The sequence below is a fragment of the Pelodiscus sinensis genome, chromosome 3 (genome assembly GCF_049634645.1).
Source record: "Pelodiscus sinensis isolate JC-2024 chromosome 3, ASM4963464v1, whole genome shotgun sequence".
In the NCBI taxonomy this organism is placed as follows: Eukaryota; Metazoa; Chordata; order Testudines; family Trionychidae; genus Pelodiscus; species Pelodiscus sinensis.
Genome location: NC_134713.1, coordinates 69,411,238 through 69,555,416, shown reverse-complemented (window position 1 = coordinate 69,555,416; position 144,179 = coordinate 69,411,238). Strand labels below are relative to the sequence as shown.

Below are 144,179 nucleotides of genomic sequence, written 5' to 3'. Positions count from 1 at the left end.
AAGTGAGTGACTCCAACATTCAGTAGAATCAGCCAGACTTATCTTTTACATCTGACTACTAAGCATGAACATATTTGTCTTTAAGTTTCTAAATTGAGGAACAGCTTCCCTCTTACTCCATTCTGCTTTGTCACTATGCAATGGTCACATGTCCTTTCCATCCTTCATTCCTCCAACCTCACTGAAGCTAAAGCACTGTTCTCTTTTCTCCTGCAATGACAAGTGATGGCAGGGTGCTCAGTGATCCCATTTTGGACTCTGCAATGGTTTCGTCTGAACCCTGGTCTCCACTGGAGTACTGCCCATATATGTTGTTTCCCCATTGGTTGGAGGAGGGGAGCATTGATCTGGGACCTAGCAGGGAAAGTAGGTGGTGGGGAGTAGTTCTGGTCAGGAGACCTGCTCTAGCTTTTCCTTTTTCCACCACATTTTTTACTCGCCTCAGCAAGCTCCTGGAAAATAGTCAGTTATGAAGGTTAAAATCACCTCAGGACTGGCCAGATTCCCTCCATACCAGATGTGTCCCTAGGGGTCCAGAGCTTGTTTATATTCCTTGTCTGCATTCAACAGCCGTGATGCAACCCAGAAGGCTGGAAGCATTTCCTCCCACTGTGATAGACAGGAACAAAGCCTTCTGGAGCAAGTTGTGGATGGAAAGTAAATAGGTTCGTGAGCTCTGGGAACACTAGCAGTGCTGCAGGCAGGGAAACAGACAACATAAAATAAATACAGTTAAGAGTAAGGAAGATATATTTTCTTTTACTCCTTTAAGTTTTGTGCCATCCAAGGAGGTGGTAAGGGCAATCTTAAGTCCAGAAGGGCAGAAAACATCCTCTCTGCAGGCAACACACTTCACTGACAGGGACAGGAGAACTGATATGAGATTCTGAGTGATCTGCATACCAGTGAAGACTTACATTAGAGTTCAAGCCATAAACCACTAAGAACTGGCAGGAAAAATCACTGCCGCGACAATGAGTATCCAAACGAACATTTTATACATTATTTACTTTTGTTTCAAATAATATATGTAATCTCTGTTATCAGTTCCTTCAGAATGACACACGTGCATTACAAATATATCAGTGCAGTCTGGACCAAAGCGAGGAATGTTCTACAGATTTGGGTGAACTTGAGATGATCATTGTTACAGATGTTGAGTGCTAATTGTCACAAGTTGCATCACACTTTTACTTGGGATATAAAATTCACAGCCCTCAAACACAATGCAATGCTGCAACACAGTATATAGTATTTTTAGCTAAGCATGAAGATTTTTTTAAAATGAATATTGCCTGGAAGGCACAACAAGAGAACCAGCACTGCACTAAATCAATATTCTGTCTTGTAAAACATATAACAACACTGGAAATAACACAATCTAAGCAAGACCTTGGTATGATGCATTTCTATCTCTATGGAATGCTCCCCATGTAAAATATTTACTTCCCTCTCCTTTCAACTTATACCATACTTGTTTCTGAGATTATGGTCCAAAAATAATTAATTTGGAAGCATTCATATATTCAAGTGTTTTTATATGGTTGTATAATATTTTAAATGAAAACACTCATAGAAATTAAAGATAGAAAGTAACTTATTTTGTTCAATCACTATCAGTAGGGTCTTGTTCCCTACATTAAATTTCCTAAACACTTATGACTCCCCCAAGAACGCTCCATGGCTCCTTTAGGGAACCAAGTCTCACAGTTTGGGATGCATTGTTATATGGATTTGTATATTGCCCTGAGCAGCATTCTGCTGCCAGGGCAGTGTAAAGAGGACTTAATATACAAGAGAGTCAATATGGGCATACACAGACAAACTCCTACCTTTCTGGAATTGTGGTGACCATAACTATATATATCTTGAAGAAACAATCCAAAATTACAGGGGCTTTTCCTACATCATATCACATTATCTGCTCATGTCCCATTTGCAGTCTATTGTCACCCCTAAGTCTCTTTTGGGTTTTCCTGTCTGACAAGTAAACACTTGTGTTTCAGATACTTTCCCCTGAGGCTTGTAGCTACTGTGGACTATATAAGGCTGACAAGTGAGGCCACAAAGAGGATGATTTTGTGAGCCCCTGAGCACTCAGGATTCATTTAAAGAGGTGCTATATTGTTTTACTGATTTACATTATGTTAGAAAAAACCAGTCACAAGGGGGAAAAGGAAAGGGTAGCAAAGCTGAAGGTGAGTAAATGAGTCAACAGAGAGGAAAATCAGGATTTTCAGTTTTCGATTGAGGGGAGCTAGGGATTTGTTAGATTTTCCTCTGATATTTTATTTTTCTCCATTGCACTGTAGCACACATGTCCTAAAGGCATCTGCTCTCTGAGAATCTATTTTGTTTGGTTTGTGCCATTATTATAGGCCTAGTGTCTCTCATACATGACTGAGGCCTGACTCATAAGTAAGAACCACTATAAATTTAAACCACAGCCTTGTTTAAACCCCCTTTACCCATATAGCCAGGAAATTGATGGGAATGTATTACCTTGTATATTCTGCTTGATTTATTCTAAAAGGAACCTGCTTGCATTTTCTTCTATTTGACATTAGCTTATATTTAATAATATATTTCTTCATCACATTATAACATACCATGTGTTAAGAGTATCCATGTTCTCAATTTTAGTTCTTTTTATCTAAGCCATTATTATATCTATACAATAATATCCATTATGCTATAAAGATCTGACTCAAACAATGACTTAGGTCAGCACCTTGTTTTCTTCTGCTACCTGTATGGCAAGGAGTTAATTGTGTGGCAATCTGTTTGACATTTGTAACAGGATGGTAGGCTCTATGAACTGTATAGAGATGCAGCGGTTCTCTATTTACTCATGCTGTCAGCAAGAGTAAGCAGCTGCATGAAACCACTGAGGAAGTTTTTTTGACTCAGAGTAGTTGATGTGATTTGCTCATTGCATCAGGATATAAGACGTCTGTGTGCTCTTCTGGTCAGGTGAAATATAGGGCAGAGACAAGGATGTTCTCTAAAAAGTCATAGGAACAGAAAGGCTTAAAAGAAAGTTTATGCTGAAGCTTAAGAACTGTCATTAATATTTATTTGCAGTTTGTTGTGGTTGCATTGGTCCCAGGAGATGAGAGAGACAAGGTGGGTCATATGAAAGAAAGCTCTGTGTGGGTTGAAAGCTTGTACCTTCCACCAACAGTAGTTTGCCCAATAAAATATATTACCTGAACTACTTTGTATTTGTGTTACCAATATAATAATACTCCAAACAATGGGTAAAGTTTGCCTTGATACAACACAAGATTACTTAGTACAGAACAGAAACACTATCTTGCTTTCAAAGTCACTAGTATTGATGGTCAATGTTTTTTGAACTAAGCATTTTTTTAAAACACTGTAACGCTTTTTTTGAAAGAAAAAGAAACTTTCATTGAAAACTGAAACATTTTAATTTTTTTGTTGATCTTGCTTATTTACCACACTTTCAGAGGAAAAATAGGAAAAAGGGAGGTGAGAGATGGGGGAAAGGAGCATGGTAGTAGGAGAGAAAAAACCCTGAAAAACAAAATATTAAATTTTTTCACACACACACACACACACACACACACACACTGAAAACCATGAAACAAAAAAAAATCCAAACTTTTGTCCTCTCTCTTGATTAGTCTTCAGTCAGAAGTCTTCCCTCCATTACATTTCTACAAATAAAAAATAGTGAAGTTTTTTTGTCTTGCTGTATTATGGGTTTCATCATTAGGAGCCAACTCTATGGTGCTATGGTGGGTGCTTAGAACCTACCAGCATCCCCCAAACATCTCCTTCCCATACTTCCTAGAATCTGCCACAATCAAGTGTTCTATGGTATGCTCAAGGTGCTGGGTGGGAGGGGCTCAAGACATCACACAACTGGCTCGAAGACCATGTCTAAATTTGTCAAATATAATTGAGACATGCTCATCTTATGGAATGAGGAATCTAGAACATTGTATGTTTCTGTCATTCCAGAACCTTAAAAGGAAGGAATATGTGAAGATAAAGCGTTTGTTCTTGACATAAATGAGACTGCATTGAACACAAAAAAGTGTTCTCTGGACCATAGGGTTGTCAACCTTCCCTGTTTTGCTGGGAGTCTCCCAGAATCAGGGCCAATCTCCCGAAGGCTACTGTATCCAAACCAGATCAGCCTCTAAAAGTCCAATAATGCAGTAGAGCCTTGCTCCTGTACAACTCCAGGAAGTGATCAACATGTTCCTGTAGCTCTAGGGGAAAGGTTGGTCTACACATACCTCTTCCCATCCCAAGCACTAACTCTGGCCCAACCCCCTGCCACAGCTTGAGCTCCCCTCAGCACTTGGAAGCCTCCTGTACTCCAAATCCCTCATCTCCAGTCCAACCCCGGAGCCTGCACCCCTGCTACAGCTCTTGTACCCCAACCCTCTGTCCCAACTCTGAGCCCCTTTCCAAACACAGAACCCTTTGGCCCCACTCCCACCACGTGAATTTTGTTGTGTGCACCAATATGAAGATGATGTGTTGCAAATCACCTCTGTGTTGCATGTGACCGCCACATTGGGGCTCATAAGAAAATGCATTCTGCTCAGGTGTGGTAAAAATAACAGGGAACATAGTAGTCTGTGGGACCTGGAATAAGTACTCCATGGAGCATGGCTAGGGCTTAGTCTTAGTCTGAATGTCTGTAATTGATACACTCAGAGGTGTGTAATGAATAAAGTGGATGATAGATTGGGTGTGGGGTTTTCAACCACTAATCAATGCTTCAAAAGGCAGCTCTCTTTCCCAGAGTAGCAAGTAGTTTTCTGGGCTGTGCAGTCACTTTTAGGGCCTGACAACCTTGACAATAGCTGCCTCAAGACACCTTTTGGTTAACTCGTAAGAGAGAATAAAATCTGCAAGCTTTAGGCCTCTGTCCGAGAGTTCAAAGACACATTTGTCAAAAAGTTTAATTTATCATCCAAGACAAGTGAAGGAAAATTTGCTTATTTGCTGCTATTGCATGCCAAAATGTGATCAATATTAGGAGGAAGAGGACTTCCGTCGAAATGCTTTGCTGCCACAATTCCAAACATAATCGGGAGTGAGTGCCAGAAGGATATAATCTGTAGTGGTGTGGTACACTGCAGTGCTGCACCACCAACATTCCAGGAAAGAATTTAATGGCTCTCAGAACCACAGAATTATTGTGCCTTTTCCATACAGCACAACATCTTACAAATATATTCGCTCACCAACAATTTCACTTCCTTTCAATTCTGTATTCTTTGAATTTTTGCCTTCTGCTACATTCAAACAGCTTGTGTTACCAGCATCAAGCCTCTCTATTGCCCTCACAATCATAATCCCCCTATTTTAAAAAAAATGAAGCGGGTCTTATTCTCCATCATGTACTATGACTGATACCTATCTACTTTATTTCCCATACTAATTTTGTTCATACTTATACACATCAATACATTAAGAGTACTCTTTTTCACTCTTTTTATCCACACTGTGATACAGAACATGTCTCTCATTTCTAAGCATACAGTTTGGAAGTACATGCTTTGAATTAAGTGAAAAGTGCATCTCTCTCTTCCTAATATCTTGCAGTCTGTATAGGGGAGGGAAAATGTAGTCTTCCTGCTTCCTATAGGCCCCTTTAATTTTCAGATCCTAGCCATGTCACTTTAAAGTAAAAAGTCAGGAAAATTAACATAATCTAGGACTCTTTTAATCTTTTTTATTCCATAATGACAGCAAACTCAAAGACACAATGTGGACCTGCAGAAGACAGTACACAGAGAATTACTGAAGCATTGGTTCAAATCACGCTATTCCACTCTTTCTTTTTCTGTAGCCTGTGTTATTAAAAAGATAGAATTTCAATGGCTCCCCTCATATACTCACTCACAGCAAAAATTTCCATTCTACTGCATATTATATTCTAGCTGTAAAAATTAAGAAGGTTCAGAGAAAGATCTGGGACAGAACACATCTCAGTATTACACATGTACGTAGAGTCCATTGTTTTCAGGAAAGAACAATACATGTGCTTTCCACAAGACAAACTCAGTGGTAGAATTTAAAATCTTATCTCTATACCCTTTTACAACCAAGGTCCAGAGTCAACAACGTGCATCTGACAAAATGGTTTTTACCCATGAAATCTTTTGTGCCCAAATAAATCTAAGTCTTTAAGGTGCCACCGGCCCCATCATTGCTTTTGCAGATAAAGACAAACATGGCTACCTGTCTGAGACTTGCTACTAATTTAAAATTGCCTCTTGTTCCAAATAAAGGTTGCATCTTTTCCAATCAAAGGGAGAACCAAGAGATATCACAGCTATGCAAGCTGGCCATGGTTGAAAGACAAATATATGACCATCACAAATGCAATGGCGCTAATGAAAACAGAGTAGATAGTATTGACAAAGTCTTTGGCTGCACAATGATTATTTACCATTTGTCCTTTTTCAGAGGCCCAAATAAAGAAGTGTTTTCTCTTTCTCTCTCTCTCTCTGTTAACTGAATGGATAAAAAAGTTTAAAATTATTCATGACTGTTTTACACTTTATTTTGTTTTAGCTATGGAGATTATCCTTTTATCTCTCCAATCCTTTGCAATCATTTCCATTAATGCAGTGATAGCTCCCGGAGAGTGCAGAGATCATCAATCACACACTCCCCTGCTGCTTCACTCAACTAATACACTACTCATGTCCTAGTCACTGTTGTGCTTTTAACCATTAGAAAATCTGTAGACTTGATCATCTCTCCTTCCCAAGCATTAGAATCAATGTGATCAAGAACCTGATTAGTTTGGTGGGCGAACTTAAGATCTTCAAAACCACCTCTTGCATATTTCAATATTGTGTCAATAACAGAAGCCTTTTTGTTCCAAAATGGGAATAATATAAATGAAAAGGCAAACTATTTAAGTGAAAATAAAATGAATTTTTTTTTTGCTTTGGTTCATGGCTTTTAAAAGAATGATCAACCTTCAGCTAATAATCATTCTTGTCACCACACGTTACCTCTGGGTACAGGCCTTCCACAGCGTAAAATACAAAACCTATATTGTCAATACAAACAGATGAGACCTTCCAGGATTATGTTTTTCATATGAAAGGGACTGTTTCAAATCCTACTAGGCCCAAGACTGAGATTTTGTGAAAGGAATTTTTACCAAACCTATGTCCAACAGAAAGGGTTTTATTTCTCCTCCAAATTCCAATAGAAATATAAAATTGTTAGGTTTTCTGTTAGCTAATTCAGGCACTTTAAGACTAAAATGCCCAAATTAATAAATGTCATCATTATTTCTTGCATTACCAGGCTTACCAATAAAGAAATACTTACAAACTGGTATAGAAATTTTACCTTATTATCCATAGTCAATAGTAAAATAAAAGGAAAATCAAAGACATAGCTATTATAGGTCTGACCAGGTACAGTCAATAAGGGTATGTCTACACTACCACCCTAGTTCGAACTAGGGTGGTAATGTAGGCAACCGGAGTTGCAAATGAAGCCCGGGATTTGAATTTCCCGGGCTTCATTTGCATAAAGCCGGGCGCCGCCATTTTTAAATGTCCGCTAGTGTGGACATAAAGCCTAGGCTTCCTAGTCCGTGCCGCGTGTAGCCGCGCGGCACGGAGTCCGCATTAGCGGACATTTAAAAATGGCGGCGCCCGGCTTTATGCAAATGAAGCCCAGGAAATTCAAATCCTGGGCTTCATTTGCAACTCCGGTTGCCTACATTACCACCCTAGTTCGAACTAGGGTGGTAGTGTAGACATACCCTAAAGGACTAGATTCTGCCATCTGTACAGATGCTGAATAGAATCTTACACTTTGATCTTGCAATCATTTATGAACATGCTTAACTTTAAGTTTGTGAGCTGTGTCACTGCAGTCAGAATGACTATTCAGGATTTTAAAGTGGAATATCTATAAGGGTTTGTGGTACCAGGATTTTATTGCTCAAACCATCCCATAGGTTTGCAAGAAATAAAAAGCTACATACATGAAAACATGTATGGTACACATTATATCAATGATATTATTTGGGAGTAGGACTCCTTAGTAAAATATTTGGATTGTATTTATCTTTGTGTAGTTGAATGACCAAGAAATCTTTTTTATCTGCCTGTTCTAAAATATACCTTCTCATTAAAAACAGATTTTTAAAGAATGGAATTCAGTTAATAATCAGTTAGTATTTTTCTTAGCAGCTATTTATGAACTGGCTAATAGTTTAGTATTAAATTCATACTTTTTGTTAAATTATAGTGAATCAGGTTTAAAATATTTTGAAATATATTTATTAAAATTCAAACTGCAATATTATAAATATCATTGACTTTTTTTATAAGCTATGTTCTTTCCAATTCCATTTTAATGAAAACACTTTTGGGAGACTTTGTATATTATTTTTATTGCAAATCCTTTATCATAATAAGCCAAAGTATTATCAATGTACACATGTATATTATAATCTGGTATTAAATGGTTATGACAATGTAGTATTTTAATAACTTTTCTGTTAAACATTCCCATCATTTTTAGTACTTAACTATTACTAATAAAAAAACTCGAAACAATTCAAAGCTGACAGCTGTACGAATTCATTTGTAATGACTGACATGCAGTTATCAGGTTAAATCAGAGTCTTGAAAACTTTTTAAGACAACTTCAATCCTCTTTAAACAAAACCAAGAATACTTCCTTTGAAGACTCAGAGGACTTTATCTTTGCAAACAGAGCTTCACTTCACACTTAGGGTATGTCTACACTATCACCCTAGTTGTAACTAGGGTGGTTAATGTAGTCAATCGAAGTTGCAAATGAAGCCCGGGATTTAAATATCCCGGGCTTCATTTGCATCTTGCTGGGCGCCGCCATTTTTAAATCCCTGGTAGTTCGGACTCCGTCCCCGCGGCTACACGCGGCACGGAGTAGGTAGTTCGAATTAGGCTTTCTAATTCGAACTACCGTTACTCCTTGTGGAACAGTATCTAAGGTACTTTGTTGGGACATAAATAACCCAGATGATTTCCTTAATCACAATCTTATTGGCTATTTTACAGGGGTTTCTCTCCCTCCCTCCCTCTCTCTCTTTCTCTGAGAAAATTGAAATTTTTCAAAATGTTTCTATTTTTGAAATCTTAAATTTTCATAGGACAAGAAAACCATTTCTCACCCAGTTCCAATGGTGTGTGTGTGAGTAAAATTTAATATTCTGCATTAATTCAGAGATCTAGCTAGGTGATCATAATGATCCCTGGTGTATGCAATGTTGTAGCCATGTTGGACACAGGATTTTAGAGAGAGATGAGGATGAAGTAATATATTGGAATGACTTCTATTGGTGAGAAAGACAAGATTTTAGGTTTATACAGAGCTCCTTTTTTGTGTTTATTATAATCCAATCTCACTTTGAAAAAAATCTATTAGTGAGATGCACATTTAACCTTGGCTATATTCTTAGGTTAGTGATGGGCAACCAAAAAATAGTGAGTGGGCTGCATGAGTAGCCCTCCATCTTAGTTGGTCGCATGACTAGTGGTGGACAAATGACACACTAGGGTTCCACAGTGGCCAACACACACACACACCCTCCCGCCCCTGACCTGCTTCCCCTGATGAACCTTTCACACATTGGGGCACTGGAGCCCTGCACTTCCTACTTGTCCATCTACCTCCCAGCACTTTAGGAACACCATGAATCACTTGATTTGCTCTCCACTCCTGTTCCTACTCTTCCCTCCCAAAGCTTGAACAGCCATGAACAGATGATTGGCAAGGTTCTAGCTCTGGGAGGAAAGGGAGGAGAAGGGACGGAGCACAAATCAGGAAATTCTTGGTGCTCCAAAAGTACTGGGAGGGAGGGGGATAAGTAGGAAGTGTGGTGCTTCAGTGCCCCCATGCAAAAGAGGTGCATAGGTATGGTGACCATATTTTCTGAATTAAAAATGGGAACATATTACTCATGCCCCCTGACACCACTAGACACGCCCCAGCCCTTTAGGCCCTGCCCACTCGCCTGCCAGGAGTGCTAGAAGTCCAACTTCAGTTCGAGATGAGATCCAAGATCTGAGACCTATTACTTTGCAGTGTAGATGCAGTCCCATTTGGCTCAGAGCTTGGGAGTCATCCAGAACTATCCCACAATTTCATGGGGCAACTTCCTTAGTCATCTTTACGGAGGATGCTTACCAGTTCCAATTAACTGCTAATCAGAGGGGGCTGGAGCAGCTCTACACCTGTTGTGGGCAAGGGACCCCACATAGGTCCCACTGCAGATAGGGGTTGCTCTCATGTGGAGCAGCCTCTGTCTGTGGGGGACCTGGAGATTCTGGAGGCAGGGACTGTGCCAGTGTTTGGAGCAGCCTCTCTGTGTGGGGAGTCCAGGCTACTGTGGACAAGGGCTGCTCCAGAGTAGGCTGGGAGCTGGCAGCAGTCCCAAGGTGACCTAAGATTAAGAGGTTAACTGATTAATGGGAATTTACATCCCTAATGAGATGTTCTGTAACTGCATTTTTTACGTTACTGGAAAACTATCAAGTGTCCTCCATTTCCACAAGTCAGAATGATGATACTGAACTAACCATGACAATTACAGGGCGGAGAAGACCATGTCACTAACTCCCATCACCACTGCTTGAAAGGTACATTTTCCATGGAGGTCAATGGTGCTGGGCTATTTTATTTGTAAAGCTAATGAGAAATCTACATTTCAATACCATGATGGCAATGCCTATCTTATGTAAATAATATCTAATAATTGCCAGATGAGACCACTTCCATGCTTATGAAGGGCCTGATCCAATTTAAACTTTAAGTTAGCATTGGGCCCAACACAGTCTGTTGACATTCCCCAAGATTCAGTTAACATTTAGTCACCCTTCAGAAATATAAGGAACCAATCAGTAAAAGCTCCACTGCCTGGGAGAGGCAATCTTTGAAGAAAATTGTAGAGACTTTGAATTGACTTCTTCTGATAGCAGTTCTATCAGACATGGGGTCGTTTACACCGGTTTCACTTTGTGTGTCAGAATAACTCAGAAATGCCTTGTCACAGCTAACTGTATTCAGGTCTAGACAATGTACAGTCCAAAGATAAAAGAATAAACACCTTGAAACTGGAAGTCAAAACATCTCACCTCTTCATGGCTCACAAAAGGCTTGTTTAACCAGACACACAAGCCATGACAACCCTCTCTGTAGACAGACGATACATCCTGTGCCTCTGTGGATGAAGCAAGTGTTTTCACGTGGCATCTTAACTCACTGTTTAAATTATCAACTGCTTGGATGAGAAACACTCAGAAAGAGTCTGTCCATCACCCACACCAGAGGGACATGATGATTTCACCACAGTGGTAAAAGACCCAATCTCTCTGTGGGCTCTTGTAGAGCATCAGGGAGCCAGGGGTGTTCTCTTGGGGGGAAAGGCCTGGGTGCCTCTATTTCAGTGGTTCTCAAACTTTTTGGCCTGTAGATCACCTGGCTTAATGTAAACCTTTCCATGGCCACCAGTTGCTAATGGAAACTCACCGTTAATTACATAATTACACCTAAGCCATTTTGCTAGTGCTGCAGCTAAGGAGAATGGTTTCATTTAAATTATTAAACAGATTAAGTATTTTAAATTTTCTCATGTTCGTTTATCAAACTTCATTTTAAATCAAGTAAAACACTAAAGGTTTCAATGTTTTCTTTATTTATGGCAGGAGTGGGCAACCTGTACTGGGTTGGGGACCAACCCCCAACCCTCATTGAGGTGGCCCCCAATACCTCACTCCTCTGGTGCTTCATCCCCACAGGGTGAGGGGAAGGGACAGGGAGGACTGATGTTCAGGGCTTCCCATAGGCCAGATTTATTTTTCTGATGGATTTTATGGATCCCCCCTTATGTTCTGGGGTGGGGACAAAAATGAAGGGTTCAGCAAGTGGAACAGGGATAGAGATAGGGTGCAGGATCTGGGAAGGACATGGGGTGCAGAAGGGGGAGAGGTTTTGAGATCTGGGTGGGAAGTAGGCTGGGAGCAGGGTGTCTGGCAAGGGGGAGGGAGCAAGAGCAAGGAAGGGTGCAGTGTGTGGCCAGGAGGAAGGGTGCAGGAGCAATGGTGGATCAGGACCAGGATAGGAGTAGGGTGTCTGGCCAAGGAGGAGGGAGCAGGAGTGGACTGGGGGTAGGTTCTCTGACCAGATGGGAGGATGCAGGAGGGGAGTTGGGGTAAAACACCTGGGTAGGCACCCTCAGGACTTGAATGTTTCTGAATGAGGGATTTTTCTGGACCAGGGGAGGTAATTTCAGGCCCTCTGCTGACCATCCCCTTCCCCCCCCCCCCCCCCCCCGGCTTCTCCTCTTCCCCTGCAGCCTCCTCCCCAGCCCAGCTGAGCTGCATGTTGGTTCCCTGAATCCTCCCCCCTTGCAAATGACTTGTTTTTGTGTGCACCCAACAGGGGCTGGCTTCCACTGCTCCTATTGGCTGGATTCCCAAGCAGCAGGGAAAGCCTCCAGAAAGCGTCCCTGCTCCTGCTACTCCCCCAGACAAGGGGTGTGTGTGTGTGTGGCAGCAGTGCTCAGCTGCTTCTAGCTGTGTTTGGAGACACAGGGCTTTCCAGGATATTTCAGTACTTCATGTGGACGCCAGGACAGGAGATTAAAAATTGAGGCTGTCCCAGAAAATCCAGAATGGGTGCTCAGTGTATGCATAGGTGAGGGTGGGGGGCAGACAGATGATGTGCAGCCACAGGTTACCCACCACTGTCTTAAGATCCTTTGTTAAATTGGGATGGGCCTAAGCATATCTTAAATAGTATGCTGAAGTGAAGCTCTACAGCTGGAGGAGTAGGGGTGTAAAAAGTTATTTTAAGTGCACTTCTGGATTGCTATAACTTCTGTTGACTTGGTATGGCCCTAAGGGTACACAGACAACAGTCAGAATAATCGGGGTACCAAGAGTCCAGCTCCTGAAAGTATGATCGATGCTATAACCTCTACATAAAATGAAAAATAGATCTGCAGGGCTGTGGCAGCCATTACTCACAAGCTGTCTGGAGTACCACAGGAAAACTAAGTTCTTTCAGAGTCCACTGTCTGAGCTAATGGGCCATCAGCCTTGTCTAGCTTTTTCACTGTTGTACCTGAAGAGCTATTTGTGGGTAACACCAAAGTAGCACATTTGAAATACAGATACATGGTCAAAATTCCTAACGTCATTTACAGAAATGATACTGGCCTACAAATTGGATAACCACATTCTGTAAATCATAATCTTTCCAATGATGATTTACATGAACCATATTGCATAAAGTACATCTTGATTATATCACATCCATATCATAAGCATATTTTCATAAAGAATGTGGAGTGTAATGTCACATCACTGATAATTAATTCCCATGGCAAAGACTGGAATCAGAAGAAAAAATGGCATAGCATTTATTTTTGCTCAAGAAAATATTAAGATATTAACACAAATAGGCAGTAATAATGCAATATTTAATCATAGACTGGAAAAAAAGTACAAGGGAGAAAATAGTTCAAAATGAACCTTTGAAAAATCTTACAATAACAATTCTATATCTTAAATCTTGGGTGCAGTGGTGCTTGTAATTGTATTGATTTCTGAGGAATAAAAATCCTCCTCTAAGCTTTGTTTTAAGAGCTTTGTATTCACAACTCATAGTCAACTTGTGGAACTCCTTGCCAGAGGATGTTGTGAAAGCTAGGTTTCAAAAAGGAACTAGATAAATTCAAGGAGGCTAGGTCCATCAGTGGCTATTAGCCAGAATGGATGGGAATGGTGTCCCTAGCCCCTGTTTGTCAGAGGATGGGAATGGGTGACAGACATGGGATCGTTTGATGATTACCAGTTCCGTTCATTACCTCTGGTGGTATCTAGCATCAGCAGACAGAACACTGGGCTACATGGACCTTTGGTCTGACCCAGTATGACAGTTCTTATGTTCTTACAATATCACATTAGCTACTTAATTGTCCTTTACAGTTGAGCTTACAGTTTTATAAAGGGTTAGGTGGGGCTTTAGAAGTTAGGAGTTTAAAAAGCCCTGCTGGCATAATTTTACAAAGTTGATCATGTTTCTCTCAACACAAAATATTTAAAATGTAAGATTAGTCAAGCTGTGTAACATAATTTTAAAAGAGATAATATTTGATTGATGACAAAGTAAACATGCAAACGATACCAAGCTGAGAGGGATTGTAAGTGCTTTGGAGGAGAGGGTCAAATTAAAAATGTTTGGCAAACTAGAGAAATGGTCTGAGGTAAAGAGGATGAAGTTTAATAAGGACAAATTCAAAGTACTCCATTTAGGAAGGAACAATCCGTTTCACACATACAGAATGGGAAGTGATTGTCTAGGAAAGAGTGCTGCCGAAAGGAATTTTGGGGTTATAATGGATGACAAGTTAAACCTGAGTCAACAGTGTGACACTTGCAAAAAAAGCAAACATGATTTTGCGATGCATAGGAGTGTTGTGAGCAAAACGCGAGAAGTCATTCTTCTACTCTACTTTGTGCTGATTAGACTTCATTTGGAGTACTGTGTCCAGTTCTGGGCACCACATTTCAAGAAAGATGTGGAGAAATTGGAGAAGGACCAGAGAAGAACACCAAAAATGATTAAAGGTCTAGAAAACATGAGCTATGAGGGAAGACTGAAAGAATCGGGCTTATTTCATTTAGAAAAGAGAAGGGACATGATAGTGGTTTTCAAGTATCTAAAAGGGTGTTATAAGAAGAGGGAGAAAAATTGCTCTCCTTGGCCTTCGAGGATAGAACAAGAAGCAATGAGCTTAAACTCCAGCAAATGAGGTTTAGGTTGGACATTAGGAAAAACTTCCTGCCTGTCAGGGTAGTTAAACACTGGAATAAATTGCATAGGGGGGTTGTAGAATCTCCATCACTGGAGATATTGAAGAGCAGGTTAGACAGATACCTGCCAGGGATGATCTAGACAGTGCTTGGTCCTGCCATGAGGGAAGGGGACTGGACTCATGACCTCTTGATGTCCCTTCCAGTTCTAGTGTTCTATGATTCTATGAGTCTTCATTTATATTAATGAGGCTGAATAGAATATGGAGAAAAAAATTAGGTAAATATAATCTCTTAAGGTGAGGTATAAGAAATAATGAAGAAATTTTATGAAAATATAGCAAAATGAAATGTGCTGTGATGGAACAGAAATCTCAAAATAATAATCATGTCCTAATAGTCAAAGAAGGGAGAATTCTGTGCTGATTTACAATATGATAAATATGACACGAAAGAAGAGCATCCACTAGCCAACTCTTTGCATAGTTAAATCAGTCACTCTCTTTCAGAGTATTTCATAGAGCTGAACCCAGGTTACCATGGAATGTTTCCAAATATTTTTTCTTTTGCGTATCAGGAATGTATTATCTGGGAAACAATGACCCAACCCCTATATCCCTTAAGAAGTTAGCTTCCTTGTTTAGCCATACAAGGTTTGTATCTAGTTTCAAAATGCCAAGATTCTACACCAGTTATCTATTTATTATAACATGTGCCCCTGGGCAAAAAGAACAGATTAGTCACTATGTGGTGTTGCTTAGGTTTTTCCACCATACTACTACATTAACACAGAAGAATATGTTAATGTTACCTATATAGTTCCCTTTTCAAAGCCTTTCTGGCCCTGCCATTTTTATTCTATAGTGTTTTGGTCTCCATGAAAAGATATAGGTATCAGCATTGGTCATTGGGGTAGTTGTGTTGCAACTGATTCAATTCAACAATTGTATGCTTTCACTAGAAGCAAAATGCATCTATTTTCCTTAGGAATTAAGAAAGCAAAGCAAACAAGTGTCACACATTTACCTTAGATCTCCTCTATGGATTTTATTTGAAGTATAAATATGGCTAAAATATTACTACTGAGTGTTGGCCAAGCCATTTGTGAGCCTATAAACTTTGATTGATGGATACTAGGAAAAAAGAACTGAAAGATCTCGTACCTGAAGATGATGTACTGAGTGACTCATGATGCTTTATGAGGATGTTAAAGCCTTAACAGCACTGCTTGTTTCTATGTAAGAGCTGATTTTATTACTTGGACCAAAGGCCACTGACATTTTGATTCCATAAAACATACATCTATCTATCTATCTATCTGAGCAGGTTTATTTTTCAGAATATGAAAAGTCACAATTAGGCTTATGTGCAAACATAGTTGAATTGAAATAAAAATATTTTTATCAGAAAAAAAATGATGTGAGAATGGCAGAAAGGAGAAGTGCAAAAGATGTCAGAAGCCTGTATAGCATCTATAACCTGGCAAAAAGCACATACCATATTCCTGCCATTTTAAAAAACATGGTGGATAGATTAATTCTACTGCCCCATTTGACATGGAATTCATCGATTCTATCTAAAGGAGACACGTTCAAATATCCTTTTACAATTGCATTGTATGATTGTCAGCCATGTCTCTTGGATGGACAAAAATACCCCAGTACATCATGCCCTCACGCTCTCCACAACAACATAAGCGTGCATATGCTCTGACCTTACCTGGTGCCACCTCCTCAGATATCCATGCATTTGCAGGACTGAGCCAGATCTAAGATCTTCATTGTATGAAGCCTTGTGTTTCACCATCAATCACTGTGACTCTGGCTGTAGGAACAGTCTTATAGGACCATGAGGGTTCAATTTGAGGTATCAGTCAAGCTTCCAGTGCTCAAATGTGGGTGGTCTGCATGACAAAGATACACAACGAAGCACATAAAAGTTATTTACACAAGAAACTGAAACCCCTGTGTGATCCATTTCTGCACTCTGAAAAACTTTATTCTATCAGCCTCAGATTCATGATATTTGTGACAGATTTTAATAAAAAAAGAATGGTTACTTACCTCGTAACTGTGATTCTTCAAGATGTGTTGCTCATGTCCATTCCAATATAGGTGTGCGCATGCAGCGTGCACATGTCGTTGGAAGATTTTCCCTCAGCAGTACCCTTAGAGCCAGCAGGAAGCCCCCTCCATTGGCGCAGGTATATCAGTGCATATATACCCTGCTGGCTCCCTCCCCACTCCAGTTCCTTCTTACCAGTACGGAACCAGCAAAGAAGGGGGGTGGGTGGGGATTTGGAATGGACATGAGCAACACGTCTCGAAGAATCACAGTTACGAGGTAAGTAACTGTTCTTTCTTCTTCGAGTGATTGCTCATGTGCATTCCAATATAGGTGATTCCAAAGCAGAATCTAACTAAGCAGGGGGCCAGCAGAAGGATTCGCCCCTGAGCTAAGGACCGCTTTACCTAGGGCGGCGTCCTCTCTGGACTGCTGCAGAAGGGCATGGTGGTTAGCGAACGTGTGGACCGAAGACCACGTGGCAGCCCTGCAGATGTCCGAGATGGGAACCTGTGCGTTGAAGGTGGTGGACACCTCCATCGCCCTTGTGGAGTGCGCCCTGAGGGGCGGGGCTGGCTTGCCCGCTAATAAGTAACACTCTCTAATGCGGTAATCCACGAAGCAATTCTCTGCGTGGATATGGGCTGGCCCTCATGAGTTCCGCAATGGCTATAAAAAGCTGCTGTGACTTGTGGAATGGTTTATTCCTATCTAAATAAAAGGCTAACGCCCTTCGAACGTCTAACGTGTGAAGGACCTGTTCTTTCCCAGATGCGTGCCATTTAGGGAAGGAAAACCGGGAGAAAAATATCTTGGGAAATGTGGAAAGTGGAGACCACCTTCGGCAGAAAAGCCAGATGGGGCTGGAGTCTGACTTTATCCTTAAAGAATACTATGTAAGGGGGCTCACACGTGAGTGCCCTAAGCTTAGATACCTGCTTCGCGGATGTGATTGCTACCAGCAGAGAAACCTTATACGACAGGTGAAGGAGTGAACAGGTAGCCATTGGCTCAAAAGGGGGGTCTCATAAGCTTAGAGAGGACCAGGTTTAGGTCCCACTGAGGGATGGGGGCCTGCATGTGTGGGTAGAGTCTATCCAGACCTTTCAAGAATCTGTTCACCATCGGGTTAGTGAACAGCGTTTTGCCCCTTTCCTGTGGGTGGAAAGCCGATATGGCTGCTGGGTGGACCTTAATGGATGAGGAGGATAGGTGCTGGAGTCTAAGGTATAGCAAATAGTTCAGGATCCTGGGGACTGGTACCCATTTTGGGTGCACCCCCTGTTGAGACGCCCAGGAACAGAAGCGCTTCCATTTAGCCAGGTAAGTGGATCTAGTGGACGGCTTCCTGCTGCCTAGGAGGACCTCCAGAACCCGTTGAGAGCACTGGAGCTCCTGAGCCGTTAGCCAAGGAGCTTCAATGCTGTCAGGTGGAGGGTCCGCAGGTCTGGGTGGTGCAGCCTGCTCGAGTCCTGTGATATAAGGTTGGGGACGAATGGGAGGGCCAAGGGCCTCTCGCATGAGAGGCTGAGGAACATCGAGTACAAGTGTTGACGCGGCCATGCTGGGGAAATTAGAATAAGGAGGGATCCAAATTCCCTTACCTTCAGCAACACCCGGTTGACCAGAGGGAATGGCGGGAATGCGTACAGCATGCTCTGCGACCAATGAATAAGGAAAGCATCCCCTAGGGACCCCCATCCCTGTTCCATGAGGGAGCAGTACCGGAGACACTTGACATTCTGGGGTGTGGCAAACAGATCCAGGTGGGGAAACCCCCATGTGTGGAAGATGGATTGGGCTACATCCCACCTTAGAGACCACTCGTGACCCGCAAATGACCTGCTCAGTCTGTCTGCCAGGACATTCTGGGAGCCCGGGAGGTACGAGGCCATCGCGTGGATATCTGTCCCAATGCAGAGCTCCCAGAGGTGAAGTGCCTCAGTGCATAGGTGAGGGTAGCGGGTCCCGCCCTGTTTATTTATGTAAGCTACAGCTGTCGTGTTGTCCAACAGAATGAGGATCAACTTGCCCCTCAGGTGGGGAAAGAAAACTGCACAGGTGAGCTGGACTGCTCTGAGTTCCCTGATATTGGGATGCTTCACATGGGGACCATGTACCTTGGGTGTGTAGGTCCCTGAGGTGGGTTCCCCAACCCGTGTCTGACCCGTCCATTATGAGTCAGAGTGACAGGACCGGCCTGGAGAATGGGACTCCGGAGCAAACCACTTCTCGGCGCGTCCACCACTGTAACGTACGAAGAACACTCGGGGGGACGGTCACTACTCTGTCCCAAGAGTGGGCGATAGGCCTGTGCGCCATTGCCAGCCACATATTCAGGGAGTGCATGTGTAGCCTGGCGTGTTGCACTACATAAGTGCAGGTGGCCATGAGTTCGAGCAGGTGCATGCAAGTCCAAGCGGTAGTCATCGGAAATTTCTGCAGCAACTCGACCTCCACTTTCAGGATAAGGAAGCGGGAGTTGGGTAAGGAAGCCCTCTGGGACGGGGACTCTATAGTTTGTGTGGGGATTAGGGTGGATTTGTCCACGTTCAGGAGTAGACCTAGTTCTAGGAAAAGGACAACAAAGAGAGTCTTTAAGGAGAGTTCACAGGTACTTCACTGAAGTACGGAGATAAGTAATGGAGAATTAGCAAGTGAAAGCACAACTCAAGGAGAGCTGAGGTTGATCCAACGACCGCCACGGCGGTAAGAAGGAACTGGAGTGGGGAGGGAGCCAGAAGGATATATATGCACTGATATACTGGTGCCACTGTAGGGGGCTCCCTGCTGGCTCTAAGGGTACTGTTGAGGGAAAATCTTCCGACAACGCGTACATGCTGCGTGTGCACACCTATATTGGAATGGACATGAGCAATCATTTGAAGAAGGAAGTGAGGAGACATCACATTTCTGTTGGAAGTAGGTGATATAGGGAATTAAGCAAGTGGCATGAGGGACATTTGAAAGAAATCTATGGGCAATCTTTTCACATATTGGTATTCTGTGCAGCTTTCCAAGTAGGGTGACATTTATTTCAAATATACAAAACTTGACTAGTCAGGCTTTCCATGGATGAAAAGTGCAACAGATGAGGACAGCAGGGCCATAGGGTTAAGTGCTGTGGCCACAGCACTTGTCTATAGTTTGGAATACATCTGCAACTACTCTATGCTGGCCTTTTTTTATGTTACGACCTCTGGATCCACATATGTATTGATTCTCCTGTGGCTCAAATCTCAGCACTACCCTTCATATTATCTATGGACAGCCCAGAGTACCCATCTATGAAATGTATTGATGGAAAGGGTGCCTTGCAAAACCACTTCTCCCACATCACATTCAATATTTATTTTATTTGGATTCTCCCCTGGTCGGCCTGAAGTGGGTACGTGAGGGAATGTGTACCCCGGCTGCTGGCTTCTCCCCGGTGATGGCTGGCAGGGAAGCATGCATTCTGGCTGCTGGCTTTGCCCTGGGCCCGACATAAGAGGTGGGGTGGAGACTGAGCACCTTGTCCGATGGCTTTGCCCAGAGCTGGCTTGGGGGCAGGGTGGGCTACACAGGCCTATCACTGGGCTATGCAGATCTTCTGCTGGCACTCTCCAGGGCCAGCCCAGAGTAGGGAAAAGAGTGCACTAGCATCCCGCTGGTGCACTGCAAGGCTGGCCTGAGGTTGGTGAGAGCCATGCAGTGGCTTCTTTCTAGGGCACTTGCTGCCTTCCTGTGGTATTTCCACAGTGTAACTCTTCCTCCTACCAGACCCCTATCTTTGCATTTTATGAGAAAATCACACTTCAGACACATCTCATTGTCGTGGTACAACCAAACCCTGACCTTGCTTTAGGATAAGAGGAAGCTACATACCAAATTTGGTGGTCCTAGCTCATATTGCTTAGGAGGATTTCTTGAATAAAGGAACTCATGGATGGACAGACAGAGAGACAGATGCACATTTCTAAAATATATAAATGATGCAGAGGGCCTTGAACAGGAAATCCTTCAACTAAGCGAGGTTCATCCAGAATACACATTCTACCATACCAGTGGATAGCAGCAGGCATCTCTAAAGCTCTCTATAGTAAACCAGCAATGGCAGAGTTTGTCGCCAGCCTACAAGCTGCTAGTCTTTTTTCAATCTGCTGTACCCTTAACACAACCCTAATAGGCAAATATACAGACCTCTTTCCCAAAATAACTGTACCTCTATGCATTCATTTAAAACATTATTAGACATCCATCATGACTAGCTTCTCAAGGAGTCATATGGCTAAAATCTTATATGATATTTTGAAAACATGTCCCTCCTAGTCTTTGCACTCTCCCTTTCCACCCACCAAAAAAAGGGGGAGTACGTTAATTTATAATCTCAACACTGTACCTACATGTCTGGAAATCATTAGCAGTTATATTATGTTATGTGAACAGATTATATTGAAACAAATGTCCCCATTAATGTGTGTACAGTCGTGTCTATGATTAAGTTTTCAATTCCACATTTCCATGAGCTTCACTGATCACACAGGACTGTGTTTTTGGGACAATTGGTCCATTTCTGCACCAACTCATTATTTTGTAAATGCCAACAAGCAGTTCATTCCATATTACGTGCCTGCAGTTCCTGGCATTTGGTTTTTAATGCCGGCTAAAGCTACCTTGCTTTGATATCACTTGTGCTCAGTGGGCAGTCTAATCAGGATGGTTGATGGCTCCCTTGATTCTCATAGCTCCTACTGTGCTCAAGGTTGCAGTGTATTAGCCTGAACACAAATATGAACTTAAAAGTGTACACAACGTATTTATTTAGCTAATACATGCAGATACATTTACTCATTTCCTAGAAGGATAACTTTATGAAATTAATTAGAAGTCTTTAAGTACGGTAACTGACGTACATGCTGCACAATCAGACTCACTGATGTACTCAATGTTTTCTTGTTATGAAAAATTAGAATTGATTTATTTTTATAAAAATAAAGTAAGGTACTTTTCTGTCTAAAATATATACGTATTTACAGGCAGACCGTTTTTCTTATAAGATGGAAATATTCAAAATCAAACATTTTGTTTTTTCTTGGCTACACAAAGGTTTTTAAAATATCAGTTTCAATAACCACTTCCCCAAGGTATCTCGTCCTTAAAACATCCATTTAAAATTACTTCTGATTCTGAGTTGCTGATCCTTGAAATACCCTTGTTTCAATGTCACAGATGAGGTGTCCATTTGCCTTCCTTCACCAAAATAAAAAAAAAAAATCTAGGTAATGCTGTTGCTTTTGAGATATAGCAACATGACGCAAAGTGACAAATAGGACAATATGTCACAATGAAATATGCTCTATTACAGCATAATGCAATGCTGATACCTAAAGAATCTATAATATGAATCTTATAAGAAAAACCTTAATGCTGTACTTGAGTCCAGGGATTTTTCTGATTAAAAGGCTACTTTTGCAAGTCAGCCAACTTTAACAAGTTTAATCATTTATCTATAGTTTATTCATGGTCAAGTATTTTTGTTGTATTCTTTTTACAAAGATGTCTGAGTCAGGATTTGTGTGTGTTTGTAAATAGACTTTTTTTTTCAGTTAGCTCACTCCTGCCTGATGGCATCTCTCAATGGAATCACAATTTAGAGTTTGGCTGTGTCTAGACTGGCATGATTTTCCAGAAATACTTTTAACGGAAAAGGTTTTCTGTTAAAAGTATTTCCGCAAAAGACCGTCTAGATTGGTCCTGGAGTTATCGTTAGAACGATGCATGACGGGCATGTTCGCACAAGCCCCATAGTAGGGTAGCCTCAGTCTCCCCATACAACTCCCTCCTATCCCCTACCCTTCCCCCTGCCCTCCCCTTACCTCCCCCCAATTGTAAAGCGTCGGTTCCAAGCACATCGGCCGTCATCGTGAATGTTCGTCGGGTGCATCGGACGTAGCTAGGGTTTTTCTTTTAGTTTAGGCTAGGGTTTAGGCCACTATCGCCTGTCCGAGCTGTCCCAAAGAACAGGAAGAGGATTCGTGGTTCGTGTGGAAGGCTTGAGTCAGCGTACCCAATTCCAGTCATCTTCGAGGGATCTCCTGGCTGTTCCTCTCCCAAGGCCCGGAAGGACCAAAGGATTGAAGTTGCCAGCTTCGCCGTCGTCTTCCATCGAGGGATCTCCTGGCTGTTCCTCTCCCGAGGCCCGGAAGGACCAAAGAACTGAGGTTGCCAGCGACACTACAATCGTCCCTGCGTCTATACTATGTACATATTCTTTTGTGTGTGTCTTTTAACCTTTCTTGCTTGTTTGTTATCTATGTTAATATAGTTGTGGTTTAAATTTTACTTAAAAGTGTCAGTATTTATTTATGCGCCACAAACCAATGACCACTTAAAGGGACAACTGGTGATAGATACAGAATTTGGTGTCCGCATTTTGTAATCCTCTTAAATTTAGCTTGCTAATTGGCATCTCAAATCATTTATTACAGTTACCTCGAGAAACACAATAACCAACACAGTTTCGTTTTCAACTGAAAAACGTGTATGTTTTTATTTACAAAAGGGAGAGGGGGAGGAAACCTTCAACTGGGAGGGGGAGGGGCTACTCCTGGAAGGGGTGACCCCTGCGAGTGCTCCTGTGGGGGCAGACCTGGACATGGGGAGCAGGCCGCATCGGGGCAGGCTGCCCGGGGAGGTGGCCAGGAGGGGCTATTGCAGGGGCAGGAGGGGGCATGGGCAGCTGTAGGGGAGGGATGGCTGGGGTATGGGGTAAGGCCATGCCATAATGGATGGCATGGGCTATGTGGGCAGTGAGGGTGGCGATGGAGTCAGCCATCCTGGTGCACTGGGCCTGGAAGGTGGCCCAGGCCTCCTGGCGCCACTCCAGGTCCCCCTCGATGTGTTGCCAAATCGATGCCTCAATGCGCTCGACAGCCTGCACATGCCGGCGAAGGAGCTGGTCCTGGAGGCGGAGCCTGTGCCTGTGTGGTTGGGCAGCTGGGGGTTTCGCTGCTGCCGGACTGGAGGGTCCCCAGCTTGTGCTTGGTCCCGCTGCAGGGAAGAGAAGAAAGGATGGGTCAGTCAGGCAGGCCAGCCACTGTCCCCACACCTCATGTCCTTCACCTCTGAGCCCAGGTGACCCCACAGTAGTGTGGCTTGGGCCCACTCGGTTCCCCCCCTGCTCCCCGTGTTGTATGTTTGCAAGGAGGACTGCCACTGGAGTAGGGTCCTCCTCCATGTATTGTAACCACTAGTCTGTGTCCTGGCCCCGTGGAGGGCAGGAGGGCGCTGGTGTTGCGTTAACCTGTGGAACTCCCTGCTGGTGGAGACTGTGAGGCTTTGGGCTAATCACTGGTGTTTGACAGGGAGCGAGATGCATCCCCACACGGTGCCTGGGAGCACATCTGGCAGAGGTGGCCTGGGCTCTCAGATCCATCATGTGGGATATCTCCTGGACGGAGAGAGGGTCCCATCCTTGCAGCAAAACTCAGGCGGCCCTAGGGGTGGCCCGAGCGCTTTCCTCCCTTCTCCCTCCCACTATCCCTCACACATGTAGCCCAGGGACATGTGTGGCCGCAGTGGGGACTTCCCTCGGGGAGCCAGCCAAGGCACCGGGAGCAGGTGAGGGGCTCAGTGGGGGTCACGTTCACAGGGCTGTGATGCTGCGACTTACGCAGGAGCAGCTGGCTGTGCCTCACAGCCAGGCATGGAACAGTGTGCCATTCTCCGTGCTGCACCTTTGCGGAGGTGCGGGCTCTGGCCTGAGTCCCTGGGGCCCTGGCTGGTTCCAGCTGGCATCCACCCTTCCCCCTGGTCCCGCCGAATGTTTGTGAGCAGCACGGTCTCAGGTGTGTCCTGCAGCTGCCTGCCATGGCCACATGCCGCTCAGTCACTAGGCTGCACATGATTGCACATGCTGCTTCCTGCCTAATGCTTCACAGCATGTAGCTCACGTGGCCTGAGTGACATGCTCTTCCCACCCCCTCCCGCCCCCTGCCCTTGTGAGTACAAAGTGCAAGACTCACCGGTGGATCCTTCCCCGGCCTTGGAGGATGCGTGGGAGACGTCAGGGCTGCCGGAGGGGGCCTGCTGGGTGGCAGTGCTGGCCTCATCCTCTGATGCACTGCTGTCGTCTCCTTCCCCCGCCTCGGTGGTCCTGGTGACGGGGGGTTGCACGCTGCTGTCGATGGGCACATCTGGAGCTGGCTGGCCCAGGATGGCGTGTAGGCGGTCATAGTGGGGGCAGGTGTCTGGTCCTGCCCCCCGGCCCTCGTTGGCCTGCACATAGCCCAGGCGCAGTTCTTTGACTTTAGCCCGGACCTGTTCCATGTTCTGGGCTGGATGGCCCTGCTGGGCTAGCGCCTGGGCCATGCAGCCAAAGATGTCAGCGTTGCGGCGCCGGGACCGGGTGTTGTGGAGGCCTTCCTCCTCCTGCCACAGGTCCAGGAGGGTATCCAGCACCCCCGAGGACCATGATGGGGCTCTTCTTTTCTGGCCCCTGGGGGCCTTCTGTGCTGGGGGTGCAGGTGGCTGAACGCCCGGAGGTGCCATGCTGGGCTGTGAGTTGACTGCTGGGCACGGCAGGGGCACCGTGACAGACCTCAGGCCAGAGGTCTGAGGCACACTCCTGCCACATGCACTCAGCTCGGGTTACCAGGAAGTCTGGGGCTCCTACGGGGTCTCCCAGCATCCAAACGGCTTTTTTCCGTTTAGCCTGCTTTTGCGCAAAAGTCTTAGCTAGCTGTCTACACTGGCCCTTTTGCATAACAGTTTTTCGCAAAAAGGACTTTTGCCCGAACGGGAACGTCAAAGCTTTTCCAGAAGAAGCACTGATTTTGGACAGTAGATCGTCAGTGCTTTTGCGGAAAATCAAGTGGCCAGTGTAGACAGCTGGCAAGTTTTTCCGGAAAAGCAGCTGATTTTCCAGAAAAAGTGGCCAGTCTAGACACAGCCCTTGTGTTTCCCATTTCAACACCATGGAAACAATTGTGGCTTCAGGAGCCATGAGCTGTGCCATCAGGAGCAAAAGGCTTATTTAAAAAAATGAAAACAAAACAACAACAACAACAAAACTCAGGCCCTGAGTCTTGAATCTGTTCATGTTCCACTTGGCAAACCTATACTGAGTGGAAGTGAAAGGAGGCTTAAAGACATTTTTGTGCTGCTATTATGGTTGGGCTATCAAATCTAGATTAGAGTAGATTAGATTAGATTAATCTGAGGGTTTAATATGGCCACCCAGACATGATAGAGCAGTTTCAAGGCTCCTCTAAACCGCATTCAGTTTCCACTACCCCAAAGGATCATTGTGACAACTGAGAATAACCAGAACATAGTGGTGCTCTGGTCTCGGTTCTTTTCCCCAGTTTTGTTACCATTACATTTCCCACACTGTGAGCTGATATGATGATATGTTCATTCACAAATTTAACTGATATTTTTTAATGAGCATTATCAGCATAGAAGCATGTCCAAAATACAAAGGGGCATGAATGTCTGACGTCTCTGAAAAGATGTAGGTATAGATCAGCCTCCCCACTCTATGCCTCTGGAATAAAACTGGAGTGTCCCTAAGGACTGAAAGGCAATTGATTTCAAAGCCTTCCTGCATGACCAGAGCAGCACAATGGGACATATACTATACCCATGAATCAGGTCCATATCTTCAGTACAAATGAAAGATAATCTGAAATGGGAGGAAAAGAAGTGGAGAGAGCTTTAAGAGTTTTAAAAGTAGATTGTCAAGCAATTAAAAAAAGTAAATCACACAATTAATTGAATTGCTAATAATAGAATAAGTATCAGAGGGGTAGCCGTGTTAGTCTGAATGTGCAAAAACAATGAGAACTTCTGTGGCACCTTATAGACTAACAGACTTATTGTAGCATAAGCTTTCATGGGCAAAGACCTACTTCGCCAGACATGCATCTGACGAAGTGGGTCTTTTCCCACGAAAGCTTATGCTCCAATAAATCTGTTAGTCTATAAGGTGCCACAGAACTTCTCGTAATAATAGAATACCATTTGTTTAAATACTTTTGAATGTTTTCTACATTTTCAAACATATTGATTTTGATTACAACACAGATTACAAAGTGTACAGTGCTCATTTTATGTTTATTTTTAATTACAAATATTTGCACTGTAAAAAACAAAAGAAATAGTATTTTTCAATTCACCTAACACAATTGCTGTAGTGAAATTCCTTATGAAGGTTGAACTTGCAAATATAGAATTATATACAAAAAATAACTGCATTCAAAATTAAAATATTTTAAAATAGTAGACCATGCAAGTCCACTCAGTCCTTTTATGTTTAGCCAATCACTCAGACAAACAAGTTTGTTTACATTTGCAGGAGATGATGCTGCCTACTTCTTGTTTACCATGTCACCTGAAATGTGCCCGTTCATGCTTCAAGCACCATTTTAGAGGTCTTGCTGATGATGGGTTCCACTCTGTAGTGATCCAAAGCAGTGTAGACGGATGCATGATCATTTTCATCATGTGAGTCAGATACTTTCAGTGGAAGGTTGGTTTTCTTCTTTGGTAGTTTAATTTCTGTAGTTTCTGCATTAGAGAATTACTCTTACAACTTCTGAGAGCATGCTCTATCTCTCATCCTTCTCAGATTTTGGAAAGTACTTCAGATTCTTAAACCTAGGATTGAGTGTTGTATCTATCTTTAAAAATCTCATATTGGTACCTTTGTGTTGTGTCAAATCTGCAGTGAAAGTGTTCTTAAAATGATCAGTATATGCTGGGCCATTTTCTGAAACTTCTGTAATATGAAATATATAGCCAAATGTGGGTAAAACAGAGCAGAAGATATACAATTCTCCTCCAAAAAGTTCATTAACAAATGTAACTAACATTTTTTTAATGAGCATCATCAGCATAGAATCATGTCCTCTGAAATGGTGGTGAAGCACGAAGGGGCATATGAATATTTGGAATATCTGACATGTAAATACCTTACACTCAGATCACATTATAAATATGAAGTGGGCAGCATTACCTCCCATAATGTAAACAAACTTTTTTGTCTTAGCAATTAGCTGAACAAGAAGTAGGACTGTGTGGACGAGTAGGCTCTAAAGCCATGGTGTCCAACACACTAGCCCAATGTTTCTTAAACTTTAAGATGGAGGAACACCAAACAATATTTTTATGAGCAACACCAAGGAAGAAAAATAGGGTCAGGGAGGAAGTTATGGATAAAAAAAAAAAAAACCTTCGCCTGCCCCCTTTAAGAGCGGCCATTTTGAACTTTGTTGTCTCCGCAGCACACCAGTGTGACGCGGAACACAGTTTAAGAAACAGTGCACTAGACACATGTGGCTATTTGGCCAATTGAGTGTGGCTAGATGACTTGAAAAATTGTGTCTATTTGGCTGGTTGAGCGTTGCTAGTTCACTATAGCAGTAGCCACTATAGTGGCTACTGCTTCAGAACTATTTGGACACCACAGCTCTAAAGTTTTTTTTATTTGTTTGTCATACAACTGTTTGGTTTTGAGTGCTGTCTTTGTGAGGTGCACTTTCATGTGAAAGAAATGGTATTTTTCTGTTCAGCAGTTTTACAGTGCAAATATTTTTATTAAAATAATTATATGAGGTGGACACTGTATATTTTCTATTCTTTGTTATAATTGAAATAACTATATTTGAAAATGTAGAAAAACATTTGAAATTTATTAAATATTTAATATTGGCATTCTACTATTAAACAATGCAATGAAAACGGCAATTAATCTCTAATTTTTCAAATCAATAATTTTTTGAGTTAATTGCCTGAGTTAAATGATGAACACCCCCCCCCCTAATTTTAATTAAATATTACTTTTGGTGAAAATTTGCTCAAGTGTTTCAAATGCAATATATCACAGCTATGATACAGTATATCTATCTGCGGTATATGTCTACTCTGTATATAAATGCTATATTAAGAGAATGATCACGATGAACGGCTAAGAACTCAAAAGTCTGAAAATAAAATAAAGTTAAGATTGTATTTGCCACCTTAAAACTTTGTGTACTTTACAGCAAAGACCTTAATTATGTGATGTTTTTCTTTTGTTCGCCTTTCCCCCTCTTTTTCCCATTCCTTTTCCTCCCACTCCCTGCTTTTTATCCTCCCTTTGTCAAGAAAATGCCACTGGTTAAGAGCTCCAACTTATATGATTTTAAAAATAAGAGTGTTTACAGATAGAAAAGATATAAAAAATTCACCATTGTACTAAGAATATGGAATTTGTCTGCACACCACAAGGGCTCCCAAATTACCCATGATGAAGTTTTCCATGTCTCATGGAGATAAATTCCAAAGCACTTATGATAAATTCCCAACTCACTGGCAAAGAATACATAAGAACTGAACTCTCCTCTGACATTTATCTTCTCCTGTGAGGAGGGATAACTCACAAGTACTGTAGTCACAAGTGAGTTTTTTTATTTTGCCTCACAAGCAAAGATATACATATACATATACATCATGTACATATACTGTTAATGTACATACAAGCATATTAAACATGATAAATATTTATTTTTCCTTTCTACTTTTCAGGACTGAAACTGCTTTAAATTACAGCTACTGAAAATTAAAAGGATTTGGAATCGATGTTGAAGTGGCAGGGTTCAAATAGGACACTTTAACAATATATTACATCATTTATAACTAAAAATAATCCCTGTGTTTGCTTTTCAGAATCTAGTGATTAGGCCTGTAGCCTGGGACTTGTGAGACCCAAGTTCAATTTCCATTTCCATCACAGATTTTCTTTCTGACCTTGGGCCAGTCATTTAGTCTTGCTATGCCTCGTTATCCACCTGTAAAATGGGGAAAATCTACTTTGCTACCTCAAAGTATGGTGAAAGGATAAATGTATTACAGATTGAGAGGTGCTCAGATACTATGATATATCATAGCCAGGAGTGAGGTTTAAGTCTAGATTTCTAAAAACAGAATTTATCCAATGAAGAAAATCTGCAAAGCATTTTCAAACTTCCTACTCCCAAATAGATGTAAACTCTCAGGGTATGTCTACACTAGCCCCCTAGTCCAAACTAGGGTGGCTAATGTAGGCATTCGAACTTGCAAATGAAGCCCGGGATTTAAATATCCCGGGCTTCATTTGCATGTTCCCAGGCGGGTGCCATTTTTAAATCTCCTTAGTTCGAAATGACTGCCCTTAGCTACACGCAGCAGTCAGAAGTTAATCCGAACTAAGTCCTTAGTTCGGATTAACTGTTACTCCTCCTACAATGAGGTGTAACAGTTAACTCGAACTAAGGACTTAGTTCAAGGTAACTTTTGACTGCCACGTGTAGCCGGGGGCAGTCAGTTTGGGCTAAGGGGGATTTAAAAATGGCACCCGCCCGGGAACATGCAAATAAAGCCCGGGATATTTAAATCCCGGGCTTCATTTGCAACTTCAAATGCCTACATTAGCCTCCCTAGTTTGGACTAGGGGGCTAGTGTAGACATCATCTCAGGGATTGTCTACATTAGGAAATTATTTCAAAATAACTAAATTCCAAAAAATAACTCCCAAAATAATTATTCTAAAATAAGCTTATTCCCCAAGGAAAACATGGATACAGATTTCAAAATATCTAGCCCGTTATTTTAAAATAATGGGCTTAGTAGTGTGGACACTTCACTTACTATTTCAAAATAAGGGGAGTTATTTCAACGTAACTCCCTAATGTAGACCAGAGCTCAGGGTGAAGCTGAGGTTTTAAATAAGATAAGTGGAGAATCTATGAGGCCTATTCAGTTCTCCCTTCTCGTCAAAAACTCCCACTCCCCCTGAAGTTCTGCCTACGTGGGGAATCAATAAGATACTTTGGAAATATTTTTCTAAGCCTTTGGAAGTACTTTTCTACAGTGGGAGGAAAGGGGGAGGTGATGGGCATGGGAAATAAGAGAAAATGATTTTCTTTCCCCAACATAAAATTGTTTTTGTCATAAAATTGAAAAAAAAAACCCTTCAATTGTTAATGAAAATATGCTTTCCATTTTGACAAATGTTAATTATAATTAATTGCTGCTTTGAGCTGTGTTAATTAACTATTGACCAAAAAATAAATCACAACAGGGTGGCAAAATACAAAGGTTCCTGTACACATACAAAGGCCATCTGAAAATTGTGTGCATACATGGGTTAGTTTCATCTGAGAGAGCTTGGAAAATATGCAAGTGCTCCTGTACACAGTGGCCCTTAACAAGTGCTCAGATATTAGCATGTATTTTTAAAGAGAGCAGCTATATCATTGCAGGTTTTTCAGTAGCTAGTAACACCTCCTGATTAGTACAAATATTTTTTCTCATGACTAAATGGATATCATTTATTTAAAATGCTTGAGAATCTTTCCTTAAGGAAAGGTCACTTTTTGGTAGCTTTTAGAATGTATCCCCATGTTCTTTATTAAAGTGGCAATTTAATGACTGACCATTTCCTTTATTTTAATGAGGATTTTGAGACAATTTGCAAAGAAGACTGAGCCCCTTAGAAATCAGAGCTAGATAAGTGATGCTAAAATGGTTCTGCAGATGTGTTTTAATATAGTGTAAATTGATTTAACTAGATTCATAGATTCAGAGTTTTTAAGGCCAGAAGGTACACTTAAGATCATCCAATATGACCTCTTGTGTAATACAGGCCATAGAACTTCCCCCAATAGAATTCCTAGAGCACATATTTCAGAAAAACATCCAAGCTCGATTTAAAAATTGTCAGTGATGAGGGCTAAGATTTACTACTTTATGGGAACTAGATCTGGAAACCTTTTCTTTTAAAAACCTAAAGGACACAAATTTGGTAACTTTCAAATCAGAAAATTCTCATCCAATTTACTTATTAAAAATTTAAAGAGCAAAATTTCAGCCTTTCATCTGAGTGGTGTTTTTAAAAAGCGCATGTTATAAGTAGAATACTATGAGAAGCGGGTTCTTTAAATTTAGAAATATAGTATGTATCAACTCTTCTTCATTATTTTATTACACAAAAGTGTGTGTGTGTGTGTGTGTGTATATACATACATACACACACACACACACACACACACACTTCACCTATACAGTTCCAATATCTATATACTACATTTCAGAGTCTGTAATGATGACATGCACCTTTGACTGCCTTATCTGTCTTCTAATCTATGTTTCCAAGAGTACTCTAAAAATTCTAAAACTGTCAGCAGCTCCAAACAGAAGTCACAAAATCAAACAAAAAAGGTACTTGAAATGGGTTTCCTTTTCTTCCTTCAAATGTGGATGAAAACCCACTTTCAATTTAAAAGTTATGAGGTTCGGAGCAAGAATTGTGGTGTCCTAGACTATTGACAGTTGTAATGTGTGACATTGCTTGATCCATCAAGACTAAAATTGAAAGCACTGTAAAAGGGGAGTGTGATGGGCCATCTCCCCTGCGCTCACTTTTTAAGGGTTGAAACCCAGACAGGAAGAGAGGGCTGGAGTGGTGGAGCTGTGGAGACTGCAGCTGCGGCTGCTGTGAGCCAATTAGAGCCCAGCTGAGCGCAGTAAAAATAAAGCCTCCTGGAGGGGTAGAGATGGACTCACTCTTGCTCCCATGGTGGAGCAGGAGGGATCTAGCTGCCAGGGAAGCTAGAGGCTTCCTGACTTAGAGCAGGGCTGAGGAAAGCCAAGCAGAGCTGGGGATACTCTGGCCAGGCAAGCTCCCAGGTTGCAGGGCTTGAAACATGGCCTGAGGCTACTAGAGCTGCACAGAAACTGCCAGGATAGGCAAAGGCAACAGGTCCACATCCCCTTGCCAATGATGAGTGGCCATTTCAGACTACAATTTGCCCCTGTGGCAAGGGCTAGAGGAAGATCGGCAGGAGGTCATTGAGGTTTGGGGGTTGCCAGAGGAGGAGGACCCCAAAGTGGAGGGGCACTGCAGCAGGGCAGTACCCAGATAGGAGTACACCACAGTCTGAGAGGGACATGGGTCCTAACACAGAGGTTGAGGAAAATAGGTAGTAGTGGGAGAGACACTGGCCAAAAGGGGGTGCTCCATAGCTGAAGAGCTATTTACAAGAGTGATCAGAAGGAGGTGCTGTGGGTGTGCCTGCATACCCTGTGACGGGGAGATAAACAGCTGTTCAAATGAACCCAACATTTACTTTTAGAGTTATTGTATTAATATTATAACAGTATTGTATCTCCAAAACTATCGAGGGAATTTTAGAGTTTTCTGAAATGGATTAGCTATAGTTTTCCTCTCCTTCTTAGGCATCTAAGATCAGACTTTCTGGGCACCACATTTCAAGAAAGATAAGGAGAAATTGGAAAAGGTCCAGAGTAGAACAACAAGAATGATTAAAGGTCTAGAAAACATGACCTATGAAGGAAGATTTAAAGAACTGGGCTTATTTAGTTTGGAAAAGAGAAGATTGAGAGGGGACATGCTAGCGGTTTTCAGGTATCTAAAAGGGTATCACAAGGAAGAGGGAGAAAAATTCTGCTTCCTGGCCTCTGAGGATAGAACAAGAAGCAATGGGCTTAAACTGCAGCAAGGGAGGTTTAGGTTGGACATTAGGAAAAAGTTCCTAACTGTCAGGGTGGTTAAACACTGGAATAAATTGCCTAGGGAGCTTGTGGAATCTCCATCTCTGGAGATATTTAAGAGTAGGTTAGATAAATGTCTATCAGAGATGGTCTAGACCCGTGGTCCCCAACACGGTGCCCGCGGGCGCCATGGCGCCCGCAGGGGCATTTCAATGCGCCCACCAGGTGCTCGGGGCTGGCCTGGCCCCGGGCACATGGCGCACGGGCGCTTGCGGGGGGAGCACGCTTGGCGGGGGGAGCGCCGGGCGCGCGGCACTCGGTGAGGGGGGCAGGGACGGGCGCCGGCCCGGGCACGCGGCGGGGGGGAGCGCTAGCCCCGGGCGCGCGGCGGGGGGAGCGCCGGCCCCGGGCGCGCGGCACTCGGCGGGAAGGGGGGAGTGCCGACCCCGGGCACGTGGCACTCAGTGGGGAGGCGGGGGGGAGCGCCGGGCGCGTGGCACTCGGTGGGAGGGGGGGAGCGCCGGCGGGTGGGGGGGGAGTGCGCGGCACTCGGTGGGAGGGGGGGAGCGCCGGCCCCGGGCGCGCAGCACTTGGTGGGGGGGGGGGGAGCACCGGCCCCTCGCGCGCGGCCCTTGGAGGGGGCCCTGCCCCCGGGCGTGTGGCTTTGGGGGGGGGCCGCCCCCGGGTGCGCAGCTGGGGGGGGCGAGCGGCAAGGCGGGGGCCACCCCTGGGCATGCGTCAAGGGGGCGGCCGTCCCCGGGCGCGCTAGTGTCCCCGCCCCCTGGTGCCCGGCGGGCAAACGGCCACGCCCCCTGGCGCTCGACAACCTCAAAAGGTTGGGGACCACTGGTCTAGACAGTATTGCGTCCTGCTATGGGAGGAGGGGACTGGATTTGATGACCTCTCGAGGCTTCTTCCAGTCCTAGTATTCTATGATTCTATGACTTAACAACGTGATGACTAAGATACCTAATTTTACAAGAAGAGGGATATGTAATATAGGACCACTAATTTTTTTAAATGTTCTAAAACATTGTAGCATTTTTTGCCCCCAGTGTAAAACACATAGCATTTGTAAAATGTATATAGAGTGGTATTTAAGGTTTACTGCTATTAGTCTGGGATGTACTCATTCTAGATTCAAGGTACTTAAAAGATCCTCTTTATTCATGAACACCTTCCAACTGCTTTGCATGACAAAATATGGGCTTCTTCAAAACCTTTCCCCCAGATTTCCTGCCCAGGAAGCTAAACCACTCCCCAGTCCCCAATACCACAAGAACATGTTTGCATGTTGAGATAGATCTGGAAATAGAGCTATAGTCAGACTGTTACCATTCATTAATTTACTGCTGAGATTAGTCACTTGCTGAAAAGAGGCACCATTCATGTTAGCAGCTACATAAGGCCAACAATGATCTGCAACTTCAGGTCCAATCCTGCCCCAGTGAGCTCAGCAAGGACAAGATCAATCTCTTTTTTCTTACATAGTTGCTACTCTATTTCAATATGAATTCATTTTCAAAAGAACTACAACTATGAATTTTCAGAGTCCTAAAGAAAATTAATGTAGTCAGTGGGAGGAGGGGGGGGGGGTTCAGCAAATGGCAACATGAATGGCGTAAAAAGACAAATCTTACAGATCATTTAATTGTTGTCACCTACAACATATGGGGAGTTTTACCAAATCATAAATCAGTACAATACAACCACAATGTAGCAAAAAAATTTCTGCATACGCTGAAATTTTCACTTTACCTTCTGGTTAGAGTTTATTCAGTCTTCCATTTCTATATTATTTTACATTAATTACACATTGGAAAACAGAGTGAGCTACTCCACACGGGCAGCAGTCTATACATTTGCTCTATTGTGTTTTATCATATTCATAATTCACACAAGTTAACTGCTGCTGACAATTGTATTCTAATAGCACAAAAACAGACAATTTCAGAAGCAAAACTGAAGTTCATGACTCCACAGACATGTTACACATGTTCTAAACTCAAGAATGACATATTCAATCTTCTGACCATTTTGATAGCCTGACACCATGTATATACGCTACTACAAATGTATTCTACTTGCTTTGCTGAGTCTAAAGCCAATGGTAAAAACACTCCAGACTTGTGACATAACATATTGATGAAATGCACATCATATCTGGTGTGTTCAATAGGTAGTCCATTCACCATTTCACAAGCCAATAACATATCAACTTATATATACCCATCCCAGCTCATATAGATAGATAACCACAACAATCCAAAAAACTAAATGAAGAATATTCATTGAAAGTTTTCACCTGAATTTTGATGTATTTACTTGTTGACGTAGCTATGGATCAATAAATAACTCTTCTGGGTTCAGGAGGAGAGTAAATTTTAATATACATTTTATTCATGTAACCCTTCTGCCAGGCCGAGTTAATAGCAGCAAGGGCCGGGTTCAGTATCTAAGGGTCTCCTCCCAAAAAGGTAATACAACACCGGCTTGAACCCCCACCCAGTGACCTGGGAAATCTTACATACACCTCTGGGCGCCTCAAAGAGGCAATTCTTCCCCTCTCGCAAGCACAGAGCCTCAGTATAGCAGCAAACCTTTAATAACACGAGGTAACTGACATCAGCATTAAATTGGGAAAACACCACAACTCAAATTCATAGACCAAACATGAGAAAAGACCCTCTCCCCAGCCACAAATCACCCAAAGTCCCAAAAGTCCAACACCCCAAGAGTCTCTTAAGTCCAGCAAGCCAAAAATCACCCAAAGTCCCAAAGTCCAACATCCCAAAAGTCTCTGCCCTGGGTCAGTGCCGCCCCAGGCTTCAAAAGTTCACCCGGCAGGGTTTTACCGACCCAACGTGGAGGGGGCGGGGATTGATACACCTTACGTGGTCCGCCGATGGCTCCGCCTCTCCGTAGGGTTCTGCTGCCACCATCAACGCAAGTCACTCCTCCACACTCCACTTGTCGTCCAGTGAGCCACCTCAGCTGTCCCACAAACTGTCCAGCTCCGCCAGCCATCTCAGTCCACGCTCCTGGCCGCCAGCTGGTTGCTCCTGCAGCTGCTCCACTGGCTGTCTGATGCCGCTCCTACCATGTCACTGGTCACGGCTCCTTGCCTGCCACCGCGCCGCACCACACCACTGGTTGCCATGCCACACCACTGGTTGCTGCTCCATGCTGCTGGTCGTTGCTCCTTGGCTACTGCCACTCTGCATCACCAGCCAGTGATTCCCACCAGCCACTCTACTGGTCGCCACCACTTCACTGGCTGCAATGGGTCTGGCTCTCAGCCAAACCAGTGATTTCAGCTCTCCGTGATTTCAACTCGTTAGCCACCAGCTGGACTGGCAAAGGAATCCAGCTTCCACTGGACTAGCAAAAGAAAAGACTCCTCAGAGAGTCTGCTTTAGGACTGTCCTTAAAACAAAGAGGGAAAGGGGCAGGTTGGGCCAGTCTTATAGCTCACACCTGGCAGGTGTGAAGCAGGCTGACTTAAGCTCTTTAAACCTTCCCCCCAGCTCAGTTCACTCAGCTCTGGAAGGGGGGAGGCTTGTTCCTCCAAGACCTCTAACCATGATGGTGGCGTCTCTCCTGCAAGCACTGGTGGCATGTTTTACAGTTCCCACATTTAGGAGTAGCATGCTTAGTGACCCCCACAACAGTCCCAAATTATTTACAATTCTCCACATTCCATTCCAACACTGACCCTCCATCAGCCCTGGCTGAATGGGATTTACATAGCCACACCTCGGATTCTCTCCTGAGCTGTATTTACATATCAACAGTTAACAGTTAATTACCTTGCAGAGCTAAACAATTGTAGTGGGCACACCCACCCCTCCTTTCAGCTGGCTGATAGCAAGCAGCAGGTCAGCCCCTGCTTACATCGTTATGAAATAGTATACTAAAAGGGGGGAAATAAAGTTTTGAATGACCAGCACCCTTGTGTTTTATATATATGAATGGGTGTTTAAAGAGACTACCAAAAAGTGACCTTTCCATAAGGGAAGATTCAAAAGAATATGTCAGAAGATCAAAGCTTTACACTTAAGGCAACTTTGTTTCTTGCTGCATTTTTTTCAGACCATGTAGGAGCTTCCCAGTATCTGAAGGAGCATGGAATTAATTATTTTCAGAACACGTTATATACTGGGGCTGTATCCATATACTAACAGGCTACATCTAGACTGGCCCCTTCTCCGGAAGAGGCATGCTAATTTCTAACTTTGGAATAGGGAAATCCGCGGGGGGATTTAAATATCCCCCGTGGGATTTAAATAAACATGTCCGCCGCTTTATTTCCGGCTTGGGGAAAAGCCGGAAAAAAGCGTCTAGACTGGCGCGATCCTCCGGAATAAAGCCTTCAGGTAGGAATAAGAGATCCTCCGGAAAAGGGCTTTATTCCGGAGGATCGCGCCAGTCTAGATGCTTTTTTCCGGCTTTTCCCCAAGCCGGAAAAAAAGCGGCGGACATGTTTATTTAAATCCCGCGGGGGATATTTAAATCCCCCGCGGATTTCCCTATTCCAAAGTTAGAAATTAGCATGCCTCTTCCGGAGAAGGGGCCAGTCTAGACGTAGCCACAATGTATTCAATGTGACATGTGATTAAAATGCTAGCCCCAATAACATCAATAGTCCAGGATTTTGCCCTATGGATGTACATTTAAAAGAATGTAGCAGAATTAGTACACAATCAAATCTGTAAAGTGCCATTGATAACTATAGCTCTATATAAACGAGTCAGCCAGAAAAACTTCCTCATATCCTCCAACTTCTAATCAGAGGTAGAAGCTGCTGGGCAACCAACATTATTTACTCAATTTTATGTCACATACATTGCGTCCTTAACATGCATTGAGTGGTGTAACCACAATTCTGATTACTGTGAAATGCGCCTTTAAACACAAGAAGTATTCTTGCCTGACTGCTTGAAGATTACACTTCAAGAAAGATTATCCTAATAATCCTAATCTGACCTCTTGTGTAACACAGGTCATAGAATTGCACCCAATGATTCCTAAGCGCAGTAACTTGTGGTTGAGCTACAGAATATATCTTTCAGAAAGACATCTAATCTTGGTTAAGCATTGGAGAATCCGCTATATTCTCTGGTAAAATGTTTCAGTGGTTAATTGCTCTCACAGGTAAAAATTGTGCATCTTATTTCTAGCCTGAAGTTATCTGGTTTCGTCGTGCAGTGATTGAAATACTATTATGCCTTTGCTAAATTAAAGTGCTCTCTAAGATCAGAAATCTCCTATGTATGTACTTTATACACAATGATCAAGTCACCTCTTAACCTTTGTTCTGATAAGCTAAATAGAACTTCTTAAATCTCTCACTGGAAGTCAGTTCTTAAGGACTGTAAAGAGTGAGCTACCTTCCATAGAGATTTTTTCCTTAAAATCTTTAATTGCTTTCTAGAAGATACAATAAAAGCCACCTATATTAAAGTGCATATTTTGTTTCACGTATGAAAAAATAACAACTAGGAATTTGATCACTGATCTAAGTAGATTGCTACTAAATGTTTTTTGCACTACTTTGTGAAAATATCCCTTAAAACTTTTGTTTGAAAAAGATTTCAACTAATTCTATTTGCAAGTTTTGTGCTTCTGTGCCCAGTTACAATAAGAAGCATCATCACAGCATCTCTCTCTCTCTCTCTCACCCACTTACCTCTAGGAAATTTGAAGTCCATGCATTTTAATCTTATGACTCTCTCTCTCTGATTTTCATTTGTAAATACTTTTCCTCTTGCCAGATATGAACATTTCACATATAAGGAAAGTACAATACTTAATATAGCCAGCAGAATGTATGGTAAGTCCACAAAGAAATTCAGCTCCTACAAATTTTGTACAAAACACATTTGGTCTACATATCGCTGGAAAAATTAGCAGCAATACATTTTGTTTGCAGAGAGATGTACCATTATTTCGGAAGAAGGTTCCTTCTCCCCCTCCCCCCTTACACTCTCCTTCATTGATTCCTCTTCATTTTTCCCTTTTTAGCTGCTGAGGCTGCTTCCCCTACAAAGTACCCCATTCAGCTGGGATCCTACTTGTTAACTGGGACCTAAACACAGGATCAATTAATTTATATTGATGGAGATCTCAGTGAAAGGGTGCGGAGTTACCTTCTGGCTCAGAACCCCTGCTGCAGCTAGACTGAGATACCCTTATTCACACAGTGTAGTAACTAACTCCATCACTAGCCCAATTGTCTTAAATAGGACTACTCATGGTACAAGGTATTTTTTTGTTGTAAGGTATTTCAATCTGAGTCCTTTAAAATAGCACCTACCAGGTCTGAATGCTTTATAGAATTAGCATAAAATCAGAAATTAGAGATGGAAAAGACCATCATCTATTGTCTATCAGAAAAGAATTAGCTACAAGTCATACTTCAACATGTAATATTAATATTAAGAATTAACCAAGGAATTAAAGTTCATTTATTTTGTTCACAGTAGCATAGCATATAATGCATAAAGGCAATTATAACCCTTTTTAAACATTTCAGATTCAGTCCAACATCCTACTATTTGAAATAAAACCTATGCCCCAATTCTGCAATTAAATATGAACAGACACATTTCAATGTGGCTACACACAGGAGCATGCTCGTATATGGAGAGCTGCAAACTCAGAGATTAAGTAAAGGGAAGAAAAGATGAGAGGCAAAAATATTTTCTCTCATTGATTCCACTCCCACCCCTCACTCCCCCCAGATTATTTACTTTGAGGAACCTTGAGAGGTCATCAAGACAAGTCCCCTGAAAAAAAAAAGCAAATACATCTGCAAAATTATAATATACAGCTGGCATGACCTTGGGAACCCCTAAATGCCAGTTGTCAGTTACAGTATGGCTGACCCTCTGCTTTCAGACCTGACACATTCATCAACCCAAATATACTATTATCAGCATATATGGTAAAAAAGTGTCATATGTAAACTGATGACATATTGGTCATTGTGTAATGTATGAAAAAGTTATGTACAAAGAGTTGTGTGTGCATGCTGAAAAAATATGTTCTTAAAATGTATTTGGGAGGCAGTGCCTAAACTTAGCGTACACATTGACTAGATTAGTTACTGTTAGGAAACAATGAAAGCACATTTATGTCTAAACAAAGCTAACAAGCCAATGAGAAGCATCATAGTGAGCACAGCACAGGAAACAGTCTGCACCTCAGAAATCCTTCTTGACTCTTGCAGAAAACACAATTTATTTGCAGTAATATAAGGAGAGCAAAGAGAAATCTTTGCTATTCATAATTTAGGGAACAGAGCCCCTTGGTTCTACAAACCAGCTAGAAATGCTAGTAACTTGATACATGAAAACTACATAGGTGAATATTATAATTTACTAAGTTTTAGTCACTAAAAAGGATGTTTTATTTTGTTTGTAACCACACCCATCCCCTCTTCTTTTGCTTAGTATCACTTAAATTTTTGTTCTTTGTTAATAAACATTCTTGTTTTATTACAAAGCCATCACAGCTCTATATGGGTATTTCTACACTACCCCGCTAGTTCGAACTAGCGGGGTAATGTATGCATACCGAACTTGCTAATGAAGCCCGGGATTTGAATTTCCCGGGCTTCATCAGCATAAAGCCAGCGCCGCCATTTTTAAAAGCCGGCTAGTGCGAACCCCGTGCCGCGCGACTACACGCGGCACGGGCTAGATAGTTCGAACTAGCTAGCCATTCCGAACTATCTGTACACCTCGTTCCACGTTCCACGAGGTGTACAGATAGTTCGGAATGGCTAGCTAGTTCGAACTATCTAGCCCGTGCCGCGTGTAGTCGCGCGGCACGGGGTTCGCACTAGCCGGCTTTTAAAAATGGCGGCGCCGGCATAATGCTGATGAAGCCCGGGAAATTCAAATCCCGGGCTTCAGTAGCAAGTTCGGTATGCATACATTACCCCGCTAGTTCGAACTAGCGGGGTAGTGTAGACATACCCTATGTTAGTAGAATGTTAGTCATCATGTAACCCAAAAGGCTGATGTGGACTCTGTTTCTTTAGAGGAAGCAAAACTTTCTGGGAGAGTGCAGTGAGAGGGATTAAGACACTGCAGGGAGTCATCTCTGGGGAATTTGGGAACTGAGGTTCACTGATTGTTATCTGCAAGGAAAGGTTTAGATTAGTAGAGTCATAAAGAGATTACTGACAAGTCAGACAGGTTGGTGTGTCAGAGAATGGCACACAGGCAACAGTAGCATTTATCTTTCTTTTTGTGACCATATTATGTGATGTTCGTGTCAACGTAACCATTTCTGTTTAAATATTTGTACAAAAAGTTCATCAAACTCAAGTGTTTTCTATATTGTTTGCAACACACTCTTAAATGTTACGAATCAAAATCAGCATAGGAAACACAACAAAAAATGTATCGTGAGAGCATAGTGTATCCTATTCAAATTTGCTGTGAGAAAGACTTTGTTTACCAACATACAAAGCAACCAGGACTGTTAATAAATGTTATTTTTTAAATCCAGGCATTTACAGGCAGATTCTTTCTAGCCCCTGCCCTGCATAAAAACAAGTTACTCCATCCAATCCCATGTTCTGTATTTGTGCATCATTAATTCTAAAAGAACTATACAGGTTTAAATCAAATGTAAAGGGAGAAAAAAGAAAAGAAAGTGGCACCTGCTCTATGCAGAGAATTTCTATGGCAAGTTTCAGACCAATGTGAATTAAAATGGCTAAGTTATAAATCCCTTGAAAATAAGGTTTATAATGGAAATGCTGACAGACAGAGAACGATAGCAGCAGTAGCTGGCACCACTGTAATAAAAGGACTTAAATGAAAAAAATCAGTGTGCTTCACAGAGGCTTGTGGATTTCAGGGTAGAGCTACATGCAGACTCAATGTAAAGATGGACATTAATACATCCAAGTTATTATTATGCATGGGTGTCAGTTACAAAGAATCTTGACACTCAACTTCCAGTCAAACTGTGTAAAGAAAAAGCACAATTCCAGAAGAGGCTACTCATCCAATCTGACCTCCCATTGAAACACAGGTTACAGAACTTCCCATTAAAAACTTGTTTTCTTTTTTAAAAAAATCAATATTAATTTAAAAATTGTCATCAATGAAGAATTCACCGCAGCCCTTAATAAATTGTTGCAATCGGTAATTACCTTCTCTATTAAACTTATATCTTATTTCCAGCCGGAATATATCTAGCTTCAACTTCCAGCCATTGGCTCATAGTATATCTAGCTAGACTGCTAGATATGTTCCACAGGTAGATACTTATTGCCTGTAATTATGTCACCCCTTAACCTCCTTTTTCTTAAACGAAATAGAGCTCCTTAAGTTCATCACTGTAAACCAGGTTTTTTAATCCTTTAATCATTCTCGTTGCTCTTTTCTGAATCCAGTTTATCAACACCTTCCTGAGTTGTGAGCACAAGTGTTAGACACAATATTCCAGCAGTGGCCACCTCAGCACCATATACAGAGGTAAAATAACTTTTTGATCCTCCTCCACATTCTCTTGTTTATGCACCCCAGAAGCGCAATACCTCTTTTGGCCTCAGTGTCACTCTGGGAGCTCATGTTCAGCCATCAATGTCTCATTACTCTTTCATTTGGTATAGCCTAAATGATCGCCAGAAGCTCCTTAGAAATGGGGGAACCAGTGCCCAGACCATGCCTTGCCCCTCGATCCAAGGACCTGCCATCATTCTGTCTTCCCCCTAGTGGCTCGATCCTCATTCTGCCTCTTCCAACACCTCCTCCACCTCTTCTCCTGAAGCACACCAGCTCCTTGCTAACTCCTCTCCCCCACTTCATTGATCCTGCTTAAGGTGAGGGAAAAGTGGTAAGGCATAGGCTTCTCACTTTTAAAAGCAATGGGACCAAGGATCTGGCACTCCTTAGCTGAGTTGTCCTGACATCAACATGGACAGCAGCAGGAGTCATCCTACAGCTGGGCCAGACAATGAGAAGCAGTGCATACTGATAGCAAAGAATCTCAGCTAAGGGAGAGAAGGGGGCCATGGCCTCATCACTTTTAAAAGTGGAATCAGGAGTGGGAAGAGGTGGAACCAGAATAGGAAGAGACAGAGAGAGGGTGGGACCTCAAAGGAAGAGGCCAAGCAGGCACAGCGCCTTGGGGCAGAAGATGGGTGCAGACATGATCGAAGTGACCCACACTGCTGGGGAGCTTCTAACTCCAGAGGCATTGGGCCAATATGCCTGCAAAGGGAGATTACCCTTACTGCATCTGCTATTTCTTGCCCTCTAGAAGGCTAGCCGTTTTTGGAGATGCTTAGCCTCCTCTGGACCCCTCCCCACCCCGAGCCTCTTATATGAGTCACCATGTGGTCAGCTGATTATCTAATATGACCCAGATCTTCAGAGTTAGTGCTTCCCAGGATAGAGTCCTTCATCCTGTAAGGATAGCATGCATTCTTTGTTCCTAGCTGAATACATTTACACTTAGCCATCTTATATTTGCTTGCACCGAGTTTACCAAAAGCTTCAGAGGGGTAGTCGAGTTAGTCTGTAACTGGAAAAACTAAAAAAAATCCAAATAATCTTACAGCTTCTTAAAGACTAACAAAACATGTAGATGGTATCATCAGAGCTGAAACTAAGGTTTTCTGTGACTGGGGCAAGCTACTGTGTTGTCTACAGACTTTATCAGTGATGATTTTATGTTTTCTTCCAGGGCATTGATATAAATGTTGCAGTGTAGGGACAAGGATCAATCCCAGAGGGGCCACACTGGAAACAGACCTGCTCAGTGACAATTCTCCATTTACAATTCAATTTTGAGATGATGCTGAAATTAACATTGTTCTGTCCCTCCTCCCCCACACGATCGCTTCATTTTTCAGATTCTTTCTGGTGACTCAGCATCTGAACACGGAGCAGAATCATAGACTCAACAGTCTTCACTCTGCATATGCAAGTCAAACAAAAACTAGGTAAAATATCCAAAGTACTTTATTCTGTGTATTTATCTAGACTATCATCTCAGTATCAGAGAAATATGCTGAATTCCTAATTGTTATCAGATTTTCTTCCACTAGTACACACTGGAGATTTGAGTCAACCACTGAGCCTAAAACATCAAGGCTCAGAACACTCCAAATTAAAATCAACCAATCACTTATTTACCTAGGAAGATAAACTAACAGCAGTAAATGTAGCATTCTAGTTTTGAAGTTCAGGGACTCGATATGTTCACACAAAAATTCCCCTTACAAAACTAAAGCAATAGCCTCAAACCATTCTTTCTTAGTGTTTTCAGAATTAAATGTTTTCTATTTACTCAGTAGACTAAAAAAGCTGAAGGTGCTGCCGGATAAAGAAAGTAATATACCTGACCACTCAAATATCTAGCAGGTTTTATTTAACGTCCCCTAGCAATTACATATTCCTGTCTCCAAATAACAATGAGCAAGTTTTCTCTTGAATAGCTCCACTTGGTAATCCTTTCATGTCTATTCTACTCCTGAGTTGTTGCTGCACTGCACTGTCTACAGGGAAAGTGATGCAGAGTGAAAAGGAGCAATTGTGTGTGTCGGTGTGTGTTCTTTCACCATGCCTATAAAACCCAACCCAAACTGTCAAGGTGACAATCCAAAACGATAATCAAAACCACTTTTTACATTCCATCTTGTAACTGCCTCAGGCAAGTTTTAAAGGAGATGCTAACAATTCCCAAAGAATAGCTGGTATTAAATATTTGATATAACCAGAAATGTATACCATAGACATCAAGCTTATGATATATATCTCTGTAATTTCTATATCATAGGTAAATAGACATATTTCAATAACAATGTCTTAGGTATTTGGAAATCTACATAAAAATCTGTTTACATTTTTAAATGATTCTGTTTATGCAAAGCAACTACAGCAACAAAAAGGGATTTTACTAGGGAATAAAATATATATGCCAGGAAAATATTTTCAAGAGGGCCCTTTTAGCTGTCTGCATCTTTTTATGTATTTTCTTTAGAATAATCTTGTATTTATACTATGGAGTAGCTTAAAAATGGTAAGACTTCCAATTAAGAAAATAATTTACACTGATGTCCACAGTCTACATTTTAACATTTACCCAAGCCTTAGTATCTATTAAAATGCAATTCATGTTTATATAATGTCTTTCACCCTGAACACTGAAAAAGCTTATAGCGAGGAAGAATCATAAACTAAAGAAAAAGAAGGCTTAAGGAGAAATTCATAGAGGTTACTTGGCAGCTCAGAGAGAAAGAGAGAAAGAGAGAGAGAGGAGAGAGAGAAACCGAGCAGCATAATAGGAGGAGTGACCTTGCTCCCAGCTCTTCAGAGTGGGAGAAGAGAAAAGCAAAGAGACCAGGAATCAAGGGAGTAAATGGTTATGAAGTAGGTGGACAGTTGGTGAGAGCACTAGATTGGAGTGAATCTATGGAACATTTTACAAATCAGCAGAGCAATTTGGTCTAATTTGGAGATGGGAAGGAAATTACAATTACTTGCATGACAATAGTACCTAGAGACCCTGATACAATACTCTGTACACACACTGTACAAACACATGGTAAGAGACACTCCCCATGGAACTTATGCTCTAAATCTGAAACACTCAACTGAAAGAACAGACAAAGAGTAGGCAGGGAACCAGAGGCATAGAGGGATGAATTGACTTGTCCAAACTCACATAGCAGATTAGTGGAAGAGTCAGGAACAGAGTCCAGGACTCCTGATGCACAGTCCGGTGAACTAGCCCCTACACCCAACTCCCTTAAGATGAAAATGTTAGAAGACAGGTAGTGTTCAGAGAAGAATTTCCCCGGTTATTTTAACTTATTTCTACTTATAAAATGTCAGGAAGCAGACTGCTTTTTTCAAGTTTGTTATTTAAATATATCAAAGAAACCATTTTTGTCAGTTTCCTCCTTTTCAGTAGATTGATAATACAGGATTTACCATGAGTATTAAACAATTGGAAATAAAAAGAAAATGACAAGTTATATGCATAAGTAGCTTATCTTATTGCCTTTACTGTGTAACACAGATACATGTAACTTTTGTCATTTTCATGCTTGTTATTAAATTGAAAGATCCAAACTGGTTCCTTGGCAAACCAAACCCTCTTCTAGTCATCTGTAAAGTATCATATCTGCACATTGCACTGTACACATGTGTTATAAAATGCTGAGGGTCATGGAGCGGGCAGCAACTGAGAAGTCTGGACAATTAGGTTTTCTGAAAGCAGTCAGACTAGAAGGCTCAGGCTTCATAGTAAATTCCAGAGTTGAATTTTGTCACCAACAATGCCCTGCTATTGGTCCCTCACATATGGGGCTTAAATGTTTCAGGGACATAGAGAAAGGACTTTGACATAAAAGGCCCAGAGATGGCTATGGCATCAAACCTGATAATGGGCCCTTATTCTCTCTATGGGCAGTTATAGCACATGGTAGTATGCAATGGTACCATGTGAAGCAATGTGGAGTATGGTTGTAATATGCTTTGACTAGTCCACGAGCTGCTTAGTAGGACAACTCTATTGTGTGCTAATGGGAGCTTCCAAGTGCTCTTCACAGTTAGTGTCAGGTAGTTTAGTTCACACAGGAATTATTATGGAGAAAGTTCTATGGCTTGGGCCATGCTGCTGTAGGCCAGACTAAACAAGAGCAGCTCATGGAAGGACAATGTGCATCTTGGCCTCCCCTGACCATTTTAGGTGGGCTATACAAAAGATGGACAGAAAGAGGATCCTTTTGCATTGGATTTTTAAGTATTTTAAATAGTTTTGCAAAAGGGAGAACACATCACCAGTAAAAAACAATTATTTCTTGAATTACAGCAAAAAAAATGAAAAAAAATTTCCCCTGAATTAATTCCATTGAACATCAAGGAGATTCCTATATTATAGTCTAAGGCTATGGCTACCCTAGAGATCTTGCTCTACTGGTGCAGCTGCACCATTGTAAAATCTCCTATGTAACCGTTCAATCCGGATGGGAGAGAGCTCTCCATTCAACATAATTAAACTACCCCCCATGAGCAGCTGTAACTATGTTGGCAGGAGAGCATCTCCTACTGACAAAGCACTGTTCATACCAGTACTTCTATTCATGTAACCTATGTGTGGTTTTTTTCACCAACAAAAGTGCTAGTATAGACATACCTTAAAGTTTCATGTTTTGGACATAAGAACATAAGAATGGCCATACTGGGTCAGACCAAAGGTCCATCCAGCCCAGTACTCTGTCTGACGACGGTGGTCAATGCCAGATCCCCCAGAGGGAGTGAATCAAACAGGAAATGCTCAAAGGATCTCTCTCCTGCCATCCATCTCCACCCTCTGACAAACAGAGGCTACAGACACCATTCCTTACCGATACTGGCTAATAGCCATTTATGGACTTAACCTCCATGAATTTATCTAGTTCTCTTTTAAACCCTGTTATAGTCCTAGCCTTCACAACCTCCTCAAGCAAGGAGTTCCACAGATTGACTATGAGCTGTGTGAAGAAGAACTTCCTTTTATTTGTTTTAAACTTGCTGCCCACTAGTTTCATATGGTGGCTCCTAGTTATATTATGGGAACAAGTAAATAACTTTTTCTTATTCACTTTCTCTACACCACTCATGATTTTATAGACCTCTCATATCCCCCCCCTTAGTCTCCTCTTTTCCAAACTGAAAAGTCCCAGTCTCTTTAATCTCTCCTCATATGGGACTCATTCCAAACCCTTAACCATTTTAGTTGCCCTTCTCTGAACCTTTTCTAATGCCAGTATATTTTTTTTGAGATGAGGAGACCACATCTGAATGCAGTATTCCAGATGTGAGCGTACCATGGATTTATATAAGGGCAATAAGATAATCTCCATCTTATTCTCTATCCCTTTTTTAATGATTCTTAACATCCTGTTTGCTTTTTTGACTGCCGCTGCACACTGCGTGGACGTCTTCAGAGAACTATCCACAATGACTCCAAGATCTCTTTCCTGATTAGTTGTAGCTAAATTAGCTCCCATCATATTATATGTATAGTTGGGGTTATTTTTCCCAATGTGCATTACTTTACATTTATCCACATTAAATTTCGTTTGCCATTTTGTTGCCTAGTCACTTAGTTTGGTGAAATCTTTTTGAAGTTCTTCACAGTCTGCTTTGGTCTTAACTACCTTTAGCAGTTTAGCATCATCTGCAAACTTTGCCACCTCACAGTTTACCCCTTTCCCTAGATCATTTATAAATAAGTTGAATAGGTTTGGTCCCAGGATAGATCCTTGGAGTACACCATTAGTTACCCCTCTCCATTCTGAAAATGTACCATTTATACCTACCCTTTGTTTCCTGTCTTTTAACCAGACATGGGAACTTAATTTTCAGTCTCTCTCAGGGTATGTCTACACTACCCTCCTAATTAGAATTAGGAGGGTAATGTAGGCATACCGCACTTGCAAATGAAGCCCGGGATTTGAATTTCCCGGGCTTCATTTGCATAAGCGGGGCACCGCCATTTTTAAATCCCCGCTCGTTCGAATCCCATGCAGCGCGGCTACACGGGGCACGAACTAGGTAGTTCGAACTAGGCTTCCTTGTTCGAAATACCGTTACTCCTCGTGGAATGAGGAGTAACGGTAGTTCGAACTAGGAAGCCTAGTTTGAACTACCTAGTTCGTGCCCCGTGTAGCCGCGCTGCACGGGGTTCGAACGAGCGGGGATTTAAAAATGGCGGCGCCCCACTTATGCAAATGAAGCCCGGGAAATTCAAATCCCGGGCTTCATTTGCAAGTGCGGTATGCCTACATTACCCCGCTAGTTCAAACTAGCGAGGTAGTGTAGACATACCCTCAGATAGTGAAGGGAAGCAGACCATAGAGATTAAATAGCTTAGTAGGAGCTATTTCATACGTACCATTTGTGTTTTAATTTGTTACCAGACTGGGGGGTCAGGCAGCTGTTCTTACAGTACTCACAGTTGAATTGCAGGGTGCAGGCATGCTCTCAAGTTCCAGCCTGATGCAAACCCTGTTTCCTGCCAGCTGGGGAGAAATATCTAGAAACAAATGTTTTATTTGATTTTCTTTTACAGCAGTGCAATGTCAGCCCATTCATTTGGGATCCAATGAAATGGGAAGTGATATATGTGAAAAATAAGGCTTCCTAGAGAGAAGTTTTTAAAATTTATTTTAAAATTTTGTGTCAGCACTGTAGATTATGCTCAGTTGTCAGCCACTGAAATAAATTGTGCCTGCAATCTAGGAGGGTGGAGCATGACAGGTAGTGAAGTAGCATTTTCATTAAAAAAATCCTCTGAAATGTGTCAGGATGTGTGCAGCTCAATAAGAAGCCACAAGAGGAAATTAAACCTGGTGATATGTATCTCCTCGTTATAATTCCCTTTGGCAAGTGCCTAACAAACTTTGGCTCATAAGACTGAGCTGGCAACATTTCAATTATTCCCTAGTGAACACAATTGTGATGTCATAAAGCATTATTACATCATCACATAGGTATTGGAATGAGAGGTACAGGGACTGCTGCCACACCCCCAGACTTAAAGTGGTTTCCATCATATGCAGGGTTTACTGTTTGTTATACTTGCTCTCAGCACCTGTGCTATCAAACCGTTCCAGCATCCCTGCATCACCAAAGATTCAAACAGCAGTGACAAACTGGAAAGAAGAGAGAGACATTCCTTACTGAAATATGCTGAAACACCAAATGTAGAGAGGTTAAACATAGAAAAATATTCACAAACATACATTACCGTACTGTAATATTTATAATTACAGAGGCCCGACAGACCTCACTCAGGATCAAGGTACTGCTGTGCTAACTGCTGTATAAAGAGGTTGCCTGCCTCCAAAGAGCTTATTTTTGTTTACTGAAGATGTTCTTTACCATGTTTTCCCAATATGAAAATTTTTCATTAATAAAGGGCAAAACGGCACAATTTGAATACCTTGACTCACTGGAGCTATACATTCCATTCTCAATAGTTCTTCATCCTCCTAACTTCTGTACAAGTCAAGGCCAGAAGGAAGCATCAGATCATCTACTCAGATGTCCTGTATATCACAGACAATACAATTTCATCCAGTTAGTCAATTACAAGTTAGGCAATTAAAACTGGAGTAAGGTACATATATAAGTACATCAAGGTTCACGTAGTATATTGGATGAGGTAACAAAAGGGGGAAAGGGACTTTTGGATTAGGACCTCAGTTTTCAAGTCTTATCTGTTCCATAGAGTCATTAACAATTCCATGGTACTTCTGTAAGAAAAAAAAAGTGTACACAGGTATTTTTGGACAATACTTCCACTTGTTGGCACTGCGGTGCACTTGTTGCCCTGCCTTCCAGAAGCATTTGCCTGCACCAGCCATATTTCACATCATAATCCTCAACTAATGAGGGCTAGGAAAGCTTTCAGTGGACAGATTACTCCAGTGGTCTCTAACCTTTTTAACCATGAGATCACTTTTTGAATTTAAATGCAATCCAGGATCCATTTCAAACCCAAAAATCATTGCCCTGCCTCCTTCCCACTCCTTCTCCAAGGCCCCACCCCTGATCACTCCATCTGCTCAGCTAGAGCAGGGATTTGAGATACAGGAGGGGTTCAGGACTGGGGCCAGGGTTTGGAATGAAGGTTCCAGCTGGACACTGCTTACCACAGTGGTGGTGTAAGGGATGAAGGCAGACTCACTTCTACTCTGGCCCTGCACCACTCCCAAAAGCAACCAGCAAATTCTCTCCATCCCTGCCCCCCCTGCTCTGTGGAGATGGGGTACAGGGTGGAGGGAGAGGCACCCTGACATCAGCACCCCCTTCTCTTCTTCCTGTGTCCTGCACAGCAAGCAAGAGGCTCCCGGGGTTAGGGTGGTAGCTCCAAGGCAGAGGGCAGGAGCAACATGGCAGTGCTGAAAGAGGCAGATGAAGTGCAGGCACTTGACAGCCTTCTGGCCAATCCTGTCAGGATCACCTGTCAAAGGCTCCAAGATCTACCAGTAGATCCTGATCTGCTAGTTGGTGACCATTGGGTTACTCAACTGCCCAAAAGGTTTCTTTCACCTCTTTCTGAAGCATCTGGTACAGGGCAATATCAGAGAGGGCTAAATGGAACACTAGCTTCATGCAGGCCTTTCCTATGCTACATAATTAGGTTAATGCAAGACAACTTAGGCTGACCTAACAATAGAAGTGTCTACATTTAAATTTCACTTCTGTGGATGTAACTGCCTTCATGCTCTGACTTAATAACTCTGTTGCAGCGCAGGTCCTTTTGACCATGGCCTCGCGTGCGCATTGCCCATTCTGCCACACAAAGGCCCCTCACAGAAAATGTAGGCCGCTGACAAAGAAAGAATAACTTGTAAGCGCACAATGCAGCTTTCTATGAATGGAATTTAACCTTGTAGGCATCTAAGAACAGGGAGGTGAGCATGAAAAGATAGAACACAGCTGCAAGAGATAGTTAAGACTCCCTTGACCGGTCTTTGAAGGTAGGGAGATAGGCATAGGGAGATAAGATGCAACTGCCATGCACACTGACCATGCCCACACCTGGCACTGTCCACGGGGCCATCAGGAAGGCATCATGAAAAATCCTATAGGGCAATATTGCACATTATCTTATTACCAGCCTATCAGGCCCAGCCAGGGAACAAATCCTAATAAGGTACCAGATATCAAGTTACGTTATAAAAGACCCTCAACCCCTTTGTTTAGCGAGGTTCTGTGTATTGAAGGCACGCGTCTTTTTGCTCGGCTGAAGGATTGATCACCCTGAGGCTGCCTCCCCACCCTTCGAGTCAAAGATAGGGATGTGCGAGTTCTGAGCATGCTCCAAGTTCTAGTGTGTCTTTATGTAGTTATCATTGCTGGATTTGTAAGTATTGCTTAAATATATTAATTATTAGTTTAGTTAATAGTTGAATTGTGTTAATTTCACTGTGTAATTCTGTAGAGTGGAACTGAGTTCTATTAACCACACTGTGTAAATTGTATAATCTTGTGTCATGTAGTGGTGTTGTATTTAGGCTAAGTATAAGTGTTAGAAATAGTAACCCAGGAGTTGTTAAGTTGTAGAGGTAGATTAATAACTAACTCCACCAGCTGCCCAAAATAACCATAGAGGGGCTGGCTGTGGATGGAGTTTTTATTATCATTATATTGGCTTTGTTTTTGTATTTTTTGCTTGCATGCTGTGCTGCCTTAAGCGAATTAGAAATAGTGATTTGGTATAGTTGAATTGTAATCAAAGAAGTTTGTAATTAGTTAAGTATAGCTAAGTTTAGGTTCTTCCACCCTGTATCAGTATTAGGTAATTTTTAAAATCATTTGAAAGTTATTTGGTTTTGATAAAAGAATCATTCCATTAAATACAAAATCATTTGTTTCACCATCATCCAATAGTTTTCACTGGGTAGTCGGCTTTAACCCTTGAAGCTCCCACCACATCAACGAACCAAGGTGTAACAAACTCCACCACCATGAGAGGTGTAGCATCAATGTCATGCAGTTAGGTGGACAAAGTATCATGCATGACTATGTCAACAATTAGTGGCTTTCATAAGCCATCCCACAATTCCCTACACTGACAGTACAATCAATAAAAACTCTCCTGGTAAGGACACAAAGCATAGAGTGGCACAAGAGATATAGTTACTGCAGTGGTTGTATGCCAACATAAGATAGAGTCACTGAATTTTGAAGTGTAGACCTGCCCTAAAGCAATTTCTATGCTCCTATATAAGACCATGATCTAGAAAGCCCTTGAGCACATGTTTAACTAAGGATCTGAGTAGTGCCACTGAAGTCAGCAGGTGTACTTGTGCTTAAGTGCTTTGCTGGATCAGGGCCATAGTTAGTATGAAAGTCTGAGTGGCAAATTTGTCACTACTTGTCCTTTGAGAAGAGCTTTTCTTCAAGCTCAGAAATGCATAGTGACTTCCTTACCTCAGTCATATAGTGGGCTGAAAGCCTTTGTTGTATACCATGGATATACAATCTGCTAACTTTCACATAAAGGTTTTGCTATAGAGGCTTAAAATGATCCTAATTGCAGCTAATATACACTTCATAGAACAAAGCTCTCCATTCTAATACATTCTATAGTATAAGTCTAGCATTCCCTGGATCCTTATATCAAACTTATTTATGGGCAACCTTGTAAATCCCAAACATCTATAATGCATTCAGAATGTTTGTTGCTTAGTAGTGACATACAGTAAAGAGAATATAATCTTTGGTTAGAAAACATCTTTTGTGACATGTTACTTGTGACTGCTTCATACAGTTGGTGCCTGTAAATTATTTTGGGGGAAATCCATAGTCTGGATTTCAGAACTGGCAGCTTTTGACATCAGAATTATCAGTTTACAGAGAGTGGGAAATAAACCAAAACAAAACACACCCTCTGTTCTTCAGAACAGTAAAACATTGCATTTGTATAACAGTGTAATCCTGTGAAGCACTAAAAGATAGCATCATAGAAATCTAGCCAATATTTTCCTTCAGGATATAAAATAGACAGTGACTTATGTTGGAGTTACATGATGCTGACAAGAGGCGATAGTGATGCTTAGCAATAATAACATTGCTAATTACACTGCTATAATAAAGATATAATAAATAATGCTATTAGTTCCTTTCTAGCATAACACATCCTTATGGAATTGTAAACACAGATAATATGGCTGGCAAGCATCAATTCTGATCTATTACAAAGTGAGGAAAGCCGGCCTCTAGTCCAGTGAAAATAAAAAGGACCAAAGCTTTTTTTGCTCCACTTACTGTAGCTTTGCCTGGTATTTTTTATGAAAGCCTCACTGGTAATATCTGTATGATGAAAGTGAAATAATATTTCATAATAAAAATGTATCTCTTCAATTTTAAGCTTTAATAGTAGTTTTCAGACTTATTTTATAAACAGCTAAGACAAATCAGTCCTTCTAACATGTCAAAATGTATTTGAAACCCATCAAATTTATATTTGGAAACTGTTAAACATTTCTTAACATTTTTCACATACTGAAGACAGTTTACAAAAGCTTCTTACATGTATATTTAATGAACCATATTTGTAATCAAACATTGGGATCACTTGCATTTCTTCAGTGAAGAAGCTGCATTTGGCAAGTATATTACAGGCTACAGTTTTTGAAGATAGCTTTTATCTACGTCTGGTATCAGAAAACTAAAATAATGTCACATTTGCCTGTATCACATAACCTTTAACCAGAACAAACTTTGACCTTTCTTTCTAGTGAACAAATATACTCACTTTCTTAACCCTTTGATTTTTTTTACTCCCAATGTATATTATTGATCATTACAAATTCAATGAACATTTTCTATGATTAATAAATACCATTAAAAAAAATCTGTGCCACTACTAAATTGCATTGATTATATGGTTGAGCAAATGAGCTAATCCCACAACAATGAGGTAACAAAATTCTGTCTGGCAGTCAAAAGCACAATGAGGATACCTCTGAAGAGCAGCAACAGAACTGCTTCTCAGCACCAGCACTGCTGCCAATGTTTTCCTGAGTCAAATATTACATACATTTTAACTGTGTGTAGAGGATTACAAAAAATTCCCTATGTGCATCTCCAGAGAGCAGCCACAAAGGGTTAAACAAAACCAACCCTGACAATACTAGAAACAGTTCTCTCAGTGTGTGTTGGTTCACTGCTCCACAGGGCATAGCAGATGTTGTGTCTGGTAGTAAGAAGGGCCCAGGAGGTGTGAGCTGTCAATCACTTTTTTTCTAAGTGCAGGCTGTGCTATGGATATGAAGCACGACTAAAACAATCTGTCTCAGCTGGGGTGTGTGAGGTATCAATAACCCTTGGTAGAGGTGTCAAGAGCCTGGCTGGAATCAAACTACCCTGCTGACCAGCTGCTTAGCAAGTTAACAAGCTAGCATTCAGCATTCACTGTCCTCCCAATGCAACAATTAACACAACTGGAGAATGGCTCTATTGAAATTCTTAAGAAGGAACTTCACCAGAGCTCCCGCATATCACTATAAACACATTTACATTTTTAAAATATAAATCAATACAGAAAAAAGGTTGTAATAATTGAAGAGGCCAGATGAAAGCTAATGAAAACAATGTATTATTTGTAAAGGACATGTTCAGCTAGAATATTATCAATAATTACAGGTTTGCATTGAATAAACTAAAAATACAAAATATTTTCACATATAGGCATCACAGTGATCTGTATCTACCTGTACAATGTAAAGAATGAAGCTATTGTAAAAAAACTCCTCTTCAGAAAACAAACTAACCTAAATTTAAACAATAGAGACAAATAACATGAAACAGTTGTGCTGAGCTAGTAAACTAAATAGCTGTGTAGCTGCTTGTTACATGACTGCTCATAGTATTTATATAACAGCCAGAGTGTAAAATGAACAGACAAACAGTTTGAAAGTCTTAAACCACTAACATTTTACACTCCTGGGTCATATTCTATTCTCGGTTATACCAGCATAAATCTGGAGTAACTCAATTAAAATTGACAGATTTATACCAGATTTACACCAGTTTAACTGGGTAAAATCTGACCATGGGTTTGTAGAAGTATTATTTGATTTTTCATTTTACAAACTGCTAACTCCAGCATGCTAAGTTAATGCTTTTCCTGAGCCCCGCACACATTTTTTTTTGTTTTGATTTGAAAACTGAATTACTTTCAAGTCCTTTCGTATTCTACATTACTTTATTCTTTGGTTTTGTTCTCAAGGGCATCAGGCAGTGATTATATACTGTTCTGTTCTGCAAAAATACATGGTGTACAGCAAAACATGAATATTAGCTTTAAACAATTTAATGTTGTTTGCTTTGAAATTCAATAATGCCATCAGCCCATAAGACCTCTTAGAGCAGAGCATTTCACACAGTGAAAGCTGCTTTCTGCTACAAAAGCACAGCAGCTGTGGCTCCTGCAGATACTCTTAAAGACAGATATAATAAAACACTGGGAGGGAGTAGGTCGACACAGGAGCATGAAATGGACGAGATGAAGCCCCTTTGTCACAGTCAAACAGGCTGTAAAGTTACTATAGTAACATACAGTATTAAGCTCCAGGTGGATTGACTTAATATCGCCTAAACAGAAAAAAGGTTAACAAAAACCAAAACAATAATTACACTTTCAGCCAGAATGCTGTCATTTTCTATTTAACCAGAAGCAGGATGCAGGTTGTTCTCTATTCAGGTGGGCACCATTGCTTAGAAGTTTAGAGCAGAAGCAAAGTTGTCAGAAAAAAGAATATGGCCCATTCCTCTATTCTTATGTTTGAAACATTAGGAAAATACAGGCAAGAGACTGAGGCAGAATGTAACTGTCTTCAGGAGGTGGTCAAACTTTTCCTGGTGTGCGAAATCTAAACACATTATGGTGTTCAGAATCATCCTATACAATTATAGATGGAAATATTAGCCATTTTCCCACCTATTAAAACTAGAGGGGCTCTAATCTGTTAGTCTAAAATCAAGGGAATTTCATCTGAGATTATATTCCCAAAATGTATGTTTTAAAAAAGCCAAACATACAGACACATAAATAGAAACACAGAGGACTTGATGTTGTCGTCCTTTTTTTCACAAAAGGCATTGGGCTCTATTCCTTTTATCTTTTGTTATTCACCCAACAAAAACATAACTATATTCTCAACTAGGGATGTAACAGTATAGTTGATTAACCGATAAGCAAAAGCTTACAGATTAATGCTATACACTACATGCATTTCCCTCCCCCACCTTGGCCAGTAAATTTTTTAGCAGGCTGACCAGCAGCTTAGCTCAGTTCTGGCTCGTACTGGGTCCAGAACTTACTCCTGCTCTAGCTCTGTATTTAAAGTGTATTAGGAGCAAGCTAGGCAGGCAGCCCAGCTCAGTTCCGGCTTGTGCTGGATACAGGAGCTCATACCCACCTTAGAAAGGGGCTGTTGCCACCCCGCACTGCTGCCTTTTTATCAGAGGCAGCAGCACTGGGCAACAGGCAGCCAATCTACAAGGGGAGCTGGTTTTTAAACTGGCTGCCCTTTTGGACCAGCTCCTGCCTGACACCCTGCACTGCTGCTTCTGATACAGCGGTTGCTGGCCCCACCCCAGGGGACTATAGAATAGTTGACTAAGCGATAAGAATTCATAGGTTACTTGACTATTCAATTAACCGATATTTAACATCCCTATTACCAACTGGCCCTCCCCAATGTTCAAATACAGACAGCTTCTTTACCCCAGTTCTTTATATGATCATTAAGATAGACACTTTGTGATAAACCCCTCACAGAAAGGATATTCAGGGCCAGACTATCCCTGCTCCCATGCTGTAGCAGCAGCAAGGGCAGAAAAGGCTCCTCCCAGTATTATTTTTGCTGCAATGGCCATTTACCTCAGTCTGGGTGGAGAGATGTCCCAGGCTGCACCACAATTCTGGTAACCAAGCAATCTGGGGAGATTCTGCACAGAATAAGTTTAGTATGGTAACATTTCCTTGTTTCATTATGAAACTATTTAGGACAACGGAATTGACACATTTGGGGAAGTGGAGGAGTCAGGGCAGAAGGCTGGATAAGTGAGGGGTGCAAGGGGTCAGTTTGGAGGTTGAGGGGTTGCTCAGGGTGGGGGGGAGAGTGCAGGAGTGAGGGCAGGAGACGAGAGGAAGGGAGCTCACAGGAGGTGGTGTGGGTTTAGGGCAGAGGTATAGGAGTGGCCACCTGCTTCTCCCCAGGGCCAGCCTGGGTGGGGCACACACCCTGATCACCAGGCTTTCCCCAGTTGGACCTGGGGGGCATGCATTCCATCCACTAGCTTCTTCCCGGGGCTGGCTTGGCAGCAGGAGGTGGGTCATGTGATGACCGGCAGCTGCTCCCTGGGCAGGCCAGGGTAGTGGGTGCTGCCAGCCAGTGGCAGCTATATGAGGTGCTTGCTGCCCCCCTCTGTGGTCATGGGTGTCTATAACTACCCTAGCTCCTTCACTCCTCCCTTTTTGTTTGATATGAGAAAAAGAAAGGAAAAGTTGTTCAATCACAGTATCCCAGCTACTGTTTTAGTCAGTCGCCTTTGTGATCTTAATACTTCTTCACAGTTAACGGGCATATGTTCCTGGCCAAGTGTTCTCTGTCAGCTGTTCAACTGTGCGGCTGTTCAGGAAAGATCTACATGCTGCCCAGCTGATAAGAAAGCACCCACTGATAGTTTTTTTGTTTCTACTATTGGTGAACATTTGCACATGCTTTGATGCACATACAAATTTATTCCACACTTGAATGGAAAAAATCTACATATGGATGAAAAAGATTAGAGGGCACATTGTTCCTGGCCCTCTCAGAGGTTCATGCTCTGCTTAAATTCTGTCATGACATTGGCTGCCATCATTGTTTTGAATAACTATTGCACGTAGGTGGCTAAAGTAGGACTATAGCATGCACATTCAGAACTGATTGGTAATGCACAGGGAACTACTGAGAAGAGTTCACTGGATACAGTGCCTCCAGTTAGCGTTGTAATGTTTGTATGCCTAGCACAACCTGAAACTGTCCTTGATATATGCCTATTTCACCAACAGTATTCTTTAGCATTCCCTGTCCCAGGGATCAGGGCTTAGTCATGGGAGGATATTTTTACATTTAGCAACACGTTCGTTCAGCAGCAGCCGGGTAGCAATGCCCACAATGACAGTTAACTTCAGAAAATCCCAGTCTCTGTATGCAGCTGGCTTCAAAGCCACCAGACAACTTAAGATCAGGTCAGAGGCTGACTATTTTAGAACACTAGCACCGCTAGTTTTGAAAATACCCTAATATTACAATATGTCGAAAGGTGATACTTGCTTTGTCAGCACCTCTTCCACCTTTTAAATTTTCCCTTGCACAGGACTTGTCCATTAGTTGTTAGGCCTGAGTCAAGAAGCCAGGGTAGTTTGGGTACCTAGATCAGAGCTTTGCTGTCAAGAACTCCTGATGCACCTAGCTTCAGCATTGAAAATAATCCCAAATTCCAGGGCATCCCAAATTAAGTGTTCACATTCTCTGCAGTTTGTCCAAATGTCCCCACGTGAAAATTCCAACTAATCTAGTTTAGGGGCAATGTAGTTCCATACATTAAGCATAGGATTTGGAGAGAACAGCCATGTATTATAATCTTGCTTGGTGACTTTGGCCATGTTATTTAACAGGGAACATAAGTCTTAAAGAGCTTATTAGGGTACATATACACAGCAACATTATTTCGAAATAACTCAGTCTACGTCTACACAACAGGCAGTTAATTCGAAATAATGTCAAAATATTGTCAAGCTGGAGGAATTTTTACTCTGACTCCTGTAACCCTCATTGTACCAGGAATAAGGGAAGGTGGAAGAAGAGTGCTCTATTTTGAAATAAGGCTACGTCTAGACTACAAGCCTCTTTCGAAAGAGGCTTTTTCAAAAGATACTTTCGAAAAAGTAAGCCGCTTTTTCGAAAGAGAACACCCAGGCAGTCTTTCGAAAGAGAACACCCAGGCAGCTTTCGAAAGAGCACTTTCGAAAAAAGGCGTTATTCCTTGTGAAATGAGGAGTACCGCCGTCGAAAGAAAAGCCACATTCTTTTGATTTAATTTCGAAAGAACATGGCTGTAGTCTAGACACAGGTGAAGATTTTTCGAAAACAGGCTATTTTTTTCGAAAAAACCCTGCAGTCTAGACATAGCCTAAGTGCTGCGTAGATGCTCCCAATTTCGAAAGAAGCTATTTCAAAATAAGATACGCAATTGTTGTAGCTCAATTTGCGTAGCTTATTTCTAGTTAAGCCCTTCAGTGTAGATGCAGAGGGCCGTATAGTTTTACTTACTTCCTATCACAAAGGAGGTATGAGGCCTAATTGTGATGTGCAAAGTAGGTTGCTGTGTGGCAAATTAAATAGTGTTAAATAGTGTAGAGTGGCAAATTGGAGCAGAAATCAGTCGCTCCTGATTTACAAGCAAGTTTTTATCCTTTAAAACATATGGCTTTGTACAGATACACCAACAACATTTTTGATGAAAGGGTTTTCAAAGTTCAAAAGTGTAAATTAAAATCTAGAAGTAGAATATGTTTAACGAACATCCAACTGTAAGAAATATTGTGCACCAAAAATTATTATTTTAATATTATAAAGTTGATCCCCTTTCTCAGAGGTTAGTGAGTAGAAAACATTGTTGAAAATCATTTTTCACAATTAATATTTTGATTAATTGAACTCTTTAACCAGTGGTGACATTTTCACTGCACCATACATTTGCTTTCTCCATCAAAAGGGGAAACTCTATTTAATTCAAAGCATTAGAGCTTTAATTGCCCTTTGCAGGACAATGGGAGAAATGACCAGTGATTCTACACTGTTATAGAACTACTGAACATGCACCAAATAACCCTTCATTTCCTTCCCATCCCTCAAATTTTACTTTCCTTTAAATAAAGCCCAAAAGCCATCATATTTGGAGTAGCCAAGCTGTTAACATACAGGTGGCTTGGTTTCCCTGAAGAGCCTCCCAAAACCTGCATCAAGGACCAACCATAGTCCTGGGGGGCGGGGGGGGGGGGGGAGAGCGGATGGTTTGCCAAAAGAGGTCAATGTATCTAGGTTTTAACTTCCATTTTCAGAACTAGTGCATAATGATTGAAATCCAATGCTTCAGTCTGGAAAAAAATATAGGACTACATTGTATTTTATCCTAAAGCTAAGGAAGTAGCAATAGTGTCAATATCCATTTGGGCAGGTAACAATATGAAAACCTGGTTACATTGCTTTCATGGGTTAGCCTCAAGCCCTAGATCACAACAAATCACAAAGTATAAGAAAGTTCAAATATAATTTGCTAGTCAGATCCATTTGTATATTCATTATTTCCAAGTTAAAGCAGCAGGATTTCAGGTTATTTTCCTTATACGGGATGCTTTCAAAAATAAAGAAGCAGTTTGATTTAAAAGCCATGTTTTTTCCCCCAAGATTCACTTCTGCTTATGTTCTTTGTACTTAAAATAAAGCTGAATTTTCATATTAAAAAGTCACAGAAAAGAGCTTTTCATGTTACAAGAATGATATCGATTAGAAGAATTTATTCTTAAGACAAACAAATAAATTATGCAGTTGTGAAGCTTACTTATTTAGCTTTTAAAAATGGGATTTCAATCCTATCAAAAGCTGAAGAGCTACATCTATTGGGCATACATATGTTAAAGACCTGGGAGGCATTTTTAGATGCAGTTTGCCAGCATTGCTCTTTGGTTCCCAGAATATGTGTTCATTTTTTGAAACTCATTCAGTAGGTTTACAGGAAAATGATAAAAATGGAACAGGCAAGTGATGGAGGGAAACAGCAATTTTTTACACTGTTTTGTTGCTGAAACAAGAGTCTTAGCCTTTTCTAATAAGCACAAAGAAAATTAGGGCATGGATATTCTGCAGGTGGGAGCATGCTTCCCAGCTCCAGTAGATAGATGTGTACTAGCTCTGTTCAAGCTAGCATGTGTAGCCAGGGGAGCATGGGCACCAGCTTGCCCTAGCTATCAAGCAACTATCAGAACTACAATTGGCTACTGGGTTACTTTTAGCATGGTAGCTCAGCCAGAACTAGTGCATATCTGTGTACCCAAGCTGGGATGCACTTTCCCACCTGCAAAGGAATTTTGTCTTTACAGTGAAGGAAAATATTACAAAAATGAAAAATTAATAAATACACCATAGCACTGATCTTACTGCTGAGCTTTAAAAATAATACAGTCCAAATTTTTGGGTATCTAGTTTATATATTCCCCAAGCAAAGTTTTCTATAAACACCAAAACAACAGCAAAAGTCTACAAATGAAGTCCTTTAGGGCACTTACTATTTAGAAATGTATTTATCAAGGAAGAACTTATGTCTGATTGTGATGCGCACTATAGATATCTCTGTTATAGAGGATAGCTTAGTTTAATAAACAGAACATGGAACTGGTTGTAAGGACACAACTGATCCTGCCCTGACCAGGTTTTCTCCTTTCAGGAAATAACATGCATCAATCACTGAATAGGGATGTTAACCAGAAAGCATACCAATGTGAACGAAGGCTTACTAGTATGCTTACTCATTAACCAGCCCTTATCTATTAACTCAAGCAGCAGCCAGCTGCACAGAGCAGCCTTGCTGGGTGGCGGGACCTCAGTCACACAGCTGGACACCACAGCCACGGCAGTGCTGGTGCCAAGCAGCAGGACCTATGTTGAAATGATTAACCAGTGAAGCAATATTGTTTCTTCTCTTTCTCTGTCCCTTAGTAGTGCCACTTCCCTGGTTCTTGGAAGGGGTACTGAGGCCTACACTCTACACTGGCTTCCATCCCAGGAATCCTACAACAAGAAGGCAAGGTCTGTACAGACTTGTCCCATAATGCTATAGCCTTTGGCTGCTTCTTAGCTTGTCTTCTTTCACTCTAACAGTGACTGATGTCTCTGTCACTCTGCAGCCCCCTTCTATGCTCAGCTGTTGGGGTTTATGATAGGGCTTTGAAATGATTTAAAAAATAATCACAGTTAATCATGATATTAAAAAATAATTATTAAGCACAGTTTTAATTGAATTGTTAAATAGAATAATACCAATTTAAATTCATTATACATAATATGGAAGCTTTTCTATATTTTCAAATATATTGATTCAAGTACAACACAGAATACAACGTGTACAAGTGCTCATTTATATTACTTTGATTACAAACTTTTGCACTGTAAAAAAAGATAAGAAATAGCATTTTTCCATTCATCTAATACAAGTACTATAATGTAGTATTTTTATTGTGAAAGTGTAGTTTACAGATGTAGAAGGTAGGGGGAAGCTGTCACTTCATGAAGAACAGTTGATGCAGCATCTGACCAAGTGGTCACTGTTTGCCATTATGGATACTTTACTTTTGTTCCTTTTCTGTTCTATAGTCTTTCAATCTAAGCTGAGGGCCATTCAGTTTGAAAATATTCAGATTGCACATGTAACTGCCTTTAGGATTGAGGGAATTATGTCTCTGAAGATTGAAAGGACAGGATACAGCCTAGATTGGAAAATACTGAAATGTTGTGTGAAAGGCTGATATAGCACAAGAACTTCTTTCCTGAATCTGGTGGTCAGATGATTAAAATTTTGTTTATATGGAAACACATATGTAAACAAACACTTAAAACAGAATTTATTGATTACAACATTACCTTAAAAATCATTGACTCCTAGAATTACTAAGCTCCCATTTAGGAAAAACAATACTTCTAGCAAAGCATTCTTATCACTTCAGTACCTAGCTGCTGGAATTAGAGGTGCTGCAGGTGCACTAGCATCTCCTGACTTAAAATATTTTCCATCACATACATTGTTTACAGTTTTGCTCAATGGCTCTCAGCATCCTCTTTATACAAATTGTTCCAGCACCACCGCTTTGCTAAGATCTGAGACAACATCAACAAATTCTCATTTCACTTGAATTTCATTTTATTCTTGCAGGCCTAACATCTCACTGCATGAACAAAGAAAATATCACCTGGAAAGGGCTTCAGGCTAGCTACTTCCAAAAGGATTCAACCTTCTGAGTATTCTCAATATCATCCCTACACCCACATGCTTAGCACTTTTTAATACATTCGCTGAAAACCATTAATAAAGCAACAATCTTAGTCAAGTTCTTACCCATGTGTCACACTGAAATAAAGTTCATGTAAATCTGTGAACTGCACGACAATGATCAAATTAACAGTCATTTCAGAAAAAAAATACCCCTCAGGCTGAAAAATAATTAGTAGTCTCTCACTCTGTCTTTTGCTACTAATAAAAATCACGATACTATTGTTGACTGTGCAAATAAAAGTCTTTCCATGACCCTGATGTAATGATATAAAATATATGGACTAGTCTATTGTGCGTATTAACTCATTTTGTTGAACATTTCTATTTGGCTTCTCATCTGATAACTGAATTGCTTCTTCTAGAACTTTTGTCAAAATGTTACTACACTTTTTCTTTTTTCTAGAAGAATAATTAATATGAGGAAGTGAATACTAAATTTTTAAAAATCCACAGCCTCTTAGTTTAGTTTCTCAGTACAGTTCCTGCATTGTGCAGGGGGTCAGACTAGATGATCATAACGGTCCCTTTTGACCTTAAAGTCTAAAGTCTATGAGAGTGTGAAGGCTTTTTATGTTTTAGAAATATCCACAAGCAATATTTGTGATGATTCATGGGATCATACTTCACAATTGTTGTATAACCCCCAGGCCCAAAAAATCTGTGCAAACAGACATCTGTCCCTGTGGGGACCCCCAATGAAATCCATTGGAATATGCCATTGGAGATTTCCTTTAGGATTGGGGCCATAGATTTCATGAGCAAATTTTAGCCTTTGGCTTTGTTCTCAAACCAAAAACTATGAGTATTCACTGTTTTGTTGATTGCGCTGTATGTTTGGTTGCTTAAGACATGTTGTATTGTTTCTTTTTGCCAAATAAATGACAAACTTTATAAACAGGGAGTTCCACTTTTATTCACTAGTAATATGTAAACATTTGTGATTTTTCAACTAATTTATGGTATTCTGCAAATAAGCACTTTTCTAAACAGTTTTGAAAACACGTCCAGGGCAAGTACTCTCACAAATTTGCCCTAGTACATACAAGGCTTTTCCTTTCTGCAAACTTATTTCAGAACACAAAATACACCCTCATTGAGTACCTGAACAGAGGGATTCCAAATAGCATTGAGCCAAAGATGTGGGTGTACATCTGGAAAAAGCCCAGTGAGGTCAATGGATAGGCGCCCATAAGCTTCAGAGCTTTTGATCAGGAGCTGAATTCTCCAGAATGTTTCAAGTTTTACTTTTTTTACTGTATTTCTCCAGATATTCCCAATGGAAGACATTCCTATCCAGGGTCCAGTCCAGCAAAGCTTTAAGCATACAAATAATCCCACTGAAGGGAATATGGGGTTCCTCATGTGTGTCAAGTTACAGACATGTTTGGGTGTTTTGCTAAACTATTGCCTAATTCTTCTTTCTGAGATCCTCTTCTATCTACGTCTCTTGCACCTGTTCACACATGTGCTTCCGTTCAATTCAAAACACTTGAAACTCCCTCTCCTGCAGGTTCTTTGTCTGAAGTCTTTTCCCAAAAGACACATGATCTTTGAAATTTGCTTTTGCCTGGCCCCTTTTAGACCGAAAATCTGCTTGGTTTTGTGAATATGAATTATTTAGAGGAATTGGTAGGAATATGCAAAATCCCCCAGTCATGGAGATTTCATAGAATCATAGAAGGTTAGGGCTGGAAGAGACCTCAGGAGGTCATCTATTCCGACATCTTCCTAGAAGCAGGACCAATCCCAACTAATTCATTCCAGCCAAGACTTTGTCATACACCGTATCCATTGTCTTTCATTTTGAGAGGACAGCAAACAGCTATTAGTGACCTGATGGATTTTTTAAAATATTTCCCTGAGGCTTCCTCATGTGAGCATAAAATCCTGTCCAAATGACTTGTGTGATGTATGGAGACTATAAATAACATGATGAAAATAGGATTGGTCCATATTTTAGATATCTTAGAAAGGGTAATACATTATCAAAGCTTCCCCTTTCCCACTGTGAAGAAGTGATGCTCATGTACTAGTTGTTCACTAGGCAGCTAAGAGCTCACCAAATGCTTTACTGGAGACAGCAAATAAATTGAGCCTGGTGGATTTCTGTATCATAGAAAAGAAAGCACCAAACAATCGGAAGACCAGAACCCATTTGCATGTGTCCTTGTACCCTCCCATTTCTTGTCAGATTTTGCTTAGCTTAATTGCTCAGGATTACATCTTTGGTATGATAAAAAATACACCAGTTCCTCTAGAAACAAAGAACATTCCAGGTTCTGTTCTAAATATAGGATTTTAAGTAAATTCCATCTTTCAAGTCCCCCACCCCAGTCAATTTCTAGAATGAAATGAGCATCCACAATATCAATGAGCTTCAAGGAGAATTCTTACAGAGATGTTCCACACATTGAAATGTCATGGCCACAACTGCTAAATCAGGAGCAGACAAACTTTTTGGCCTTGAGGACCACATCTGGATATGGAAACTTTATGGCCGACTATCCAATTGTATGGTTGGCCTCAGCTGGAGAGCTGAACAGATGGAGCAGGGCAAGCCCCTAACCCCACTCGGAGCACCAGAGTGGGGCAATGAAATGGGAGGGCTGGATGTAGCCCATAGGCCATCATTGGCCCAACCCTATACAATTCAGAACCATTAGAAACTGGAGACTGGCCTTTGTCCAGAAGAGTTGAATCATTCTGCAGGTTGATAAAGAAGGGAAGAGCCAACGTACAAAGTATTATTTACAAAGGAAATCTATCCATCCAAGTTCTGTGCTGCTAATATGCGGTGTATTGGTCAGCACTGAAACTGGTCCTAGATTTCTTGATGCATAGGACTCTGCACTTCATTTTTGTGAGAAAGAAAAGGAGAGGTACAGCCTGAAAAAGTAATAGAACAATAAAGCAAAAGAGGGGGAGGAGGTGCAGCAAACAACCCAACAAAATAGTCACAGACACAACTCAGATCTGTTCCCTTCAGGCACAGTGTGATTCACATGACCAAAGTAACATTATCCTATTCTACTGTTTGAGGTATATACCAACTCTCTTTCATTATTACTTTTCAAAAGAAGGCTTAAGTGTATCACCTCTTGCTGGACAAATACACTACAGGTTGCACCTCCCTTAACTGGGACTCCTTGGTCTGGCAACTTCCATAGTCTGGCATGGCAGAGAGTTCTGGCCCCAGCGGAGCTCTCTGGACAGAGCTCCACAGCCACGTGGCTCCACATCTGGGTCAGAGCTCTGCAGTCACCTGGCTCCACAGCTGGTGCTGGAGCTCTGTGCCTCGGGGGGGGGAAGAGATGGGGCTAGAGTTCCACAGCCTGGGCCTGAGCTCCCTGGCTGCTAGAGCCAGAACATGACCAGAGCTTAGTGGCCCAGGATGGGGACAGAGCTCCCTGGCTGCTGCTCAGATTGGAGCTTCCTGGCTGGGACTAGAGGTCCATGGCTGGGGCCAGGATAGAGCTCCCCAGCCGCTGGGGTCAGGGAGCTCTGCTGGGCACAGAACTCCCCACCATGCTGTCCATGCCCCACCCTGCTCACACACACTCTGGGCTCCCAGCTGAGTTGCCAGTGCCCCTTATAGCGCTCCTGCCCCTGCTGCCAGAACTCCCTCTTTCTGGGCTCTGTGGTCCAGGAACATGCATGGTCCATGCTGGACTAGGGATGTTGCCGGACCAGAGAGTCCAGTTAAGGGAGTATGTGTGTTGGATAGTTCTCTGTGGTGCCTCTGGATAATAAAGATTAGAATAAAGGTTTTACCCCATCTCTTGTTTTGTAACCACTTAGTGCATGTTGTAGAGCAGCTAGTCAAGATACTTTGTGAGTCACTGAACCATTAATTCACCTTTCTTGAGAGAAGTGGGATGAGTTGAAGATTTCAGGGAAAAAAAAGGGAATTACCAACATTATCAACATGTGCAATGCCACACACTGTGATGTATCTGTTCTTCCATAATCAATATGTTTATTTCCACAAACCTCTCCCAGGAGCTGCTTTTAAAAAATTGGTGAGAAGGACATAGTGTGCAGATCCTGAATGGTAGCGCCCTTCCTCATTGCAAGAGAGCCAGGAGGCAACGTTTTTGTTCATAAGTTCATGAGAGCTTTGAGTATTAGGGAATGGTTCTGTTGATTTATAGTGTCAAATGCTATCAATTTCTCAGGTAACACCAGCTTCTGCTTATATTGGAAGTTAATACAACCACCTTTTCCCTCCAAAATACCACCACCGAACAAGCATGGAAGAAAATGAACAACATATGGAACCAGACATGGGACATTACCACTGGATCATCTGCTTTTTATGGCATCCCATCTCATATCCTTATGGAGCAAGGACTTTGTCTTTATATCTGTCTGCAAAGCACTTAGCATATTTTGTGTCCTATAAATGAATAAAGACAATACTAATGAAAGCTTACAGGCACAGCTGGTCAGACCCTGCCCAAATATCACACATTTGTGTGATGGGTCCTGTGCACCACTCCAGATGAGTAAAGAAATCCTAGCAGTAAAATATGTTCTGATAATTTCAGTGTGGCAGAGGGGCAAGTTTCCCAGGAGGTTTTGGTTAAAGGAAATTGTACAGTAGTATATTCTAGCTGACTGTGTGCATCACAACATGGCTTAATGCTCATATGGGGATTTAATTGAATAGGAAAACAATAGAATCCAATAGAGAATCAAGAGACGAAGCTCTCTCTCCAGCTCCTGAATTGGCCTCTTTAGGGGAATTGTCTGAGGCTTGAGGGGAGCTGCAGTGTGGATACAAAGACGTGTTACTCTTAGCAACTTTCTTACACTGATAATTTGATTTTCTGTAGCCATCTTTGCTGAATAGCAGCTTTTATTCAGTGCATAAAATGTGTGTATAAAAACCTTAATATTATTATGATGTTAATTTTAACAGATTGTATTGCTAACCTTTCCTTTAGCATTTGTACATTAAAATAGGAACAACCATAAAGCAAGGCAGGGTCTCAGGTGAAATATTACAAGAAAAGGTTTTAATTTTAAGTTATTTTGATTTAATTTATTTGGTTTGTGCAGAATAAGTAGTCCATAATTTTAAAATGACATTGACATACATCTGAGGCAAGACACTATGAGACAGCATTCCATTAAAAAGGCTACAAAAAACTGTAGTGACGTTGTCTATTTGTCTCTTCTCTAATTCATCTTTCACATTTAGTCATTCATCTGTACCACATCTCAAGTCATTAAGGATAATAATTTCTAACTGCTTCATGATCCATGTTTTTTTTTACTGCAAAATGCACAAAAGTAATTAAGCCAAATTGAAACAATTATAGAAAAACAATATTCAATAACTGAGTTGCCAAAAAGTTTTACTGTACCCTAAGGATGCAAAAAATTGCCTGTGCAGCAGTAATATTATTCCACAATACATTTATTTCTGCAAGCTAGTCAAGCTCAAATTAATTGTACTGACTAAACTTTTCTTCTCAGAGAAAATTAAAGATATGCTGTTGTCAACACTTGAGCACAACCTTGCCGACACTTAAACGCAGAGAAGGGTGTGACATCCTGCCCTGGCTGCCTTGTGCTAATTAATCACTCTGGTATTTAGGACCATTCAGGCAGACAAATTAATGGAGAATAATTAGTGTATCTTTGTTCCAGCTCAGCTTTGCACACCAGATACTCTCAGGGAGAAAGGGGAGTTTGTAGAAAGTGAGCTATTAGCATGCGCATAGTTGCGCTTCTGTTCAGCAAGTTCTGCAGAGATTAAGAGAAAAGCCAAATTAGCAGTCGTGTGACTGGGGTTAGGACATCTTTCTGAAAAGAAAGCCCTCTGTTTGGGTATCAGCTTCTAGAAGCGAGTTGTTAATCCAGACGTTAGTTTTTACAAAGCACGAAACACAATTACAAGCCTCCTTTTCTCCCCACTCCTCTTCCACATACACACCAAACAAAGAGGAATATGAAAGAAAAAAAAATCAAGAATTGCTCCTTTACATTTAAATGATTTATTTAAATTCGACCATCCTTTGTACTAGTATATGGCCATGAGAGCCTTCTAAACATTAACCTTCCCTTTTCAGGTCACTTAAAGGGCTTCACTAAATTTGACAGGGAAAACAGGACAGAATATGATAGACCATATTAACAATCTGATTACTTTAATCATCAACAACATTTACTAGTATTTTACTCAATCCCTTTGTGTAAATGAAATATTGTTGTTCCAAACAGAAATCATAGATTTCAGCACATTTAAATTAATTGCAAACATAAACTCCAATTAAAATTTTGTAGTAGTCCAAAGCATGAATAAGTGAATGTAATAGTTACTAAACTATTTACATTTCCCAAAGATATTGAAAATATCCTGATTTAATTGTATGTCTTTTAGACATTTTTTGGCACTAATTCTCCTGTTATTTGCTCTCCTAGGATCCAATCCTGCAGGGATCCAACACATCTTGAAAAGGTGTTGTACATTGCAAACACAGATTGACAATATTTAATAATTTGTAGGATCAGACCTATTAAAAAAGATACTGGTCATCTTTTTTTGTATCAGTGCAAATAGATGGCTCGTGCAATACCCTTGTGATAGTTAGGAAGGCCCTATTTCTATGCTAGGGTACCTGTCTGAGAACCAGGGTCCACCCACATCAGGGCCTTAAGCCCTATTTCTGAACTCAATCATTTGGGGAAAGTTGAAATAGAACTTTGCTGCAGAGCTCCAGTCTTCTAGATACAGACTGCAAGCACTGGCGTTTCACACACCAGAGCATCTCTCTGTATATGTGGCAGAAGAGAGAGGGTAGAAGCATGGAAAAAGAGTCAGGGAAAAAAAGGAGGACGACCACACAGTGAGAAAATCTGACCACACTCAGGGAAATTGTATCAATCCTATAAAAGAACAAAATCATTTTAAAGGAATATAATTACATGCAGACTATAAAGCTGAGCTTTTTTTCATTCTTGATTATATCATATTGCATAAACAGAATTTTTCACACCTGGGGTTTGACATGATACAGGATATTGTTTTAACACACTGGGCTGCAAGGCTTCATAGAAATGTGATATTACTGTGCACACTGTTTTTGGATTTAATCTAGTGTGTGTTGGGTGGGGGGGGGGGGCACTACAAAAGCACACATTCTTTCAATTCCTCACTGACCTTAAAAATAGACTGAATCTCTACAGCCTCCTACAATACTAAATTACTGTCTGAGATAAAACCAGATGCCATTAGAAAGGCTACCATCCTGGGAGTAGGGCCTCCTAGATCTTTGAAGGTGCATAATCCTCATTAAAGAAAAACCCTGAGCGTAGGAGGGGCTGCGCTGACATCAAGGCACCTGGCCATGACTAAAAGAGCTGGCCCCATATGCGGCTGCTGCTGAGCAGCAGAATGTAATTTAGTCGCACCAGCAGGAGCAGAGGTCAATGATTTTATATTAATGGGGATCACGACAGTTCTAAGCTGTGGCGTGCTTTGAAATAAGTGTTGTACAAGGCAGCAAAGAGAGCTCAGCAGAGGAAATGAGCTGTGTTATTGTCTCCTCATGCCTTGCAGCAAACACTGGAATGTTTAAAGTTGCCATAGACTTAAAGCTGTAATATTTTATAAACAACTATTGCCTACTTCAGTCTAACATGCCTGTAAATTAATATTTCTTCTGCAGATGATATTGCGGATCCCAAATACAATACACTCATTTTTAACAAAAATGGAGGAAACATGATAGACTAACAGAAATCAACTCTTGTAATTAATAATTTGTGTGCAAGGATGATGATCATGTATGACAAGAAATTGCTATGTATCAATGAACAAGCTACATCAATATTACCTTACAAATTACAACAAAACAACAAAAGTATTTCAGCAGGCAAAAAGATCTATGTTTTCATTAAAAAAATGTTCCAGTGTTTTAATATATTCGAATCAGAACTTGAACTAAATTCACATTTAATCAAACTTCTTTGTGGAAATGCAATATGATCCCTCTGTGGTGTTTTGTCTGTTTTAAATTTGGAATTTCATATGAACACATGACACAGCCGTCCTTTACATGGCTCAATACCTAACCCAAGGGATATCTGAAGTTCTGAATTAGGTTTTCTAGGTAAGGATTATTATTATTGTAGTTATTTGTATTCCACTAGCCCTGGTCAAGTGTGGAGTGCTGTCCCAATATATATGAAGGTGGCAGTCCCTGAAACAGAGCTTTCAGTCTGAGAAGACAAGCAATATAAAAAGGGTGGGGTAGCACAATATAACATAGCACACATTTTCACTCCCTAAATAAATTATCAGCAATCTTCAAATTACCCTTTTAACCAGAGCCATCCTGTTGATATCCTATGGATGGGAGGGACCTGAGGGATTATGGGGGCCTGTTGCAGCAACAGCAGGGGCCACTTCCTTCCCCCTCCCCCACTCACCATGCTGGCAGCAGGAGCTGGAGTGGCCCAGCAGCCTGATCCACCCCCACAGTGCCACCCTCTTGCTGGCCCACTGCACATCGCTTCTTAGCAGCAGAAAAGAGAGGTACAGCATGTTGGGAGGGTGGCATGGCGTGACGGAGCAGGTTGCTGGGCCACTCAGGCTCCCACTGCCCCCTTGGTGATTGAGAGGAAGGCAACCCTCTTGCTGCTGCCACACTAAGCCACCATAATCCCCAGGCTGCATTGCTTGGGGGAGGAAGTAAGGAGGCAGGGTGGAGTGAGGACGGGGCTTGGGGAGGGGTTGAGTGAGGGCAGGGAGGAGCAGGGCCTGCAGTGGCATGGTGGGGAGGGGTTGCCCCAGGCCCACACCCTCCTTGAGATGGCCCTGCTTTTAACTCAGGTAGTACTAGTTAGCTAATAAGGGAAATGGGTTTTTGACAGTGGTGGACAGTTGTGGCCTTGAACATCAGTTCAGAGAGGGTGTTCCATGCCTTAGGGGAGCATAAAAGAGTATTCAGAAATGGTTGAGAACAAGCAGCAGGGAGTGAGAGGGAGGCAGGATTGTGACAGGATGTATAAAACCCACACTGGTAACAAAAGAGTTAAAGAGCCACTGAGGGCAAGGTTGAGTCCTATCAGTCATGCTAGGAGTGGAATAGACATTTAAAAGCAGGAAGTTCCAGTCAGTTGCTGGGTAGGTCTGGGAGAGAGCAGACAATAGTTCTACAGAGGCCAAAAGGGAACTTTGTAGAATCTGCCCTCCAGGAGGATACTCATCAATTCCACAAGGCAATAGGTTCTCATTTACTGGACATTCAGGTTAGGTTCAGTGTTTGGTACTGAACTCTCCAGCCATTGAGGGGGTTGAGAGTCTGAAAGGAAAGCCCCCATACTCTCCAAATGCAAGCAGATTCTGTTGACTAAGACTTCAGGGGCTCTGAAGTCCTCAGACAGCAGGAGTCACCCATCACTTGCTTGAGCATTATCATAGTAAAAGAAGATACAAGATCTAATAAGCAGGAAGGGTTGTGACCTTGAATATGAGGATGAGAAACTTCAAATTAATCAGCAGATAGAAAAGGCAGAATTCATGGAGAAATTCAGTGGGGACGATGTCATGGATAGAATGACAGACAAAAGAAGATGAATTCAGCAGCTATGTTTTGAGCGGGCTGTGTCAAGGAGATGAATGACTGAAAGGTCAGAGAGGAGGATATTGCAAAAGTTAAAGTGAGAGAAATAGGCTTGAACAAAACTTTTAACTAAGTGGTCAAAAAGAAAAGTCAGATCTTAAACATTAGGGATGAAAGCAGCAGCAAGGTGTAGATGTGACCTGGGTATGTGGGGTAAGAGTGGTGGTCGTAGGTGATAACTGCTGAGTGACATGGAGGATGGTGGTATTGTTATCAGTGACAAGAGGAATGAAAAGATTCTCAGAGGTAATAAAGAGTTGAGTTTTGGATGTAATAAATACAATTTGATGATGAGACAACCAGGATGATATGCCCAAGAGACAGCCTAAGAAGTGGGATTATATGGAAGATGACAAGTATAGGGGCAGTAGGAAGGGGTTTATACGATGTGTGTGGAGAAATACTGGTATTTGATCAAGAGTAGAGAAGACCTATAGGAGGAGAGAACACATTTGTAGAAAAGGAACTTTGCCTGGTTATGGGATTTTTTCCAGCCATGTTAAGCAGCAGGACTAGTGGAAAAGAAGCAAAGAAAGAGATGCAGTCCAGTGACAAACATAGTTCAATCAGAGCCAGCAACTCTTGTGTCCCAATCCAAATCCTCTAAAATCATCTCCTTCTGGGGTCCTGACAAATAAGTACATTTCTCAGCCTTAGTTTCCCTATTTGTAAAATGAGGAGAATTTCTCCATTGCTGTGGCTTTATAAATATTATCTTTATGCATAATGCTTTGAAGGTTAACAGTGTTACAGAAGGACCAAATATTCTCTCCCCATTTATATTGTATTGCTCCACATCTGATTCACATTGCATATAAAATGAGAGGACTAGACATTGTTTCCCTGTTTGTGTATGCGCTCACTGGATTAATCAGCAATTGTTGCTGGAAACAACACTAAAGGATCCCTGCCTTTGCTGCTTCTTCACAAAAACTGTGCATAACCTTTGCCAGGCTCACAGATCCTGCAGGAACTGGAAGCGGAGAATTGATCTGAGGCCCAGAACTTGGCTGACACAAAACTTGTATGACTAACCTTTTTAAGCAGTTTTAAAAAGGAGTATGATATGATCCTAATATAGGTGTTCATTAACTAATAATAAATTACAATGGACATCACTGACATCCATATGAGTACTAATCAGATTGATGAGCACAACTATTATAATGAATGCCAAATGAATTCACGATAAGGGCACACTCATTTCAGAGTGTGTGTTACTGTAGGAATCATTTTGGCAGTGAATCACAAGAGAAAAAGAGACTGGTTCACCTTCTGATCCTCCACCATTACACAGGTATAATTCCACTAAAATCCTTTGGACCACTTCCTCAGTCAGGACCTGATCCAGTCCCTGGAAATCAGTGAAAAGACACCAGTTGACTTGTATGGGCTTTATATCAGGCCCTCACTGTTCAATTAGTGGGGTAGGATGCAACATATTGAGCAGCAAGGATAAAAATATACTTTCATAAGAAATCTCATTTGCTGCATACTGTCCAGTCTGTGCTCTAAAGAAAGCAGCAGGTCTGTAGTATGTTGGTGTATAATCATAAAATTAAAGATTGCATCCTAAAGGCTTATACACAAGGGTGGGAAAAGTTTGTAGAGACACCCTCAACTTCGAAATGTCCTCATTTTTTAGTGTTGTCCACAGCAATCTCATTGCTCTTTTGATGCAGTTTTTTATGTCATCTTTTTATATATGAGTTTTATTGAGAGATAGGTTTGACTTGAAAGTTTATAATACAAGTTTACTTGCCCAGACAAAGTCTACCAGTACAGTTTCTAAAATTATAAATTTTCTGTCCATCAGAACATCATAACTGAAATTGATAGTCCTGTTTCCTCATTTTTTAAGCTTTCTAATATTACATCTTCTCCCCTTATGCACATGCAGTTGGACACTTGCAAAAGCTTTTCAGATGGAAGCAGATTAAAAAGCAGTGCTAATAGGCTGAAATTTGTATTATTATTTGTACTGCAGTAGCGTCAAGATCTCCATTTGTGCCAGGATCTTATGGTGGTAGGCACAATACTAGCACAAAACAGAAAGCATTCCCTGCTTTAAAAAACTTACATTTTCAAAGCTACTAAAGAGATATGTGGCTGCCCTATACGCCAGTGGGCGTGAAGGATGATGATGATGAAAGAGATATATAAACCTAATTTTCATTTAAATTAGTGGGATCTGGGTATTCAAAATGCCTTGACTGTTGATAAACTCAAAATATTTCGAAGTAGATGTTCCTGTAATATGTGTGCTGTTGCATTTCCCGAGACCATGGGTTGCATTTCCACAAAACTAGGGTCAGAGTGTCAATCACTACTTTTAACACTAAGGATATGGCTACACAGCAACATTATTTTGAAATAACTAATGTTACTTTGAAATAACTGAGTCTGCATCTACACAACAGGCAGTAATTTCGAAATAATGTTGAAATATTGTCAACCTGTAGGACTTCTTACTCTGACTCCTGTAACCCTCATTGTATGATGAGTAAGGGAAGTTGGAGGAAGAGTGCTCTATTTGGAAATAAGTGCTGTGTAGATACTCCCAATTTCGAAATAAACTATTTCAAAATAAGCTACGCAATTGACATAGCTCAATTTGTGTAGTGTATTTTGAGTTAGGCCCTGCTGTGTAGATGCACCCTAAAGCCATGTCTATATTAGACCAGGTAGGTCAGCTTAAGGTCCACAACTCCAGCTATGCACATAGTTGGAGGCTGATGGGAGCAAATGCTCCCATTAGCCTCCCTTACTCCTCACAGAAGGAGTAGTCCCAGATGCCGGTGGGGGCTGCCCCCCTCAGCATTTGATTTATGGGTCTATACTAGACCCACTAAATCAAACGCTAGAAGATCGACCTCCGGAGCATTGATCTTCTCATAAGTAAAGACATGCCCTAAGAGAATGGGGGAAAGGCATCCAAAGTTGTAGAGTTGATTAAATCCTTCAGATGTGCTGTTAGGAGCAGAGAATAACTCATTTAAAACGAGAAGCTGTAAAATATAGATGAATATAAGTGTATGTTACAGAATCTTCTCAAATAACAGCACAAAAGCAGTTCCTCATAGCATTGGACTATTTTTCCAGTTCAGTTCTTCCCACAAAAGCATCATTAAACATTTTAATAAGGTGTCTTTAAAATATTACATTTCTACATATGATAATTATTTTTATAAAAAATTTTCATTTCATTACTGCCAGATGTACATTCAACATAAAAACTGTAGTCCTGATCCTATTTACTCTAACACCCCTTTGGGAGCACAAAGGGGCCTTAGAGCGAGTATAAATGAAATGTATGTCTAATTTAAGAACCCTTTAGATTGGCAGATTTGGGTAAAAGAGCTTTAAAGAAAATAAGAATCAGACCTGGTTTGTTTTAACTAGTAAGTCTCTACCAAGAGTATTAGGGTACGTCTAGACTACATGCCTCTGTCGCCAGAGGCATGTAGATTAGGCTACCAGACATAGTAAAGTGAAGCGGCGATTTAAATGCCTGGGTGGTCGACAAATACCTTTGATGTCGCCACCCGCGCGTCCAGACTATCGCGCTGAGCCGACAAACAGCTGATCAGCTGTTTGTCGGCTCAGCGCGGCAGCCATGTAAATTTAAATGAAGCGGCGATTATTTAAAGATGGGTGGTCGACAAATGGGGGGTGCATACCTGGGTGGGCGACAAATGGGGGGTGCATACCTGGGGGTGCATACCTGGGTGGACACCTTTGATGTCGCCACCCGCGCGTCCAGACTATTGCGCTGAGCCAACAAACAGCTGATCAGCTGTTTGTCGGCTCAGCGCGGCAGCCATGTAAATTTAAATGAAGCGGCGATTATTTAAATCGCCGCTTCATTTTACTATGTCTGGTAGCCTAATCTACATGCCTCTGGCGACAGAGGCATGTAGTCTAGACGTACCCTTACTTACGCTGCATCTCTATAAGCGAAACATATAGCCTAAGATTGTAGCATCATGATTCAATCTCATAACTTGATATTCAGAAAAAAATCCTATTTCTGCTACTACTGCTGTTGTTATAATGGGATGTACACTAGTGGCATTTTCCTAAATACTTAGAAAATTAGGTCTTACATGTCTTAACAAACACATCTGGGAGTATTAGGAGCAGGGAGGACACAAATCATGAAAATATTTTAGTGAAATAAATTTACTCTGTGATATGTTACAAAATTATATAAAACAATTTATGCTTTTTGATAACATCTTTATGGAGGAATGCTGCTTTAAAATGACTTCTTAAATACCGGTAAAAGTGAGAATATTTTAATTATGTGTAGTATAATTTGGACACAAAAAGAGTACTTATGGCTATTTTTTCAGTTAGTACATTTTAAAGCTTTCTCAATTTCCCATCTTTAATACCTACCTCTGAAATAAACAATTTTTTTGAAAAATTTCACACAAAAATCCATTTGAGAGAGAAAAATGCATTTTCTGTAATATGACAGGGAATTTTCTGATGAAAGACTAAAATGATTATAGAATAATAGTGCTTGTGAGGAAGAAGATATTCAAAATGATCAGAATATGAATTGATGCAACATAAATGCAAAAAAGACTATTCTGTTCTATGTAGGTACTTGGCTGTGCTCATAACTAGCATTTTGCATGCCTATATTAAAATACTCTCCACAGTGACATTTTAATCGACTAGGATTCTGGACAGTAATTAAAGATTCCTACACAACCTTAACTGTGCCCTCTTGATAAGAATTATGGGTGCAAAATGCCCCAGGACAGAATATTCTCTGAGCAAAGTTATTCCAAAATAACAGTTGTTATTTCAAAATAACTTTCCTAGCATCTACACAAGCCAATTCCTATTTTGAAATCTATTCGAAATAGCGGAGGGCTTATTTCGAAATTGGTAAACCTCATTCCATGAGGAATAGTGACAATTTAGAAAATACTATTTCAAAAAAAGCGCTGTGTAGACGCTTATTTCGTAATAGGGGGCCTCCAGCCCTTCCCAGGGTGCCCTGCTGGCCACAATGTAATTTCTGACCTAATGCCCTGCTAGAACCAGTTCTGACTGGCCTTACATGCGATTCAGCATCCAATCAGTGTGGACGTGCTATTTCGAAATAGCAAAAAGCTGCGTTATTTTGAAATAAGATGCGTTTTTTCGAAATAAGATATTTCGAAATAATGCTGTAGTGTGGACATACCCCTATAGATTAAGGCTTTAAATGGTGTTGTCAAATAATGCCTTCAGAAAGTCCTCTGTACTAGAATAAATTTCATCATAATAAAGAGTATTTTTGTCACATGATCACACTACCTATACTGAAATGGATAAGTACTAGGCATGGGGGTAAACTTCTTGTTTCACTGAGCTTAAGTGAATTAGCACAAGTTAATTTAGGTTTCCTTCATCCATTTAAATTAATCATAGAATCCTCTTAATGAAGTACTTAAACGGACAGCCTACTGTGCTAGGTGATGTTCTCATTTAGGAATAGATTAGTAGATTTTAAGGCAAGAAGGGACCATTAGATCATCTTGTCTGACCTCCTATATAACACAATCCTCAACATTTCAGCCAGTTGTCCCTTTCTTCAGCACAGTCACTTGCATTGGCTAAAGCACATCTCCAGTCAGTAGAATCCACCACTTCTCTGCCTCATGTACTACTAAGAAAGAGACTAAAATGATTTTTAATGAAATATTGTATCAAATAAGCACACAGGGCATATTTTGTCTTCCGTATACCTGTATTCACCATTTTCAACAGAGCAGCTGCATGTGCAAAATTAGACTTAAAAGTTATACTCACTGCATCTACTTCTCTCACACCTTATGCCAGTTTCCATATCAAAACACCAAAGCTTGGACTGTTAGCTAGCTGCATTTAGCACCTGGTTAAGAATTCTAGCTCAGAATTTCATACCAAAAACCACTTAACCACTTGGCACTGGCTGAAATTGTTCCTATTAAGATGATGACATTTCATAAATATTGCTCAATTAAGTACTTGTTGGTATTCGTTATTGCAAGGATAAATCAGTTTCCTGGGAAATGTGCCAATAAAATGACTTGTATTGCACTTACATTCCTAATTCTTGATAGATTTGGTGAAGATATCTTCATATTAGTATAATAACAGCCTATTATCAGTTCAACAGCAAAAAACCTGTTTTCATTTATCAAGAAAATAGCAGGTACAACACAAGTTGTCTTTTTAAGTGAAAAACTGGAGGTGTGTTATAAAGAAATTACTACCGTATTTTCCGGTGCATAAGGCGACTGGGCGTATAAGACAACCCCTTAATTTTCTAGTTGAAACATAGGTTTTCACCTATACTCGCCGTATAAGACTACCCCCCCCCTTAAGAGGCCAACCGGCAGCGCTCCAGCTGCTCTGTCCCAGGGTCCACAACAAAAGCCTGGTCTGCTGGGGGGGGGGGGGGCGCACTAGCCCCGCTGCCGGAGCCCCTCCACGGCTTTGCTCCGCGTCTTCCTGGTCTGCAGACCAGGGAGACGCGGAGCAGCTTTTCTCGCCCCGGAGTACATGGGCGGCGGGACCGTGAGGTTCCGCAGTCCGTGTCCTCCAGGGCGAGAAAAGCCCCGTTCATACCTGCAAGTTGGGGACTGCCTGTATGTTTATACCCGGCGTATAAGACGACCTCCGATTTTTGGGGGATGTTTTTTAGTATAAAAAGTCGTCTTATACGCCGGAAACTACGGTAGCCATCACAGAAACTGATGGCACAGTCAAATATGTTTTAAATTTAATTTCATTCCTCATTTCAAGTTTGAACTTCTCTACATTAATGAGTAGCCCCATGGCACCTTGGAGACTAACAAACAAAAATATATACACCAGCTTGGTGTGTATTAAACAGAAGTGAGTGTACTAAATTTACTATAATGTTTAAAAAGTGTAGAAAACACTTTTCTCTTGAAAATTAAGAATAATGAGAATTAACACTCTTCCCCATGATACTGCTGCACAATTTTCTCTGTTGTTCCCATTTGAGAGAAGATTACTTTTCCTCAGCACTTTGTGATGCAAGAAATCCTTGATAAAAAGGTTGAGAAGATTTTCAGGAATCCCTCTACCTGTACAAGAAAAACCAGTCCCCAAATGGAAACAGAGATGAAAAAAAACAGACAACATAGGCCTCTGCTGGGACTTCACATACTCTCAAATGTGTTTCCTAGATGGAGAGAGAAATGAACCAATAGCCAAAGATGATGCACTTTTATCTCCCATACTAAGAACATTGTTCACCAGCTATTGATCAGGCCTCTGGATGAACAGGACTTGAGCATCAGTCTCTAAGGCTATGTCTACACAGCAGCATTATTTTGGAATAACTGATGTTATTCCAAAATAACATAGTCCGCGTCTACACAGCAATAAGTTATTTTGTCAATGTCGAAATAATGTTGAGCTGGAGGACTTCTTACTCTGACTTCTGTAACCCTCATTTTATGAGGAGTAAAGGAAGTCAGAGGAAAAGTGCTCTAACTCAGACTTCCTGCTGTGAAGACTGCGCCAAAAGCTGAAACAAGCTATTTCAACTAAGCTACATTATTGACATAGCTGAAGTTGCATAGCTTATTTCGGCTTTAGCCCTGCTATGTAGATATGCCCTGAGAAGTGATTGAATATACAGAGAGAGGCCCATAGTGTCAGAGTAGATTCAGAAGGCCCATCTCAAAAATCCTAGCAATGCACTCACTGAACAGTGTGATAGAACGTCTAGTGTCCAAATCAGGTTTAGCAACCAAGACATTTGGCCCCCAGTCATATTGATAATATCAGTACAAAAATGCCCAAACCTGAATCAAAATTGAAAATAATATAGCTACACACAAAGAGTTCTTGTAGGTTTTTTTTTAATGTATCTAGTGTTCTTGCTTCATTGTGGGCTATTTAAAACAATTTCATTTCCCCTTTCTATTTGTTGCCACGTCTCAAAGAGCCGAAGGCAAATAGAGACAGCCTTGCTAAATATATGGATTTTAGAAAAGGTGTTTCCTTTGCAGTGAGAATTCTGTAAATACAAGCTTACAGAATGTCTTTCCTTATTCATGACTTGTTTGAGTCATTTAGAAAGTGTTAGCAAATGATGTGAATACCCGTTATTTGTTATAAAAGTGGAACTGGAATAGGATGTACATTGATTAATCTAAGGTCCTGTCAACAAGCTATAATAATATCAACAGAACAAAGTTTCAAACACGATTAAAAAAATCTTTCTATGATACCACAGATTAATACCAGATTTCATTTCATATCCACAGCTTTATTCTCATTATTAATGGGACCTTAGGTTAGGGTGTACTAGGGTACCATAATCCACAACACAAGTTTGACACTCATCATTTTTATGCACATACTTCTCTTTGCACCTTTTAAGAGGTTTAATGTATGACTGTACACTCTCTAATTCCTGACTGAATTTGCTTAATTTATTAATTAAAATAAAAATATTGCCAACTCTGAGATTTTAAAGTCAAGGTGTGTTCTTTCTGGTTCATGTACCCCTTTTAGTAATAAAGAATGTAAAAATGGAACTTAAAAAAAGTATACTTCAGATGTACATCCTTCCACCCCCAAATCAAGCTCATTCTCCCATAGCTTTATTGGCACTGTTGTGTCAACAGGAGCGAAGCATAATATACTTATTTTTGTTAGTAATAAACTCTGAGATTCTGAGTACCCACAGAGCAGATCTGTCAAGAACTGCTGTGCTTATCCAGGTTCTTTTCCATCTATAAAACTATGCAAAAGCTAGCCATAATTACATTAACAAGTAAGGGAAGACATTCTAGAAGCTTCCATTTAAATCTTGGCTATAAGGCTTTCAATACTAATTTAAACATAGTTTGGCTGTATCTCTGTCAGATGCACTTAGCTCAATACTCCTGTGACTCTTAGAAATAAGTGAAGGGCACATGGCACTTTGTTCCCTGACACACTGTCAGAATCCAGTGTAAAGGAACAGCAGGGATAAGGGAAAGTGGTCCCAAAAGACATCGCTTGCTTTTCAGTGCCTTTCCCCCCAAAAGTGACATACATATGGAGCACAGCAACAGCATCACATAGCATTTTAGGGCAGAAAGTAAACTATAAAACAAATTGAAAATTAAATGAGTATTTACTTGTTGACTAAGTTGGAAGCTTGCTGAGACTCAAGAGTTAAATATTTCTACTCTGAAGGCAGGTCTACACTGGTGGAGAAAATGGATGCAACTCCAGATATGTGAATTGTGTAGCTGGAGTCAACAAGTACTGTGGTCGATGAAGGCACCCTAAGCATTTGATTTAGGAGGTCTTTATTAGACCCCTTAAATCAAACCCTAGAAGATCAATCACCAGACTGTCAATCCTCCAGTAAATGGAGACAAGGCCTGACAAACAGTTCCATGTTATCTTTAGTGACCACAAGAGGATAGGAGGTCTTCCAATCCATAGCATCCAAAATATGGTATCTAACCTCCATCAGCAAAGAAGTTGAAATGCTTCAATATTAGAGCTTGCAGGAAATTTGCAAACATTCAGATAGTTCTAAAGCTCACATTGATTCACTCTGTCCTTTTAAGTCATCCTTTTTTCTATGTACATTGTTGTGGGTGAAGTTTTGTTCATGTGATTTTTTTCAGAAAATAAGATTTAGGGTGATTGCTAAAATTAGTTTCTGATGAAACAACATTAATGTTAGGCAGAAGTAAAAGCAATGTAGAGGCCTTCTTAGCCTGTCATTTCTGGTGTTAGCAATGGAGGAAATTTGCTACAGCAGCAGTTCAAAGAATGAGAGAATGGAATAAAAGAGTGCAAATATTTGGAAATCTTGAGTGTTAAGTATTTTTAACATGGCAGGCAATATTCAGAGCAGCAATAGCAGCCTCCATGTGTGTGTTTTTTTAAAGTACATTACAAACAAAATAGCAGAATGCAGCATCAAAGTGTATAGGTAGTTCTAGACTATTTTACCGAAATTGCTCTGGTTAGCACCTGTGGCAGTACCTAATGCTGTTGAATATCCATCCTAGTTTTAGGCTACAATAATTTTTCTAGGACACTGAAAATAGCTACTTCTCTGATTAGTGAGGAGCTTTACTGAGAGCATATCTTCTTTTCTTGTTCGAAGTATGAAATTGTTTCATTACCACACAAACAGGGACAATTTGATCTAGAAAATAAGATGAGAAGTTTTAGTCTGAGCTAAGAATTAGTTGCCCTTAATGGTTTTAAAAATAAAATGAAACAAAATACCAGAATATTTCAATTATATTGTGTCATATGATATATCAGTAGCACTAGTGTATAATATGCCGTGCTATGATATATCAGATTATGCACTGCAACAACTGAAATTATTCTTGCATTTCAAAAATATAAAACAAAATAAGTTGGACATGAAAATTCAATTTCAAAGTGAATTTTTTCCAACATTAAATTTTTAAAACTTTTTTTCTGATTTTTCATTTTATAGGAAAATTTTGAAAATATTTTTTTTTGTTCTAAATTGTAACAAAAAAAAGTTAAATACCAACAATTCTCAGTTTTGATAGTCTAGACTACTTAGTTAAGCAAAAAATGTCTATTTTAATGTGGTTAGGGACTATTTTGTTTTAACACAATCCCTTAACACAATATATTTGCATTTACACAGTGGCCTTGCCTTTTTATTTATAACCTTTCCATCCAGTAGCATTAGTAAAAACAAGACCAGGTTCAGAATAATGACTCATTTGCCCATCAAGTGTCTCATTGGTATTCCTGTTCTGCAAAATTAATAAAAAATATATAACTTTTTCTGGTCATATTGTTACATGGTTCTTCCCAACTCACAGGCCTTCTTGGTTTGGGACAAAAGAGTCTTAATAGATAGGAAGGGGAACACAAATGAGAGTATCAGAAATTAAAAGTGATTATGTTGATAAATTTAAGAAATCCCATGTTGACTTGCAAGAAGCCTGTTCACCTATTCTTCCTCACCATTTTAATATGTGTTCGAAGCTCCGAGTCCGCCTCTTTGCTGGCCTCACCATGAATCAGTGTAGCCTAAGCATTTAGGGTGGGCTTTCCCCCCACAAGTCCTGGCTTCTCTTATGGTCTAATCTCACTTAAGGGCATGGTTTTGGATTCAGATCAGGGTTCACTTCCTCCAGACTGAGTGAGTCAATGTCTCAAGAAAGGAGGCTTAAATCATGTCTACCATCAGTTCCATCAGCATTGATGTTGCCAGACCAGATCATTGAGAGTTTATTCTGCCATCAGTCCGTATTCTCTCTCTGAACAATCTGCTTATACTGACCACCAACAGAGGGCTTTCTATGAACAAGCTGGCCATAGAAGACCATCTTCAGTATCCATGTGTCATCCATCCTCATAATATGACCAATCCAGCAAAACTTTTTGTTCATAAACTTCGCTTCCAAGCCAATGACACCGCACAGTTTAAGGACATCCACATTAGGAATTTTGTCATGAGGCAGCGCATATGGAATTGATCAAATTTCAAAATATGACAGTGATATATGGTCCATGATCCTAAACCATACAGTAGGATATTCAGGACAACTGCCTAATAAACTATTCCCTTCATATGAAGTTTGACCAAGTGCTTGTGGAATGACCATGGTGTTAATCTTCCAAAGTCAACATTGGCTTTAGTTAGTTGAGTACATACATCGACATCAGTGTTTACGCTGGAGGACAGTATGCTTCCAAGGTAGTGAAACTTATCAATAGTCTTGGGGACAGTATTAGCAGCAGTGATCATTGGAGTACTGGACACTTTCTAGACAGACTGGAATGTAGCCTCTGTCTTCTTGAAGCCCACAGAGAGTTCAAAATGGTGAGCAGAAGTAGCACAAGGGTAGCAAAAATACAGTAATACAATTTCCCCAATAGCATTATGAGTTTTAATTTTTTGCAAACAACTATAGAAAAGAACTATAGAAATCCAGTGTTATTTATTTAGAATGATTGTAAATTAAAATCAAATCTACATTTATGTATTTTAAACAATCAGACAGAATTGTTTTGCCTTAGAAGTTTTTTTGGCAGTTAAAATGTATCAAGTTGATACCCTTTCAATTGAAGAAAAGCAAAGGCTTAGATTTAAAATAAATATCAAATGATACATATTAATGTTCCAACAAGCAACCAATGTATCTACAGTTTTGTCAAAAATATTAAAACAAACAAAAATCCAAATCCAAACTACCAGTGCCTTTCTTACTCCAACCTACTAACTTTGTCAAGTATTTTTTATTAGAAACATTTATGCTAAGAAAATGAAATGTGGTTTTTTTTGCCTTATAATCCATCTCAAACAGACACGGATATGAGACACATCTAGGGTGAGATCTAAATTTTATGGACCACAATTCTGCCACACCAATCCTAACCATTCAGTACTTTTGCATTCTGCATAATCAATGTATTCAGCTTGCTTGTATTTTCTCTCTGTCCCTCAACATTTTGGATTTGAGAAATATTCACTTTCCTTTACAATATGCAGTTTCCTCTAGTCCAAATCACACACAAAAATGGAAAGCTCAAATTAAAATATATAAAATAAAATAAAATGACAGAAGGGGACCAAAAAGGTGTTTTATCTGGAATTGGATTTCTCTTAAGCAGCAAACAATTATTCTTGGCACATGATTGGAATACCACAACAGACTTCTTGCCTGCCACCATCCCCACTCTGCACACATACCTACCAAGCAAGTAAAACCAGAATCCAATCACATAGAATTAAGTGGAAAAAAACAACAGAAGTGTTGGTAATCTGGAACACAATGGAATTTTGTTTCAAGTGATTGCCCCTCAGGTGTTCACTTAGCGCTTGATCCTGCAAGGTGCTGGAGGACTGGAACCAGCCAAGCCTTATTATGAAGGAACTGTTCTGATCCACCCATGCCCTATTATCACCTAGATAGAGCCTGATGGTGGGGAGCTGATTTGCCTATGAAAGACAGCAGGAAAATATGAGGGGAAAGCTCAGAAAAGATCCTGAACACTGGCTCAGTAAAGCCTGGGAGTGACAGTGAACTAGGACTCAGCTCTGGGAAGGAAGACTGGACACCCCTTACCTAAGAAGGGAGAACAAAGAGCAGTTCTGTATCACCTTAGAGACTAACGGATGTATTAGGTCATAAACCTAGAATCATAGAATCATAGAATTCTAGAACTTGAAGGAATCTTGAGAGATCATCAAGTCCAGTGCCCTGCCCTAGACCCAGTACAGTCTAGATCATCCCTGATAGATGTCTAACCAACCTCTCTTACATATCTCCAGAGATGGAGATTCTACAACCTCCCTATGCAATTTGTTCCAGTGTTTAACCACCCTGACATTTAGGAAGTTTTTCCTAATGTCCAACCTAAACCTCCCTTGTTGCAATTTAAGTACATAAATTTTTGTGGGTAAAACCCACTTCATCAGTTAAATTGCAGTGAAAGTTACAGAGGCAGGGATATTTTATATATTATATGTACTAGTACAACAAAAAAAGGAAGTTACTTATCAAGTGCAGAACCGGTGTTAATGAGGCCAATTTAGTCAGGATGGATGTGACTCACTCACAGCAGTTGATGCGGAGGTGTGAATAACAAGAGAGGGAAAATTGCCTTTATAGTGAGATTACCAGTCTAAATCCTCATTCACTCCTAATTTGATTATATTAAATTTGCAAAGGGAGAGATTTGCTGAACTGGAGATAGGGCCTGGAAGGCCAGTGTGTGTATGTATCCTACCCACAGGATTAAGCAAATTGGACTCTTACAAAGAGAGTGATCGAATTACCTTTGACAGTAGTAAGAGGAGGAACAGAGGCAGAAAGCTGTACAGTGACCACTACCCAGGAGTGGGTGCTCAAGAGGCAAGTGGCCTGTTATACTGTTGCTGAGGAGGGTTTCTCTCAGTTAGGCAAATTCACGTTAGGCTTGTTATGCTCAGCTAGAAAGGGAGAGTTTCCTTGACTCCTTTAATGTCACACTTCTGAGTGCTACTTAGCTGATGTACAGTTTGTGGGTTGCCAATTAAAGCCTCACATATGTTGGAACTAAAAAGCCTAACAGACTTCTGTGTCACCTTGGAAAGTGAACATTTTATTTGTGTGTAAATGTTAAATGAGGAAAGTCTTTTTATGGATCTGAAAGTAATAATCACTAAGACATAACAATCAAAACCCATTAGAATTCCACCATTTCAGCTTTCCTTCCTGCTTGTGAGCAGTTGGTACTAAAGGACATGAACACATGCAGGTCTACTGATTACACTACAGAGCACAGACAGGGAAATAGAGGCCACCCAATGTCTTCTGAGGTCCTGTATATTTGGCACCCTTAAATTACCACACCCATCAGCCTTATTTTGTGTTTGAATATCCTTTCCAGGCAAAAGCTGATTTTTCCTTCAGCTGTTCTTGTATTTTTCAACCTCAGATCCTGAAAAAAGTTTAAATGATTATTTTTTTATTTTATAGCGCTATCTGATGCAATGAAAGAGAAGTTTGCAATTTTATTCACCTGCAAGAACATTACTGTGTTTACTTCTGAATCAGAAAAACCTCAAGTCCTACTAGAAAATGTGGGCTATGGATAACCCGAGTCCAGAGATGGGAGCACTGTTTGGTGGGCCAATATAGAGAGAGCTGGATAATGTGACACTCATGCAGTGCTGAACTCAGGGGAAAATTAGCATTGTCTCCCACTATCTCTGGTTTTTTTTTTAATCTGTGATGGATACATCGTAATTATATTTTACAAGAATGACAGTGGAGACGGAAGTATTTCTGCTAATGTAAAGGCTGTAAAGCTATCAGAAGAGCTTAAAGCAAATGTTATCTTTTTTACTGGATAAATCAATTACACATGGATTGCTTAAACCGGTGACAAGCATAGCCAGGAATACGATCTGTTAAGTAGAAAAGTTATGTCCATCAACATGTAAAAATTTGCATGATATATGAATACAATCATCTGGGAATTTTAACTTAAAAATAAAAGGACTGTTTCTTTCATAGAACAAATGCACTCTTAGAAAAAGATGAATTCCAGTGTGTAGTGATACCATGAGGAACACTTTAATATTAAAGTACTGGAAAGCCAAGTGTTTTAAATAAGATAGTGGGTCACGTTCACACCCAGAGACACATTGTAATATCCAAAGGGAATCTGTATCACAAGGAAAGATTCAGCCTGGTAGAAGATAGCAATGTTGTCAACCTCCTAAGTGTTTCTGCTTGGGGAGGTAGCTTTAAATTCTAGATTGGACTTCTGTGGAGCTAATCTAGAGAAGGCTGCCCAGTAAATCACTGAACTAATGAATTTCCAATCTGGCTTGGTTTTACTCTTCCTCCAGGGGAGCCCAGCTCACTTTTGGTATTGTAGGAGGCTGCACTTGCCCCCTCATCCTTCATGCAGAAAGGACTGTGAATGGTTCAAACTGCTCTCCAGCCAAATTTGCTGCTCTCAGGGGCCTGCCAGTTAACACATGGCGTCAAATGTGCCTACTGTATTAAAAGGAAAAAATATGAGATTCTGTTTCTTCCACCTCCTCCTAGATAATCACTACACACTTAGGGTATGTCTGGACTACATGGCTCTGTTGATGGAGCCATGTAGATGAGTTTACTAGACATAGGAAAATGAAGTGGCGATTTAAATAATCACCACTTAATTGACATCAAAACGGCTGCCAAGCTGTGCCGATCAGCTGTTTGGTGGTACAGCACGGTAGTCTGGATGCACTGCGGTTGACAAAGGAAGCCCTTGTCAACCGCTCCGTTATGCCTCATGAAATGAGGTTTACTAGAGCGGTCGACAAAGGCTTCCCTTGTCAACCACAGAGCATCCAGACTACCGCTCTGTGCCGCCAAACAGCTGATCGGCATAGCGCAGTGGCCATTTTGATGTAAATGAAGCGGTGATTATTTAAATCACTGCTTCATTTTCCTATGTCTAGTAAACTCAGCTACATAGCTCCGTCAACGGAGCCATGTAGTCTAGACATACCCTTACTTAGTACCACAAAGGAATGTGGTACTTTACACAGCTGTATAAGGTAATAAATGCTCAACAGGCTACTGTTATGAAGTAATAGTCATGGGTGGAATTTGAAAATGAGCTGAACTTAAAACTCCTTAAGGAAGCCAGAGAGGGAGATTGCCAATTCACAGAAATTTTATCTCCACTCATATTCCACCCCCACCACCTGTTGATATTGAAACTGGTGACTAGGTATTTTGCTTCAGAGCTTTCAGAGATCAATCCTGAAGCGAGGCATATTTACTAGCTGCTTGGAGGAGAAGTAGGTTCTGTCCTGGGCATAATAAGCCTTCCACAGGTCCCACTTAACAGCACATATATTTGAGTGTGGTAGAAATCCTCCAGGCCTTACCTCTTCCCTGGCATCTCAGGGAAATGCTCACTTTGCATGCCAGGGCACACACAGAGTGGGGGCACTTTCTGGGGTGGGGGACAGGAAGAAAATGATCTCAAGTGGAAGCAGTTAAGCTAGAGTTCAACATTCTCCTTGCCCTCTTTTCCTTTCCCATTTTCTCCTCCCTTTGTTTTCAGTCTGGAGCCAATAGTCCTGCTCATTTCACTCTCCCCACTTATTTCACACAGTGTTAAGGGCCACAACTCTGGGATCTGTCCAGCCCAGTGCTGCTGCGAAAGACAGATGGGTTTGGGGCTGGAGGGAATGAGGTAAGATAATACAGTTGTCTACCAAGGGGAGTATTCTAGGGGCTCCCTATGTCAGCCCCCCCTTTCCACAATCATCTAGTTGTTGTGTCTCTGTTGATCCCTGGGTCTAGATTGCCAGCTCTGGGGGCTTGAAGGGATTTTTCCCACATAGCAAAATTGGTAAGCTCCTGTGTGGGCTTTTTCTCTGTTCATAGAGCATCCGGGAGGGTCTAGCTTTGTGGGGTATAAATTACAAAGGTTGCAACTTGGGCAGTTTCCAGTGGGATTGGGCAGGATGGCCCAGTGGGATGCCTGGCCACTGGTCATGAGCATGGCAACACCTGGTGAGAGTGGCTGCCTCTATATAGCTTCTAGTTTCCTTGGAAGTGGATTGAGACTCTGGATTCCAGTTAAAGTTTCTGAAGGTATAAAGACAATTTGGTCTTCACACACATTCTGTGCTCTGTAATCTACTCAGGCCATTGGTGCTAGTTGACCTGGAACAAATCATGAGGAGAGGTCCAGTGCTGTTTATAGGTTTTGAAAGTGTGGGCATTCATTTAGAGAATGGCATTGCTTGTGAAGAAGTGTGCTTCTATTGTGGCTCTTCTTATCATACCTCTTCTAACTTTCTGGCTGGAGGCTGGAAATGGGTTGAAACTCTGGTTTCCAGTCAGGATCTCTTACCAAGCCTGAAGGAGAGAATCTGGTGTTCATACTGACTTTCAAATTCACAGTCCAACCACATGCACTTGTCAAACTAAACTGGACCAACAGCCCTGCCAGGAAGCATGGGTAAAAGTTTTTAAAGGAAGTTTAATTATCTTATCATATCTATCTCATGTTCCTTTGTTCATATCAGCAATACACGTATTTACACACATCCTTTCTAATAAATCATGCAACTGGTATAGAATTTTTAATTTTTACCTAGCTAAATGTTTGAGCATTTTATGTTTTGGTATTTTCATTACTAATATTTTCACAAGTGTCCATGAATTGTGAATGCCTGCATCAGGATGCCTTGCACCTGTTTTCAGGGAAGCTGAACCAAATGTAAGCTGCCACTCCTTCACACCACTAGAAGAGAGTGACAAGGTGTCTTAATTTGGGTATTCACTAAAAAACAAGCACAGTAAAAAATTAGTGCCCACATCTGAAAATGTGGCCCTTAGTGACCAATGATACACAAATATAGTTACTACTACTACTTAACAAAAAAAACCAAAACAAACAAAAACAAAACTAAACAAACAAAAACCACCCACCACCTATCCAGATCTGTATCTACCTTGAATGCAAAAACTGTTGATACTCATAGAATTAAACATTCTTACAGATGATATCTGTGTTGAGAAGGACTGTCAAGACTGTTAATTACTCAGATGGAGTTAGCATACAGCTCATTAAACCATGTCAAAACTTTCAGTCCTTCTGTGCTGAATCAGTCCCTTCATAGGTTCTCATATCAGTATAATCTGACTCTTACAACACATTTATTCATGTGATCTGTTCTAACACTATAAAATTGTTTAGTTTCCTTTGTAAAATGGGTCTGATTTAAGCAGAGTCACAAATGCAGTGAGGAGAATTTCTGTAATTAATCTCTAGTGGATGTGGCCGTATGGGGTCAAAGAGCATGTACAGCTTTCACTGTGTCGGGAAATATGCATGGAAAAGTTTATTGGGAAACCTTTTAAACCAAAATGCAATGTAATTTGCTGCACAGTCAAATTTGTATTGAATCTCTGAAAAATATTCACAATTCAATCACTCTGAGCCATGAGATTTAGGCTAGAGTATTATTTAACTTTATGTCACAATTGTGTACATGAGCAATGGATGTTCTCCCACAAAACCAAGCCCCAGGGCCAACCTGAAGACAAGGAGTAAAATTTTTACAATGGCCTATGTGATTAAAAAAGACTTATTTTCAAAAGTGCAGTTAAGAGACAGGATGGAGGCAGTTCAATGAGAAGAAATTGTTTTCAATTCTGTTAACCTAAGTGACTTAAGATCCTAAGTGCTCAAGCCAACTTGAAAATTGGACTACAATTTCCCCATGTTGTCAAGGGGAAAGGTGTCTCTTGGTGTGGGTAAAACAAAAGAAAAAAATATGTAGCACTTTAAAGACTAACAAGATAGTTTATTAGGGTGATGAGCTTTCATGGGGCAGACCCACTTCTTCAGATCATAAGTGAATTGGAATGACCATATATAACAAAGGAATATAATGAAGAAAGTTAACAAATGATGAACTAACAAATTAGATATTGGAACGGGGGGGGGGGGGAGGATTGAGGGGCAAAGAAGAGATAAGGAAGGAGGCTCGGATTAATCAGATTTGTGGGGAGGCTCAGATTAATCAGATTTGATCCTTCAAAATAATGTGAAAAGATTAGTTTTCTTCTAACTCCTGCAAACCAAAATGCAAAGTCCAGTTCACCAACTGAGCCACCTGTGGTTCACAAACTCCCTCATCATTATACAAACCAATTATGATTGATTGTGGGTTTCATTTATCCAAACAATAACATGCATTTGGCATGGATATATAAATGCCTATGTTACTTAAAAGGCACTATAACTAAGGGCAATAGTTAGCATTCTAGTATTCTGAGCAAATGTTTAGCAATTTGACATTGAAATAATGAATTGCAGGAATCATTGGATTACTATAAAGCTCACCACAATTTGCAACCAAGATAAAAATCAAGGGCCTGATCCTACTCAAATGCCCAGTCACTCCAATAGCACTCAGAGGGAATTCTTTGCGCAGTGTCTAATAAGATCAGAACCAATCTTATAAGATCTATAACAGAGGGAAAACAATTTACTACTCGGGAAGAACTAACTCTGTTAAACACATTTCTAAAATGACATTTCTAAATGGTTTGCAGCTATTGATGAATGAAAGCCATCATCATGATTTTAAAGTTTAGCTTGTTGATTTTTAAATGTAACACTCCACAGGAGCCAATGCTTATTCTTTTCTCGCTTTGCTGGAGAAAGTGACTCAGAACAAGTTACAGAACACAACAAAACATGCTGAACCCTTTGTTCCTCCATCAGTCTCATGGCGATATTCCACAGATTTCTCACACACCAGACCTCCAAGTGGGATAATGCATTTTTAAAATATTAACTTGAAGCTAAAATATTAAACATGTATTTCCTCCTCTTCTAGGATAAGTGCTGAAATGTCACACAATATTGGTGAGAATGACCCATAAGTGTTTTTTTTTTCTTCTCCTCCTACTGGAGCAGTTATTGTGGCGTGCAATGAACCAAATCAACAATGTGATTCAAGCTGTCTCTGCAGCTTCGTGGTAAAAGAAAGGATAAACTATAAAAACTACCCTCCTACAGCTCTTAGTTCTTGCTTCCCACACTTTAACATCTTCTGTCACCCCTGGCACTGTTACTGACCCATGCTAAGCTAAACTAAAGGATGATAAGTTTGCTGCCTTTGCCCTTGTCCTAAGGGGCTGCACATTATCCTATCAAGCATCAGAAGCCATTTCTGTGGGATATTTGTCAAACTACGAAGTCCTTTTAGAACAAATGAAATGGGCAGCGAATTACAAAAATGTCATTCTCTAAAGGAAATGGATGAAGGCTTTTGTTCTCCAGTAACGAATAGATGCCATAGGCTTATATCACTATTTCTGTATTATATTTGACAGGATTACTATTTCCAGTTCATTAAGGGAACAGCTTGAAAACAATTTTTTATGCTTTTAAGAATCATGTTTTCTACTAATAAATATAAGCAATAGCTAGCATAACATTCTAAATGGAAGATTAGGGTTAATTTCAAGCCACCTGTACCATTGATCAATTAAATCTATGCAAAATGTATTTTTTTAGAAAAAAATAAGATTATAAACGGATTACTTAATTGGCATAACTTTTGATAAATACGAATTATAATTGCCTTCCCTACTTTTCTCTTTTTCTTATTTTTAAACTAATTTTCTTGCGTACAATGGTCTTATAGAACACCATGATATATACACGATGGGCTAAGGTCAAGCAAAGGAATAATAACTCACCTCCTTAAATGAATGCTTCAAAGTAAATCTTCTGTGTTTAATAGCAGTAAACAGAGGTCAGGATAACAGTCTCCCAGGCTTGAGAATAAAGCTTGTGTGTTATTATTCTCCAAGAATCACAACTGCACTCCTGGGTGATAAAATACTTGCTAAAATGTGATACGGACAAAATATTACACACCCCTATGGACACGAATGTAATTGAAATTTCTCAAAAATCTGAACTCTAACACAAATTTAGAAATAGGTCAATAGAAGTTATTCCATGATCTCCTTTTAGATACTTTGTTATAATGCTTCATAGCAGATTAGCCTTTTTTTAAAAACTACAGTATGCCTGGTTTTAACGCTGTCTGAAAAATCAAGCAATATCCTAGATTACCAGAAGCAAAACATGGCTGTCACAGCATCTAATGCTTAAGGTCTGTTTTCCTTCTTACGTCCAACTAACTCAATAATTAGGATAATATTTTGTGTATCACAAACAGCTATAATATTATTTAATATTTACAGGTTTTTTTGTATAAAATATTTTATCAAGTATGTTATATCACTCCAACCATCTATTGCTGGCCATTTTCACTATTTAATGTAACATGCTAACAAGAACAGCACAGAATTGTCTTTGGAGAAATGAACTCAGTAAAATAAAATATTGCTAACTCATCCTTTGCTTTGCAACTGTCACTAACAATGTTGGTGTGATTATAATCTAGGATTTTTATTGGTAAAATTTTACATGGAGCTAATTGGGCAAGACTCAGTGCATAATGAACACTAAAGATGATGCTGAAAAATGCTCTTGCATAGTAGCACATTTTTCAAGACACACACCAATGCCCCTCTGAGATTAGACTCTGTCCTTTAGTTATTGTTAGGCAGATAGAAAAAAGGCAGCAAAACTTTTAAAATGGATAATCTCCTGAAGTGCCAGTACATTCCACTTATCTCCTCATGCAGGTGAGGAGGTGAGGAGGCTTTGTCTGGGACAGCAGGGAAAAGGAAACACCTGGCTCTTTTAAAGAACTGTATCACCCACTGATTTCTCCCATCCTTCTATGCACTCTGGGAGGCTTCTTGGCTATTCAGACGGGTGCTTTGTAAACCATTTGGTTCCCATTTATTCAACAGTAGTCTTATAAAACCTTTCTCTTACCTGAGGTGCCATTCTGTGCCATCAGGGAAGATTCCCCTTTTCTTCACCTCATGTGGGCTTAGAGTAAGACCTGCTTTGGGGCCTTTACTGTGGGCATCATACCCTTCCACCTTGGGGGATTGGAACGGAATTTCCCCCTCATTGCCAGTTCGTTCTAGACAGTGGGTTGGAGGGGGTAGGTTGCCTGGTCCATCAGAGAGTAGGTGAGATTGTAGAATTCATCCTGTTGGAATTAGAGGCAATATATCAATAAGAGGACTAGTTCCTCTACATTAATTTCCCTGGAAGTGAATTTAGGTGAAGGCAGTCTCTAAAGATGATAGACAATAAGGATGGGGCTCCTAAATTCTGGTACCAAAAGGTGACAATCCCCATAACCTGTATGACTGATAGGCATTGGAATCACGGCCTTAATACTAGTGTCACATGGAGGGAGATGGAGGCTGAGGGCAACCCTCCACCAGACAGCACAAGCTAGTGGATGAGTTATTGCTGGATAGATAATTAACATTACTTAAGATGAGTTACTTAATAAAGCTGCAGCCTGTTTGTCTAGAACAAAAACTTATTTTTATCATCAAGAAGAGCTATTTACATATATCAAGAATGGGCACTCAATTTAAACAAAGTTGCATTGAATCAATTATCTTTTTAAAGAATAGGATACTTTATTACCCATGGTCACTCACAGTAACCGAGCAGAATTTGACACTTGAATGCCTAAAGTGGTGGTCATCAACCAGTAGATTGGGGTCTACCAGTAGATCTTGGAGCCTCTGATGAGTGATCCTGACTGGTTTGGCCAGGAAGCTATCAAGGGCTGGCACTTCAGTGGCCCCTCCACCCACTGTCATGCTGCTCCTGCCCTCTGCCTTGGAACTGCCCCTTCCCCCCGGAAGCCTCCTGCTTGCTGTGCAGAGTGTGGGAGGGAGAAGGGAGGCACTGACGTCAGGATGTCCCTCCTCCCCCACTTTGGTACCCCATCTCCTTACAGAGAGAAGAGGATGGAGGGAGCTTGGCAATGCAAATCTCTGTCACTCTCACACAGTGTGTGTGTTTCTGTCATTCTCACAAACACAGACTGTCCTTCCCTCTCATCTCCCGACCCAACAGATAAGTGGTGGGGAGAGGCATTATTTATTTTACTGCTTTCAAAATGTTAGGTGTGATTTTTGACTGGTCTGTGCATTTCTTAATTTTCATTTCTCACTTATGCTTTTAATTGTTTGAGTAGTCTGTTTTAAAATGCCTAACCTGTCATGGCTGGAGCCGTTATCCCTATGGTAATTGCAGCTCCTGGATGTAGCTGGCATGTCCTTGCAGCCCCTGAGAAGGGCAGAGCAGGGAGTCTCCACATGCTGTCCTTGCCTACAGACACCTCTCCTGCAGCTCTCATTGATGAATAACGGGGAACCATGGCCAGTAGAAGCTGTAGGCTCAGTGGCTGTAGATGAGGGTCAGCACATTGCCCCATGGAGCCATTGCTGTACATGCCAGTTGCTTTCAGGAGTGGTACAAGGCCAGAGCAGGAGTAAGCCTGCCTTAACCCCACTGTTCCACCACCCAGAAGCTATCTCAGTTAAATAATGCCCAGCCAGAGCCTGCTTCCTGAACCCCTGTCCCAGCCCCGAACCTTCTGCACCCAATCTCCTGCCTAGTGATGTTAAATTCTCAGGAATAAACTTTTGGAGAATATTCTCGAGAATGTTCTTGAGAATATTCTCCAATGCGCGAATTTTTGAGAAGTTTCTCTTAAATACTTGTTAAATAGTTTTTAAAGAATTTTACTATTTATAATAATATCTTTCTTTAATAAAACTTCAAGAATCATGAAAGTTTCCAATTGGTAAAATGAAAATTCAGGAAAGTAAAGAAAAAAAGACAGAGGTTTAAATTACTAGAACTTTTATTACAAATCTTCTGTTGCAAGATACAAATATTTTTAACTTTCTGGACTGAATACAAGTCTAATCAGAATCTGCACTTTCTGAATCTGACATATATTTCTATCTCTTCTTCTTCCTCATACATATCCTCTTCTTTGACTTCTTCTCTCTCTTCAGCATCATCAATTTCTTCTTCCTCATTTCTTTGGTTCTGTTTCATTTTTCTCTTGGGGATTTCAATGGAGCACCATTTGGGTTTTTAAGAAGCTTTATATTATGGTCTTGCCTGCCCTTTCTTGTGTTAACTTGTTTCTTTTTGCATTATGAATGATACTGTAAGTACTGAAACTTCTTTCAGTTGCTGCTGCTGTTGGTGGCATACTCAATATGTTGATCGCTGCTTTCCCTAATTTTGATCATAGCTAATACCTTTCCACCATGTTACTGGATCTACTGAGCCTGCTGATTTTGTTACATATGATTTTCCAAAAAAACCTTCTTTATCATGATACTCTGCAAGCTCTGCAATGACTTTTGCTGAGTGATTAGTGCCATACATTCTTGTGACTAATTTATCGATGAATTCAGTTCCTTGTATATGTTCATTTCTAGTAAGGCACTCATCATTGAATTTTGGATCTAGAATATTTGCAGCATAGTGAATGTCTTTTAGAGCCATATCTTTTCTTTTTTCAAAACTTTTCATCACATCCTGTTTTTCTTGTTTGGTAAGTGGACTTTCGGGAAGTAGCCTATCAAAATGATCGCTTAATTCCCTGAAACATTCAGGAACTTTGCTCATTTTTGGCTGGTCAGATTCAAGTAGTGTAATCCATTTAACAACAGGAATGATCAGTGCATGCAGTCTTTGGATCCGTACCCAGAATACATCTTCATCCAGGATTGAATTCCTGGTATGTTTTCTCAGTTTAGTCTGTAAATCTTCATGGACAGCAAGGCATTTTAAGACTTTTTTTATTTCAATAAGGTTTTCAAACAATATATAATGGAACCCCACCTAGTTTTAACTGGCAATTTAAGTGTACACGTTTGATTTTTCTCTTTTTGAAATGCAGTAAAATGAGCTCGTAAAACTTGCGATTTGTTAATTTCCTTCACAATAGTTTTACAGGTAGCTTCAGTTTCTTGAACAGATTTTAAGTTACTGATGTCATCAATTAACAAATTTAGTTTATGAGCAGCACAAGTGTACATAGCAATGTGATTGTATTTTTCATTAAGCATTGATAAAGATTCCACCGTTGCTGCAGCATTATCAGTGACAATGGCACCAAATTTTTCAGTGCCTATTTCTGTCCTTATTTCTTCCATACGGAATGCCATGTACTTAGCAGTATGGCGTTCAACATCAGTTGCCACGGTCTTGTAAAACACTGGTTGGGGTGTTGATATAATAAAATTTATATCAGATTCATTTCTTCGGTTGCTCCAAGCATTACACCTCAGTGCAAGAGAAGAGGCTTCAGCAATTTTTGTTTTTATAAGAGCATCAACACATTGATATTCAGCTTCTAAAAGTTTGTTAGAAAGTGTGTACCTGGATGGCATCTTGTAAGATGGTCTTAATTTTTGCATGAAAGTAATGCAATCTTCATTTTCAACCAGTGAAAGAGGCGATCCCGATGAGAATATAGCTCATGCAAAAAAATTATCCAAAACTTTGTTTTCAGTTTCATTTATAGAATTCAAGTAGTGACTTATATAGTGAGACACGTTGGCTGAACTAGATGTGGAAGGTGGTGATGTAAATTCACAAGCACTATCACAGTGTTCTATAGATGCTGATGCAATTGATGGTTAAGGTGATCTGCTTCTGGACTCTGAGAATTTTGTTGCCTTTTCCTTGATGTAAGCCATATTCTTCAAACAATTGGAAATATGCTTTCTCATCCTTGTCGCATTTCTAATGCATTCAGCTTTGCAGTACTTACATTCATATAACACCTTGCCTTTAACTGTTTTATGAAGGAAATAATCCCACCCATCACTTTTAGGCTTAGTTCTTCTTTTCATACTGATGAAAACACAATTACACCTTTCACAAAAGAGAATAAATGTGCTATTGCCTCTTTATATACTTTTTGTGATGCTTCCAGAAAGTTCCATAACAGTCAGAATTCCTGACTCATGAATGTTCTAGAAAGTTCCATAACATTCTGGAACATTCTATAATGTTCTCAAATTATCTTGAATGATCAAGAAAGCTCTTTAACATTCAGGGTGTTCTAAAAGTTGAATACAACATATTATTTCAAGAGGAAATGAAAAATTAGAAAATTCTCAAAAATTCTCAGGAAATAATCTTTTGGAGAATATTCTCCAAGAATGAGAATATTCTCACCTCACATAAATACTCCTTTCCCAGATGTGAGTTCCCCTGCACTCAAACTCCCAGAGCTAGCACCTTGAATCCCCCCCGGATCCCAATCCCCCACTCTGGGCTAAGCCCGAAGCCCCTCCCACACTCCAAACTCCTTTAGCCCAAGACCAGAGCTTGCACCCCAACCCGCTACCCCAGCCTGGTGAAAGCGAATGAGGATGGGGGATGAAGGGAGCAGAGTGAGGCCTCGGAGAAGAGGTGGAGCAGGGATATTTGGGTTGAGGTAGATCTTACATTACTCTGAAATTGAAAAAGTGATCCTGTGGTTAAAAAGGTTGGAGATCACTGACCGAAAGTTAGCCGTGGAAGCCTTGTTTTTCTGACAAAGTAAACATCCTACAGCTCTTATAGGTGGCAGGGAGAGAGGCATACTACTAAGAACCTCTTCAAGACAGGCAGCATATAGGATTTATCTGCCTAAATTGGAATTTCAGCAGCTTCTTTAATGCACCCCAGTTTAGCAAATCTGGTCCTAGTTTTTTAAGCATTCATCACTGAACGTTCTAAAAAGTTTGGGGATGTTATGTGCTATTGAACAGCTGCTGTATTTTACTGCAGACAGGATATAAGAGATCACTGTACAGTTTTTCATATCAATGTTAAGTTTGCATTGCATTCAAGGAGCCTTCAGATGAAAAGAGCTATATAATAGTAAGATTATTATTATGCTAGTGAAACCTATAGTAAAGGTCACATATTAACCTTAATCACCTGTCCTAACAGCAAGTAAAATTTCAGTCTCTGTGAGTTTCTGTATATTAGTCACACTATATCATGTGGCTACCTGTTATACTGGCCAAAAACAATATTAGTCCCTATAGTGATTGAAAAGGGGTCTTGCTTTTAATACTGCACACATACGAGAAAATATTTAGGAACAGAAGGATACCATCTGGCATAAGGTAGAAGATCTCATAGAACAGACTTCTGAAAATGAATTTGCTCTAGTACTAAGACAGGCTGAACCCTTTTCAGGCCAAATTTAATATCAACACTTCACTCAAAACATTCTACCAAGTTTTTTTTAAGCCAGTTAGACATCTTTACACTGCTAGTAATACAGAGTTTCTATTACACCAGATCTTAAAAGGTTAGCTATAATCCTAGTTTTAATTCTGACTCTATAAATGCGCCAATCTGATCATGGTATAGTGAACATAAGAATGTAAGCAACAGCATACATCAAGCATCTAAGCAATCACATGGCACTTCGATGAACTCAGTGTTATACAGCAGGCTTTGCAGCTTGTAAAAAATCAACTATTTGATATGTTAAAAAAGTGGATTCATATATAGACATATACAGTGGTCACACTTAAAAGTTTTCTTCTGGTTTAGAGATGTGACTTGCTTCAGTAGTTTTCCCAATTTAAAGTATGGGGAATTTCTCCCAGACCAGGAAGGGAAGAAGCGTATACATACACACAACCGTATTTTTATTATATGTATATAGCATACTCATGGGAAAGAGCAAGTTTATCTATACAGTAATTGTAGAAATAAGAAGATAATATTTTTGTCCTAGAGTCATTATTAAATCAAAATACCATCTTGTGTCAAGTGGAAATAAAAGAAAATAAACTCACCAGTGCGACAGATTACTTAAATCAGATGCTTATAAATAAAGCATTTATAGCCATGATAAAACCTTAAGGGTGACTGATCTTGATATAATAAACTTATGGAAACCTTAATAATAATACTAGTATTTATACTTTTCCATTCAATCTAAGGAGCTCAGTGTGCTTTACAAACATTAACATAGCTGTGACTAAGATGCATCTCGGATCCATTTGTGGAAGGGGTATAATTCAGGCCGGAAGAGTTTCAGAGACTTGAACAAGTTGGATCAGCAAGTTGGGAGCAGAACCAGGAACAGAACCCAGGAGTCTTGATTCAGTCCTGTGAGCTATTAGTTCCTATCTTTAGGATTTGGTGCAGAGCTGTTCCTCAGCCAACAGTGACTCAAAATACAAATACTTTTTTGCAAGATTTTATGATAAGAGATAGAGGGGTAAGGAGATATATATATATATATATATATATATATATATATATATATATATATATATATATATATATATATATAGTGGGGCTACCTCCAGAACAATAACGTGCTGGCTTTTACCCATACCTAAAGGAAATCTAACATTTTTAGGAATGTGTGAATTCCCTCTGAAACTTTCAGCATAATGTAAAACTTAATTGAGAGCAGGTCTTTTCCTATGTGTACCAGCTGACCCCAAAGATGCCAATTTAATGCTAATTGATAATATGGTAACAGCTGCTGCTTATCAGCAAATAAAACTTACGAAAAATTTTCACAAACAGCCAAAAATGCACTTCATAGCTATTTTAGTGAAAGTGTGTTGCTCATATTTGGTAATTCAAATCTAGCAGTATATCTAGAACCAGTAATGTCAGCAAAATCAGAGGGCATGGATACACTAGAGACAGTATTGATAATTGTCTATGTATCTCTAACTCTCAATATCATCATACTGTACTGCACACTATAAAGCAATGGCACGGAATTGTTCTCATGTAAAGACTTCGGTTTTATCAACACAAAAGTATCCAACCAAACACATCTTAATCACATGCATTAAAGGAATTAACATTTATAAATTTAATATTGATGTTGCTTACGCTATCAGGCAAACCTTCAGTACAGAAAGAACAGATTATTTTAATGAAAGGTAACAAATGCTCCAAGCTTTTGTCTGATTGAAGCACAAAGTTTGTCCCCGGCTGAAAACTCCCTATGATCCCTGAAGAAAGTCACCTTCTCTTTAACTAAGGAGAGCAATACTTTTCTCTTCCACAACTAGGTTTCCTTTTGTAATGGTGGACTCTACTGAGTTGCCCCAAAAACAGATTTAGTGTGATATACAGGCCTGCTCCCAAATAATAATAAAAACAGCAGCTGCACACTTCATTCTTTCAAACTACTTTTTCAATGGTCTCTCAGTGCTTTATCTCCGTTTTACAGCCTGAGAAATGGAGTCAAAGGTGAACTGACTTGCCTAAATTTATGCAGCAACTAATGGGACCCAATTCTTCCAGCTTCTAGATCAGTGCTCAATCCAGTAGCCTGTCCAGACTTCCTATGAATGACTACAAAAATGTAATACACATGGACTAACTATTCACCCATGTAGATCACTCTGGTTGACAGATAACAGGCCACCTGTAGCTTTGAACATGTCTGAGCAAAGGGTATTTTTTAAATTGTTTGTGCACTTTCATGCACTTCACCTATGAGAGCACAGTGAAAAGCACCTGCAGAGTAAAGAGAAGTGAGAGGACAGGTCAACATACTTTAGAGAAAATCATCATATTTCTGTTTTTACAGAACAAGGATATACATGTTAGTTTGCTTACCACAAAGAGCCTTCAGTCTAGACGTGCCATAACTTCAGCGAAAAATTAAACTAGGGGAGATAAGGTAACAAAGGTTACAAATATGAGATCATGAACAAACAAACATGGTAGGATCGTTCCTTGCAGTGTTTATTGCATTTGTTTCTTCCCCCCAAAAATAGGTAGAGGGCAAGTACCATAGGTAATCCCTGTTTTTATGTCTTCTTTCAAGTTTTGTCTCAAACAGAAGCATTTTCTTTGCACATCTTTTCTCTCATTTCAGCCTCTGTTTCTCTTTATGGAGATAAATAGGATATTTCTCTCAGTTTTTGCAGGTCAGAATTTGTGTCCATTGGTCCCACCCTGACACTGTGGATGTAACTACTGCTTCTTTTTCTATTAAAAAGAAGCATGAGGTTTAAACACGAAAGTGGGGAAAAAACTGCTCCCGATATCAAGTAGCATCTCTCCCATCTGCCCCACGTTGCCTCTTTCTAACAAATGGGTTAGCAAAATACTGAAAGCTATCCAGGATGCCTGTCAAAATTTCTGATCCAGAAAAGTGTGTACACAAACGACCCTTTGTGATTATGAGTTTTAACCCTTTCCAAGAATGCATACTTAAGAAAAACATCAGATCAGTGATAAAACTGGTGTGTGATACTCTGTGTGTGCAGCACAATATTGTCTCTTGGTTATTACACTACAGTACTAATGAAATTGTCACACCGATGGGTATGTGTGTGCTCACACTCCTATATAAGTACAGAATAATACCTTATATCTGGCTGTACGTAGACAAATATTTTACTTAGACCACACAGAGAGATTATCAAAAGCGCTCAGTGTTGGCCTCTCTCCTTTGAGAGAAGTCAGTAGTAACACTCCTACTGACGTCAATGGAAGTATAGTTATGCCAGTGCTATTGGAATTCCTTTCCATGTTACTATATATACATATGCATTGTCTATATGCACAGCAGCATTTAAAAACATACATATTTTACATAAAACGTAAATTCATCCCTCCATCCGCCTAGCTCTTTAAGACAGAAATATAGATGATTACTATATAAATGGGCATACTAGAGCTGAAATGAATGGTCATATTAGAACAGATTAAGGGGCCATTGTCTGAACTTAGCTGTAAGGCAGGCAAAAATCTGAATGAGTTCAGCTCTTCAATTCTGGCTTTCATCTAAAAGGGGTGGGGTAGACGGATAGATACTAAATCTCCACCAAAGTGTGGAAAAAAGCCACTTAAATAATAAACTTCAGTATTTTCACCATTTTCATTTAGTCGCTGATGATTAAAATACACACAATGAACCCTTGAGCTATAAAAGGCTTTCCCCCATCACAGTGCTATGGCTTATTTTACATTTTAATACTTTGTATAGTAGCTTGTCCAGCTCCTCTTCATCTCTCGCTTTAAAAAAAAATCCCACATTGTATTACATGAAATTCAACCATTGTTTGGCAGGATTTTAGTGTCTGTGGTGAGAGCTGTAGCACTGAATTTTTAAAATGCGCAGGAAACAGTAGCTAAGTGGGGAAATGAATTTGCTTGAGCCACAGATAGCATCCTTGTTAGACTTCTTTTTTAAAATACTGGCACTTGTCAAGCAGAATTCTCTTGTTCCTCTCAGACAGATAGACACACACACACACACACACACACACACACACACACGCAGAGAGATAGAGTTAAGGCTGCAGCCCAACTTAGTTGACACTGTAAGATGGAGTTTTAATTTATTCCTCTGTGCCTCAGAGAAAAAAGTAAACCATGAGGCATGTTATGCACACCCCTCTCCCTTTCCTGAACATTTAGCGACTCTGATCCTCCTGTTGGTCACCAGATCTATATCTGAGGTGCTAGTGACATTTTCCTTCATTAGGAAATACATTTGTAAGGCAAACTCATCATTTTGGTGGGTATGTTAGTGATAACAGTGTAATGTTTTTTAGCAACAGAATCTAAGATATATTCTGTAAAGGATTTCCAACGTGCAAGACATAATTGAAAAGTAACAGAACACACACCTTTTCAAATTGCAACTTGCGTAGCATAGCTGTTTTTTATCAGACACATTGGGGAGGGCAGTTTAAAACAAGAAAAGAAAAGGATTTTACAAATCATTTGGAGTAGGAATAGAGCGAGGATGTAAATTCAGCATAGGACTATAAGGACAGAAGTTTAATGCCTCGGTGCTTGTTTTGAACTGTGACCCAAGGTTTGGCTGGGCACTAACCACAGCATGCCTCATCAGCCCACTGTCATAGTTACTCCAGGGTATACCTCCAGCAGAGAGCCAGCTTCATATCCTGAATTCTCAACTACCAGCTTCCCACCGCCTCCTCTGCACTAGCTGCTGAGACCCTGCCGAGAAATCAGCATGCAACCCAAGAAAGCATCCTTTCCCTTGGAATAAAAATTAATATTACTTGTCATATTTCATGTCTGAGCTCTTTTCATGCTTTATCCTCTGGTAATGAAGGCTAAATTACCAATATTAGTAGATTTTCATGGCTAGCACAGAAAGAGCTGTTACTAGAATAAATGTTTGCATTGCTTCTGTTGGACACAGGCTTTGCTAATGCAGCTTTGCTAATTATTTCTAAATAGGCAATAATCTGCATCCCCTAGTGCTGGGTAGTGGATTGGCCACGTACCTGCTATTTCCCTTATTTACATGTTTTACAACTTTATCAACTACACTAATTACACTCTGAACACTGTTTAAAATTTTCTGTTAATAGAGATACAATGATGCACCAGAGGATGTGTATTTATGCCATAATTACGCCTCTGTTCCTGCGATGCAGTCTCCAATTAGCTGTCGACAGTGGCACAAGCAGCTGCCTGATATTCTAAAGCAGTGAAACATCTGCACGGCGGATGATACGCTCACATGGATTTTTTTTTTAAGCCTGGAAATTTACACCCAAGGGAGTGCAGACAAATAGGAGCCTGTCATGTGTAGGGATGATTAGAAATCCTCACCATGGCAACATTGGAGCAGCCATGTCACAGAGTGAGGGGACACATGTCTAGATGAAGGCGCTAAAAACATTTGCCTTTTTTTTTTAGCTTCAACATTCCCAACTTCCCTCCCTCCCCCTTCTCCTTTTTCATATTCTTTTCTTTGCATCTAAAGCCAACCAAAATAGCAGGGTGAAAAGGCCAAACTCTGCAAGGAATATTACAATAGATTTAGTGTCAGGAAAACAGCAAGTAATCAGAAGATGCTGCCAGGGATCCAGTGGGTAGTCTCCTTTGGGTGAGAGAGGAAGCAGATGGATGAATAAGGAAAGGTGTATGGAGGAATATGGACTTCATGATATAAATGTCTTCAACCTGAATGACATTTAATGGAGAACTTCCCTTTAACCCTCATTAACAGTTACAATTTCTCCATGAATAGTTGGCCAGTCAGCATAAAACAATGTAAGGAAAGAAGGGGAAATAAGTGTTTCTTACTGTGGTACAAGTCTCGGTTTCTGGAGTGAAGCTTCAGCAAAGTTATTGTATGTGTAGAAAATGAATCCTTGGATTTTCAATATTATTCTCATTTTTATAATGAAAGTCTTAATTATTGAGACAATAAAGTTAATTGTATAAGACTCCTTTTGGGCCACTACCATGTGTTCGTATCAATTTAATACAATAAAACTGTTCATATTAGAAATGGTCCAGAGGTGAAATTATGAATATGAATTTTTCAATTTCAGTGAGGTAGAAAAGGTTTCAAATCAAAACTGTGGATCTTAAAATATCCACATGTAGTTCTGACTTTCAGTCAGTTCTAAAAAAGGGACAGAGCTATCATTTCTGGTTCTGTTGAAGCCAAAACCTCACAAGAACAGCTAATGTTATTCTCAAAAGATCTCAGTCCAGTCCACAAGGGCAGAAATATTGCAAAGACATGTGATCTCACAAGATTTTCATCATTCTTGATGGGAGGGTTTTGAATAAAACCCTAGACACTAAATTAAACGTAATCTGCTTCTTCTGATCAGCTTTACTTATAGTGCTAAAATATATATTTATTTTTTCTATTTAACGCAACACAATATCTGAAATAGATCTGCATATTTAAAGGCAAGTATTGCATATGTAAAATAGACAGAACATAGATATTAATCATTAAATTATCATTTAACAGCCTGACTAATCTCTTCTAAAACATCAGCACGAAAGAGACAAAATTTTCTTGAATTGTTGTGGTGTATTAGTATAGCTGTGTCTCACTATTGCAGAGGCCTCAGAAAAGAACCATATGGTATTCTGCATATCTTACTAACTGCTGTACCTAGGCAGAGCCATGTTTTGTCTCCGTTTCAGCTTTGGCTTTAAATCTCTTGCCCGAGGTGTTAAAAGTCAGCCCCCTTAACGCTAGTTTTAATTGGCACAAAAAAAATGTAAAAATAACAAACATTTATTACTTTACTTGTATGTTTCAAATATTGTGGAAAAGAGTAATCTTTTTTCAAGAGATAATGCAAAAGTTTCCCAGGGGTATTACCATGGACTGTAATTACTACATATATTCAGTGAAAATCCGTGTGATATTACAGGGTATGTATGTCACCGCACTTTATGCATAAAGTTCACTTATTATGCATTGTGCATACCCTGCTTTGCACATTTTCATAGTGGAGTGCATGATATTGAAGATCCACTATGTGTCAGTGCAAGGACAGAGTTTATCTGATAAACAAGTCATTTTTGGAAACTGCAGATGCTCCCACTGTGAAGCATTAAACGTGGCCCCTCTTAGATACACAGAATGGGGTTCTGGTCGACTGAACACAGGCTGATAAGCTCTGCACAGCTCTGAATGCTGTTTGCCCACATACTAATGTTAAACAAAAGAACTGCAGACTGCAGAGAAAGGATGCAGGTCAGACAACTAAATTGCTTAAACCCTAAGGCAGCCTTCTGAAAAGAAAAAGCATGAAAGAAGCTGATAGGAAGCTTTTATGCAGAATTGTTCTGTTTATTATCCCTGTTAAGAAAATGATGGCAAGTGTCTTGTTAAACTGTATATTCCCAAATAAGACAAGAGGACAGACACCTACTAAGAAAGATGCAATGTGCCATTGGTCATTACATGATCAGCTATATATCAGTTTTACATTATGTCCATATTATGAATGCAATAGAAAAATGATAATAAAGATGTACATATAGCACATGCCGTCAATTTTTTTTGCATTCAGTCACCTGATTTGTCATTGGGAGTTGGGAAATATCTGTCACTGGAGAAATCCACTTTGTGTTCAAATTTTACAATCTTGCATTAGAACTTCGTTAGAGTTCAACTGTTACAGCTCCATTCAACTCCATTATGCAGACAGTTTAATAATAAATCCATTACAAAGTATATCATTGTGACAACATCTAAACTTGCTTCAGATGAATCAGTGATATAATATTGTAATAAGATTTCTACTATTTCTAAACATAATAAAACATTGAAAAAACTACCATCTCTGAAAGCAGAGCTCTCTCACTTGCTTTCTCTCACTCACACATACTCTCACAAGGGCTATCACGAATGGGAGATACTGAAGTCTCAGAACCTTGAACAGTCTCTACAACAATTTGTTGTTGTCACAATATGAGGGGAAAGAGCATATTACAGAAAATGGAGAAAAAAGCCCTGAAGGATTCATACAAAAAAAAATAAAAATCATTTTTGTCAAAAAATAATATAAAACATCACAGGTTGTCATTGGCATGGCCCTGTGGTGATCCTGTGATAAAACATGAAAATCTACTCAAAAAATCCTCTGCAAAATGTGAAGCAATTTGAACGCATTTGCCCAATACCATTAATACGGATACTAATGCTTGCCGGACTGAAAATTGCTAGTTCACAAAACAAATTGTAACAATAACTATTCTTATAATAGAATGCCTTGTTGCCAGTGGTACTACTGCCAACAAAATCATTTTGATTTGTCAGGCATATGTGAATCTCTCAGATCTTCTGACTGAATCCCTACTATTCCCATGCTAATTTCTGGACCTTGATGGGTTGAGAAATCCAAAGTGATGATTCTTTAAAACAATCTCTACAAATACCAAACAGAGAAAGGTACTACATTCATGACTATTCTTTTAGCACAGTAATTTCTATAGAAGTTGAGCGTGGCCAGTGGTGGATCAATAGCACATGTGTTGTAAGTAGGAGAGCTTAGTTCAGGAGCAGACTAGCGATATCACAGGTTAGTGGAGTCAGAGAAAGAGTGAGATCCCTGCTGAAAGAAAAAGCATTCAGTTGCTACGCTGAACTGATGCTGACACTGTGACACAGCAGGCCTAGTGAATGATCCACTGAGGGAGCTGTTTACACAGTTCACAGGTGGAGATAAAATGTTGCCATTCCAACCATCAGAGAAAGCAAAAGAATAGGGAATTGGACAAAAACATTTTCTGAAGTGGTTTAGCTTCTATTTTCTACAAAGAAACTGCTCCAATTTCAGAAACTAGAGGTTTGATCTATTATGCACGGTACTTACATGGGGTCCATCACCCTAGTCAGTGCCTCACCATCTTTGATGTGTTTATCTTCTCCATGGTCCTGTAAGGAATGTGCTATTACCCTTGTTTCACAGATGTGGAACCGAAGCACAAAGAGACCAAGGTCACATAGGCAGTCTAGTGAAGCAGAGAATTGAATCGGGAACTCCTGAGTTCGAGGCTGGAGTGCTAGCTACAGACCCTGACCATCCCTTTCTTATTACTAACCTGCCCAATGTCAGCTCATCCATAGCCTGAGTTAATGCTAATGGCATATGCTTAAGTACTTTAATGAAAAGGGATGTGCTGCTGAATTGAGGCCTAAAAACTGATGCTGGATTCCACTGCCCCGCACAGAGGCTGTAGTGGTAACTAGCAGTGGTGGGTTAAATAAAGCATTTTAACCCTTTATGAGTTCCATTTGCATGACTATAAGATAAGCAAAAGGTTTAATGGAATACAGATTCTCTCTTTCTCTCTGTGCAGATATCCAAACTTTGCAAATGACCTAAATGCTTTTACCTCAGAATTTGATGTAGGCTGCTGTCACAGGTATGTACCCTATTCTTCATGTACAGGGGCTCTTTATATATAATCCCAACATCTGGACTATATAAACCAGATATTATTAAAGGTGCTTTATTACATATATTTGCCTACTTTAAAATTTTACAGCTACTGAGCCTCCCTCTTCTCCCTCTCCTTCTTTACTTTACCTGGCAATAGCAGGGTTCTGGTGATAAAAGAAGATAACGTCAATGAAAGCTGAAAAACCCAGACAATGCCTGATGATGTAGAATCATTCCACATGATGTACAACAATATAATCTGAAAGTTGTTTGCAGGCCATGGCATTCAGCATAGAGCTTGCAGAACTGGCTCTTCTTTTATGTGACAGGGTAAAATAAGGCCACATACAATGCTCTTAGATTCAATTCATCCTTCATTTAAGTTCATAATTCATTTAGAGAAAAGTTATCTGCAGCTAACAACCTCTCTCAAAGATCACTCTTCATGACATTTGTTAACTGAAGTAGGAGAAGCTTTATGGAAGTTTAGCTTATTTCCATTTTTTTCTTTAGCTGGGAGAGATGCTGAGAACCTTCACTTCCTAATGGTATCAATGTCTTTTCAAGGCATTCAGCACTTTGCTATAAGAGGCCTATTACATTTTAACAAACAGACTTTATCACCCTATAGAATATGATGTAATTTATTGGAATTCTTGAATAGAATATATTTCAGAACATATGAAACATTCTATGCATTTCCATGATAGCACTGTAAATTAATGAATGTACATAAAATCAAAAAATTGTTTTAAAAAAAAACAGATATAGGCTCTCTGTTATCAGATCATGCAAACTTTATTTCTCTGCCACGCCTATTCAGAAGACTTGTGTAGCAATATCCATATTTTAAAGAACTGTTTTTTTATATTTCAGTTAAGGAATGAAATTGAGAAATTTCTCTTTCACACCTCCGTTTCTGTGTAGCTTGCACTTTTAGGCTCAGCTGTATTATAGAGCATGAAGTCTTTAAAATATGTAAATTTCCAGATGAATTTCTGAACGGAGGAGAGTCGGATAGACTCAACACATTCCAAAAAACAGAGACTGTCAAAGAAAGGAAATAGATCAAAACAGTGTTTTTGACATTACTTTCAATTAAAGCTGCATCTGTGAGGTCCACATACGCATGGTGAATTTTTAAGAAAGAAAAGACATGAAGAAATTATGTTATATTGTATAGTGGAAGAATACTATATAAATGGTGAGATCCATTTCAGTACATCATTACCCTCCAGTAATGATTTCAGATCTTTTTAGACTTTTTGCACTACATAATCTAAAATGACACTATTCTGGTAAAACAATCTGAAATCCCAAATTTCAGAAAAATACAAATTAGAGACAGAAGAAAGTTATTTGTTCATCACCATGCCAAGTTACAAGTGCCCCCTCTAATATTTTTATGGAGCCTTGTTCAATATAATTTTACATATACCAGTTGTTGGGAGCTTCTTCTATTTCCCTTGAGAGATACAGTATTGAATTACATATTTTAAAGAAAGATTCAGCCAAATTTCCAAAACCAAACTGCAGTTTCTATGCATATACTGTAACAGTATATTTTCAGACTTTATATTTTCACATATAAACAGACATTTAGAGTTTTAAGCAATAATTCACACAGAAAAACTGATAAATGAATTTGGTTATATATAGTTAACATAAAAACTCTGTCAGTTTAGGATAAGGTCTGCAGAAATAATGCTGAAGTAGAGTAGGAAATTAAGGATCCTTGCAATGGAGTAAGAAAAGAAAGTATTATAAACCAACATAGTTTTCTCCTTTTCTCTTTACCCAAAATACGCAGGTACTGTTTAAAGCCTTCAATAAGATTGTTTTTTAAAAAAATTCTGGACCAAAAGCACATTCATTTGTGTGTAAATTGAATTAAAATTCCTCAAATATTTAATTGACCAGTCTGTGTCTTCCCCTCCCCACCCCCACTTCTCTTTACTGATGACCATTTGTCAGGTCCTGGCCAGGTTAATTATGCAACATAAACCTCTGCTACCAGAATAGGTTACCAGCATCAATGCATGCAAATGGTAGGAGTTACCCAGTTGGATATAGGATCATCTTGATTTCAAATCTGACCTGACATCATCAACAAGAATTGATGTATGTGCAGTAGTTACTAAGGCTAAACTCTTGATCAATATGTCAGATTTCAAAAGCGATTGCAACAAACTAGACTCAGGATCATGAGATGGCTGCATTCACAAAGACAGTGGAAGGAAAATCTGAACCATTTATATTTTGCATGTCAAAAGATAAAACCCATGATAAAAGATCTTAAGCATGCAGATAGTGCTTCCAGAACCAATTTAGCTATGACTCATTAAAGAGACCAAAAACATACTACACATAAAGGGTTAGTTAACAATACATACACACACAAGCTTGAGCTACTGGGAAGACCAACAGTTTTGCACACCACGTGATTTCCCAAACCGTACCATAAACATCCATTAACATGATAATACCCATTAATCCAGCCAAACACAACTCATTTGTCATCTTTCTATTGCAAACCATCTGTGCGCGTGTAGGGAGGAGAGATTCACAGCCTTATCGGTTGGGGGATTAGCTTCAGAGGAAGGGCTGATTTTCCGTAATTCTTTGGTAAGGAAAAGCTCATTTGTTTCCATTTATTGAAATACCTATTTGTATTCTACTTTCATGATCACACTTATGTCTACAGCAAAGTGCTTGGAATCGGGTAGCAGGATTTGGGGGCTGCTAAATGATAGCAACAATATCTGATTGCAGAAATCAAAATAGACTATTTAGAACTTTTTAAATCATTATTACTATTAGCCCTAATTTTTCTGATGTTTAGCTTACAGAATAAGAGGTATATTTTAACAGAGGGCAAAGACAAGTCATTGCCTGAAAGGATTTACTCTAACCTGAAAATGCTGTTTTCCGTTTTGTTGTTTTCTGCATAGATCTCCTCTCTTGGATGCAACAAGAAAAATACTTAAGGCTATAATCTAATGAATCATGTCCTAACTCCAAACAGAGTGTGGGTGGCCAAGCATAGCTCTGTGTACAGTCTTCTTATAGCAGCAATTACACGTAATGTAGCCTCTTTCTTAATCATAAGCCACAGTTACCTCTCTGGGTATGTCTAAACTACATTCCTCTTTCGAAAGAGAGATGCAAATTAGACATATCAAATTGCAAATGAAGCCAGGATTTGAATTTGAATTTGTCACAGGGTTTTCAAAAAATGCTATTTCGAAAGTGAAACAATGGTCTAAATGTGGTGCTTTCGAAAAGAAAAGCCTTTTTCAAAAGATCCTGTACTCAAAAAATAAGGTTTACAGGATCTTTCAAAAAAGACTTTTCTTTTCGAAAAACCCGCGTCTAGACCGTGGTTTCACTTTCGAAATAGGGTTTTTCAAAAGAATGCCGTGATGCAATTATGCAAATGAAGCATGGGAAATTCAAATCCTGGCTTCATTTGCAATTTTGATATGTCTTAATTTACATCCCTCTTTCGAAAGGGGGATGTAGTCTAGACATAGCTTCTGTCTCATGCACATGGAGGCCCAGAATTCAGACACTGAGGTTTTGCAAGGATTGCATTGGGTCAAACTCCCCATAAAGGAGCCCAAAAAGAACAAAAGGAATAAACTTAAAAATTAAGTACTAACTTTCTAGAATTTTAGACTTTTAAAATGTAAGACTAGCTTAATTTTTCTAAATAACAAGGCTACTTCATAATCCACAAACATTGTTTTAGATGTACATAAATATAAACAAAAATAATACATTAATTCTAAACACGTCGGTCCCTATAGAAAAGCTGTGATAAGGAACTCAAAATTTTAAAACCTGAGGTTGTGTTCGCTGAGCCTCAGCTAAAGGCTTTGGTCATCAACTCTGTACATTCTGCCAAGTCAAAAGCACAGCAGTAATAGCATCTCTGCTTTGGCTCACAAGAATCTCCAGCCAGAATTCACGCAGCCTCTTTCTCTTCTGCTGAACTGTGGAATCACTCAGTAAGCTAGTCAGCTAACAAATTCATGAACCAGTTACTATTATGTATATAGGTGAAAAACCCATCACAAGAAAAATACAAGACTGAGTATAGCAAAATATGGATGACTCTTTCCCTATCATCACATTTAAAAAGAAAGAAAAAAATTGGCAAGTCATTCTGGCTAACACAACTTGACTAAAATAATGTTGCTTTAATTAAACATTATGATATATAACTAAAATAAAAGACATTATTTTCCCATTTCTGTAATTAACAGTGCTGGGGCTTCATAGTTAGAAAGTTAATGGTAGCACGAACGTGCTGCAAAATGCCTTCTATTCCTGTGGCTTAGTCTTTCCCAATCCAGGTCACATGTCCTCCCCTTAAAGCAGCTGCCATGATTACTTGCCCTCAATGGAGTCTATTGAGCATGCCCCCAAATACTACAACCAGTTGCAGACACTTATGGGTGTAGAATAGCAATCATGCATCTCCTTAGCAAGTCACCCAGAGACAACCCATTCCTTTCCCACTCTTCTCTCTGTATACTCTTAAAGATATTAGGCATGTGGGTTACATCCTGCCTGCCTCACAAATTTCACAAGACTATCAGTCTAGACCTTGTCTTGTAGGTAACATTCAGTGTACCCCAGTTCTTGAGTTCCCTAAAGACATCTCTCTGCCTTGTCTAATATCCTTCTGTGGACACATGGAGAAATGATTGTTTGCTGCCTCCAAAAGAGACCATGTACACACCAGTCTTCTGGCCTGATGAGGACACACTATCTTAAACACAACGCTGTGATGATTAATTGTAAAACTAGGAATAAGTTTATAAATAAAGAACAGAGTTTTAAGTGATACTAAGCAGAGATAACAAAGAATGAGTACAAAATCAATCTAAGACTTAATTTTAGAATGTTACAATCTTTTTCCATGCAGCCTTCTCTATTACATTAAAGCCACCAACATTTCCAGACCTTCAGGAAGATTGATCCAACATTCATAGAATCAGAGGGCGATGTCTCCTCTGTCCCCTGAGTCAGTGATAACTAGAAAGTCCTTTTGCTCCCCTTGTAATTTCCCAAAATCCATTGTCTTTGCCACAGGAGCCAGGAAGGCCTCCTGAAGATTCAGACTCCAGTGTGGACCCCCAATACGCTTATGAAGCTGTTTCTTCCTCCACTTGCTACTTGCGCCTACCTTATATGTGAATATATTTTCATTTTCCTCTGCCTACAAGCTAAAATTCACATTTGTCTAAGGCAGCGTAAATTTACATTTGTCTAAGGCAGGCTCGTTTATTCACTGCCTCTAAAACGTATTTTAAGACCGTTTGTCTAGCACACAGACTTAACTTTTTAATACACAACCAATATACATATCATACAATGCTATTCATGACCAGATTGTCACCGTTTTTGTAGGATATCTTGCTGTTTAGCTAGATAGTCTGACAAAACGTGTTGAGTGTGTCCATTACCAGAAGTTTGACAAATTCTTACTGTTCTTACCAGATTTAGATCTTGCACTTCTTAATAGTGTTTTACAGTGATATCTTTTTGTAATTGTTGCCAGCAAGAGTAAGTCTCAGGTCCGACACTGAGTTCTCAAAGTACAAAGACATGCTACACAGATATCTGTCAAACACAAGCAGTTTATTTTCTGACAGCTATCAGCGGTGCCCCTTAACTAAAAGAATAACATGATAGGAAAAGCGGCATTCTTACATCCTTTCTGCTAGCCGGGGAACCCCATTTCGGCTGTGGATGAAGTGGGAGACTGTCTCAGCTTCCGAGGTGCTGGTACTCAAAGCCTATCAGTGAGGTCCAAATTGCTGTGCTCTGGTGCAGCTTTAAATACTATGTCTCTACCTTGTTCTGCAGCTTGGAAATTTCCAGGGGTTATTCATCGCTTGTTACAGTATGGCTCAGCTGTACTGCTTGTCCTTTGACTTTGTTTACATGATCAGTACATTCAGGTAAACAAGAATGTTATGTAATACTGTCCCCGAAGAGGACCACAGCATGGTTTAAGAATCTCTTTCATTATTAATGGGGAACCCATGCAATTCCATGATTTTCTCCAGGTATTTTTGAGGCCTTTCAAGGCATCAAGCATCTGGCACCTGAGTAACAGCCAAGCCCCTTCCACAGTTAGTGGGCAAGTTCTGCAAAAGCTAAATATTTCATTAGTGTGGCAATTAAAGCAAAGCAAACCCAGTGGAGGGGGGTTGGTACCCCATTCCCAGTCCTTTTCACATAGCATACTCTATGCTGCTGCTGCATATGTCTACACTTGGCCCCTAGTGCAAACTAGGGAGGCAAATGAAGCATACCGAAGCTGCAAATCAAGCGTGGGATTTAAACATCCTGCGCTTGATTTGCAACTTCATTATGCTTCATTTGCCTCCCTAGTTCGAACAAAGGGCAAGTGTAGACATACCCTCTGTCAGGCTCCAATAGGGGTAGCAGGAACGGCCTCATAGTTACCTTTTAATTCCTGTTTTGTTCACCTGTGGAGACATTGTCAGCATTCAACTAGCTTAAACAATTACCAAACTATTATCCTTCAACTTAGTTTTTTAGAGGTGCTGTTTGATTGTGCCAAATTCTTTTTCTTTCATTTTCCCTTGCTGAACAGTTTTTTCCCCTAGCTCACTCTTTTGCTTTACTTAGAATGTCCTTTCATTAAAAAAAACAAACAATACAGAACGTTTGCAATACATGTGCCACAAGACAAACTTAGAACACAAAACACAACTTATGTCATGGCAGTAGAACCATGGGGGGTTTTTCAGTTGCTCTCCAGCTGGTACCAGCTCTTTCTGATGTTCTGAAAGACAAAAACATTTTCCTACCCTAATGGGGGTGGTACATTATATTTTGTAATACTCCTTTACTTTATTTAGCAAATTTAATAAAAGTGTTCATATTTAACTATTTAAATGAGATTGTCTTTTTGCTTGGATTATTTACATATTTCTTAGGAAAGAGACTGCAAAGAAACATAGGAGTTTTTTTTATAGCAGATGTTCCTCTAACACATTACAACAATTGCTTAATTCCTTCCACACTCCCACGGAGTCAACGTCCCACCTCCTCATACCCTTAATGACTTGCATTGACCCTCAAAAAAAACTTTCCTCGTTCCCAGTAATTTAACTTTCCAGTGCCTATACTACTGTTTTTCTTATTCTTTCTACTATGCCCACACAGGGCCCCAAACTTCTTACTCCCTTTCACATGCTTATTTCCTTCTTATGGTCTGTACCTGAACCTGCTTTTTTTGCTAAATGGCTCCTTTCTAATGACACAGGTTTTGTCCTTTACTAATTTAGTAAGAAAGGTGGGCTCCTTGATTAGCCATCATATCTTCTGATTCCTTTACATGGGTAAATCCAAATGTTAATGTTTGCAGTCAGCTAATTTTTTTAAAAATCCTCAATACAGGGTTTTTCATAAGAGCCAGACTGCAGCAGTCTCTTTTGAGTGAGATTAAGGGTTGGTAAATGTTTTCCAATTTGCTTTCAAGGTCTGTATAATATAAACATAAGCTAAAAGCATAGTTTACTCCTTCTGCTCTTCACATACACTGCGGAATGCGCTTAGGAATAGCCATCCAGCCTGATGCACCTCCTTATGCTTCTTATGCACTTCCAATGCCTCCAGCACATTTTGTATACCAGCGGGACAGACTCCATCAGCTAGCTCCCCCTCAAACCACATGGAAGGCATTATATCATACCAGATTTGAGCAACCGAACCCCAGGCTGATGTTCACAGCCAGCCTGGCATTTGGTGCTCTACCTTACTCTCTCCCTCGCCCATCAGCTTCCCCTTCTTTTACATACTGAGTGATTTGTACCAAGAGAACCCTGCTTGCTGTGCGAAATGTTGCCGGCAAGAGTGAATCTCAGGTCCGACACTGGGTTCTCAAAGTACAAAGACATGCTACACAGGTATCTGTCAAACACAAGCAGCTTATTTTCTGACAGCTATCAGCTGTGCCTCTTAAGTAAAAGAATAACATGACAGGAAAAGCAGCATTCTTACATCCCTTCTGCTAGCTGGGAACCCCGTTTCAGCTGCGGATGAAGTGGGAGACTGTCTCAGCTTCCGAGGCTCTGGTACCCAAAGCCCATCAGTGAGGTCCAAATTGCTGTGCTCTGGTGCAGCTTTAAATACTTGTTCCACAGCTTGGAAATTTCCAGGGGTTACTCATCGCTTGTTACAGTATGGCTCAGCTGTACTGCTTGTCCTTTGACTTTGTTTACATGATCAGTACATTCCTGCCCTTATCTACAATTTGTTTTTGCTATAATGGTGTATGTTCCTAGAGCAGTGGGCCCCAACGCGGTGCCCGCTGGCGCCATGGCGCTATGGCGCAGTGCCCGCCGACAACCTGGGGAGGCCCCGCCCCCAGCGCGTGGTGCACTGGAGGCGCCGGACACGCACCGGCGCCTGGTACGCGGTGCTCGGGCGGCCCCAGCCCCAGGGCACATGCGGGTGCACGGCGCCGGTGCCGGCCCCAGGCGCGCGGCTCGGGCGGCAGCGCCGGCCCTGGGCCCACGGCGCTCGGGCAGCCCCGGCCCTGGGGCACATGCCGGCGCCGGGTGCAAGGGCATCCCCGCCCCTGGCGTGCCCCAGGACGTGCGGCCCTGCCCCCGGGCGCCCGGCGCATGAGTGGCCCCACCCCCCCGGGTGCCCAGCGTGTGAGTGGGCCCACCCCCGGACGCCTGGCACGTGAGTCGCCCTGCCCCCCGGCGCCCGGGAGCCTCTAAAGGTTTGGGACCACTGTCCTAGAGGCTTGCTTCTGACTCATCAGTAGTAGGGAAAGGGGAGGGGGAATGGAAAGGGGAGAATGCAGGCCTCATCACCCCTATACTTCACACGTACAGAGTTCTTCTACAATTGACCCTTACAGTAATCCATCACAATTTGATCTCTCACTTTCTCGGATCCTGAAAATTACTGTTTTAGCTGACTTCTTCTATTTAGAGCTGTTAAAACTATGAATTAGGAAAAACTTCCCAACCATTGGGCAGTTAACCATTGAAACAAATTGCCTAAGGAGGTTGTGAAATCTCCTTCACTGAAGATTTTTAAGAGCAGGTTAGAGAAACAACTGTCAGGGATGTTCTAGGTGGAGCTTGGCCCTGGTGTTCCTCACCTTTTGGGGTTCTTCCAGTTCTATGATTCTATGCCAGAGTCTCTTTGTAGGTGAACTCTGGGTGATGCTTTATAGAGTTTACAAGGAATATCCAACTGGGAGTATTGCTGCTTTATGAAAACGAACTTTAACATGACCTTCAAACAATGGCCATGTAATTACAAGCTCTTCATAACTGAAGTCTAGCCGGAAGCTATTCTTTTCTATAGCTTTGTGAAAAGCAGAAATACATACAAACATCATGCAAGTGCATTCACTTTTTACTCATGTAACCCCCAAGGAGATTGCTTGGATTCCCGGGGCTTTGTCTGCTGGCAGCTCAGGGAGAGGCACTCTGAGTTTGCCTTGGCTCCCCCTCCCTACCAGGGCCAGAGTCTGCCCGGCAACCCACAGGGAGTGAGATGCCCCTCCCAGGGGGAAGGAGAGACCATTGTTGAGGGGAGTCTGGAGCCAGCCAGGAAAAGGGGAGGACTGAGTGTGTGGGAGCTAGTAAGCCCCAGGCCTGCATGCAGGGTTCCCCCTGAGAGCTAGCCTCTAGGGACCTGAAGGCAGGATCCCTCAGCTGGGTTTATGTCTCCACTGTTGATTCCCAGTTGTGGAGTTTGCTGGGAGGCTTCCCCAGCCAGGTGGAGTTGGCTCTCCAGCTCCCTGGGTGAGAGAGTCACTGCATGGTCAGCTGGGCTCTAGCAGCAAGTTCAGGGCTGCTGCCTGCTGTGTGGGTCTGAATGCTGGGCTGGGAGGCTATAGTTTTGAATTTTGGTGCAGTTGTGTGGTCTGCATCTTGAGCCCTGCACCCCTTCACAGTGAGGGGAAATTCTGGGACCGAAGCAGCCGGGTTCCTGCTTGAAGAGGACCCCTGTGAGAAGAGAGCAGCCCTTTGCAGAGACTGAGTCATCTCTCAACCTGAGGCTCATTCATGGAGTGTGTGAGTGCACCAATTTTTAGTTAGTAAGTCAGGGAATTTGTTTGGGGATTTTATTACCTGCAGCCTATTAAACTGTGGAGGGATTTGCTGCCTTCTCCCATTTGTGAGTCCTTTGGGCTGTACTGGACCTAGTCAGCCCCACTGCTAAACCTCTGCAGAGAAGGATTGTGTGGTCAACAGTCATCAAGGGCCCCAACCAAGTACGCGTACCAACGGGACACTAACTTCACAGTTGCAGGGCACCGGTGACCCTAAAAATAATGTTTTACCCTGTTCTGTTATAATTGTCTCCTGTTTAATATAATTGTGTTTATTATAGTGTTTGTGTTATTTTCTGGGAGTCTCCAACTATCTGGCGAATACGTGGGGATTATCCTGGGCTAGAATTTTCCTCCCAAGCTGCCCTGGCAACCCTGCTAGGAAGGAGTGAGGGGGGTGGAGGCACCGCCAAGTACATCAATCAGAAAGAATAAAATTGAGTAGGTGGCGGGATCCAGAAGAACCCAGACCTATCCATCCGAACCTGAAAGGAGATTGGCTCTAAAAGAAGGTAACCAGGTGGAGAGGGGGCGCTACACTCAGTAGAGTACAAAACAGACGCTGACATTTTTGTTGGTGATATGCATTCAGCAAAAACAACTCACTCAGGCATAAAGCATCATTACATTTCTGGTGCTTTATGCTGTAAGTTATGCTGTAAGTAGTTAGATCAACTCACACGATTCTCTCTGAAGTTGGAGTTTATATAAACATTTATTTTGAAACACCATTTTATTATGGGTCACATGTGAACTAAGAGATGTCCTCCGCTTTTTTTTTTTAAATCCATATAATAAATGCAAAGCGTCAAGCTCTCTGAAGCGGTTCAACTCAGGGCAGACTCTTACAAATTAGGGCATAAACCCCAAATTGATTGAATATTCTAAACATAGACTTCACCAACCCAACCCATCCCAACCCAACCGTGAACTCCTCAAGTACTAGAACAGCCTTAATATGGAATCACAAATAGCCCCCTTGGATTTTCCAGACTATCTTCCCACCTAGGCACGCTTACCTTTGTGATAGATGGTCTTCAACATAAAGAAAAAAATTCACAATATTCATGTTACCCCCCCATGTCCCAAAAAGCCAGTTACTTCCATTAAGTCAATTTTATCTTGGATTTCACACCAAAACTGTAATAGCGAAGCCTGTAATAAATTGCCTACAGATTTATTAACTGAGGGAAAAAAGATGTGTTATTTACAAGGTTAAAACTGATAAACATACACATGCACAAATGAGTCACAGATTTAGGTTCCAAACATGGCAGAAGCTTCTACAATGATCAAGTTCTACAAGTCTATTGGACCCCGGCTAAGCACTGGGGATCTTTTGCTTATGCTTAGTAATCCTTGCTCCTCAGAGCCTAAGCAGCATCATGATCCAGAGTCTTTCTGTCAGATTTTTATTCCCTTCTTTCAGAGTCCTCATGCACATCTCTTCTTCATGAGTGTTGGAGGAGCAATCAAATTCTTTTGTTCTCTGCTGGTTTGTCTAAAATCTATGAGTCTTCTTTTGTTGGGCAGGTGATAACACTTCCTGTGGCAAACTAATATTTCACACTTGGTAATGCTTCATTCCCGTCTGTAGAGATTTACAGTTTCAGAGCAAATACTTTTACAAGTACAGAGCAAACATTTAATCTCTTACCTTTTAACACAGGATACAGATATTATAAAAGGCATGGATGTATACAACAACCTACAAGGTTTTCATTAAACACATTTTTATTAATTTTTGTATCTATTTCAACGTTAACACACCAGGGAGCCAGACTGGTTTCCAGCTGGGTATTGTTCAGCACTCAGCTGAGGCCCTTAGCATCAGAATTCCCTTTAATTTTCCCCACACATGTGAGGAATGAAATGTGTAATTTGCACCAACATGGAGGTGATATGTCAAACTAATGTGGTGGTGATGGAACAGAGGGGTTTGGAGGGAGGGAAGTGTCTCAGGGTGGGGAAGAGGGTTGGGGTACAGAGATGTAAGGATTCCAGCTGGGGTTATGGGCTCTGGAGTGCGGCCGGGGGCTCAGGGCTGGGGCAATGATGTGAGGGCTCTAAGGAGGCACTAAGGATGATGGATTTGTGGTGCATGCTGCCCCAGGACTACAGTGGGGAAAGAGGACCACGGCACTTGGGCTGAGGGACCAGAGATACCAGTCCCTGACATGACAGCTCCGGGGCTAGGGTCCCAGATAGTTGCCATTACCCTGGCCATGGCAGGCCCTGGCAGGACTGGGCCAGAGCAGAGGGCAGGACATCTTTCTCCTGGACAGGGCAAATCCAGTCTGGGTGGGTTGCCTAGCTCTGTGTCTCAGCTTACAGGGAATTGAGTGTGGTATGAACTGGAACTTGCTTTGCCGGTGTTACAGAGTTCCACACAATATAGTGCCTGCAGTAGCCTGAACACTGGCTTCCATTACCCTCATACTACAACATTAGTGTCACTACGATTGTGTAGATGTAGCAAAAGGTAAAATTTGACCTACTGCATTTATTTTAATATCCAATAGTGCTGTCAATGAAATATATGCCTCAAAGCACCCATCTGAAATCCCCATCAATCAGATGTATTTATTAGAACATAAAACTATTTCTCTTTATATAATGTGAATAGCTGAAAATATAATTAATCACAGTTTTGTTTTCTGTTTCTCTCTATTAACAAAGAAATCCAGTATTAAAAAAATATTGTGGTTGAGAATTTAAACACACAAACATAAAATTCAGCCTATGGCTCCTGTATCAAAAATCTGATCACTGTGAACATAAGTTAGAAATATATTATATATTTAATTATATACATTTCAGCACCAGAAAATACTGTGCATGCCCCCATGGCAAGATATGGTTGTTTTAGAAAAGATAACTGAGTTTCCTGAGTTGTGTGTATTTAAGACCTCAACCACAATGATGCCTTAAACAGTTTTCTACAGTGATCCATTTTATTCTTGAGCAAAATGCATCCTGTATTCCTTTCTGCAAGAAAATACCAGTCTTGTTATGCTTCAGTAATGCTTGTTACTAGAAAAGAAATGGAAATATATTAAAAACAAATTGACACAAACACTTTTAAGATAAGTGGATCAATATGCTAGAAAATAAATCAAAATGGACTTGAACTATATCCAAATGTACAGGTATTGGGATCCAACATTTTGGTGTGGGCCCATTTCTACTTATAAGTTCAATTGAAGTGTAGTGTACAGTTAGCAAAATCTAATTTGCAAATATGGCAGACATTAGTTTTGCAGAAGGCCAGTGATATTACATATACAAAAGAAGAAAAAAGATGCCAGAAGGCTTCAACTTTGCATATTTATATTTGTGATTCTGGCTGGAAAAGGAGTATCTAAATACTTCTCTAAAATTTACCTGAAAGGTTCTAAAAGAGAATGGTTTTAGGGGGACAGAAGTTCATATTGCTTGAGAATCAGTTTTCTAATACCACCTATTCCTCTCCCTTCCAACAATGGTTCATTTTATAGTACAGAATGAACTCCAAGTTCATTCTCAAACAGATACAAAATTTAAAAAAATTGGTGGCACAAATTCATCTTATCAGTAATTTTCAGATCATCTCCATGAAAATGAATGCAGATACATTTCCCCTTGATAGAAGACTAAATTGTTAATATGACATATCTAAATTATATTCATACAAAAATGTCATCCTTGCATGGTAGCCAAATTGCTGCTTATATTTTTAAGGAAGTAGCTCATATTTCATTACTTATAAGTACTGCCCTTTATATATTTCACATGAGAACTGACAAATAGAGTTGGCCAGGAATTTTCTGACAATGCATTTTTCAATTAGAAATTGTCAATTCTTTGAAACAAAAATGATTGGTGGGGAAGGGATGGTTTAGTGAAAGTCATAGATTCTAAAATTAATCACAAAAAGGTTTTAAATTGTTGAAATGTCTTGTTTAGATAATTTTCAAATGAAAATGCCCATTTTCTGGATCTAAACAAATTTGTTTTGAATTTTTAGTTAACCTTTATTTAAAATGATTAACAAAAATTGATAAAAAATGGAATCAAAATATTTTGTCGGACCAAATCTGAAACTATTGCAAAATGATCAGTTTTGGAAAAATTTCAAGGTTGACTTCTCCCCACCTTGAATCAAGCCAGAAAAAAATCTTTCAAAACCTTTCCAACTCTCAAAATGGGGAAATCTTTTTTTTACTTAGCTCTAATGACAAATTCATTGATGGGTGAGACCTGTTTTCATGTACATCTGCTTACTAGTTTAGACTCTAGGAAGTGTGTCATGATTTTGTTTTATATGCAACATCTGTTTCCAATATTCTTACTTTGTATCAATTAAATTTCTATTCTTTAGCCTTATATTAGCTGCAGCCCACAGGTACCCAAGCACTGCATGTGTAGAAGAGTGGGGATCCTGAGCTGACCCTTACAAGCTGGTGTGTACCAGTCTTTCAAAAGCAGTGGATCTAAGAATTCTGAGTCTGTTCAATGGATCAGGGGCTGGGCATTCCAGAGAGACACTTCAAAGACTTGGGGGATGGCATGCACTTTTCACCAACCTGTACAAAAAGAACAAGGCTTGCAAAGGCTGGGAGACCGTGTTTGTGTTACCAGACTTAGGTGCAGCCACAAAATGCCTCCCAAGCCTGAAAACCCTCAGGAAATAGCAGACAAATCAAATAGCAAACAGTGGTAGCAGTTTAGTATTCAATTTCAAAAACAAAAACAAATAGGAGACTTCTTGTCATGTTATTGGATTTTAAGATCACTGCTGCGCCCACGGGGGGCAGGAGGAGGGAGGTGTTTGCCCACAAATCTATACAAAGGGGGACATGTAAGGTCTCAAATGAAAGCTTATGTTCTACTGATTCTGTGTATGCTAGTTGTGTACTCTATGATATCTGTATGTGGGGTTATGAATATGGGCTCTGGGCTTGTACTGTAAATGTTCTCTGCCTGAGACAGAGCAATGGACCTGGACTGCCTGTTGTAAAGAAGGATTGTTCAGTCAATGACTATACTAATTAGCACAGCTCCAAGGACAATGGCTCTCAAGGTGCCCAATATGCATCTGAGGAATGCGTCTGGAAACCTGAAAACCATTCAGTATCTAATGACTGCTGGCATGGGACAAAGGGCTAGGTCACTTGGCCATGTGACCAGCTCCAGCTCGGGGAGGTACCAGGAATGGATATAAAGTGCCATGAGGTGGACTCCATTTTTGTCTTAAATTCTGCTACTGATCCTAGATGCAGCCTTGCGAGGGACAGAGAGCCAGGAAGGATTGTGGACCCATTCTGACAAAGGATGTACAACAGAGACATTTAAGCTAGCAGTTTGTAATATCTCTGCTGAGAGCCTGCATCAAGAGCTTGGTGATTGGTACATGTAATGTATTCTCCTTAACAACCTTACTCTAAATCTTTTCTTTCTTTTATTAATAAACCTTTAGATTTTAGATTCTAAAGGATTGACCCAGCGTGATCTTGTGGGTAAGATCTAAAGTGTAAATTGACCAAGAATCTGTGGCTGGTTCTTTGGGACCAGGAGAACCCGTTTGGGGTAGGTGAGATTGGGTTCTATAACCCCTGACCTGTGTGCAAGGCTTGGGGCTGATTGTGGCACAGGGAGAACTGGGTGTCTGAGCGGTTTTGCTTGTGAGGCTTCCTGCTGACTGGATTGGAAGCTGAAGTGCCCGATGTGACTAGTTGGTGGCCTGTTTGGGAAAGATCTCCAGTCTGGGGCTGTAAGGAGCCCTGGTTCTGAGCAATTCACCCTGAGCAAATGCCCTCAGTGGTGCCCAGACCCGGCCCAGCCTGTCACACTTCTTGATCAATTTTTTTAAGTATGTGGGATAGGGAGACAAGACACAAGTATACCAAAATGTGCTGGTATCAAACTGGCAGGTTCCAACTCCGACATTCCTTGGAGTACAAGTTTTTTTCCAAGAAAGTTATTCAAATACTAAGCAATTCATGAAACACTGTAAAAGTGCCATTAAGATTCACTTTGGCTGTGTCTACACATGTGTTCAGGCATGTGATTGTTTCACATCTGACCCCCCCCCCCCAGAAGCATTGACTGAAGTAGTGCGCAATTTCCCGAGCGAGTAGTGCGCAACTTCCTGAGTGTGTGGGAAAAGTACAAAACTATTGGCTTAGCCTCATACCGATGACAGTTTGCAACAGGGATGTGTATAATATCTGTTGCCTGCCCTTGGAATCAGGCAAGGAATAACACCAGACAAACAGTGAACTTGAGGAGTACTGGAAGCTTGTTTATTAGTACAGATACTTAATGGGAGGTCATGTCCCACCAGTTACATTCCAATGGGGCCGGCTACAGTGTCTTGAATCTCAGCAGCCTTCCACCCCCATTTCCACAATACACAGACCCTTTTTTATACCTGATCAGTGGGTGGTTGGAGTTCACTATCTTCCACAACATCTTTAGGAGCAGCAGGAACAAACACCCGTTCTAGGAAATTTTACAAAGCATGGAGCCAGTGAGCATTGAGAAGATCCTGGCCCAGCTCCTGCAACACATAACACCTGAAGTTTCTGTGTAATAAGGCAAAAGACTCAAACAGTTGCTTTGGGAGAGATCCTCATACATACCAGTTTTACAATGAGCTGTTCAGGATGTACTGAGAAGAACCTGAAGATGCTCATGACCACCTTCTTAATCCTGCTGGCCTCATTGTCCATCAGGATCCAGATAAGGCCCTGGATGAGCAGTCTGCAGGGACTGTGGAGGATAAGTAGTGTGTGATTTCATGTCTCAAGCCCGAGAAGCCAGTTGAGAAAGCAAGTACCTGAGGTGGACTCTGAGACACAGCTGAAACCAGGACCCTGGTGAATACTAGTAGACTCTCCCTCTCCCTCCAAATATTCATATTTTGGTGCTATATTTCTGAATTTAACTATAGCCCCCACTGCACTCCACCTTAAAATGATCATTAGAGGGCCAAGAGGCATGTTTCTGCTAATGATTACCCTTATCCATATGGCTGAATTGGAAGTTTTATAAGCTGATAAGGTGAAACATGCAGATTTGCACTGCTGGTGAACCTCAAGATTCAGTTCCAAGCATGCACTCCTGTATAAACATAGCTAATCTTCTGGTCAAAGGCTATGCCTGTGCAGCTTTTTTCTTCCCTTAAAACATTTTTCATCCAGCTAAACATGCCAAAGGACTGCTTGTCTTAGATGAACAAAGGACAAATTCTACTTGGTACAGCAATATGTCTTGAACAGATATTTTGTGTATATATATTAAAAACTCAAGTGAAAAACTAGGGCATTTCAGGTGTATCAAAAGGTGTTCCTGAGTCATGTAGACATTACATGAAAAACCAAGACCATCCAAATAAGGCCTTTTTAGTTTTTTTAACACTATAGGTATGTCTACACTACCCTCCTAGTTCAAACTGGGAGGGGGTAATGTAGTCATACGGAGTTGCAAATGAAGCCCGGGATTTGAATTTCCCGGGTTTCATTTGCATAAAGCCGGCCGGCGCCATTTTTAAATGCCGGCTAGTTCTGATCCCTTGCCGCGTGTAGCCGCGCGGCACGGGGTCCGAACTAGCCGGCATTTAAAAATGGCACCGGCCGGCTTTATGCAAATGAAGCCCGGGAAATTCAAATCCCGGGCTTCATTTGCAACTCCGTATGACTACATTACCCCCCCTAGTTCGAACTAGGGGGGTAGTATAGACATACCCTGTTTCTTTGAGCTCTCCTGGTTGTCTGTATTCATACACTCTCTGCTACTTGACACTTAAAGTGCAAGCTCTTTGGAGCAGGGACTAATATGATTCATGTTTGTTCAGCAACTAGGACAATGGGATCCGTGACTAACTCTCTTAGGCACTTGCACAATACAAACAACTATAATTGTGTGTGTGGGGGGGGGGGTGTCGGTTGGGCGAGAAAATTGAGTAAGAGAAGGAGAAAATTGAGTCAGTAAATGGATTAGGATAGGGGGAAGGGTTTGAAAAAACAACATAACCTAGACAATGACTAAAAGAGAGAAACTGCTATCTCATAGCCTTGTATGGCCAGAAACTGGTCCGTGGTTAGAGCAGGAGCCTGCAAACTAGCAATCCTGCATTTTAGGCCCTGCTATATCACTACATTGCAGTGTGACTTTAGGCAAGGCACTTCACATTAAATGGTAAGGTTTGGGTTTTTTTTTTTGTTTGGGTTTGTTGTTTTTTTTTTGAGGAGGAGGGAGAGGAGGAAAGGGAGACAGACACTGTTCCCTGTAAGTTATGTGCTTGGCCAGCCACCTAGGAGAGATTCAAGAGATGCCCAGCTGATTCACAGAGTGCCCACAGCCAACAGCATGCATTTCTGCTGGTGGTGCACATGCCTGAGTGTACATAACATTTATTCTGCACATGTCAGCAAAAAGTTAGAGGGCACATTGGTGGCAGGAACCAGGAACCAAATTCTCAGCTGATGCTGACTAGTGAACCTACTTGAATTTATATTAGTTGAGACTATGTCTCCATTTCTTTGTATTTCTGCATTTTAAAAAAAGCCTCATATAAACTCATATTTCCCCATCTAATGGGCATAATATTTACTTGCCTTGTGTAGGGGTTAATTGAGGAAGAACTTTGTACGTGCAAGTTTAGGGGTGGTGAGGCCTGCATTCTTTCCCCCCTTTCCCCTATATCTGATGAGCCAGAAGCAAGTCTTTGGGAACATAAGCATTGTTGCCAGTATAGCAAGAACAAGTATAAAATAAGGGTAAACAAGGCCAAAGAACAAGCAGAACTAGATCAGAACCAGATGGATAACTAACAGCTAAACCCTACATCAGCACATAATGAGTAACCCCTGGAAATTTCCAAACTGCAAAACAAGGCAAGAGAACTGTATTTAAGGCTGCACCAAAGCACAGCAGTTTGGACCTCATTGATGGGCTTTGGGTACCAGCGCCTCGGAAGCAGAGACAACCTCCCACTTTGTCCGCAGCCGACTCGGGATCCCCGGCTAGCAGGAAGGGACATAAGATATGCCGCTTCTATGTTATGTTGCCCTTCTAGTTAAGGGGTGCAGCTGTTAGCTGTCAGGAAATAAACTACTTGGCTATGTCTAGACTACATCCCTTTTTCGGAAAAGGGATGTAAATTAGACGTATCGCAATTGCTAATGAAGCGGGGATTTAAATCTCTCGCACTTCATTAGCATAAAAATGGCTGCCGCTTTTTTCGGCACGGAGCTTTGTCAGAGAAAAGCGCCAGTCTAGACACTGATCTTTCGAAAAATAAATCCTTTTCCGAAAAATCCCTTATCCCTTATTTCAAGAAAGCCATTTTTATGCTAATGAAGCACAGGAGATTTAAATCCCCACTTCATTAGCAATTGCGATACTTTTCTGAAAAAGGGACGTAGTCTAGACGTAGCCCTTGTGTTTGATAGCTACCTGTGTAGCTTCCTTTGTACTTTGAGAACCCAGTGTCGGATTTGAGACTTACTCTTGCCGACAACACCTTGCCACACAAGGATGTTACCAATGGTATTTTGTGAAAATCTTCCATTTCTTCTCATCTGAAGATATACATACACCAATACATATTTTTATATCAAAGGGTTTTTTCCCCCAGAACACTACATTTTCAGTTAATTACAAACAGGACAATGTGGGGAGGGCTCAGCTCTTGTTCCCCAGAAAGGCAGAAGGAGTGGGGCTAAGGGCACCATATCTCTCCCAGTCAGCCCTCAGTGCAGCCTGGACCAGGCCACAAAGGGCTCTGGAAGCTGTTTAAAGGGCCCAGGGCCCCAGCTGCTGCTTAAGTAGTGGCAGCAGCAGTCCAGACCCCAGTCCCTTTTCAATCACCTGACCTGGTCAGCTGCCATAGTTACAATTTAAATTTTAATCCCAACATGTCAAAGAAATGCTTGTGGTTAACAATACTCTGTAAACATAAAGGGAGTCTGGAATTTGTGAGTTCAATCCCAGGCATGTTGTAGAAAGAGGGGAAAAAAAGAAAGATAACTGTGAAAGTTTGTAGACAGTTTGAGGTGAAGTTTTCAAAGTGCTAGGTGACAGATTCAGGCACAAATCCTGTTACTTATTAATAGGATTTGTGCCTGTACCTGCCATACACAGCTTCAAATATATCTGCCTTTGCGAAAAGTACAGTGCTTCTTTCAGGTGGTTTTACTCTAAGAAGCTAATGTTTAATCTCTTCAGGGTTTGTATTTTTGTGCATTTGACAAATTGTTTTGAACACTCTTCAGTCACACACACTCATACAATGCTCATCGTCTCATCTTTAAAATTCCCATAGATGTTATTGTGCTATTAGAACATCCTTCGCGGGGCAACCATGGCTTCTTTACTTATGTGTGTAACTTTTACTATCTAATGCATATGTGCACTGATGTGATGAAACAGGCAAAATGCAAGGACATGCATGAAAAATTTGAAGGGCAAAAGAGTGAAGGAAGTAAAATAAGTGCTGGTTTAATTGGCTGAGAAGAAAGTCGCCACAAAATGCTTGTTGGTACTAAAATCTAGTCTGTGATTAAGTTTACCTTAGGACCTGAAGGCAATGAAGTCAATGCCTTGGAAACTAGAATTTGTGTTGTGGATTAGTCAGCCAGCTATCCATAAGCAATTAAAATCAGATACAGCATTACTCTTTTGAGGAAAAAAAAAGGAGTCTATGAAACCGTGCTAAAAATGGAGAAGGCTAGGGAACAGAACAGGATAGAAAAAGTAATGGTGCTAGCTATTTATTGGAATGAAGAAAAATAACTTTGCTTCCTGACATGAAATGGTTTCTTTTGTGCAGATTTATTATTCCATTTATTCTTAAAACAAACCAGCCATAGACATCTACCTTAGCAATATAAAGTTGCTTATTTCAGGACTATAGAGTTTAACACAACTATGGATTGATGGTTTCACAAGGCATCAGTCACACTACCACAGCATTTGCTGATATAAATATAAAAGCTTCACTTTAAAGGATAAATAAAGCAACACTATTATCTAAACAGGGTAAAATTTAACATCCTTGTGGTTTGTGGAAATTTTTGATGTGCCTGCTGGCTTTTCAATAAAAATCAATTATGCCTTAAATGCAAGCGGTAGTCAACATACTACAGACTATAAATTCAATTTCATACTCAGAAATATGGATTAGCTGAACTTGATGCCCTTCCATTGATTTCAGAAAGCAAAAGCTGATAAGGTAAATAACAGTAAGAAGCTCTCTGACACTTCACATCCAAGTTCCGGATTTCCATATTATTTTTGTAAGAACTTTTCAGCCACCATAATATCCTCTTTGTGAAATATGTATGATGAATAGATAGTATATAGATTGCTGATTCATCTCTATTTACAGAGTGGATATTTAGCTTTTTTAATGCAAGATGGAAACTGGATAGAAAATGAATATACTTGCTTCCTTTAGCAACATGCAAGATCTGCATCATCCTGTTTGAATGAAGCCAGTGGATAATTACAGAACATTCTGATTAAGCTCATGTTCTTTGGTCTGCAATCTCATATAAGACTCGACAGATCAGAAATGCAAGCCAGACTCTAAAACACAAAGAAAATACAATCCACTGTAAATTTAAAACAAAATCCATTCTACATTCTCAGAATAGAACAGCTGAAACTAGCAAGAATTTTGGCAAATGCTATGGTTTGAAGGGAGAGACATAATGAAACTACAACTAGGAAGCATGGGGGAAGATCATGAGGAGAAACATTATAGTTTTTTAAAAAAGAGAAACAAAACATGTAATCACTTCCAAAACAAATCTTCTTTTCTGCCTCATAACGTGCAGAACACTTAGGCCAGAGAGAGAGAGAAGCTTTTTAAATAGGGCTCAGTCATTCTCTCTTTTGAAAGATTCTTACTCACTTAGGTTAAATCCAAAAGGCGGCTTAAGGAGATATTCTCCATAAGAGCCTACTCTTACCTTCATTCAAAGGCTTGTCTTTGCTTTAAGTTTAACTTACAAACAGCTGTTCTTTGTTACACTTCCCGCTTGCTAAAATGGACACTAGCAACCCAGAAGGGCTCTTAAAAGAAAACTGAATCTCATACAGTATCCATCAGACCATACATATTTTTTTAAAAAACAACAATAAAAACCCAAACAACTGTTTGGGTTCCTAGCAACATGCATTTCATTTATGGTTTCAATATAGTTAAGAAAAATCCACTAACTTTTTAATTGTACAAATTTGGATTTTAAACAGAATTTAAGGGAATCAGAAATTTCTTAGACAATCCCAAGCTTAACTGATCCCAGTACAGGATCCCTTCCAAACCCACCAGCTGGGTTGCCTCTCACATTATGGTGCTGATGTCCAGCAACAAAGCTCCGATAGGCACCATACTTGTACACACATCCATACGCAGGGTCATGCTCAACTTTGTTACATAAATGGACTTCCAGCCACACGTGAACCACACAATTCCCCCACAACTCCCCAGCCTTCCACACCAGAACTGTACCATCTAGCAATGGTCAGAAGCAGTTAACTGGTTAAACTTAACAAGTTAGACAAGATCCCATAGGCAAGGGACCACTCCAGCCTGGCTGGGCCCACTGCACCTTAGGCTGCATGGCCAGGCCAGGCCTGCTATAAATAGGGGTTGCTCTGGCCAGACTGGAGTGCCCCCAGCCCTGTGATGTGGTGGACCCCGCTGGGCTGGAACTTCCACTGTCTGCAGTGCAGTGGGCCCAGACAGGCTGGAGCAGCCTGCCTGCCCATATTGAGGTGGAGGGTGTGAGGGAGAGGGGAAACTGCTCCGGCCCAGCCAGGTAACTGATAACTGGTAAGCATAAATGTGATGCTTACCAGTTAACCAGTTAGTTCCCTAGAATGAGCCTGACACTTCAATTATCAGGAATGAGTTCAAGTCACTGGTCTGAATCAGGCGGAACAGGGACTTCAAGCAAGGTTTCCCACCTCCAAAGTTAATGCCCTAGCCATCCAGTTATTCACTATTCTTAGGGGTAGGTCTCTCCAGGGTTGTCCTTAGGATTTATTGGGCCCTGTGCAGTACTACTAAAATGGTACTCCTGGCAGCCCGGAGCAGGAAGGATGACAATATTTTAGAGATCTGATTTTATAATCGTAAGAGATACACTAATGTAATTTTAAAAGCAAAATTTAAAGATCCTGTAGAACAACAGTACATTCAAAAACTGACTGTACATTCATAGGATTGGCAAATCGCTATTAAATTGCTTAATTACCACTTGAATGGCTCTTTCACAGGTTCAGTGTTGTGCTAAAAAAGTCTGCCAGACCTATAAGTTAACTAGATCCTCTTCAGAGGAAGCAGAGCCACAGAACAGGGACAGGAAGAGGTGGCTGGGCATTAAGACACGGTGGTGCCCCAAATTTTTGGGTGCCTGTGACGGGGTGGCCCTGCCCCGCACTCAAGCCCAGGGAAACCACCTGGTGTTGGGGGCGGAAAGGGCCCCACCCACACAGCCCGACTGGGCATGCTCCCAGGGGAGCCAAAGTACAAGAGGCTGCAGGCCTGCTCAGAGGGACAGGAGCTGGAGCTTGAGCTAGCGCCCAACCGCCCGAGGCACAGACCAGGCCGCCAGAGAGGAGTCGCCAGGCCTGCTGAATCTGCCGCTGCCAGGCCCGAGCCGGGCTCGACCCCAACGACGGAGCCGCCGGCCGACCCCCCGTGACCCAGGCACCGGACTGGCCACCCCCAATCCCGACGCCGATGGGGAGGCCGTATTTCCCCTAATACAGGGGCAGTGTACTTTAAGGCTAGGCTAGTGGACCGTATTTTCCCTAATAAAGAGGAATTCCACTTGGGAACTAGACCCGAGTGGTCTGAATTATTCCCTGGACGGGGGCGGCAACCCCACATGAGGGGGGAGCCTCCCAACAGTGCCCTACACAGCTGTATATTCTATGTATCTGCATATAGGTAAGTACAGCCACTGCCATACACATGGGTGCTGGGGCAATTTTTATAGTGAAGGTGCTGAGAGCCATTGAACCAAACTGTAAACCTTGTTTATAATGGAAACCACTGCAAACCAAGGTGCAACTTCCAGTAGGGTGGCACCCCTAGATCCAGGAACTTTGCACACATGTGCATGCCCGCCCCTAAGAAACCCATCTCAACCAAAGTTTCATCAAACTTGATGCATTCATGTGAAAATTTTGTCTCAGTTAACTGGCATTTTCCAACAACAATCCATATAAAAAAATTCCCATCTACTTCTACTACTTCCTACTAACTCTGTGTGTTCATTTATACAAACATTAAAATACTTTACCCCCCAAAAATTATAGCTGCAAAGGAATTAAAAGTGTGATTACATATCAAAACTATGTAGCTTGGACTGTTGAAGTCCTTTGTCTTTCCCCTTCTCCTTAAACATTGTTCCCTCCACTGTGATAATCATAGGTGCTGAAAGAACAGGTTGAACCTTCCTAGTCCAGCACCCTCAGGACCTGTGCAGTGCCAAACCAGAGAATTTGCTCAACCCCAGGAGGTCAATATTTTCTAGCAGCATTACCAACACTTCAACTGCTTACTGGGCTCTTAGACTACATTTATCAGCAAATCAGAGCAAAGTAGCAACACAGAATACTGGGAGCTGGTGGCTGCAAACAAACTTTATGGGACCATGCAAAACTTAGCCACACTCACAATAAGTGGACATATGGCTAACTAAAATCATGCCAGACTACGGATGTTGAGGCGCCAGAGTGTGCTGGACTAGAGTTGTCCAACCTGTACAGGTATGTGGGTGAGTGTGGCAGCATCCCCTGGTTTGCAGGAGTTTCCATTATATATAGGGCTTACAGTTTGGTTGAATGGCTTTCAGCACCCCCATTATAAAACCGTTCCAGAACCCTCGAGGTAAGTCTATTTTAGGCCCTGATCCTGCAACTACTGCTTGTCAGAGTAGTTCTGTTCCTCAGACCCAACATGGACTGTAAAACATAATTCATACAGTACCCTAAAATTTTAACTACCCTTAAATTTAGCACTATCATTTAAATGCCAATGTTCTTTCATACAACACTTGCATTAATTTCTTCCAAAATATGCAACAAGGATCCTGATTAATATATTTTCTTTGTAAGTTATTTTTGAGTTAAATTTACATGTTACAATGGAATAACAAAGTTAACATTGGGTAGCTTTTGGTGGTTTTATTATATGCAGTTGTAGTAACTAAACATATTGAAAAATACACAGCATTGTTTAAAAATAATTCTTGTAGATACACTTCGAAAACTGCAAACATTCATAAATAGCTCACTCTTTGGGGAAGAGAAAAAATGCCATTAAACAGGTGTTAGAATTTAAATGACATCTCATTAGTGACTTCTCTTTGCAGCTCAGAGACAAATAAAACCTTCATTTAAAAGCATTAGTATTGCTCCTAAGAGTTTCTGGTATCATCATGTTTTGTTTTATAAAGATATTTAGCTCCTTCCCACATCCTTGCTTATTTCTACAAAATAAAACAACTATCCTTCTAAATCGAGATTGAGAATGAAACCAGGGTGAATGAGGTAATCGTAAATACCCTGGCTCCTCCTTCTTAAATCATTATCTGCCTCAACAACAGAGGAAAACTGAGGAAACAAAGGAAACTAGAGGAGAAGTAAGTTTATATTTGGCTCTTGTTCAACTGCTGCTGAAATACTGCATCCAATTTTGGTGTCCACAACACACAGATTATGTTGCTGAAGGAAGAGGTTTCAGAGAAGAGCCACAAGAATGAGTAAAGGACTGGAAAACATGCCTTATGGTGAGTTTAACAAAGAGAAAATTAAGGGATGGCTTGATTACAGTCTAAAAATTCACAGATAGGGAACAAAAATTTGATATTAGGCTTCATCTTCGCAGACAAAGATATATATAAAAAAATCCCTGGCTGGAGCTAGACATAGTCACATTTAAAAGTGTAAATTTTAACAGTGAGAGTAATTAAGCATTATAATAATATACTAAGGGTTATGGTGGATTTTCCATCACTCACAATTCCTAAATAAAGATTGGATATTTTTTTCCTAAAAGATCTGCTCTAGTTGAGATATGAATAATCTTCCTAGTTATCTGATAGATGACCTAGTGAATAAAGCACAAGTCAGGGTCAGGAATCTTAGAAACTACTACTGGCTCTGCCACCATATAATATTGCACTTAACCCATGTCAGCTTTGTTTTCTCTATCTTTAAAGCTAGCATAATAGTTATACAAATATAGGAGCTACAAACAAAGGAGTTTTGCAAGGCTTAGCTGTTAGCTTAAGTCACTAGTTACTATGGTGATAGTCCATTAGGTAATGCTTGTGAAGTACGTTGAGAATCTTGGATGAAAACACATGCATTGCTAGGCTCTAAATTAACCATAAACACTTCAGGAGAAAGATCTGGGCATCATCTAGACAGGTTAATGAAAACCTCCACATATGGCACAAGAAAGAAAATAATACTGAAAAGATTACAATTCCATTATATAAATAAGTGGTACAACCGTCTTTGGAAAACTATGTTCAGTTCCGACAGTTCCTGAGGGAATGTTACAGAAGCACAAGGTGTTTAAAGGCAAATGGGAAAAGTGATCAGACAGATGGAAAAACCTGCATATGAGAAAAGGTGGAAAAGATTGTGACTGTTGGAGAATGAAGGGATAGGTTACAGATTCCTAAAATAATGAATAGGACAGAGAAGACAGTCAAGATCTTCAAGTCACCCTTACGCCTAGCACATGGGGACATTCAAAGAAATTGAAGGGCAACAAATGATATGAAGATTTATTTTATACACACAATTTACCCACAGGACTTGCTCCCCCAAGGCACCACTGAAACAGAGTTCTGTAACATTTAGAATGAGATTGGACATTTATATGGGTAAATACACATCATTAGATAAGCTCTAGTTATGGGCTATTGAACAGACAACTAGAGCTGATGGAAATTTTTCAAATGAATTTTTCAAAATTTTTAGATGAAACTGATAGTTTATAAAAAAAAGTCTCCACCCCCCTCCAAAAATGCTAGAGACGATTAAGATTGTTTTTATCTTAAGGAACCACTATTTAATGCTTTTGAACATATTTCACATTTTTCTCTGTTCCCCTAATCATCTGTAGTCACGATATTATGTAAGTGAATTCAAAAGCCAGTAGTAAAAATAACTATTCACCCTTGTATTTAGTTTAATCTGTCTGTCACTTTCCAATACAACAATGCACAAAAACATGATATGCCTGTTGTGATAGCTTTACTATAGTAAAGCTATCACATTTCATAATCATAAAATTTTATCTGGAAGACCAAGACCAGTCCACTTAGGACATATGTCTATATCCCACTGCCCGATCTTTTGGGAAGATGCTGTTAAGGAAAGATTCAACAAGAATGAAAAAAAAAAAAAAAAAGGTTGTCAAATGCTATCTATTGTATGCAAATAACCATATGAGATGCCATGAAATGGAGGGGAGGGAAGGGGAGACAAGAAGAGGAACATTGGATACAAATTTAGGTGAAAGGTTTTCAGGGTATACATGTCATTGGGACTGAAAACTTTTTTAAAAATTGTTCTAATGCAGCAACACACTTATGCTGAAAAATGTTGACAATGTAGGAGATATTTAAAACTTATTGTATAAAATCCTGGACCCACTAAAGTCAGGGAGAAACCTCCCATTGACTTCTGTGGGCCTAGGATGTCATTCATTACCTCTTTAAAGTCAAATTCCTAGCCCTTCACACCAAGCTGAAGTGAACACAAAAATATTATGCAAGTTCTAATAACCAGCTACCATTCTGTACCCATAGTGGAAAAGGGAGGAAGGATAAGAATAGACGGCAAGTTCAGCATTTTCGTCACATTTCCTTTGTTTTCAGCTATTTTTTTAAGATTATGGGCAAATAAACAATGATAACACTTGTTAAAAAAATAACATCATACCTGATAAGTATCAGAGGGGTAGCCGTGTTAGTCTGAATCTGCAAAAGCGACGAGGAGTCCTGTGGCACCTTATAGACTAACTGAAGTGTAGGAGCATAAGCTTTCGTGGGCAAAGACCCACTTCGTCAGATGCATGTAGTGGAAATTTCCAGAGGCAGGAATAAATATGCAGGCCAGGATCAGGCTGGAGATGACCAGGTGGATCCAATCAAGGAGGATGAGGCCCACTTCTAGCAGCTGATCTGGAGGTGTGAATTCCAAGAGAATAGAAGCTGCTTTTATAGTTAGCAAGCCATTCACAGTCTTTGTTTAATCCAGAGTTGATTGTGTCAAACTTAAAGATGAACTGTAGCTCAGCAGTTTCTCTTTGAAGTCTGGTCCTGAAGTTTTTTTGCTGCAGGATGGCTACTTTTAGATCTGCAATTGTGTGTCCAGGAAGATTGAAGTGTTCCCCTACAGGTTTTTGTATGTTGCCATTCCTAATATCAGATTTGTGTCCATTGATTCTTTTACGTAGGGACTGTCCTGTTTGGCCGATGTATATAGCAGTGGGGCATTGTTGGCACATGATGGCATATATTACGTTGGTGGATGTGCAGGAGAATGTACCAGTGACAGTATGGCTGATCTGGTTAGGTCCTGTGATGGTGTTGCTGGTGTATATATGTGGGCAGAGTTGGCACCGAGGTTTGTTGCAAGGATTGGTTCCTGAGTTCGAGTTATTATGGTGCGGTGTGTAGTTGCTGGTGAGAATATGCTTCAGGTTGGCGGGTTGTCTGTGGGCAAGGACCGGCCTACCTCCCAAGGCCTGTGAGAGCGAGGGATCATTGTCCAGGATGGGCTGAAGATCACTAATGATGCGCTGGAGAGGTTTTAGCTGGGGACTATAGGTGATGGCCAGTGGTGTTCTGTTGGTTTCTTTCTTGGGCTTGTCCCGTAGCAGGAGGCTTCTGGGTACACGTCTGGCTCTGTCAATCTGTCTCCTCACTTCCTCGTGTGGGTATCGCAGTTTACAGAATGCTTGTTGAAGGTCTTGTAGGTGTAGGTCTCTGTCTGAGGGGTTGGAGCATATGCGGTTGTACCTCAGTGCTTGGCTGTAAACAATAGATCGTGTGGTGTGTCCGGGATGGAAACTGGAGGCATGCAGGTAAGTATAGCGGTCGGTAGGTTTTCTGTATAGGGTGGTATTGATATGACCGTCACTTATTTGTATCGTGGTGTCCAGGAAATGGACCTCCCGTGTAGATTGGTCCATGCTGAGGTTGATGGTGGGGTGGAAGCTGTTGAAATCATGGTGGAATTCTTCCAGAGTCTCCTTCCCATGGGTCCAGATGATGAAGATGTCATCGATGTAGCGTAGGTAGAGAAGGGGTGTAAGTGGACGAGAGCTGAGGAAGCGTTGTTCCAGGTCAGCCATAAAAATGTTGGCGTATTGTGGGGCCATGCGGGTGCCCATAGCAGTGCCACTGGTCTGGAGGTATATGTTGTCACCAAATCTGAAATAGTTGTGTGTGAGGATAAATTCACAGAGTTCAGCCACCAGTTGTGCTGTGGCATCATCAGGAATACTGTTCCTGACAGCTTACCTGATACTATAAGTTGGCTCTGGGCCCCTGGAGATTTTGAAAAATTGTGAATAAAAAGCAATATTCTAGATTAAAAATCTATAAAATTCCTTATTTGGAGGGTTCTGGTACCCATAGACATTCTTAAATTGGCCCTAGGAGTATTCAGTATTCTTGCAAACCCTTCTTCTTATATTGCATAGGCCTCTCTGAAAGCAAACTAGTGTAAACCTATTGCTCAGTTTCTAATTTTGTCACTTTATTCATGCACTTTCTTTTCCACTCAACAACTGTGTGCCATAAGGAGAGGAGAAGCAACTCAAACACATAAGAGAATGGAGTACGAGACTGAGATTATTAGATTCTTGTGATTTTACCCCTTCTCTGATGCAGTCTCTCTCTCTGTTGCTCAGGTTAAAACACTTAATCCTTTTTGCCACTGTTTACTCCACTATAAAAGCATGATAATACAATTTATCTACTTCATGGAATGAGTGTTATCAGCTAGTATGTGTATAGTATTTACTATACAAGGGGTAACGTTTGCTACAGTGCTAACTTCAGTAGGTGGGATCCATTTGTTTTGAGAACTATCCTTTGAAATGTTGGCTACTGTGATAGAAGACCAGCACAGGTCAAACCTCCCTCGTCCAGCACCCTGGGGACCTGAGTGATCCCAAACCACGGAGTTTGCCAGACAAGGGGAGGTCAGGCTCTGTTCCTGGCTGGGGCTGTGCTCTGTGCCACCTGCCCTGCTGCCTCCAGCCCTGGCTGGGGCTGCATCCCCCACCACACCAGCCCCAAACAGGAGCTGGTCCCACTGCCTCCGTGGAGTCTGCCCAGGCTGAGCTCCCAGCTGCTGGCCCCTCTGCTTCCAGTACTGACCAAGGTTGTGCTTTCTGTCAACAGCCCAGGCCAGGACTGTGTTCCTGGCTGCTGGACCTGCTGCCTCCAGCCTCAAATGGGGCTGCTCTCCCTGCCACCAGCCATGACTGGGGCTGCGCCACTCCCCTCCCAACAGCACCTGCCACAGGCAAGGCTGCACTTCCCACCTCGCCAGCTCCAGCTAGAACTGAGTCCTGGCTGCTGGCCCTGATGCCTCCAGCCCTGACTGAGGCTGTGCTTCCCACCACCAGCCCAGCCTGGGCTGCACTTCTGAACCTGATCAGCTGGGGCTCTCTGGTCCAGCAACATCTGTGGTCTTACTGGACCACGGATGTTTCTGGACCACAAAGTCCTGGATTTTAGAAGCTCAACCTGTAGAAATACTGGGACTCCACACTTTTGCAATGGAGGACCACAGCGTTTGGGGAGAAAAAGTCTTTCCAGCATCTCTTTTTTTATACATAATCAGTTAAGTATGGGGTGAAGGGTTTGCAAAGAATCATCTTAATGAATCTCCTCAACATCCAAACACCACCACTGTGGATAACCCCTGTGAGGACAGAAGATAATGACCAATTAGTCCTCTAATTATGTCACTCCATGGGATCCCCATGCTTTTTTTCCTTGCATGACTTCATTAAGTTTTTTGGAAATATCTCTAGCACCACTGATAGAGTACTCCATTTAAGATGACTGTTCCTCTCTCCACCTTGTTAACAAAATAAGGTGACTGTTCCTCTCTCCACCTTGTTATTTTCCTAAGAATAAGAAAAATATAGTGCTTATGTTTCTAGAGTTCTATATTCAGGCTGTCAGACTCTTTGAGTCTCTACACTGCAGTGCCTCAAAATTCTCCACTGTCACGATACGTCTACACAGCAGCGTTATTTTGAAATAACTGATGTTATTCTAAAATAACATAGTGCACATCTACACTACGAGCTTTCATTTCAAAATAATGTTGAGCTAGAGGACTTCTTACTCTGACTCATGGTAACCCTCATTTCATGGGGAGTAAGGGAAGTTGAAGGAAGAGTGTTCTTCCTTCAACTTCCTGCTGTGTAGACAGTGCCAAAATTTGAGTTAAGCTATTTCGACTTAAGCTAAGCAAGTGACATAGCTGAAGTTGTGTAGCTTAATTCGACTTTAGCCCTACTGTGTAGATGTATCATTAGGGTACGTCTAGACTACAAGCCTCTTTTGAAAGAGTGTCTAGACTGCAACCACTTATTTCAAAAAATCAAGCCGCTTTTTTGAAAGAGAGCACCCAGGCAGTCTGGATGCTCTCTTTTGAAAAAGCCCTGTTTGCATTCAATAGCGCTTTTTTTGAAAGCACTTTTGAAAAAAGGTGTTATTCCTTGTAAAATGAGGTTTCCATGGTCGAAAAAACTGCTGCATTCTTTTGATTTAATTTTGAAAGAATGTGGCAGCAGTCTAGATGCAGGTGAAGTTTTCTCAAAAAAAAGACCACTTTAAAAAAAAACAACCCTTTAGTCTAGACACCCTTAGTGAGCTCTGTCTCTTGATGCTGGATATCTGTCCATTATATTTGCCAGGCTACTTTTATATGGCCAAGTATGACCTTATTCCATACGACATCAAGCATGAAAGTGTCCCTTGTACTGTATTAACATTTTGGCGATGTTTTTTTATCACATGCTGTCTCTTTCTCTGCCCCATACAAGCTGCACGCTCCAGTTTCATTTAATATTTTACTTGCTGATGCTATATTTTGTATTGTATGTTGCTGCACTTGCCAACTAACACATAGTCACTGTTTATACACACCTGTATAAACAGAAGGACACTGTATCTTCCCATATCAAAGTATAATTTAGTATCCCTTTAGAGCTAACATGGAGTCTACCTACTATCCTGATTGAAAGCCTTTCAGATGCTACTTGCACTTTCACTGACCATGCTCTGAGTGTTACCTGAGACATTCTATCAATTTATATATCTCATTCAGAAATGCAAAGGAGTCATATTTCACACAACATAGTTCTCAGCAATATCCATCTGTATCAAATGTATTTAATTGATGCACTCTATCTAGCAGGTTGCAATCATGAAACTTTTTTGAAAAATGTGTAACTTCTCCAATATAAATTGAGAACTATAGGAATTTGGTTTTGATAGGAAGCCCATTATCTTCTGAGACACTAAGAGTCTATACAGAAAATCTGGTTCTCTAACTCACAGCAGCTTGTTCAAGAGACATGAGTGACATACCAGCATACTCTTAGCTTCCTACTGAGTCCCCAACATCTGTTACTCCTTAACTGTCTGAAAGACATAGCACTTTCTAAGAAAAAGTGAGGTTTGTTTTTACGCATATGCTCAGGTGCAAAATGTCTGAGCTGCTCCCTACCACGTCCTTGGATTTCCACGTCATTTGTTTATTCACATGTTACAGATGGTAAATTAAGGACACATCCAAATAGCAATAGAATTTAAGTACATGTGTTACTAAAATATAGAAAACAAATAAAATATTGCTGACTGTACAAACCAACAAGGCTAAATTAAGAAGGAAAGATTGAGTGCATTGGACATATTTAGAATCTCCCTCATTAACAACAGTTGATTTAGTGTCCCAGTTAATTACATGAAAAAGTAACAATTTAATAAGCATTACACAAAATGAAATACAATTGCTAATACAGCAAAGAAAAGAGACTCTTCCTAGCCTGATTTAGAGTTTAAGATGTCAGATACTTTGAAATATTTCTCAAAGCATCCAAATGTTTCTTTTTTAAACAGGTTACTTGTGGTAAAATTGTTCCAAAATGTATTTATGGTTTGTTTTTTCATCTTGAAATGAAAATGGAGACAATCTATAGTAATGCTGAAAAAAATATAACTTTACATAAAAAAATTGGCCAACCCAACTGATTAGAACTCATGCCTTAGGTTAAACAGCAAAAACAAAAACAAAAAACAAATAAAAAGACACCCCCAAAACTACACCCCCAAACTAAAACAATTAAAGAAAAACAAAACAACCCCTCCTCATTCTTTTAAAGGCTTAATTAACAGAGTGATTTTAACTGTATACAGAGGCTACATTTTACTTATCACAGCATTCATTACAGGTGTTTAACATCATTAAGGGTACATCTACACAGCAATATCATTTTGAAATAACTAGCGTTATTTCAAAATAACTTAGTCTGCATCTACACAACAGGCAGTTATTTCAAAATAATGTTGAAATACTGTGAAGCTGGAGGACTTCTTACTCTGACTCCTATAACCCTCATTGTATGAGGAGTAAGGGAAGTCAGAGGACGAGTGCTC

At 40.6% G+C, this 144,179-nt stretch overlaps 3 long non-coding RNA genes across 4 annotated transcripts; all 3 read right to left on the bottom strand.

Moving 5' to 3' along the window:
* Positions 1-43,947: 43,947 nt before the first annotated feature.
* On the bottom strand, positions 43,948-86,788 carry LOC112545034 (uncharacterized). Of its 2 annotated transcripts, XR_012902297.1 has the most exons (5): positions 86,406-86,788; positions 83,662-83,860; positions 50,373-50,478; positions 50,022-50,082; positions 43,948-44,351 (listed from the first exon to the last, which is right to left on the bottom strand). It is a non-coding gene; the product is annotated as an uncharacterized LOC112545034 (long non-coding RNA). The 2 variants fall into 2 exon arrangements; XR_012902296.1 differs by lacking the exon at positions 43,948-44,351 and having other exon boundaries at positions 49,624-50,082.
* Positions 86,789-94,446: 7,658 nt separating this feature from the next.
* LOC112545035 (uncharacterized) lies at positions 94,447-103,396 on the bottom strand. Its single transcript, XR_003088412.2, has 3 exons — positions 103,261-103,396; positions 95,590-95,812; positions 94,447-94,563 (listed from the first exon to the last, which is right to left on the bottom strand). It is a non-coding gene; the product is annotated as an uncharacterized LOC112545035 (long non-coding RNA).
* Positions 103,397-121,626: 18,230 nt separating this feature from the next.
* Positions 121,627-127,566, bottom strand: LOC142827606 (uncharacterized). The gene is made up of 3 exons (XR_012902295.1): positions 127,089-127,566; positions 126,878-127,006; positions 121,627-123,498 (listed from the first exon to the last, which is right to left on the bottom strand). It is a non-coding gene; the product is annotated as an uncharacterized LOC142827606 (long non-coding RNA).
* Positions 127,567-144,179: the final 16,613 nt, after the last annotated feature.